The sequence below is a fragment of the Carya illinoinensis genome, chromosome 12, assembly GCF_018687715.1.
Source record: "Carya illinoinensis cultivar Pawnee chromosome 12, C.illinoinensisPawnee_v1, whole genome shotgun sequence".
Classification (NCBI taxonomy): domain Eukaryota; kingdom Viridiplantae; phylum Streptophyta; class Magnoliopsida; order Fagales; family Juglandaceae; genus Carya; species Carya illinoinensis.
The window spans coordinates 26,770,622-26,898,352 of NC_056763.1; the positions used below are offsets into that span (position 1 = coordinate 26,770,622).

Sequence of the window (127,731 nt, forward strand, 5' to 3'; positions counted from 1 at the left end):
TCAAGTGGAACAGTAAATTCAACCACCACCTTGTTAATTACTTTCTTTAATCTTAATAAATATGATTGTGTTATAAACTATCTTGAATTGTATGACCATATTTATCTAGTCGTCAAATGCATAGTGCTAGCATAGTGTCAACATAGTGCCAGCATAGTACTGGCATAGTGAATGGCCGACATAGCACAGTGCATAGTGCTAGCATAGTACTGCATAGTAACTGGCATAGTGAATGGCCGACATAGCACAGTGCATAGTGCCAACATAGTATTGCATAGTAACTGGTATAGTGAATGGCCGATATATGCATAGTGCCAGCATAGTACTACATAGTAAGCTAGCATAGTTCCCTTTGTACGCCTATATATATCGTTGAATTCTTTAAGAAATTCATAAGTTTCATAACTTCTCTGAGCTCTATCTCTCTATCTCTCTCTCCTTTAAGAAAGTTTTATAACATGTTATCAGCACGATAACTCTCCGTCTCTATCTTGCTCCCTCTCTCTTTCCCCTCTCTCTCTGTGCGAAAGCTATCTCTGATTTTGGCGAACTCTTTGAGAGGATCGACGATTGAATTTTTCTCTCTATAGTTTCTAACAAGAGAATTGAGAAGCAGCTCCACCAAAATCGATTCCTCCACTCTCTGTGATTTTAATTTCTTTATTTTTCCCTGAATTTCCTGCATAATCTTTTTTGATGCTTGGCAGGGACTCGACGAGGACCACCTCTTCGACCCATCCGACGTCGGAGGTGCCCGAAACAGCGTTGGAGTAAATGACGCCGAAGCAGAGATCGGTCTGGAGTCTCAGAACGATCGGAACCGTTCGCGAATGGATTCACCGATGCTGACCTCAACGACACCTTATCTGTAGCTTCTTCGTCAGTGCTTGTAATGGAGTTGCTGATGATAGAAACTCAACCACACGATAGGATTAGTCTTGAACGCCGGCGCCCAACTGAGGCCTCTGTACCTGTTAACCACATCCTCTGCCTTTCTAAAAGCAGATTCAGTACCACATGGAGTTTTATTTTGTGTTGCAGGTGGTGCAGTGAGCGTGGATATAGACACAATGGGGCCCAACCATGTTAAAAGCTGAACGTCTGCTTATTGCTAATTTTTTTTTTCAATAATCAATTAGAATGATTGAGTTAGCCACCACGAATTCGCCGTAATACCACGCGAGAATCGCGTCACCGGCGAAGTCTTCCTGACATGATTGCCAAATTAAGATGTTATGTTGCTAACAGCTGAGACGTTCGGATCTTTTGCAGGTGATTTCATTAATGGCAACCGGATCGTAGTCTCTAGCTATAATTCTCATAGACATAAGGACGTGTTTTGTTGGACAGTGATATTCGACGTAAGAAGGCAGAAACTTTGAGTCATGTCAAACAGTTGATCATCCGTGAAGGAGATAAAGAAAATAAATGGGCGAGAAGAAGACAGACTTGATGAGGATGAGTGGAGGATTTGGTAAGATGCTGTCAGGGAAAAGAATCCAAAATAAAGGAAAGATTTACGGAAAGGCACGGCGTAGATAAGGGATCAAATGAGAAAAGTCATAAACAAGGACCAGGTGGTGAAATAAAATAAAATAAAAAGGGTTTTTGGAGCCTTTTTCAAAGTCAAAAATGGTTGCTTACCATCCACATTCGTCTTAGTCAAAAATAGCTGTCCACTACTCCTAACTATTTGACATAATCGGGGTTTAACGTAGACAGTATATATTACCAAATCTGATTGCAAGAAAAGTCTTTCTTTTCCTTTTCTTTTTGGTACAGGTTTCCTTTAAGACGCGATGATGATGATGGTGAATTAATTCTTCTTCTCATCAGTAATTTTTCTACTTATATGATGCGATATTAAGTAAGTTTTTCCATATATTATTTGAAATCTCTAAGATACAAGTTTTATTTATTCTTTTATAGTTGTTATAAATTATTGATGATATGATTTATCTGAGAATGGAAATGGAGCATCCTTGAAGGATCGCCCTCAATCAATAATTTTATTGAGTATCTCATATGAATGATACTTGTACCAAAAGCTCATTATGATTTATGCACCTGAAGTTGCATAATTGAAATTGTGGAAAGAATATATATTTGAATGAACGTCTCGAATGTGCTCCTGAAGTAGCAATATCGAGTATGCTCCTGAAGTAGCAATATGAAATGCAAACGTTCACAATATATTCTAAATTTATATCTGGTCTTTTAGTGACTGAGCAAAATAATGAGTTTTTGATAAGAATCATTAATCACGTCTTACTAGATCTACATCATTCCCTGAAGTGAATGATAATGAATTTATATCATTCTATTCCCTGAAGTGAAAAGAATGATGCGTTTCATTCAAAGAAACTAAGAGATTGGACGTGATAATGAATATCTTTTCGGGCCAGAAGCTCGTATTGGAAAAGCTGTAAACTTTCTCTTTGAGATGATATTATACAAATTATTGAATCAAATATTATGATGCATCAAAAGGTGATGCTTGTTGAATGTCAGTGGGTATTTATGGAAATGAAATAAAAATGTGATATATAAATCACGAGTCAGTTTCTCAATTCCTGCAGAATTGATATCACTAAGTAAAATGTGATAAATATGGACTTGAAGTCCAAACACCTAAAGAGGTGATTTTTGTTAAATATCAGTGGATATTTATATACATGATATAAAAAGCCTGAAACTTTTAATATGAAAATGTGATATAGAAATCACAAGTTAGTTTCTCGAAAAAACAATATTGATATGATTTTAAAGTGGTTGAAATCATATTGAGATTTTTATTAGCTTAAAAGTTACCGAGAGTTTGGATATGCATGATTAACAACATATTTATATGGATTATTGGATCATGATATATATATGAAAATCCCTGAATGATAGAAAATGTCTGAAACTTCTAATCTGAATGCATCAAGAAATATGTATTCTATCAAGTTTCAAAGATCCTTATATGATCTAAAGCAATCCAAACGCAAATGGAAACAAGCTATTATTGCAGTTTATGTTTTAAATGTAATTGAGGCTCCAGAAGAGCTCATGGAAACTGCACATATTTGAAATATAAATATGAAACCCTTGCGACTTCAAGGGAAATAAGTTATTATTGCAGTATATATATATGATTTAAATGTCATTGAGGCTCCAGAAGAGCTCATGAAAACTGCACATATTTGATATATAAATTTGAAACCCTTGCGGCTTCAAGGGGAAGATGGATGATATTATTAGTTCTGAAATACCATCTTTTGAATATAATTAGTATTTCAGATTCATATTATGGGTTTGATAAGAAGTGTGCATAATTAAAGAAGAAATAAAATAAAGCACACAGAAATCTACCAGATGATAGATACACAAATATGAATATTTGTGAAATATTATTTTATTATCTTGAAGCAAGAATTACAGAAATTTAAGGCATTTTGCCTCATTCTTCAAACGCTCTTGTTCTTCAAGAATCTGCGTGGCATCCCTATCTAAAGGGGTAGGCAATCGAAAAGAAGATTTAAGCAAGGATTTTAAATTTCTATTCTCTTGCTTTATTGATTCTATCTTCATGTTGGACTCCAGAAGAAGTCGCTGAAGTATAGCAATATTCTCGTGGAGATTGTCAACTCCACAAGTTCTGGATTGCAGTCGCTGAGAAAATGCGACAATGGATGATGAGTATCGGGTACCGAGACTCACAAGCTCATAGATAGCTTCATTATCTGACCTATGAGTCAGATCATTACATTGCATGATAGCACCTGTGGTAGAAGCAGGAACAGCTGATGAACGAGATGCAAAGTACCTCATATATTGGCCATGAGAAGATCGCTGAGCCATTGTAGGATAAGAATGCAGAAAGAGATTGCAAAGTAAAAATGCAGTATGATTACAGAAAAGTGAAGAAGATGAGATGCGAATGAAGATGAGCTGAATATCTATTTTATAGAGAAAATTATGATACAACATCTCTCGTGAAGCAAGAGAAAAGAGACGAAATATAGCTTCATAGCTCTGCGGCGCCTGACAGCTGCAGCGCCTGACAGCACGCCTGACACCTACAGAGGAGTTGAAAATCCGCGGTGCTTGTCTGATCTTAAAAGGCTGGCCACCGTTTTTATTAAAAAATGAGGTTAGCGGTTTAATGTTGATGAATTCTCCACTAACTGTGTTATTTACAAGAACTCCAGAAGAGTACAACTCCAGAAGAGTAGTGATGAGCAGAAAGATCCAGTTGTGATTATTTTATCAACATGGATCAATTCCACAGTTAGTTGGATGTACAGATGCGAGTTATTTTTCAGATACACACAAGAAGATCATTGCAATTCATGAGAAGAAAGTTGAAATTGATATCAAGAATGTACGGTCAAGTAAAAATCTGGCAGATTTATTCACAAAAGCATTACCAACTGCAACATTTAAGAAGATTATGCAGAACATTGGAATGCGGAGGTTTGAAGACCTGTTATCATGCACTTTTCAGGGGAAGTAATGTCTTGAAGACTTGTGCTGATTGTACTCTTTTTCCTTCGCTAAGGTTTTATCCCACTGGGTTTTCCTTTGCAAGGTTTTAATGAGGCAATCCTAAAGCACTCGGCGATACACATGAATAATGTATTCTTTTTCCTTCGCCATTGGTTTTTTCCCACAGGGTTTTTCCTTGGCAAGGTTTTAACGAGGCATATTCTTTAAATATGGTCATCCAAAGGGGAAGTGTTATAAACTATCTTGAATTGTATGACCACATTTATCTAGTCGTCAAATGCATAGTGCTAGCATAGTGCTAACATAGTGCCAGCATAGTACTGGCATAGTGAATGGCCGACATAGCACAGTGCATAGTGCTAGCATAGTACTGCATAGTAACTAGCATAGTGAATGGCCGACATAGCACAGTGCATAGTGCCAACATAGTACTGCATAGTAACTGGCATAGTGAATGGCCGACATATGCACAGTGCCAGCATAGTACTGCATAGTAAGCTAGCATAGTTCCCTTTGTACGCCTATATATATCGTTGAATTTTTTAAGAAATTCATAAGTTTCATAACTTCTCTGAGCTCTATCTCTCTATCTCTCTCTCCTTTAAGAAAGTTTTATAACAGATTGATTACTTTCTTTAATTTTAATGGAAAAGTGATTGATACGGTGCAGGAGACTTGTGACATTAAGTTAGTAGGGAAAAAGCTTATGATATAAAAAAGAATTAATTCATTGTTAATCCATTGCCCCACAACAAGCTTGAATTTACTATTGTACTTCAGCATATTTAATCAAACAGATGTAAAAATAGGTTTTATGATTATTTTATTCTTAGAAAGATAATAACATGATATTTATCCATCCATATATTCTCAAATTTGTACGTGATTTTAAAAATATAAGCACTGATGAATTTAAATGATGTATTTTCCAATCAGCTCGCTAATTATGTTGAACTCAAGATTTCAAGTTTCATGTGATTATAAATCTACACATGGATTTTGATGATAACAAATGAATTCAAAGAATAAAGAAGTCTCAAGCTCAAGTTGTCTACACAATGGAGTCAAGCACATCAAGGAAACAAGCATGAGCAAGAAGGGAACAAGTTCACATTAAAATTATAGAGTAATGTTGTAAATCTCTTCAAAATTCGAAATTAGGATTAATGCTCAAAATTAATATTTTATCATAAAGCATTAAAATACATTTTCCACATGTGCATGAATATTTTTGAAAATTAAATTTGAAAATTTTGAAAGATGATTGATTGTCATCTTTTGCATGTGCATGCCTTGATTAAAGGGTTGAACTTTGAAAATATTAAAGATGATTGATTGTCATCTTTCACATGTGCATGTTTTATTTGAATATTTTCAAAAGTGATTGATGCTTTTTTAGACTTATACAAAAAGTAAAAGATTAGGTTTGAATTTTTTGAAAATGAAAGTGTGCTCATTTTGTCATATGCCAAAAGTAAAAGATTAGGTTTGATTTTTTTGAAAAAGTGAATGATGTTGTCTTTGACAATTGAGAAAGAAGAACCTTTTATTTGAATTCTTTGAAAAAGTGAATGATGTTGTCTTTGACAATTGAAAAAGAAGAACCTTTTATTTGAATTTTTTGAAAAAGTGAATGATGTTGTCTTTGACATGTGAATCTTTTTAAATTTGAATATGAAGTCTCATATGCCTATAAATAGATCATTTGAGAGCTTCACATTCACAACACCAAGAGCATACAACATTCATTCAAAGCTTTCATTCTCTCTTCTCTAAACATTGAGCCTTAATCCTTGTTCATTTTGAGAGATATAGCTTGAGCTGTATTGTTTTTATTTCACTCGTTGAGGAGTGTTTTCTGATAACCTACCCACTATCAGCTTTTGTATCAGAAAAAGGGTGTGTATAACCCTTGTGTGTGTAGAAAGTATTCTACACAGGGAATAGTTGAATCACCACGTGTAAGGTGATTGCAAGTGTAGAGGGTGTTCTACACGGATCCTTTGTAGCGGTGTTGTTCAAAGGTGTAATAGGTTTCTATATCCACCTGAAGGAGGTTGAATAGTGAATTTGGGAATCCTCAAGGGGTAGCTTGAGGCGAGGACGTAGGCAGTGGGGCCGAACCTCGTTAACATACTGAGTTTGCTTCTCTCTTACCCTTACTCCTTATATTTATTGTTATTTCATATTTTGTTTATATTTTATATTATATATTTGATTTATAATTGTTAATTTTTTTTAATACAACTCAATTCACCCCCCCTCTTGTGTTAGTCATCTGGGCAACAATTGGTATCAGAGCTAAGAGCTCTATTATAAGATTAACTATCTTTTGAGTTAAGATCTTATGGCTAACATTGCAGCTTCATTTGGTGAAGGTCAATCTAGTAGTCGGCCTCCACTCTTTTGTGGAGATAATTACTCATTCTGGAAAGTTAGAATGAGAATATTTCTTCAAGCTCAAGGTAGAGAAATATGGAAATGTATTGTAAATGGACCTTATATTCCAACAAAAGTGGTTGGTGGAGTAAAGGTCAAAAAGGAAGAAGAAGAGTTTGATCGTGAAGACGATAGACTTTATACTTTAAATTTAACTGCTATGAATTTATTATATAATGCTCTTAATGGAAATGAGTTTAATAGAATAATGAATTGCGCTACGGCAAAGGAAATTTGGGATAACTTGGAAGTAACTTATGAAGGAACTTCGCAAGTCAAGGAATCAAAAATTTATATTCTTACTCATGAATATGAAATGTTTAAGATGAATGATGATGAATCTATTTCTAGTATGCACACTCGTTTTACTAACATCATAAACAGCTTGACAGCTCTTGGCAAAGTTTATTCCAAGGTAGAGATAGTAAGAAAAATTCTCAACTCTTTACCAAAACGTTGGGAATCAAAAGTTACAGCGATTCTTGAAGCTAGAGACCTCAAGAAGCTCGAAGTCAATGAACTCATCGGGTCACTTATCACCCATGAGTACACATTGAAAAGAGGAGAAGAAGAAGGAAAGCCAAAGAAGAGTTTAGCACTTAAAGCTGTTCCTCATGAAAGTGAAAGTGATGAAGATGAGGAAAATGACGATAAAGATGAAGAAGTTGCGATGATAACAAGAAGAATTCAGAGGTTCTTGAAGAAAAATAGAACTCCTCCGAGGAAATCTTTCAAAAAGTTTTCCAAGAAAGATTCAGGTAAAAACGACACTTTAATTTGTTATAAATGCAATAAACCTGGTCATATCAAGCCAGATTGTCCTCTGCTAAAGAAAGATCGAAACAAGGGCAAGAAAGCAATGAAAGCTACATGGGATGATGATTCAAGTAGCTCAGATAGTGAAGCAAGCAATGAAGAATCAGCAAATCTTTGTCTTATGGCTAAAGATGACATTGAGGTAACAAATCTTGATAATATTGAAAATCCTTCATATGAAGAATTGCAAAATGTTTTAGAAGAGATTTATGAGGAATTTGAAAAATTGGGTATCAAGTATACTGCTTTGAAAAAGAAAAATTCTTCTTTAACAAACGAAATTGAAATTTTAAGAAAAGAAAGTATCATTTTGAAAGATGAAAATCTTGAATTGAATAAGAAGAAAACCGATTTAGAAAATATTGTTGAAAACTTTACGAATGGAAAAAGAAATTTTGAAAAACTTCTTGGTAGTCAAAGATGTGTTTTTGACAAGGCAGGTTTGGGATATATGCCAAAACAAAAATACAAACCTTATAAAAATTTCTTTGATAATCATTCTACCTCAAAGACTAATATTCAAAATTCTTTTCATAAAAATAATTTTGTCAAAAAAGGATATTATTATAATCATTCAAGTTTTTCATATATGTCACATGCTATTTGTAATTTTTGTAATAGAAATGGTCATAATTATCATACTTGTCCTATTAGAAGAAATCATACAATGACTATTAGGGCCATATGGGTACCTAAAAATCTTGTTTCTTCTAATACTAATAAATAAAGGACCCAAAGAACTTGGGTACCAAGAAAAATCATTTTAATTGTTTTTATAGGTATGCATGAAGTCATCCACAAGCAAAAATAAGTGATTTTTAGATAGTGGATGTTCAAGACACATGACGGGAGACAAGACTAAGTTCTTTGATCTTAGATCTAAAGAAGAAGGACACGTGACATTTGGAGACAACTCGAAAGGGAAGATCGTGGGAATAGGTAAAATTGGTAATGAATCTTCTCTCATAATTGAAGATGTTCTACTTGTTGAAGGTTTAAAACATAATCTTTTGAGCATAAGTCAATTATGTGATAAAGGATTTACAGTTACTTTTAAAATGGATAAATGCATTATTTTGAATGATCATGATTGTAATATTTGTTTTATTGCTTTTAGAAACAATAATGTTTATACAATTGATTTTGAAGAAATTACCTCACAAGATGCTATTTGCTTGTCAGCTCAAAATGAAACTAGTTGGTTATGGCATAGAAGATTAGGTCATGCCAACATGGAACTTATTTCCAAACTTTCAAAAAATGATCTTGTGAGAGGTTTACCAAAAACATATTTTCTTAAAGACAAAATTTGTGATGCATGTCAATTTGGTAAACAAACAAAAACTTCTTTTAAAACTAAGAAACATATTTCCACTACTAGACCATTGCAACTGATACACATGGATCTTTTTGGACCAAATAGAGTTGCAAGTCTAGGAGGAAAATATTATGTATTTGTTATTGTTGATGATTTCTCTAGATATACTTGGGTCATCTTTCTTGCTCATAAAGATGAGGCACATAATGCCTTTACCAAGTTATGCAAGAGAATTCAAAATGAAAAGGGCTATACTATTTCAAGTATCCGAAGTGATAGGGGAAAAGAATTTGTTAATAAAAATATTGAAACATTTTGTGATGAAAACGGTTTTATTCATAATTTTTCTGCTCCTCGAACTCCTCAACAAAATGGGGTAGTAGAGAGGAAAAATAGATCTCTTCAAGAGATGGCAAGAACAATGCTCAATGAGAACAACTTGCCTAGTTATTTTTGGGCCGAAGCGGTAAGTACTGCATGTTATGTTATAAATAGAGTTATGTTAAGGTCTAAATTAGATAAAACCCCCTATGAGCTTTGGAATGAGAAAAAGCCCAACATTGGTTACTTTCATGTATTTGGATGCAAATGTTTTATTTTGAATGACAGAGATAATTTAGGCAAGTTTGATGCAAAATCTGATGAAGGTATTTTTCTCGGGTATTCTACTAATAGTAAAGCTTATAGAGTATTCAACAAAAAGACTTTAACTGTACAAGAATCTATGCATGTAGTATTTGATGAATCTAATTCTCCACTCTCCAAGAAATCTATTGATGAAGAAATAGAAGGTATAAATAACACAGAAAGTCTCAATCTCAACAAAGAGAAAGCAATAGAGGAAGTTCAACATGGAGCCATCAGGAAAGATCATCAAAATTTAATACAAGATGCAACCAAACAGTGGAAATTTGTGAAAGATCATCTAGTGGAACAAATTTTGAGAGAACCTTCACAAGGTGTAAGTACTCGATCATCTCTTAGAAATATTTGTAATCATACTGCTTTTCTATCTCAAATTGAACCCAAAAATATTGATGACGCACTTCTTGATGAATCTTGGATTCTAGCTATGCAAGAAGAGTTGAATCAATTTGAAAGAAATGATGTTTGGACACTTGTTCCTAGACCCAAAAATTATACTATTATTGGAACAAAATGGGTTTTTAGAAACAAGAAAGATGAGTCTGGAGTCATTACTAGAAATAAGGCTCGACTTGTAGCCCAAGGTTTTAATCAAGAAGAAGGAATCGATTATGATGAGACATATGCACCTGTCGCAAGATTAGAAGCTATTCGAATGCTACTTGCATATGCTTGTTATAAAGATTTCAAACTTTTTCAAATGGATGTTAAAAGTGCTTTCTTAAATGGTTTTATAAATGAAGAGGTATATGTTGAGCAACCTCCAGGTTTTGAAAATCATATTTCCCCAAATCATGTTTTCAAACTCACAAAAGCACTATATGGACTTAAACAAGCTCCTAGAGCTTGGTACGAGAGACTCAGTGGTTTCTTGATTGAAAAAGGTTTTTCAAGAGGAAAAATCGACACAACTCTTTTCATTAAATATGAAAATGATGATATTCTTTTGATTCAGATTTATGTTGATGATATAATATTCGGTGCTACTAATGAAAATATGTGTCAAGTTTTTGCTAAGACTATGCAGGAAGAATTTGAGATGAGCATGATGGGTGAACTTACATTCTTTCTCGGATTGCAAATTAAGCAAGCAAAAAGTGGGACATTCATCAATCAATCAAAATATATTAAGGAATTACTGAAGAAGTTTGGGATGGAAAATGCTAAGGAAATTGGAACACCAATGAGCCCATCAACTAAACTTGATAAAGATGAATCCGGTAAGCCAGTTGACTCGAAGATATATCGAGGTATGATTGGTAGCTTATTATATTTAACAGCCAGTAGACCAGATATTATGTTTAGTGTGTGCTTATGTGCACGTTTTCAATCATCTCCAAAAGAATCACATTTAATTGCAGTTAAGCGCATTCTTAGATATCTTAGTGGTACAATTAACCTAGGGTTATGGTACCCTAAGCACACATCTTTCGATTTAATCAGCTACACAGATGCAGATTATGCTGGCTGTAAAATAGATCGAAAAAGCACTAGTGGAGCATGCCATTTCTTAGGTCATGCATTAGTTTCCTGGTTTAGTAAAAAACAAAATTCTGTTGCACTATCTACTGCTGAGGCAGAATATGTTGCTGCGGGTAGTTGTTGTGCTCAAGTTCTCTACATGAAGCAACAACTTGAAGATTTTAAACTCATGTATAATCACATTCCAATCAAATGTGATAATACAAGTGCTATAAATCTTTCAAAGAACCCAATACAACATTCTAGAACTAAGCATATTGAAATAAGGTATCATTTTCTTCGAGATCATGTGCAAAAAGGTGATATAATGTTAGAGTTCACAAACACACACGATCAGTTAGCAGATATTTTCACAAAACCTTTACCAGAAGATAGATTATGTATGATCAGAAGAGAAATAGGTATGATGCATGCTATGAATATCTCTTAAAAGATAGACCTGAGTCAATAAAAATAGAGATAGATTTTTTTTTAATACTTTTACATAAATTTGAGATTCTTAGCCTCATGTTTGAGACGCTCATTCTCTTCATACAATATCATGTCATTCTTATTCATGGGAACCGGCAAGCGGAATGAAGAATCTAATAAAGATTTCAACTGTTTATTCTTCTGCCGAATGATTCCTTCCCTTGTGTGAGACTCTTGAACAATTTGTTGAAGTACAACAATTTGTTCTTTGAGCTTTTCAACTTCGTGATTTTTGGCTTGTAGCCGCTGAGAAAAAGCCACAATAGAGGAAGAGTAGCGAGTCCCAAGACTCACCAAGTCATAAATAGCATCAGAATCTGACTTATTAGTCAGATTATTATTTTCTTGCTGCAACATGGCACCAATGGTAGCTGCAGAAAGAACAGGAGGTTGAGATGCAGAATGCCTCATGGATGGATCTAGAGAAATGTTAGAAGAATGAGCCATTGAGAAAAGAATAGAAGGCTTAAAACGAGAATGCTGAAGGAATGCAGATGAGTTATAGAGATGAGATGAAAACTTGATGCGGATTAGATGAACTTCAGGACTGATTTTATAGAGATAGCATAAAGAATAAGACAAACTATTTTCTCTTCAAATCTTATTTAGTCAAAAGAAATACAAGATATGCTGGACACACATTGTCAAAAGTTTTCTTACTAAGCCAGCGAGATTAACAGTAGATTGTCCCTATTTTTCTAGTAAACGATGAACCTCTGCTGTTATCTGCCGATGTTGACCTTGTATCTGAACCCTTTCTCGTTCCAGCTCTTCTATTCGTGGTTGCAGATCATGAGCATACCAATCTGCAAATTTTTTCAACTCTTGGTTTTCTTGCTTTAGCCTTTTATTCTCACTATCCTTATTAGCAAGCTTCTGTCGTAACTCAGATATTTGCATGTTAAGATGATCAATCTCACTCACCCTCGCCATTAACCTTCGAGACATGATCGTAACAGAGGCAGCATATTGATTACTGAGCATTCTTGATTCTGCAATAATCTCAGAATCAGCCTTACTAGAAAAACGGTTCACTGCTCCTATCATGGTATTGACGGCCTCAGGAGAGAAGATTGATGATTGATGCGTCAAGGGTTCCTGATTCAAGTCTGGAACATTAGTGGAAGAGAATTGCTCAGCCATTCTATCGTTGTGGAAAAACAGAACTCAGGTCAAGAAGTGATTATTTTTTTGGCATCCGATAGATGAAAATGATCATTTTTTTATAGAAACTCGGAGCCTTCAATCCCGTTTGTCAACAACATCAGGCGATTGTTTAAATCTTCAGCCGTATTAAATTCATAGAGTTAGGCCTCGAGGCTTTGCAGCACTTGTCGGGTCACGGACGGCTCCATTTTTCAACTATCTACAGTGACTATTAAACGCATCGTTTTCTTCAGTCCATTTTCTTGTTGCGGATCCTTTTTAATGATGCCAAAAGGGGGAGAAGTGTTAGACTAGAACATTAACATTGTTTAAATTGCTAAACTTGTTATATATGCTTGGAATTATATTTATACTTTTGCTTGAAAAACTAACGCATATTTTCAGGGGGAGCTTAAGTATTAATATAGGTTTCAAGTTCTATCAAATATTTGTCATCATCAAAAAGGGGGAGATTGTTGAACTCAAGATTTCAAGTTTCATGTGATTATAAATCTACACATGGATTTTGATGATAACAAATGAATTCAAAGAATAAAGAAGTCTCAAGCTCAAGTTGTCTACACAATGGAGTCAAGCACATCAAGGAAACAAGCATGAGCAAGAAGGGAACAAGTTCACATTAAAATTATAGAGTAATGTTGTAAATCTCTTCAAAATTCGAAATTAGGATTAATGTTCAAAATTAATATTTTATCATAAAGCATTAAAATACATTTTCCACATGTGCATGAATATTTTTGAAAATTAAATTTGAAAATTTTGAAAGATGATTGATTGTCATCTTTTGCATGTGCATGCCTTGATTAAAGGGTTGAACTTTGAAAATATTAAAGATGATTGATTGTCATCTTTCACATGTGCATGTTTTATTTGAATATTTTCAAAAGTGATTGATGCTTTTTTAGACTTATACAAAAAGTAAAAGATTAGGTTTGAATTTTTTGAAAATGAAAGTGTGCTCATTTTGTCATATGCCAAAAGTAAAAGATTAGGTTTGATTTTTTTGAAAAAGTGAATGATGTTGTCTTTGACAATTGAGAAAGAAGAACCTTTTATTTGAATTCTTTGAAAAAGTGAATGATGTTGTCTTTGACAATTGAAAAAGAAGAACCTTTTATTTGAATTTTTTGAAAAAGTGAATGATGTTGTCTTTGACATGTGAATCTTTTTAAATTTGAATATGAAGTCTCATATGCCTATAAATAGATCATTTGAGAGCTTCACATTCACAACACCAAGAGCATACAACATTCATTCAAAGCTTTCATTCTCTCTTCTCTAAACATTGAGCCTTAATCCTTGTTCATTTTGAGAGATATAGCTTGAGCTGTATTGTTTTTATTTCACTCGTTGAGGAGTGTTTTCTGATAACCTACCCACTATCAGCTTTTGTATCAGAAAAAGGGTGTGTATAACCCTTGTGTGTGTAGAAAGTATTCTACACAGGGAATAGTTGAATCACCACGTGTAAGGTGATTGCAAGTGTAGAGGGTGTTCTACACGGATCCTTTGTAGCGGTGTTGTTCAAAGGTGTAATAGGTTTCTATCTCCACCTGAAGGAGGTTGAATAGTGAATTTGGGAATCCTCAAGGGGTAGCTTGAGGCGAGGACGTAGGCAGTGGGGCCGAACCTCGTTAACATACTGAGTTTGCTTCTCTCTTACCCTTACTCCTTATATTTATTGTTATTTCATATTTTGTTTATATTTTATATTATATATTTGATTTATAATTGTTAATTTTTTTTAATACAACTCAATTCACCCCCCCTCTTGTGTTAGTCATCTGGGCAACAAATTACATACAATGAATTTCATAATTTTCTTATGAAAATGTACAGCTCATCACATGTTCATTAAGATGAGAAATTCAAGTCCACCGTCCCAAGATATTTTTCCCCTCTCTCTCTCTCTCTCTCTCTCTCTCTCTCTCTCTCTCTCTCTCTCTCTCTCTCTCTCTCTCTCTCTCTCTCTCTCTCTCTCTCTCTCTCTCTCTCTCTCTCCGTCTTCCTAGATTTGCCATCGCCAGCCAGCCCACCGTAATCCACCAGTCACAGCAAGCCCACCGTAATCTGCCAATCACAGCCTCGCCGTGGCCACGATCTCCTTGCTCTCCTCCACACCCCTCGCTACCGAGACACTCCACCGTGAGCCAAACTTACCCAACAAGCCATTGCTTTCAATGGAGGCCACTCGATGTTTCTTCCTTAGTGCTTTCTCACTATCGTTCAGTCGCGCCATCCCCAGGCCTAGCCTCCGTCGCATTTATTTCCCTCGGTGAGCAGTTCTCCTTCATGCCGATCTCTCCCTCTCCATTCGCTCATCTCTCCCACCAGCGAGCCCTTCCTCCTCCACCAGCCCGAGGCCCGTAGCCCATTTCTCTTCCCTCGCACAAACGACCTCTCTCTTTACATCTCTTTTCTCTCTTTCTTCCTTCAGATTCGCCATCAATGGCCGCTCATCGTCACCCACGTGCACACTGGACCTCTATCCCTCGGCCATACCCTCATTTCCCAACCAACGCCGACCTCTCCCTCACAGCCTGAACCACCCCACCACTGCCGTGCTTCTCAAAGATTATTTTTTTTTTTCCAAAATTTTCGGAAGATTTGTGCGTGGTGGGTATCATGATGAATTTTAGTGTTTTTGGTTGGTGTCATTGTAGATTTGGACAAATTCCTTAAATCTAGTTATTTGATGGTGATGAATTTTGGTGTTCCGAGCACGGCTGGGCTGATGTTCGTATTTGGTGGGATGTACACATGTATTACATTGTTTTTTAATTTGGTTTGGTTTGTATATATGTGTATATTTTTTTTTCCACTCAAGTTGTGAAAATTTCAACAAGTTACAGATTGTATTTGGGTATGATTTTCTCTCATGCATATGCATATAATCTGTTTGGTTTTTTTTTTGCTGCATCTATATGCGCATGATGTGGTTATACTGTAAGAAATTCACTCATGCAACATTGAGAGAATGGAGGAAGAAGAACCATACCAAGACTGCCAAGATTAAGGAGGAGATTCAGGAGGAGGAGCAATTCGAAAACATAGATTTTTTATTTTTTGCAAGAAAGTGAGAGTAGACAAAAACAGAATACAAACGGAAGGAAAATATTAAAAGATTGTCAGAGGAAGTGATAAGATCCAAATGTAAAATGACAATAATAGTAAGGCAGAGAAGAAAACAAGAAATAAAATTGACCGAATTTGGATGCAAAATCAGGGATAAAAGTGGAAAGAGGTCGACAGCTCTGAAATGTAAAATGACGGAATGACAATTTTGCGAAAAGATAAAATTAATAATTAGCAAAAGAAGAATAAAAACATTGAAAACGTAATTTAAGAATATAACTAAGGGTAAAATGGAAAATGAAAAAGTTAGACGAAAGTACTGTAGAAAAAGGATTCGCACTTTATATATAAGTATAGATAATCTGATATATTTATTATTATTTGATAATAAAGAAATATATAATAAATTATCATTTAATGGTAATAAACGTGATATATCTTATTTAGTGAAATGCAAGTGAGATGATAATATGGTGTATAGATTTTTTCTTTCACATTGTATCAGAGTAGATTCTGAGTTCAAACTCTAACTATACACTCTATTATATTTAATTAAATATTTTACATATTAAATTATATATTGAGAGATAGTCTGATCTACACGTGATGAAAAATATTAAAATATAGAATAAATAATAAAAATTTACCTCATTTTATTAACTTAAAACTTTTAAAATAAGTGATTCATCCAGCTTCAGAGTTGTTGCCTTCTCTAAACCATTTTAGTTGATTATCTGAAACAGTATCCCAAACTTCCCTTTTTGACCATTTTCTCTGTCGTGACAAAATGGTTGTTTGACATGTATACGCGCGGGCATTATGTTCTTCTTCTTCTTTTTTATGTTAATCTGTGGACGTCCAGGTGGTCTTTTGACTATAATTTTTATAATTTATTGAATTAGTGGACTATACATTTCCTATAAATTCCTCCTCCACGGTGTCGGCTAGGGGTGATAGTGGGTCGGTCCGGACCGGACCGGACCGGGACTAGTCCCGGTCGATCTCGGTCCAAATTGGAGTGGATCGAAGTCATTCGGTCCGGTCCACGGTCCAGGATTTTTAACCCCAGACTGGATCGAATGAGAATTTTTTTTTTATATATATATATTGATTATATAATAATTGTATATAATTAATTATATAATTTTCATCTAACCTAATTGTATCACTAACTTGCCATTAAGTGATTATTAACTAATACTATTATTTAGAATTTTATACTAATACTAATATTTATACTAAATTACTAATACTAATAGAGTAATAGTCTAGACTCTAGACTTTAATATGGTATAAAAATAAAAATAAATACTAATAGTCTAATATAGAGTATAGTTATATAACTTAAAATTATACTTGTACTAATATAGACTATAGTTATATATACAAAAAACTAAGTGGGTAGTCTATAAATAATATTACTAATAGTCTAATATATATAAGTTTATTACTATACCATATTACTAATAGTCTAACCTATAACTATACTATAACTATAATTATCATCTAACCTAATTATATCACTAAGACACTAACTCGCCATTAAGTAATTACTATAGTTATACTAGTATAACTATACTAATTATAATAACTAAATAAACTAATCACTTAACTTTACTATATTATATAATTATTATATAACTATACTATATTACTAATAGTATAATACTAATTAATTATATTACTAATACTATTATATAGTTATACTAATTATAATATGTAATCACTATAAGTTTATAACTATAAGTCTATATATATTTAGTATTAAAGTATTGTTATATTCTTTAATGTATTAATTACTAATACTATTAAGTTTTATGGTATAAATTACAATATATATATATATATATATATAATTTTATACTAATAGTCTAATGCTAATATTTATACTAAATTACTAATACTAATAATCTAGACTCTAATATGGCATAAAAATAAAATAAATATAGCCTATAGTTTAATATAGACTATAGACTATAGTTATACAACTTATACTAATAATTAATATAGTTATAACTTATACTAAATCTATTAAGAGTTAGGGTATAAATTATAATATATATATATATATATATATATAATTTTATAATATGTATTATATATTCCATAATGTATTTGTATCAATGTATAATATATAATAACACTATAATAGTATAATTATTAATACTTAGTAATTAGTATTAGTATATATTAATATATTATAAGAGTTAATATATTATAGCATAATATAATTAATATTATATATATGTATAATAGTATCCGTTTATTATCTTTTTATTTATTTATTTATTCTAAAGCCCTTAAAACGGCGCCATTTGGGTCCATTAAAGAACCAAACAGTGCCCTTTTTATTTCTCAGATTTAAGACCCCCCAATGGGCCACACGGCGCTGTTTAGTTTTTTTTTTTTTTTATTTTTTTTTATTTTTTATTTATTTTTTATTTTTTTATTTTTATTTTAATAACTCTAAAGCCCCTAAAACGGCGCCGTTTGGGTCCATTAAAGAACCAAACAGTACCGTTTTATCACTGATTTAAGAACCCCCCCTCCGCGCGGTCACTTTCCCTTTTCACTCTTCTCCCCTCCCCTCCTGATTTAGAAACCCTAGCTGTCGCGACCCCTCTTGCCGCCTTGCCCCTCCGTTGCCGTTTATTATTCGGTACTCTCTCTCTCTCTCTCTAGGATACTTTTGTTTGGTATTTCTTGCATTTATGCCCAATAAGTGTAACACACCTGATGGATAGTGTTTGGATAGGTAGAAAATATGAGAGAAAATATAAAGATAATAGTCAGATTCTTGCAATATGTATGATTGTATTTTTATTAACTGTTAGAAACCCATCAAGTGGATTGGATAAGGCCTCCAAGTTGCCTTGTGCCGCCCCTTTGTAGATAATAGGATCCATTCCAGTGATTGCCTCTGTATGCTGCCCGGTCTTCATTACTAACTGTGGAGCATGTACAGCAACAGAGTACTCCAAAAAATCCTATGTTAGCAAGAATCATTCATGTAGTTGATCTCACATTGACCATTTCTCTATTAATGTGCAAATCCTATATATAAGATTACAGAATATATAGAATGATTTTGAAACATGACTATCAATGATCAACGTTCTAAACAAAATAGAAGTTTTCTTATTAAAAGAGGTCGAAAAATGTTCTAAACAAAAGTTTCATTAGTTATTCCAAATATAATTATCAGTCTGCATACCCCATATATACATTTTTAATGAATATATTTGGAAACATACAATGACGAAATATCTACTTTCTATATTAACACATATTAATTAATAAACAATTAAAATTGGCAATAAAGTAGAAACTATTTATTTGAATCTTTACAATTGTTAATTCTTTGAAATACCAAACATGACCCTATATCTTCATGTATCATTTCTTCTGTGAGAGATATGAAATGATAGTCTATTTCCTTCTAAATTGAGTAATGTTTTTTTTCACCTAATTGCTAATTATGTTCAATAGAAAGAAATTAAAGAATACAATATGCATTTGAAGACATCTCTGTTTCTGTTTCTCTTTATGTTTCTGTTTCTGTTTCTGTTTCTCTGTTTCTGTTTCTCTGTTTCTGTTTCAGTTTCTCTGTTTCTGTTTATCTGTTTCTGTATTTTTTTTCTGTTTCTCTTTTCTGTTTCTGTTTCTCTGTTTCTATGTTTCTGTTTATCTGTTTCTGTTTCTGTTTCTCTGTTTCTATGTTTCTGTTTATCTGTTTCTGTTTCTGTTTCTCTGTTTCTATGTTTCTGTTTATCTGTTTCTGTTTCTGTATATTTTTTTCTGTTTATCTGTTTCTATTTCTGTTTCTCTGTTTCTATGTTTCTGTTTATCTGTTTCTGTTTCTGTTTCTGTATTTTTTTTTCTATTTCTCTGTTTCTGTTTCTGTATTTTTTTTCTGTTTCTCTGTTTCTGTTTCTGTTTCTGACTTTCTGTTTCTCTGTTTCTGTATTTTTTTTTCTGTTTCTCTGTATCTGTTTCTGTTTCTATATATATTTTTTAATCTCTACCTATTGGCTAATGGCTATTATCATTATGAGACAACAATTCTGTTTCTTATTTTTCCTGTGAATTTAATTTATGTCTCTTCATTTTTGTAGATGTAGTCGTCTACAAATGATGTGCAAGAGTCAACACAAGACATTCCTCCATTTTCACCTCCACCTCCACCTCCACAGCCATCCAATGTAAGTAATAGTTCGGTTGGTGGGTCACAACGTGGTAGACAGCGGTCAATGGTTTGGGATTACTTTACAAAAATACCAAAAGGTGATCCCACTAAACCTAGGGCTGCTTGCAATTATTGTAGTGCTTCGTATGCATATGATACGAAGACCAATGGTACGAAATCCATGAAGTACCACATTGAGCACCAATGTAAAAAATGTCCATTTAAGAAGACGGATAATTCTCAAACTACTCTAGGTTGAAAGGTGGAGGGAGGAAGTAGTAGTGGGAGACTTGTACCCATTTCATTTTCTGTTGAGGCTTGCCGACAAGTCTTAGTAGAGATGATTATTCTTAATGAGTTGTCCTTTAGGCATGTTGAAGGGGAGAGTTTCAGGAAATTTATGCTTGTAGTTTTCCCTAAGTGAGTAGGGATTCCATCTCGTATGACGGTTGCCAAGGATTGTTTTAGTTTATTTTTGAGAGAAAAATAAAAGTTGAAAAATGCTCTTCGAGGGCAGCGAATTTCCTTGACCACGGATACATAGACATCCGTTCAAAACCTAAACTATATGTGTTTGCCAGCATATTTTATTGATGATGACTGGAAATTACACAAGATGATTCTATCATTTTCTTTGGTTGGAAATCACAAGGGTGATACACTTGGTAAGGATATAGAGATGTGTTTGCATGATTGGGGGCGACCAGAGATACTTGTAATCACTCTTGATAATGCCAGTTCTAATAATGGGGCTTTTTTTTTTGAAAAATAAAAACCAAGTATATGAGAGACACGATTTGGAACATGATTTCTTACATGTGCGATGTTCAGCCCATATTTTGAATTTAATTGTTCGTGAAGGGTTGAAAGAATATGATGAGTCTATTGTGAAGGTGAAAGGTATTGTGAAATATGTTAAATCCTTCCGTCAAAGGTGGGCAATATTTAAGAAATGTGTAGGTTTGGAAGATATTCAATCCAAATCCCAAATTTGCTTAGATGTACCAACTAGGTGGAACTCCACCTATCTTATGTTGGAGAGGGCTGCAAAATTTAGAAAGGCTTTTGAGAGATTGGAGGAAGAAGATCCGTGTTTCCTTGGTAGTATTCAAGGTGATGATGATGATGATGTTGATGATGAAGATATGGTGAATAAAAAAAAGTCGAGGAAGTTAGGGACTCCCAATGCATCCAATTGGGAAAAGGTGAAGCTATTTGTGAGGTTTCTTCAATTATTTCACGATGCAACGTTACATTTCTCGGGGGGTGAATACGTAACTTGCAATATTTTTTTCCCGGAATTGGTTGGTATTAAAGATGCTATTAACATGGAGTGTGAAGAACGAAACCTTATGGTGGGATTAATGACCACAAATATGTTGAAAAAGTTTGAAAAATATGGGGACAATTTGAAAAATCAGAATATGTTGCTGTATTTTGGGGTTCTTCTTGATCCTAGGTTCAAGATGCGATATCTTGATTTTGATTTGGGACAAATGTATGCACATGATCCTACAAAAAAAATTGATTTCAGTTGGAGGGTGAGAAATGCATTTACTCACATTTATGAGACATACATGGAAAATGAAGAAGAGAGTTCTCCTCAGCGCACAAGTCCCCCACATGAAGATGTAGGTCCTTTAGTTGACAAGGATGAGAGTAGAAAGGCACAATTAATTGCACAATTTAAGCAACAGTTATAGTTAGAAGACAGTTTGAAAAATAAGTCAGAGGTTGATATATATCTAGTTGAAAGATATGAGGATCAAGATGATAATTATGACATTCTAAATTGGTGGAAGGTGAATTCAGTTAGATATCGTGTACTTTCAAAAGTTACACGAAATGTACTTGCAATACCGGTATCTACCGTGGCCTCTGAATCTACTTTTAGCACTGTTGGTCGTGTGCTTGACCCTTTCAAAAGTAGTTTAAATCCGATGAGTGTTGAGGGTCTCATATGTGCACAAAATTAGCTTCGTTCTTCTTCTACTCCAATAAGCCTTAGGACTTTAATGGATGAAGTAGAGGAATTTGAGAAGCAAATGGATATGGGTATATAATGCATTTATTTTGTTGTTTATTTTGTTTTATAATGTATGTTGTGTAAGGCTATTTAACTTATTTTGTTTTAAATTTTTATGAGAGTTTGCTGATTCTGTGGAGGCGTCAAATTCAATGCCTACCGGCCCAAATTTCAATGCTAATTAAAGACTAAACATGTGAGAAGATTGTTTCTGTTTCTATTATAATAGTTTCTGTTTCTGTTATAATAGGTGAGAAGATTGTAGTGAATTAATGGTGCTAATGTTTCTGTTTCTGTTATAATAATTTCTGTTTCTATTATAATAGATGAGAAGATTGTAGTGAATTAATGGTGCTAATGTTTCTGTTTTTGTTATAATAGTTTCTATTTCTGTATTTTTTTTTTGTTTCTTTATTTCTATTTTTTTTTCTGTTATAATAGGTGAGAAGATTGTAGTGAATTAATAGTGCTAATGTTTCTGTTTCTGTTATAATAGGATCTGCTTCTGTATTTATTTTTCTGTTTCTCTATTTTTGTTTTTTTCTGTTTCTGTTTCTATTTCTGTTTCTATGTTTCTGTTTATCTGTTTCACTACAACTATTTCAATACTTTGCCTTAGAGGTTCTTACCTTTTTGCTAAGGATTACTTTTCTCTATTTCCATCCATAAGAACTATATTAATTGTCTAAACATTTCAATATAATGAGTTCTAAACATTTAATTTGTTATGTATATTGTATTCAATAATTTTACAACTAGAAGCTAGGGCTATAAGCTTTCTTCCAATACGAAGAGTTTAAAATAAAATGCCATTTGGCAACTACATTGGGCAAAGATTTCTGGTTTATTGTTTTGAGTTTGAAGAAGAAATCAAATCGCATAATTTAAGTTAAAAAGAAAGAGTAACATAGGACTTCGGCTTATATATACTCCATTTTCATCTTCAAATATCAAATAGTACTGACATATGTTTCAATTTAGTTCTTGAAGGAAACAATTATGTATTCTCAATACATAATTGTTTTGCAATCAGAGTATACCAAGTGATATTTTTTTTCATCAAGTTATTGTACTAAATAACTTATCAATCAATATGATTCTAACTCAGGGTATTTGCTATGAGAAAATTTATTTATAAGTCTAGTTTTTTACACACCTACTGCAGCTTTCCACATCAACTACACTAAAAACTTATTGGTATTTTGATTTTTTAAAGCTATCTTGGACTATATTAATATAATCAACATTATCAAGTGCATGTGGAATATCTTAACATTACGGTGCAAAGCCTTATGGCTAAATGTGTATATAAAGAAACTTCTCATAATTACTTTTTTTTTTTTTGCTTTTTTTTTTTTAAGAAGAGGATGGTACCCCATATTAATAGCCCTCACTTTTGGCAGAGGAAAACTGTGGTTACAACTAGAAGCCTAGGGGTTTACATATATGCTAGAAAGACCAAACCCAAGCCTAAAAAACAAAACCAAACCATATAATCGAGATCAAAATTACAATTTTCCAAAACAACAAAAGGACAAGATAAACGATACAATTTTCCAAGACAACAAAAGGACAAGAAAAACAAGAACAACCACCTGCAATAAAAAGAAACAACCCAAATAGATATTAAATATAAATTAAGATAAAACCAGAGAGTACATACCTCACGAAGATATCCTCAGATAGGGAATACCAGCTCTATCCATTCTGAGCAGACCTCTTAATTGATTGGGAAGAGACCTATCTTCAAACCACTCCATACTAGACCCTCTAGAACCCTCTTTCGCAAAATAGTCGGCTACTGCATTTCCTTCCCGAAAAACATGGCTCATACTATACTCCAAGCGATCAAGACATACTTGAAGCTCATCCCAATAATCTTCCAGGTATCAAATATTATAATCACCCTTTTTAATCCATTTAATAAGAATCTGGGAATCTGTCTCGATGTTAACCCGTCTAAAACCCAATTGACAGCATCTCCTAACACCTTCCAGCAAGCTTTTCAATTCAGCATAATTATTAGAATCCTGACCTAAGGAAACAGAGAAAGCTGCACACATATGACCACTTGCATCACGAATGACACCCCCAGCCCCAGCTGGACCAGGATTTCCCAAACTGCTCCCGTCAATATTAAGTTTAACCCAATTTGAACAAGGCGGAAGCCACTTCACCAAAGAAACTCTCTTTGCTTTAGGGGTCGAAATCAAAATATCCAACCTTTTAAGGATGGCTAAATCCTGTTTCAGAATCTTCGTAGCTTTCATATTGAAATACATGATATTACGGACCCAAAATTTAATAGCATTCCAGACGGACTCAATCGATTGGGTTTATTGAATTTGTTCTTTACTGATTTCGAATCTGATTCAATAATTTTGTGCCTTTTCCAATGCAAAATCAATGCATGAGCATGTGCAAACTGCAGTGCATGAGCATCAGTAGCAAGAACTAAGAAGTAGCAGCTTTGTGGTAGTAGCAGGGAATTAGCAGCAACATGGGAAGCCTGGAGGCAGCAACTTTGTGGCTATGATTTTTGATGTGTTTTGTTATTTTGTAGTAATAGGCTGTAGTAGGGAAGGAACTTCATTTGGTTGCTAATTTAGATGTGTTCATATATATATATATATTTGTGTTTTGTATTGATGTAAATCAGTAAATATGATAGGAAAAGAGCCTAAGAAAGTGACAGCTGTGTATTATTATGTAATTGTTACTTGTATTTTTTTTTTTTTTTTATCTTTTCTATTCAGACTTTTTATCATAGGATCACTTGTTTGGAATGTATGGAATTAGGGAAACTGTGACTTCTCCTGTTCTCCAGTGCTGCAGCTGTACTAACATGGAATGTTAGTGTTTTTTTTTTCCTTTTGGGCATGTCCATTTTTTGCAATTATTCATAACATGACTTAGTGTAACAGTGTTGATAATTGAAATATTTAGTATTTTCTAGAATGCTGCACTAAAATAATTAGATTGATAATTTTGATTATTTTTATTTTCCCATCAAGATTTTTTTTTATAGTATTTTTGGACTTAAAATTCAAAAAAAATGTATAGTGGGCTGAAAAAATTGAACATAAAATGCAGATGTTGGGCCAAAGGCCCAGTTCGGACTGGGGCAGACCGATTGGACCGGGAGCCCTGAATTGGACCGACGGACCGACCGGACCGAATCGGTCCTTACCCATTTCGGTCAGCTCCAGGGTGAAAAAATCTTGGACCGAATAGATCTGGTCCGGTCCATAATACCCCCTTCAGACCGACCAGACCGGACCGAATGAACCCCTAGTGTCAGCTAACTGCTTCTTCATCCATTCTACAGCGTAAAGTTAAAAAATAGTCTCAAGTGTATATAATTTTGTGCAAACTTCAAAAGGGATATATAATTAAAAGATATATATATTTTTATGTGAATATCAATAAAACTGACCAGGTCATTTTATCAAGTTTATTTGATCATTATTTTCAAGTTAAATGGTGCATCTCAACCTGTCCAAATCACGTCGCTAATTTCCTTTTCTAGAAGAGACTCAATTCTTAATTTCTTTGGTTAAGCTAGATTATTGAATCAAATTCAACTTCTTTTAAATGAATTATTAACGTACGTGATTTATTAATTTTTTTTAACTTTTCATAGAAAAAAAATTTAAACTCATCTCAACCTACTTCACATATTTCAATTTAAAAAATTGAACTCATCTCGATATAAAAAGTTAAGCTTATCTCATTGAGACTTATAAAATACTATTATTCGCAACTCACTTATCTCATCTCAATATTTAAAAGTAGCCTTAGAGATCCGAGTTTCATCGCTCTCCATCTCAAACTTCCATTTCCTTTAAAATAGCATTACAACATTTGTTTACCCCTTTAAATATTTTTAATAAAATAAATTTCACAATATTATTAAAAAATTTTTCTTAATTATTAAATAAAAAATTAAAAGATTAATCGGGATCCATTGTCGGGACCATTATCGATGTTAGAATATACGAATTGATGATTTCATTTGACATATTGAAGAGTATTACACAGTGCTCTATTTATAGAGCAAGTATGTAGAGGCATCGTAACAAACACATGGTGTGCTGTCATTTTACAGTTAGCTGTATTGTAGTGCTTATAACATAAAGATGCCTTTAGTACAAAACAGAAAATATACCAAAACAGAGAATACACGAGAAGATTCCAAGAAGAATTAAAGAGAAGAGTTTCTAGAGGATTCTTCCAGCAATGGTGACTCGTCATCCTTGTGTTCATCTGAGGTGGAGCTGTGCAGATCAGTGTGCTGAGGCGAGGTTGAGCTGGAGTTCATTTTAATGTTGACACCCTCCTGCGAGTCCAGCAGTGGAACAATGGTGAGACTCGTCCTTAGTGTGAGAAACCGAGAAGAAAGCAGGGGTTTGGTGAATATATCGGCTATTTGATCACGGGATGAGATGAAGGCAACATGCAGTGTCTTTGAGGCAACTCTGTCACGTACAAAATGGAAGTCAATTTCCATGTGCTTGGTTCTTGAATGGAGAACTGGATTAGCTGAAAGATACGTGGCTCCCAAGTTGTCACACCATAGTGTGGGTGAGTGTGAGAGAAACAGACCAAGTTCTTTAAGAAGAGACTGCAGCCAGAGTAATTCAGCTGTAGTGTTGGCAAGAGCCTTGTATTCGGCTTCTGTGCTTGATCTAGCAACTGTTTGCTGCTTCTTGGAGCCCCAAGAGACAATATTTGAGCCAAGGAACACACAGTAGCCTCCAGTGGAGCGACGGTCATCTGGGCAACCCGCCCAATCCGCATCAGAAAATGCATGAAGATTGTAAGAGGAAGAGGGCCGAATGTGTAAGCCATAGGTTGCTGTGTGTTTAAGATATCTAAGTATTCTTTTTACAGTTTGCCAATGAGGAAGTTTTGGGTTATGCATGAATTGGCAAACTTTGCTTACAGCAAAGGCAACATCAGGTCGTGTAAGGGACAGATATTGGAGGCTTCCAACAGTGCTTCTATAGAGTGTAGGATTAGAAAAAGCTGGACCATCAGTGATGGAGAGATGAGTGGAAGCTGCCATGGGAGATTTTACTGGTTTAGCCAAGTCCATTTTGGTTCTTTCCAACAGGTCACACACGTATTTGGTCTGAGATAAAAGAATGCCAGTGATCATGGGGGTTATTTCTAGACCAAGAAAAAATCTAAGAGAACCCAAGTCTTTGACTGGGAAAGTTGTGCCGAGAGAGGTGAGGACAGAGGTGATGGCATCGGGACTGGAACCAGTGAGGATTATGTCATCAACGTATACTAAAATGAAAATGACAACAGAATTATGGCGGTAAATGAAGAGAGAGGGGTCAGAAACTGATGGTGTAAAGCCAATTTCAATGAGACGTGAGCTCAACTTGGAGAACCAAGCACAGGGTGCTTGTTTGAGGCCATAGATAGCCTTGTTCAAACGACACACATGATGAGGGTAATCGGGATTTATGAAGCCGATTGGTTGGGACATGTACACTTGTTCTTGCAAATCCCTATGAAGAAAGGCATTACTAATGTCTAATTGTCTAAGAGGCCAGTTTTCAGAAACAGCAATAGAAAGAAGTGTTCGGATGGTAGTAGCTTTAATAACTGGACTAAAAGTTTCAGAAAAATCAATACCTTCCAGTTGATGAAACCCCTTGGCTACCAAACGTGCCTTATAGCGTTCAACAGAGCCATCCGAAAGCTTCTTGGTACGGAATACCCATTTGCAACCAATTAAATTGGTGATGCTAGATGATGGAACCAGAGTCCAAGTTTTCGTCTGCAAAAGGGCTTGGAATTCATCAGACATGGCTTTTCGCCATAGTTGGTGTTTAATAGCTTCGGTATAGCAGGTGGGGTTTTCTGGAATAGAGCTGGTGACAGTAAGATAGCTACGGGGAGGAGGCCAAAGCACTGTGCCATCGGTGAATTTTCGAGGGCAAAGAGTGTTGGTGCGAGATCGAGTGATTATGGGTTCGGAAGGAGCAGCTGGGTCAGAGAGCAGAGGCTGTGTGGAAGACGACGTGCTGGATGATTCTGGAGAGTTGGAAGAACTTGGTGAGCTGAGTGAGGTATCGGGCTGAGAATGGGATGATTGTTGAGGTGAGAAGGTGGGCCTGAGAGATGTTGGGCTGGACGAGTGTTGAGTAAGTGGAGAGGGATGGACGGAATTGGGCCGAGGAACTGGGCCAAGGATTGATGGAAGAATGGCAGGAAGAGGCGTAGGAGGAATATGTGTCTTGAGGGATTTTTCAGCAAAGGGAAACAGGTCTTCGTTAAAAACAACGTCTCTGGAGATATAAATTCTGTCAGTAGGAACATGGAGACAACGATAACCTTTGTGAGAATCACTGTATCCCAAAAAAAGACATTGTGTGGATCGTAGATCCAATTTGTGGCGATTGTACGGCCTGAGATGAGGCCAACAAGCAGTGCCAAAAACCCTGAGAAAAGTGTAATCAGGTGGGTTGGAAAATAATTTTTGAAAAGGAGATTGATGATGAAGAATTGGTGTGGGAAGACGATTTATTAAATAGACAGCTGTGTGGAAAGCATCAGCCCAAAAATATTGAGGTAAAGATGCGTGGGCCATGAGTGCTAATCCGGTTTCAATAATATGCCTATGTTTTCTTTCCACAGCACCATTTTGTTGGTGACTGTAGGGACAAGATAGACGGTGTGAAATGCCTTTTGATTGGAGAAGGGTATGAAGCGATCTGTATCCACCTCCCCAGTCGCTTTGTAACGAAAGAATTTTCGAATTAAAAAACAATTCAACATGAGTTTGGAATTGAGTAAAGACGTTAACTACATCCGATTTTTGTATTAATGGAAACCACCAAGTGTAACGACTAAAATCATCCAAAAAGGCTACATAATAACGAAAACCTTCTCTTGAAGGAACTGGGGCAGGCCCCCATACATGAGAATAGATGAGTTGCAAAGGTTTTATTGAATGCTGATGAGTGTCACGGAAAGGTTGATGAGAGCTTTTGGCTTGAGAGCTTTTGGCTTGATAGCAGGATGAGCAAGGTGATGGAGGAGCACGGGTAGAAACTGGAAGAGAGTTGCGTGAGATGACCTGACGGATGAGCTGTAGAGAAGGGTGCCCAAGTCGGGAGTGCCACTGAGTGGAGGTAGTGCGCTCTCCAACAAGTGCCTGAGGTGATGAAGGTGGAGCTGGAAAAGAGTATAGGCCATCATGGGTGGGACCACGGAGGAGAATTTTCCCGGTCTTGGAATGCTTCACAAAAAAATGAGAACTGTGAAATTCAAAGTAAACCATATTATCAAGGCAAAATTGTCTAACGGAGACTAAGTTCTTAGTGATGTTAGGCACATGTAGCAATTTTTTGAGAATGAAGGAATTAGAAGAAGAGGAGAAAGCTGAGTCACCGATGTGGGAAATTGGTAGTGAATTGCCATTGCCAACCCGTATCTGATCACTTCCATCATAAGGAGAGGAGTTGATGTTGAGATTGGCGAGGTCAGGGGTGAGATGATTTGTTGCAGTGGTGTCGGGATACCATGACTGATCAGGGGATGAGGCAGAGGTTGTATAGTGGGCTGTTAGAGATTTTGGTGGGTCACTCTGATAAGCTTGGTCAAACCTGTGATAGCAGCGCATAACAACATGCCCAACTTTCCCACAAAGTTGACAGGTAGGTTTGGAGTGGGGAAGAGAAGAAAAATGTTGAGGAGAGTTCGAGCAGGATGGAAAAGGAGAGAAAGAATTGTTACGGCCTCTACCACGACCTCGAAAACCACTACGGGTATTTCCACGGGAAAAACCACGACCACGTGAAGAAGAATTGGAGGTGAAATTTACTGAAAAATTTGTTGAGCTGGGAAGATGATTGGAGTGGGACAAACGACTTTCATGAGTGAGTAAGAGACGATAAAGTTCTTCAGAGGAGAGAGGCTCAAGGCGAGCTGTAATAGAAGTGACTAAGGCATCATAGTCACTGTTAAGCCCTGCTAATAAGTAGGAAACAAATTCATCAGATGAAAGTGTAATTCCAGCTGCACTCATGGTATCGGAAAGATGTTTTACTTTTCGGAAATAATCAGAGACAGAGGTGGAGCCTTTTGAGACTGTGGCAAGTTGGTAACGAAGCTAAATGATTCGGGAATGAGATTGGGTAGCAAAGAGAGTTTCCAGAGCTACCCAGACAGCACGCGCAATGGGTTTTCCAACTACTTGTGCGATGAGATTATCTGAAAGAGTTGAAATTAGGGCGCTGAGGATGAGCTGGTCGGTTTGGGTCCAGGTAAGGTAGTCAGGATTGAGGGTGGTGGTATTGGGCAGGAAACGAGGAGGAGGAGGACTCGACCCATCGACGTAGTGAAAAAGTTGTTGTCCTTTGAGGTAGGGAACCATCTGAGTTTTCCATAATAGAAAATTTTCATTGGTTAGCTTGACAGAAACTAAATGAGAAAGATGGGGAAGAATAGAAGGGGTGGGTGGGTTTGTGGTTTTCGGGGGGGAGTGTTTTCCTCCATTGAAGACGTTTGTCTATATTGGCTCTGATGCCATGTTAGAATATATGAATTGATGATTTCATTTGACATACTGAAGAGTATTACACAGTGCTCTATTTATAGAGCAAGTATGTAGAGGCATCGTAACAAACACATGGTGTGCTGTCATTTTACAGCTAGCTGTATTGTAGTGCTTATAACAGAAAGATGCCTTTAGTACAAAACAGAAAATATACCAAAACAGAGAATACACGAGAAGATTCCAAGAAGAATTAAAGAGAAGAGTTTCTAGAGGATTCTTCCAACAATGGTGACTCGTCATCCTTGTGTTCATCTGAGGTGGAGCTGTGCAGATCAGTGTGCTGAGGCGAGGTTGAGCTGGAGTTCATTTTAATGTTGACAATCGAGACCCATAGCATTTTCCTTTCCGATCTTGCTCTCTGTCTCTCTATGCAATATACTAGGCGTAACATGCATGAACTAGCCTAGATACCTTTATTCATTCTCCACTCCAAGTAGAAAAAAAAAAATATATATATATATATATATATATTCATTCTCCACAAAAAGCCGAAGATTTGTTTCAGTTTTTGGCTACTAGGAAGGATGGTCAGGATATCCTTATTTGGACGAGGGATAATAATGGGAATTTTAATACTAGAAGTGCTTGGGACTGTATCCGTGTGAGATCCCCATCGTTACCTTGGGCAAATTGGATTTGGCATACTCATATCCCCAAGAAAATTTCTATTATGATGTGGAAGGCGTACCACAATTGTTTGAGTGTGGATGAGAAGATCATGAATATTGGCATCCCTTTTGTTTCTAAATGTAATTGTTGTGCCAGGGGTCACATGGAGGATTTAAACCACGTACTCTGCACTGGTGAATTTGCCAGATGTATTTGGAGGTTGGCGGCGACCCATTTAGGTGTCCATATGGGTGTTTTCCATACTTGGAAGGAGCAAATTAATTTTTGGTTTCGTCGTGCGGGTAAGTCTTCTCAGTTAAGGTCTATCTTTGGTATTCTACCATCCATTGTTTCTTGGCGACTTTGGGATAGACGTTGCAAAGCTCGGGTTGAAGAAAAAGTGGACTCAGTTCAGTCAGTTTGGCATGTTATCAAATTGTGGATTCGAAGGATTATGTCGTTATTTATGAAAGTCTCTAGGATTTCTGCCCATGATGAGGCTATTCTGAAAAGGTTGGAGATCCCAGTTGTATATCCTAAGCCTAGGCATACTCGTGTGATTAGATGGAAGAGGCCACCACAAGATTGGATGAAACTTAACTCGGATGGTAGTAGTTTAGGGAATCCAGGGCCGGCTGGTGCTGGGGGGGTTATTTGTGACAGCCTTGGTAGGTTGCATACTGCTTACTCGGTTTTCTTGGGTCAGGGGTCTAATAATTTTGCTGAGTTGCGTAGTTTGTTGGAAGGGGTTAGGAGGTGCCATCAGCTGGGCTTTCGTCGGGTTGAGATTGAGGTTGATTCCCAATTGCTGGTTCGCTGGTGTACTAAGGGTGAATGTAATATTTGGTACCTAGAAGATTTTTGGGAGGAATTGTGGGGTCTCTTGGGCGGTATGGAGTTTCGCATGCAACATGTTTTTCGTGAAGGTAATGTAGTCGCCGACTTTCTAGCCAAAAAGGGAGCTGGGGGTTTAAATATGGACTGGTCTGTTAATGATTCCTTACCCGATCAGCTCCGTGGTCTGCTTCGTATGGACAGAATTGGTCTCCCCTACTTGCGCATCTCGTAGTCCTGGTACGTTTTCTTTGTTTTTATTCTTGCATATTTTATGATGTCTTCTCGTTTTGCAGGTGCTTTGGTTTGGGTCCTGGTTTTTCTGTTGTTTACGTTGAGTTGGTTTGTTTTTTAGGCCTGTTAGAGTTGGTCTTTTGTTTGTTTTGTTGTTTGGTTTGGTTTGTTTGGACACTTGGTTTTGGGTCTTTTTTTCTTAGCGATTATTTTGTAAGCCCCCAAGTGTCATGATGTTACCACGGTATTCCTCCGCCATAAGTGAGGGCTCATTAATAAATTTGGGACGGGGCTGCTATGTGGGTGGCTGCCGGCTCTTCTTAAAAAAAAAAAAATATATATATATATATATATATATATAGACCAAACTGTATGAACCGAAGTAACTACAACTGCATTGTATTGCATCAGATACTAGTTAAAATGTTGACACTTCAGTCCTGTCAAAGAAGAGTTCGGAAGGAGTCAGTGAAGGACCACCTTCAGGCATCAAAGCCAGCATTACAGGACCTTTACCTCATTCTTCAACAGTAAATGAAAGCGTTGCATTAACTGTGTACAAATTTTTAAGTTTTCTGATGTTATATGGAAACAAATTGTTTTAATCTATGGTTACCTTCTGAGACCCACACACACACAAACACAAGATGTAGCTACTTGGCCCAGAGAAATATGGAAGGATGCTCTAGTTTTTAACACGAGAAATATGGAAGTTCATGGTTTCTCGATTCCTCAACATGGATTTCTATATTTCGTCAAAAAAAAAAAAAAAAGAAGAAGAAAAAAACCAGAACTCCTTCGACTTCCAAAACAAAGTGCAATATACTAAGTAGTTTATAATGTAGCCAGATAGCTTGTTTACAATATATGCTGATCAAATTTGAACATAGCCTGATAGCTTTATTCAATCTCCACTTTAGATTCCCAAAAAACAAAGGAAAAAAATATACCAACTGCATGAACCGATGAAACTGCAACGAAATGTAGCATAAAAGATAAGTAACTGCATTATATTGCATCTGCTATCAGTTAAAAGGCTGCCACTTCTGTCTGCTCAAAGAAGAGGCCGGAAGGCCCACCTTTTGGCATCAAAGCCAGCATTGTAGGACCTTTAGCAGCTTCTTCGATACTCAACACCCCAGTGTTGTCATTCAAGTTCGTCTTAGTGTGGCCAGGACTAACCGTGTTAATGGGAATGTTGGGATAGTTCTTAGCCAGAAACTCTTGTATAAGCATTGAGACCTGCCTTGGAGACCATATAAGTACAAAAAACTTTAGGCCACCCTTTGATTTCTACCAGGTTCTCCTTGACATCTTCTAAAAACCCTTCAACCCCCTTGTCCACTTTTTCTTCTGTGAGTTCATCTACATCTCCTAACTCCTTCTTTGCATTCTCATTTGAATAAACTCAAATACAAAACAGACAATTTAAAAACCTTTCCAACTTGATCCAAACCATTTTCAGCACCAAATGTTTACAGAATTTCCAATACAACTGTCCACAAATCACAAGATGCAATGTTTCTAATCTTGCAACTAATCTTCAGAAACAACCATAGAGTTCTCCAAGTGCTTTGAATTATCATGGTTGTGTCAAAACATAGCAGAATTAATAATATGTTACCTGTAGTTGTCCCAGGCCAGAGGAGACATTTACTATTCTTGCGGAGTTAGACAATTGAAGAAGTGGAATAAGTTCTTTGGAAACTAGCTTCATCCCATAATAATTTGTTTGTAGACAATTCTTCGAATGTTCGTAAGTTTGCTTCACAAATTTTTTAACGGACTCGGCTTTTTCTCCTATTATCTGCATCATGTTACGCAGTGTAAATAATATAGAATATAGACTCAAAAATACATGACTAAATGCTAGTTTTTTTTCTCACGTTTTAACAAACTTCCTTTCTAATGGAGAAAAGAAACATTCAATACTCAAAACGCTTACTTCGTCAAGCCCTAGCACGTGGTTCTTTCGAAACTCTGGGTCTACCATGCTTCCAGCAATCCCCTCATTATTTATCTGAGATTTTGTAACAATTTTCAATATCAGAACTACTAAAAAAGGGGAAAGAAGAAGATACGTTTATTCCCATTTAAGGGAAAAAAGAAAGATAATGATCAACTAGTTAAAAGTGACATACATATTTCATTTATATCAATTCCAACCTTCACCGACAAGTTGCAAACACTAAAGAAGCTATATGCATAAGAAAAATTCTGTTTATAATCCTGTGTGAAAGCCGTGTAACATAATTTGATTTAAAAGATAAATTTTAAAATTTAAATTTTACAAATTGAATCTTATCATTTAACGTATGAGGATATTTAACTTACGAGGATGGTTTATGCTCTAATTTGATAATAGAATAACTCTACGTATAGTAATCTTCACCCCAACAGATGTTGCCCATAATTTCATTAGGAAGATGCCTAGTTAGCTAGAGCCTAGAGTGACAATATACGTACGTACCAGTATGTCAAGCTTACCAAACTGGGAACTTATGAAATTGGCGAGAGAAGAAATGCTAGCTGGATCGGTAACATCAAGTTGATGAAAGAAGACATCGGAGTATCCAGCAGCCTGGAGTTTTTCAGCAGCTTCACTACCCCTCTGCACATCTCTAGCAGTCAATATCACCTTGATCCCATTTGAAGCTAGCTGTTTAGATATCCCAAATCTGATCCCTTTGTTGGCCCCCGTTACAACTGCAATCCTAGGAAGATGATGTTTGATACATATGCAGAAGAAGCAAAGAAATGGTGGGTATCATCATTAATCACACTATGATCTCAGGCTTAATTTATATTTGGCGAAGAACATCAAACGAATCAAAATTTTTAAGTACCTCTTCGTCCCTGCAGCTGGAATCATGTTTGGTTCTGTTTCTGCCATTTGTGTGGAATTTCTATGGACGTTCTTGCTCTTCGTTTTAGTTACTTAAGGTATTTATAATAGAGTAATACTCACTTATCATTCTCATTTTTTTATTTTTTCATCATTTTATAACTTAGTATTAGATTATTATAAATTATTTATTATATTTTTACACCTAAACCTATCTTCTAATATTAAATTACGAATGATTAGAAAATAATAATAGATTTTTTCTTTACAGTAATTGGTTTATCTCTTCGAGTTTCTACGTAGGCCATGACGTCTTCGGATTTATTACTTTCTGTCTCTGATCTAGTCGTTCGTTTTTCCTTCTTTTTATTTTTTATTTTTTTGAAAGTTTTTCTTCTTTTTATTTATCTATTTTATGGTTCATTGACTTATAATCTTTTGGCGGCATACGTATTCTGTGACGTACAGGTGCTCATTTGTTAAAATAAAAAATAAAAAATAAAAAATTATTTATTTTTTATAATTTAAAATTTCAAAACAAATAATAATTTTATATAATATCAAAATAGATTATGAGTTCGAACTCTAATTCTATATTCTATTTTATTTAATTAAATATTTTATATATTAAATCAATCATTAAGATAGAATCTAATATACAATGTAAAGAAATTTATTAAAATATAAAATAAATAATAAAAATTTATATCTTTTTATTAACTTAAAATTTTAAAATAAATGATAATTTCACACCATTGTTGTCTTCCCTAAATCATTGTAGTTGATTATATGAGTCTGAACAGTATCCCAAACTTCCCTTTCCGACCATCTTCTCCGTCGTGACAAAATGGTTATTTTACGCGTGGGCATTATCCCTTTTTTTTTTTTCTTTTTGTCATTTTAATCTATGGACGTCCATGTGGTCTTTTGACTATCATTTTTATAATTTATTGAATTAGTGGACCATGCATTTCCTATAAATTCCTCCGCCGCACGGTGTCAGCTAACCTGTGTTTTGCTTCACCCATTCTACAGCGTAAAGTTAAAAAAATAGTCTCAAGTGTATAATTTTGTGCAATCTCTTTTTCAAAAGGGATATATAATTAAAAAATATATATATTTTTTATGTGAATATCAATAAAACAGAAAAAATTCTTGTTGCAATCGGCTGGAGGACGCTCCGAGCAATGCGGCGCCCACGTAGAAAAATGAAACTATTCGTTTCATTCATTTTAAATAATATGGTGCGCTTGTTAGGCCTTGTTTGGTTAACCAAAATCAAAAATCTCATTTCATCTCATCTCAACTCATCATTACACATTTTTCAAATCCCAATACAAAATATAATAAACAATTTAACTTTTTCAAATCCCAATATAAAATTAAAAATTATATTCAAATCCCAATAAACAATCTAATATTCAAAAATTATATTATAACAATATTTTATTTATTACTATTTAAAACATCTCATCTCATCTGTATAACCAAACGGGGCATTAGTCTCCTCCTCCTCGGAGTTTCCTTCCTCCTCGCATGGCTCAAAAGTTGTTAAGACCAAGCTACTAGAACAAGACCAAGAACCATTCCTTCTCACCCAAGACCCAGTTACAAGTTGTTAAGAAACAAAAATCCATCTACAAAACACTGAGCTTTCCTTGAAGCTTTTGCAAAAACACTTGCTTTCTCTCCTTCCACAACTTCCTGGATCTCAGGAAACCTCCACTATTTGATTTCTCATCTCTAGCCAAGAGTCCTTGCAGAATTTCATTTTAAGGGCTTCATGCAGGTGGGGAAATGAATTTTGATTCTAGTGAGTATTTTTTGCAAATTTTATGATAGCGTTATACGGTTGACTGAGTGGGTCATACTCTATATTACAGCAACCATTTTGAATTTGGGAGCACTCACAGCCGGCCAACATCAACAAACAGAGGTTTCTTCTGGAAGGATCAACAACAAACAACGGAATACGTTGAACTGATAAAACTGACTCAGGTCAATTTCTCAAGTTTATTTGATCATTATTTTCAAGTTAAACAGCGCATCTCAACCCGTCCAAATCACGTCGCTAATCTCCTTTTCCCGAAGAGACTTAATTCTTAATTTCTTTGATTATGCTCGGTTGTTAAATCAAATTTAATTTATTATAAATTAATTATTAATGTAATTCACTAATTTTTTAACTTTTTATATTAAAAAAAATTAAATTCATCTTAACCTGAAAATAATTTAATTATCAGTTTTAAAAGTAAAAAAATCTTCAAGTCCTAGCTAGCTAGATGCTCTATAAATTCCTATACATTCTTATAAAAATTTGAAGATTTTGTTCCAATACTAAATTACAAAATTAGTAGTGGCCAGAAACTGGCAAGCCTACGATACCATATACAATCGAAGAGACTCAATGCTTAAAGGACTCGGGTCCCATCGATTCCGATCTCAAACTTTCATTTCAAATAGAGAAATGTTCTATCTATAAAAATATTTTATAAAATAAATTTATAAATTAACGTAATTTATTAAATTTAAATTATCAAATTAATTTTATTATGAAGTAGTTTTAATGTAACATATAAAGTTATGTCAATTTACAAACTTATTTTTATAAGATTTATAAAATTCTTTTTCCAACATCATTTAAGAGTCTCTCCCTCTCCTCCCCCCACCAAAAAGAAAACACGAAGGGGATCGAAATTTACTATTTTTCAGGAATCCTTATTAACTCCTCCTTAAACAAATATATATTATATAATATTACAACTTAAAAACAAATTGCAATATACTAGGCTTAACAAGAACATAGCTAGAAGCCTAGATAGCTTTTATTCATTCTCCATTCAAAGTTAAAATATATATATATATATATATATATATAGACCAAATTGCATGAATAGAAGAAACTACAAGTATTGCATTGTATTGCATCAGCTATATATCAGTTAAAAGGTTGACACTTCATTCCTATCATATAAAAGGCCGGAAGGTCCACCTTCAGGCATCAAAGCCAGTATTACAGGACCTTTAGCACCTTCTTCAACACTCAAATGCCCGGTGTTGCCATTCAAGTCTGTCTTGATGTGGCCAGGACTAACCGAGTTAATGACAATGTTGGGATAGTTCTTAGCGAGAACCCTTGCATAAGCATTGAGAGCTGCCTTGGAAACAATATAAGCAAAATAATTTGTAGGCCAGCCGTTGACTTCTATAAGGTTCTCCTTGACATCTTCTAAAAACCCTTCTACCACCTTGTCCACTTTCTCTTCTGTGAGTTCATCTACATCTCCTAGCTCTTTCTTTGCATTCTCATTTGAGATAAACTGAAATACAAAACAGACAATTTAAAAACCTTTCCAACTTGGTCCAAACCATTTTCTGTGCCAAATGTTTACAGAATTTCCAATGCAACTGTCCACAAATCACAAGATGCAATGTTTCTGATCTTAGAACTAATCATCAAAACAACCATAAACTTCCCCAAGCCCTTTGAATTATCACAAGGTGAGTTGGATGTATCAAAACATAACAAAATTAATAACATGTACTTACCCGTAGTTGTCCCAGGATGGAGGAGATATTCACTATTCTTGCCGAATTAGACAACTGAAGAAGTGGAATCAGTTCTTTGCAAACTAGCTTCACTCCATAATAATTTGTTTGTAGACATTCCGTCGAAAGTTCGTAAGTTTGCTCCATAAAATTTTTAACGAACGCGGCTTTTTTTCCTACTATCTGCATCATGGTATGCAGCGTAAATAATATAGAACATTGACTAAAAAATACCTGACTGAATGCTAGTTTCTTTTCTCTCGTTTTAACAAACTTTCTTTCCTAAAATGAAGAAAAGAAACATTCAATACTCAAAACGCTTACTCCATCAAGTCCTATTACGTTGTTCTTTTGAAACTCTGGATCTACTATGCTTCCAGCAACCCCTGCATTATTTATCTGAGATTTTGAAACAATTTTCAATATCAGAACTACTAAATCAGAGGAAAGAAGAAGATATGTTTATCCCTATTTAAGGGAAAAAAGAAAGATAATGATCAACTAGTTAAAAGTGACATATATATTTCATTTATATCAATACCATCTTCACCAACTGAAATTGCAAACATTAAAGAAGCTATATGCATAAGAAAAATTCCGTTTATAAACCTAATACCGCTTAACATAATTTGATTTAAAAGATAAATTTTAAAATTTAAATCTTACAAATCAAATCTTATGATTTAACTTATGAGGTTGGTGTCCACTACACACTGGTTTGATTTGATAATAGAATAATTCCATGACAATAATCTTCACACCAACAGACGCTGCCCATAATTTTCATTAGGAAGATGCCTAGCTAGTTAGAGCCTGGAGAGAGAATATACGTACGTACCAGTATGTCAAGCTTACCAAACTGGGAACTTATGAAATTGGCGAGAGAAGAAATGCTAGCTGGGTCGGTAACATCAAGTTGATGAAAGAAGACATCGGAGTATCCAGCAGCCTTGAGTTTTTCAGCAGCTTCACTACCCCTCTGCACATCTCTAGCAGTCAATACCACCTTGATCCCATTTGAAGCTAGCTGTTTAGATATCCCAAATCCGATCCCTTTGTTGGCCCCCGTTACAACTGCAATCCTAGGAAGATGGTGTTTGATACATATGCAGAAGAAGCAAAGAAATGGTGGGTATCATCATTAATCACACTATGATCTCAGGCTTAATTTATATTTGACTAAGAACATCAAACGAATCAAATTTTTTAAGTACCTCTTCGTCCCAGCAGCTGGATTCATGTTTGGTTCTGTTTCTGCCATTTGTGTGGAATTTCTATGGATGTTCTTGCTCTTGGTTTTAATTACTTAAAAGCTTACAGGTATTTATAGTAATTGGTTTATGTCTTGATTTTCTACGTAGGCCATGACATCTTCGGATCTATTGCTTTCTCTGGCTCTGTTCTAGTCGTAGGCACGTGATGATATTTTTTCTTCTTTTTATTTTTTATTTTTATTTTTTTGTTGAAAGTTTTTCTTTCTTTTAAGTCTATAAGGTGGGTTTGGGTGTTGAGAAGTGTTGAGGAGAGTTGTGAATAGTAATAAAAAGTAGGTAAAAAGTAATAATAAAATAATGAATAGTAATAAAAAATAGATAAAAAGTAATGAATAGTAGTAAAAGTAGGTGAAAAGTAATAATAAAGTAATGAATAGTAGTGAGAAGAGTTGAGAAGTGTTGAAGATACTTCAACACCCAAACACAACATATGTCTATCGTTCCTTGACTTATTATTATCTTTTGGCGGCATACGTACTCTCTGACGAATCCCTTTGCAGGTGGTTTATTTATTAAAATATAAAATAAATAATACAAATTTAATTTTTATTTTTTAATTTAAGTTCTGCTTAATAAGTGAGATGATAATTTTGAGTTTAAGATGAAATATTAAAATATTAAATTTTAATAGTATTATTATTTTAGAATTTAAAAAAGTTAAGAAAAAATTGAATTATTTATTATATTTTATATAAAAATTTAGAAAAATTGTAATGATGAGATGAAAATTTTGAATTTGAGATAAATTTTTTGTTACCGAACCGTACCTTAAACTCTTAAGATAAATGATGATTCAACATGATATCAGAATATATTATGAGTTTGAATTCTAAATCTACATTTTATTTTATTTATTTAAATATTTTACATATTAGATCTCTTATTATAAGAACATTTTATTCTTATATGAGATAGAGTTTTAAAATAAAAAATAAATAATAAAATGACAAAAATGATTATTTTACATGTATATGCGCGGGCATTATCTTTTTTTTTTTTTAATCTGTGGACGTCCAGGTGGTCTTTTGACTATAATTTTTATAATTTATTGAATTAGTGTACTATACATTTCCAATAAATTCCTCCGCCGCGGTGTCAGCTAATCAGCTAACGTCCTGTGCTTTGCTTCTTCATCCATTCTACAGCGCAAAGTTAAAAAAAAGAGTAATATTATATACTATTATTTTTATATATTTTTTGTATATTTTATTAATGTGAATGAATATATTAATTTTCTTTTTAATATTCAATCAATCACATTATTGAAATGCATAAAATATTACATAAAAATAACTATATATAAAATTTTTATAAAAAAATATAAGAAAATGGTATCAAGAATTCAAGTGTATAAAATTTTGTGCAATTTCTTTTTCAAAAGGGATATATAATTAAAAAATATATATATTTTTTATGTGAATATCAATAAAAGTGACCCAGGTCAATTTATCAATTAAGTTTATTTGATCATTATTTTCAAGTTAAACGGCGCATCTCAACCCATCCAAATCACGTCCCTAATCTCCTTTTTGAAGTGACTCAATTCTTAATTTCTTTGATTATGCTCTTGAATCAAATTTAACTTATTTTAAATTAATTATTAATGTGATTTACTTATTTTTTTAATTTTTTATATAAAAAAATTATATTTATTTCAACCTACTTCACATATTTCAATTTAAAAAATTAAATTCATCTCAATATAAAAATATTAAACATATCTCAATAAGACTTACAAAATACTACTATTCACAACTCACTCGTATCATCTCAACATTTAAAAGTAGCCTTTAAAGATCTGGGTATCATTGCTTTCCATCTCAAACTTCCATTTCCATTAGCGTAGCATTACAACTATCGTTCCTCTTGTGCATTTATTTATGCATTTCTAATCTCTTTAAATATTTTCAAAAAAATAAATTTCACAATATTATTAAAAAATAATTTCTTAATTATTAAATTGAAAAAAAAAAAAAGATCAACCAGATCCATTATTGGGACCCATGGCATTTTCCTTTCCAATCTCTCTCTATGCAATATACTAGGCGTAACATGCATGAACTAGCTTCCCCATGCAAGTCTAAAATGGAGTACAAATCTGCAGAAATCCATCTGCAACGACCTAGCTAAAACTCATTTGTTTGACATAATTGCTACAGTTATTGTATCCCTTCTCCAAAGTTGGCCAGCGACTATAGTCCAGCCAAATGGTTATTTTATTATTTCCGCTGCCCCCAATGTCTCTTTCTTCTCCCTCAATCTGCTCCACCTTTCCATTTCTTTCTTTCTTCTTCTTCTCTACGCCGAAGTTCTATATCTCATTTCTCTCCATAAGTGCCTTTGCCTTAACCATGCCACACTCCCTCACAAACTCTCTCCTGCTCCTCTTTTTTTTTGCTTCGTAAGTTTCCACACCCCATCAACACACACCCAGCCAATTCTCAACCACCGTAGCCCAACTCCCTCAACCACGATCGGGTAGACGTCTCTAGCCACAGAATCATGGCTGGTAGCCTTTCTTGTCATGGCCCAAGTCACCACAGCCGCAATGCGAACCACTGTTTCTGCACCACACAACAATCATAACCTCTGTTTTTAGGAAAGAAAAACAAAACATGCATGAGCTCTTAGCCTGTTGCACAACCGAAGCCTAGCTACGCCGCTGCACCTCCACATTGCCTCAGAAGATGCCGCCGAGTACTGCACGTCAGCACCCCTAACGACCGCGTCTCACAGTGAGGTTCTTCCCCTTGACGCCGTGCCCACTCTTTTCAATCTCTCTCTCATCACCCTATCTCTCTCTTATTTACTTGGCCAAGCAGATTGACGGCAATTTTGTCTAGTGCAGCTGACCTCCGTCTAGCCACTTGCAGCCTGCGGGCCGCCCAGCTCCGTTGCATGCCTCTCTCACGGGTCTCTATTTTCGTTTTCATTTTTGGATAAAGCTCTGCCGCTCAAAGCCAGTGTTCATTCGTGTGTATTTGTGTATTTAAAATTATTATTTAAATATGTAATATTATATTATTATTTTTACTTCAAAATGACTAGTTCAATGTGTATTAACTTAGCTAAAGGTTTTGGCTCTAGCTAAAACTTGAAATTCTAGCCAAAATTTAGACTTGGCAATAGTCTAGCCATTATCAATGCTCTTAGATACCTTTATTCATTCTCCACTCTAAGTAAAAAAAAAGTACAAAGACCAAACTGTAACCGAAGAAACTACAACTGCATTGTATTGCATAAGATACTAATTAAAATGTCGACACTTCAGTCTTGTGAAAGAAGAGTCCCGAAGGACTACCTTTAGGCATCAAAGCCAGTATTATAGGACCTTTACCTCCTCCTTCAACAGTGAACACCCCGCTATTGTGATTCATGTCCGTCTTGACATGACTTGGATCAATCGAGTCAACGGCAATGTTGGAACAGTTCTTAGCCAAAACCCTTGCATAAGTGTTGAGAGCTGCCTTGGAAACAATATAAGCATAAAAAACTTTAGGCCAGCCTTTGACTTCTATCAGATTCTCCTGGACATCTTCTGAAAACCCTTCCACGACTTTGTCCACTTTCTCTTCTGTGAGTTCATCTACATCTCCAAGCTACGGTTCTTGACTTGTCATCTTTTGGCGGCATACGCAATCTGTGACGTATCTATTTACGGGTGGCTCATTTGTTAAAATATAAAATAAATAATAAAAATTTATTATTATTAATTTTTTTTAGTTTAAATTTTAAAAATAAGTAATGATTTCACATAATATCAAAATAGGCTCTAGTTTCGAACTCTAATTCTGCACTCTATTCTATTTAATTAAATATTTTACAAATTAAATTACCTATATATTGAGAAATAATCTTATCCACACACGGACATATATTAATCTTGAAATATTACAATGTAAAAAAAAAATTGAAATATACTAGGCTTAACATGAACATGGTTAGATACCTTTTATTCATTCTCCACTCCAAGTAAAAAAAAAAAAAAAAACATATACCAAATTGCATGAACCAAACAAACTACAAGTACTGCATTCATGTATTGTATCAAATATCAGTTAAAAGGTTGACACTTCTGTCTGGTCAAATAAGAGGCCGGAAGGTCCACCTTCAGGCATCAAAGCCAGCATTACAGGATCTTTAGCTCCTTCCTCAGCAGTCATCCTCCCGGTGTTGTAATTAAGGTCCGTCTTAACGTAACCTGGATGAACCGAATTTATGGCAATGTTGGGATAGTTCTTAGCCAGAACTCTTGCATAAGCATTGAGAGCTGCCTTGGAGACAATGTAAGCATAACAATTTGTAGGCCAGCCTTTAACGTCTATCAGGTTCTCCTTGACATCTTCTACAAACCCTTCCACCACCTTGTCCACTTTCTCTTCTGTGAGTTCATCTACATTTCCTAGCTCCTTCCTTGCATTCTCATTTGAAACAAACTGAAGCACAAAACATACCCATTTAAAAATCTTTCAAACAATTTTCAGCACCCAATGTTTTATAGAATTTCCATAAAGTTCTGATCCTGCACCTAATCATGAGAGACAACCATTAAGGTTATCCAAGTCCTGCTTTGAATTATCACAAGAGATCACTTGGTTGCATCTAAACATAATAAAACCACTAGTATGTTACCTGTAGTTGTCCCAAGAGGGAGGAGACATTCACTATCCTTGGTGAATTAGACAATTGTAGAAGTGGAATCAGAGCTTTGCAAACTAGCTTGTTCCCATAATAATTTGTTTGTAGACAACTCATAGTAAGTTCGAATGTTTGCCTCAGAACTTTCCTAAAGGACATGGCATTTTCACCCATTATCTGCACAATTGTTTGCAGTACTGTAAATGATATAGAATATTGATTCGGAAATTTCCTTATCTACGCTTATTTTCCACTCCCCAAAGGATTTGTCGCTTACTACAATGGAGAAAAGAAACAATATTTAACATTCAAACACTTACTTTGTCTAACCCTATTATTAGGTTCTTTCGATGATCCGGGTCTACCATGCCTCCATTAACCGCTGCATTATTTACCTGCGATTTTGAGAGTTTTCGATATCAAAGGTACTAAAACAGGGAAAAGAAGAAGATATCTCTATCCCCATTTTAGGAAAAGAAGATATATCAAATTGTTAAAAGTGAGGGGTTTAGTAAAATTAAGCTACCGAGCTCTTCCAAAAAGAAAAAACTAGTTAAAAGTCATGACAAATTCCATTTCAATCAATGCCAATCTTCACTAATAAAAGTTGTGTGGTCAACAGATTAAAGAAGAAATGTCCAGAGAGAGTTGGGTTACGTACCAATATGTCAAGCTTACCAAACTGGGTACCAATGAAATTGGCGAGAGAAGAAATGCTAGCTGGGTCGGTAACATCAAGTTGATGAAAGAATACATCAGAGTATCCAGCAGCCTTGAGTCTTTCAACAGCTTCATTGCCCCTCTTCGCATCTCTTGCAGTCGATATCACCCTGATCCCATTTGAAGCTAGCTGTTTAGATATCTCGAATCCGATCCCTTTGTTGGCCCCCGTTACAACTGAAATCCTAGGAAGATGATGTTTGAAACATATGCAGAAGAAGCAAAGAAATGGTGGGTATCATCATTAATCATACTATGATCTCAGGCTTAATTTATATTTGACTAAGAACATCAAACGAATCAAAAATTTTAAGTACCTCTTCGTCCCTGCAGCTGGATTCATGTTTGGTTCTGTTTCTGCCATTTATGTGGAATTTCTATGGACGTTCTTGCTTCTTGGTTTTAATTACTTAAAAGCTTACAGGTATTTATAGTAATTGGTTTATGTCGATCTTGATTTTCTACGTAGGCCATGACATCTTCGGATCTATTCCTTTCTCTGGCTCTGTTCTAGTCGTAGGCACGTGATGACATTTTTTCTTCCTTTTATTTTTTATTTTTATTTTTTGTTGAAAGTTGTTCTTTCTTTTATTTAAGTCTATGTCTATGGTTCCTTGGCTGATTATCTTTTGGCGGCATACGTACTCTGTGATGTAACCATTTACAGGTGCTTTATTTATTAAATTATAAAATAAATAATAAAAATTTAATTTTTTTATTTTTAATTTAAATGTTAAAGATAAATGATGATACGACGTGATATTATAATAATTATGAGTTCGAACTCTAATTTTATATTTTTTTTTATTTAATTAAATATTTTATATATTAAGTCTCTCATTAAAAAAGAATTTGATTCATATATGAGATAAAATATTAAAATATAAAATAAATAATAAAAATTTCCCTCTTTTTATTGACTTAAACTTTTAAAATAAATAATAATTTCACACCATCCAGCGTCAGAGCTTTTGCCTTCCCTAATCAATTTTAGTTGATTATCTGAGTCTCAACAGTATCCCAAACTTTCCTTTCCGATCATTTTCTCTGTCGTGACAAAATGATTATTTTACATGTATATCTTTTTTTTTTTTAATATGTGGATGTCCAGATGGTCTTTTGACTATAATTTTTTATAATTTATTGAATTAGTGTTCTATACATTTCCTATAAATTCCTCCGCTACGGTGTCAGCTAATCAGCTAACGTCCTGTGTTTTGCTTCTTCATCCATTCTGAATAGTAAAATTAAAAAAAAGGGTAATATTATATACAGTTATTTTTATATATTTTTTATGTATTCTATTGATATGATTGGATGTGTCAATTTTCTTTTTAATACTCAACCAATCACATCACTAGAGTGCATAAAAGAATATAAAAAAATGATTGCACCTAAAATTTTTGTAAAAAAAAAAAAAATAGGAAAATGGTATCAAGGATTCAAGTTTATAAAATTTTGTGCAATTTTATTTTTAAAAAGGGATATATAATTAAAATATATATATATATATATATATATATATTTATGTGAATATCAATAAAACTGACCCAGATCAATTTATCAATTAAGTTTAGGGCATTGCTACACGCAGTCGGGAAACGCAGTCGGCGTGCAGTCGGCTATACGGAATAAATAAAAAAAAATTATAAAAAAATTATTTTATATTTAGGGGGACCTATATGAATTATAAAAAGTTATAAAAATAATTTTTTTTTTCATGTAGGTCCCGTATTAATTTTTTTTTAACAGCCGATTGCACGCCGACTGCATCTGCCGACTGCAAAAAGTATTTCTCTTAAGTTTATTTGATCATTATTTTCAAGTTAAATGGCGCATCTCAACCCATCCAAATCACATCCCTAATCTCCTTTTCGAATAGACACAATTCTTAATTTTTTTGATTATGCTCTTGAATCAAATTTAACTTATTTTAAATTAATTATTAATGTGATTTACTAATTTTTTAATTTTTTATAAAAAAAATTATATTTATTTCATCTTACTTCACATAGTTCAATTTAAAAAGTTAAATTCATCTTAATATAAAAATGTTAAACATATCTCAATAAGACATACAAAATATTATTATTTACAACCCACTCATCTCATTTCAACATTTAAAAGTAGTCTTAGAGATCTGGGTAATGGGTATCATTTCTCTCCATCTCAAACTTCCATTTCCATTAGCGTAGCATTACAGCTATCGATCCTCTCGTGCATTTTTTTATACATTTTTAATCTCTTTAGGCATAAAAAACTTTAGGCCAGCCTTTGACTTCTATCAGATTTTCCTTGAAATCTTCTAAAAACCCTTCCACGACTTTGTCCACTTTCCCTTCTATGAGTTCATCTACATCTCCAAGCTACGGTTCTTGACTTGTCATCTTTTGGCGGCATACGTAATCTGTGACGTATCCATTTACGGGTGGCTCATTTGTTAAAATATAAAATAGATAATAAAATATTATTATTATTAATTTTTTTAGTTTAAATTTTAAAAATAAGTTGTGATTTCACATGATATCAGAGTAGCTTCTGATTTCAAACTCTTAACTCTGCGCTTTATTCTATTTAATTAAAAAAAAAAAAAAAAAAAAAAAAAAAAAAAAAAAAAAAAAAAAAAAACATATACCAAACTGCATGAACCAAACAAACTACAAGTACTGCATTCATGTATTGTATCAAATATCAGTTAAAAGGTTGACACTTCTGTTTGGTTAAAGAAGAGGTTGGGAGGTCCACCTTCAGGCATCAAAGCCAGCATTACAGGACCTTTAGCTCCTTCCTCAGCAGTCATCCACCCGGTGTTGTGATTAAGGTCCGTCTTGACGTAACCTGGATGAACCGAATTAATGGCAATGTTGGGATAGTTCTTAGCCAAAACTCTTGCATAAGCATTAAGAGCTGCCTTGGAGACAATATAAGCATAATAATTTGTAGGCCAGCCTTTAACGTCTATTAGGTTCTCCTTGACATCTTCTACAAACCCTTCCACCACCTTGTCCACTTTCTCTTATGTGAGTTCATCTACATTTCGTAGCTCCTTCCTTGCATTCTCATTTGAAACAAACTAAATCACAAAACATACCCATTTAAAAATCTTTCAAACAATTTTCAGCACCCAATGTTTTATAGAATTTCCATAAAGTTCTGATCTTGCACCTAATCATGAGAGACAACCATTAAGGTTACCCAAGTCCTGCTTTGAATTATCACAAGAGATCACTTGGTTGCATTCAAACATAATAAAGCTACTAGTATGTTACCTGTAGTTGTCCGAAGAGGGAGGAGACAAGTACTATCCTTGGTGAATTAGACAATTGTAGAAGTGGAATAAGAGCTTTTCAAACTATCTTGTTCCCATAATAATTTGTTTGTAGACAACTCATAGTAAGTTCGTATGTTTGCCTCAGAATTTTCCTAAAGGACATGGCATTTTCACCCATTACCTGCACGAGGGTATTCAGCACTGTAAATGATATAGAATATTGAATTCGGAAATTTCCTTATCTACGCTTGTTTTCAACTCCCCAAAGGATTTTGCTCCTCCTTTTCTTCTGATATGAAATTTGCTTTTCTTTATCCCATTTCTTTCCACTTGTCTCTTAACGATGATCCTTTAATGGGTTGGACTAGCTTATGGCTATTATTTTTATCCCCTTCATTGATACTATCTCAAACTTCCTTTCGGGTCACCCTTCTCTGTTGAGTACTGTGGAGTCTGGTCCACACCGCTGGAGCGGAGGCATTGGCCGCTCAAGCGAAGTCAGACAGATTCGAACGCTCGATGTTAGCTTGACAATGAGCTTGAGCAGAGGCGGAAGGAAGTTTCACTCGAGCAGAGGCATTGGCCGCTCGAGCGAAGTCAGGTAGGTTTGAACGCTCGATGTCAGCTCGACAGTGAGCTCGAGCGGGTATGGGAAGGAAGTTTGATCGACGCGCACTCGACACGTTGCTCGAGCGAACATGCATTTTTAGGATTTTTCTGCCGTTTGACTATATATATGATTATTATATCATATGGTCGTACTGTAGAAACACTGTAGACGTATAGTGAGTGATCCATCATTGTAGTATGATATTCCTCAATAATAAAATCCTTTGCAGCTCCCGTGGACGTAGGCAATTTGCCGAACCACGTAAATCTTGTGTCGTGTGTGATTGTTTTCTCGTTCCATTTTTCTTTTTTTAATTCATTGTCATCGTTTTTTCACAACATTCTCTACCATGACAAAATAGTTATTTCACATGCATACAAGCGGGCATTATCTTTTTTTTTTCATTTAAACTGTGGCTGTCCAGGTGTTCTTTTGACTCTATAATTGATAATTTATTGAATTAGACCGCCACAAGGTGTGCTGACCTGTGTTTTCACTTTGTTCATGTTGCAGTATCCCTTTTTTCTTCACAAGAGTTAGTATGCATTCGCAACTGTTTTGATTCAACTCTGCACACTTTTTATTTTTTTATTTCATTTAATTGTCAGACGCCTCTCTCTCATCAGCTCTCTCTCATCTACATCTTTCTCATCAAGCTCTCTCACTCCTCAGGTCTCTCTCTCTAACCTCTCTCTCATCAAGCTTTCCCTCTCTCTTCGACCTCTCTCTCTTCAGGACCCCTCTCTCTCTCTCTCTCTCTCTCTCTCTCTCTCTCTCTCTCTCTCTCTCTCTCCCCAAGTGTTCTCTCTCATCAAGTTCTCAATCTCTGAATCTCCTCAACGTCTCTTACTTCTCTCTCTTCAAGTGCGTTCTCTCGCATCAAACTTTCGGTTTCAATGAGGAGGAAAAAATTCAAACGGTAAAATCGGTTGACACGTAAGATGTGGAGTGTGTGATTTACTACAATGGTTAATACCAATATTTTCTCTTATTGAATTAGCCCAGGAGAGAGTGTGCTGACTTGTCTTCGCTTCGTTCAGGTTGTTAGGTTAATTGATTTTATGGATGGTGGCAATTCATTTCATCTGATCTTCTCATTATATTTTAAAATTTAAGTATTATTTAAACGTAAATATTTTAAATTTTAAATTTTAAATTTTTTTATTTAATCATTACAACGTTTCCAAACTTTCAAATAAAACATAAAATATAATTTAACTTTTTCAAATACCAAAAAAAAAATTAATAATTATATTCTAATAATATTTTAACTTTATAATATTTTTATCCAACTTTTTCTCTCTAATTTTTCAAAATCCAACAAAAATATGTCTTAATTCAAACAATTTTATTATTATTTACAAACTATCTCATTACTATTTACAAAATTTTCATCTCATCTATATAATTAAATGAGACCTTATTATACCATATAAGGTTAAAAATAATGTCAAATATAATCTTAAAATGTATAATTTTCACACATTCATTTTTAAAAAAGGGATACATCATTAAAAAAATATATTTTTATGTGAATTTTAGATATGTCCAATTTCTTTTAAAAAAATGGTGAGGATTGCATATCCTACCTTAAATACTATATAAATCACTCCCCGTAAAATTATGGACAATGTTTCTACTTTCTAGTTTTAAACTTTCAATAAAACTGACCCAAGTCTATTTTTTAATAAAAATTTTATGTATAGTCACTTTTGCACACTCTATTGATATGATTGATTGTGTATTAAAAAAATTAATTTAGTCAATCATATTAATAGAGTGCACATAATATAAAGTATGTAAAAGTGACTATACGTAGCATTTCTCATTTTTCAATCATAATCATTATTTTCAAGTTAAACGGCGCATTTCAAGTTCTCTAACCCCTCAAATCCCCTCTTCCTGAAAAAACTACAACTGCATTGTATTGCGTCAGATACTAGTTAAAAAGTTGACACTAATTCAATCCTGTCAAAGAAGAGACCGGAAGGACCACCTTCAGGCATCATGAAAGCCAGCATTACCGCACCTTTACCTCTTTCTTCAACAGTGAACACCCCGATATGGTGATTCATGTCCATCTTGAAATGACCTGGATCAACCGAGTTAACGACAATGTTGGGATAGTTCTCAGCCAAAACCCTGGCATAAGCATTGAGAGCTACCTTGGAAACAATATAAGCATAAAAGACTTTAGGCCAGCCTTTGACTTCTATCAAGTTCTCCTTGACATCTTCTTAAAACCTTTCCACCACCTTGTCCACTTTCTCTTATGTGACTTCTTCTACATCTCCAAGCTCCTTCCTTGCATTCTCATTTGAAACAAACTGAAATACAAAATTAACAGACGATTGAAAAATCTTTCCAACATGGCCCAAACAATTTTCAGCACGTAATGTTTACAGAATTTCCTGATCTTGCACCTAATCATCAGAAACAACAATAAATTTCCCCCAAGTGCTTTGAAATATTATCACAAGGCTGTGACTTGGTTGCATCAAAACATAATAAAAGTACTACTAGTATGTTACCTATAGTTGTCCCAAGATGGAGGAAAGACTGATGATTCTTGGTAAATTAGACAATTGAAGGAGTGGAATCAGTTCTTTGCAAACTAGCTTCATCCCGTAATAATTTGTTTGAAGACAATTCATCGAAAGTTCGTATGTTTGCTTCAGAACTTTCTTGAAGGACATGGAATTTTCACCTATTATCTACATCACGGCATGCTTGTAGAATGTTGATTAAATCATGTTTGAATAGTATTTTTTAACAAACCTTCTTTCCTACAATGGAGAAAAGAAACGTTCAACATTCAAGCACTTACTTCATAAAGCCCTAGTTTAAGGTTCTTTCGATGATCCAGATCTATTATGGCTCCAAGAACCCCTACATTATTTACCTGCCATTTGAGCACAAGTCAAGTAGGAAACAACGATTCTTCTTTAATTTGGAGCAATTTTGAGCACCTATTGATATTTTGGCCATAACTTTGGTCATGTATATTAGATTCACGCATATGACTCCAATTCGAAAAGTTTTTTTCGACATGCACATTGTGCGCACCCAGCTATGCTCGGTTTGCATCATTCTTAAGCCCAAAATTAGCTATTTTCCCCTTCAAATCTTCAATTTTAGATATTTTTTTCCTTGGTAATATTTCATTTTTCAGTTAGGAAATGATTTTGATTCTAATTTTGGCCAAATTTTTGATATATTGCTTTTATTTACGTATTTATTTTTGGTGTGTTTATTAGGATTTTGTTATTTTTGGTAAAATCATGATATTTTTGAATTCACAGTTATTTCAACCCGGTTTGTAGGTTCGGTTGGACATTCTGAAGTTTTGATAATTTCAATTGAAAACAAAAAAAGACATACTAAACTGCATGAACCGAAGAAACTACAATTGCATTGTATTGCATCAGATATTAGTTAAAAAGTTGACACTTCAGTTCTATCAAAGAAGAGGCCAGAAGGTCCACCTTTAGGCATCAAAGCCAACATTACAGGACCTTTACCTCCTTCTTCAACAGTATATACCCCACTGTTGTGACTCATATCCGTCTTGATGTGACCTGGATGAACAGAGTTAATGGCAATGTTGGGATGGTTCTTAGCCAGAACCCTTGCATAAGCATTGAGAGCTGCCTTGGAGACACTATAAGCATGATAATTTGTAGGCCAACCTTTGGTTTCTATCAGGTTCTCCTTGACATCTTCTAAAAATCCTTCCACCACCTTGTCCACTTTCTCTTATGTGAGTTCTTCTACATCTCCTAACTCCTTCCTTGCATTGTCATTTGAAATAAACTGAAACACAAAACAGACCATTTAAAAATCTTTCCGACTTGTTCCAAACAATATTCACCACCAAATGTTTATAGAATTTCCATTAAGTTCGGATCTTGCACCTAATCATCAAAGACAACCATTAAGGTTTCCCCAAGGGATCACTAATATGTTACCTGTAGTTGTCCCAAGATGGAGGAGACATTTTCTATTCTTGGTGAATTAGACAATTGAAGAAGTGGAATGAGTGCTTTGCAAACTAGTTTGATTCCATAATAGTTTGTCTGTAGACAGTTCGTAGAAAGTTCGTATGTTTGCTTGAGAACTTTCCTAAGGACATGGCATTTTCACCTGCTATCTGCATCATTGTAGAATATTGATTAATAAATGTTTGAATACTACTTTTGAAAAACCTTCTTTCCTACAATGGAGAAAAGAAACGTTCAACATTCAAACACTTACTTCATTGAGACCTAGTTTTAGGTTCTTTCGATGATCCGGTGTTTATTATGGCTCCAAAAACCCCTGGCATTATTTATCTGCAATTTTGAAGCTTTTCAATGTCAGAGCTACTCAAACAGGGGAAAGAAGAAGATATGTCTATTTTCATTATAGGGAAAGAAGTATCAGAGTAGCTAACACTTATGAAAAATAATTCTTTCCTTGAATATAAATGAGCAATACAGTGTTCTATATATAGACCTTTACAGTGAATAAGACAAGTAACAATTTACAGCAGAGAGTAACCGCACCTACAGCAGAGAGTAACAACCAATTGTTCCTACAGTACATTCTAGAAATGGAAAGAATAAAATTAGTGATGTGTGGCACCGTGTGTCTGCTGTAAGGATGAGCTACAATTCGTGGCATGTTCAGTAAGGCTAATACGCCCCCTCGAATCCAAGGGGGTGTCAACCACATTGAGAGTCGTTTTGAAGTGAAGGAATTTATCAGCAACCAAGGGCTTAGTTAGGACATCTGCACTTTGGTCCTTTGAGCTGATGAATGATACACGAAGCAGTTTTGTAGCAACACGGTCTCGGACAAAATGGTAATCGATGTCCATGTGTTTGGTTTTGGAGTGATAGACAGGATTAGCTGTGAGGTATGTTGCTCCAAGATTGTCACACCAAAGAATTGGAGATTGAGGGAGAGATAGACCAAGCTCACGGATAAGCGTTTGTATCCACATAAGTTCAGCAGCTGAGGCAGCAACAGCCTTGTACTCAACCTCTGTTGATGATCTAGCCACGGTCTTTTGTTTTTTTGAGCTCCATGAGAGTAGATGCTTGCCGAGATATATGCAGTAGCCTCCTGTTGATCGACGATCGTCTAGGCCGCCTCCCCAATCGGCATCAGAATATACTTGAAGGTTGAATGTGGTCTGAGGTGCAAAAAGGAGGCCGTGATTGATAGTGGCTTTAAGGTATTGGAAGATTCGCTTGACAGCACTCCAATGAGTTGCTTTTGGAGCATGAAGGAATTGACAAACCTTATTGACCGAGTAGGCTATGTCGGGTCTAGTTAAAGAAAAATACTGTAAACCACCAACCAAGCTTCTGTACAAGGTGATATCATCAAAATCAGGAGCATCAAACTTTGATAATTTGAGAGAAGCAGCCATTGGAGATGTCATGGGCTTAGCATGGAGCATGTTGCTCCGATTGAGAAGATTTTTAATGTACTTGCGCTGGGTTAAGATAAGACCTTGCTTACTGTGAACAACCTCAACACCAAGAAAGAATGACAAGTTGCCAAGGTCTTTTACTGGAAAAGTTTTTTCGAGATCACGTATAAGATTGGTTATGGCTTATATATGAGAGGTAGTGATAACTAGATCATCAACGTAGACCAACAAAAAAATTGTAGTGTGATCATGAGAAAATATGAACAACGACGAGTCAGCTTTAGATGCAGTAAAACCATAATGAAGAAGCCACGAGCTAAGTTCAGCAAACCATGATCTTGGGACTTGTTTGAGGCCATACAGAGCTTTATGAGGCTTGCATACGTAGTTGGGATGAACTGGGTCTATGAAGCCTTGGGGTTGTTGCATATAGACCTCATCAGTGAGTGTGCCTTGCAAAAAAGCATTGTGAATGTCCAATTGGTGCAGGGGCCATCTTCAGGTAACAGCAATGGACAAGATTAGGCGTACGGTGGTTGGCTTGACGACGGGACTGAAGGTCTCGTTGTAGTCAACCCCAGATTGTTGGTGAAAGCCTTTCGCCACTAGCCGTGCCTTTCTCCTCTCAAATGAACCGTCAGCATTGGTTTTGGTTTTGTAAACCCACTTGCAGCCAAGCACGTTAGAAATATTGACAGGGGAAACAAGACTCCATGTACGGTTTTTCATGAGAGCAGTGTACTCTTGAGCCATGGCTTTACGCCAATCTGGGAACTTAGAGGCTGTAGAGTAGCTTGAAGGATCATCAGGTACAGTAGCAGTAGTGATAAAACAATTTCGAGAAGGATAGGGAATGGTACCATCAGTGGCAATCCGTGGTCGGAGAGAGTTGGTGGAGGAGCGAGTTATGATGGGAGAACGTGGAGGAGCCATAGTGATGGTGGAAGGGCCATGATTCTGGGAAATAATGGGAGGATTAGAACTAGGTGGAGGGGAGAGACCAGAGGTTGAAGAAGAGTGTAGTCTCGGACTGGGAAAGGTAGCAGTATTGATGGGCTGAGACGAGCCAGGGCCAAGTAAAGATGGGGAGATAGGTGTAGAGGAAATTGGGCCTCGATTTGAGGAAATGGTAAGTGGGCCTGGAATGGGTGATTGAAAGAGGGGTAAGTAAATTTGAGGGGAGGATTCAGGAGTGTTGGCAATGGGCTGTGATATTCGTTTGTGAGGGAAGGATGTTTCATGAAACCGGACATCACGTGAAATGTAGAGTCGGTTTGTTTGTAGATCAAGACACTTGTACCCTTTGTAATTATTGCTATATCCTAAGAATAAGCATGAGGTTGATCGAAAGTTGAGTTTATTTGGTAAGTATGGACATAAGTTGGGCCAGCATTCACAACCAAACACCTTTAGAAACTTATAGTCAGGGTCTTTTTTATGGACCATGAAGTAAGGTGATTGGTTGTTAAGAGTAGGAGAGGGTAGGAGATTAATAAGATATACCGCGGTTTCAAAGGCGTCGGCCCAAAATGTGAAGGGTAAAGATGCTTGGGCCAAAAGTGCAAGTCCAGTTTTCACGATATGACGATATTTTCTTTCGACAAGCCCATTTTGTTGGTAGGTGTGTGGGCAAGAAAAGCGATGTTTAATTCCAAGTTTTTGGCACATGGAGGTGATGGGTTTAAATTCACCACCTCCATCGGTTTGCAAGGTTATTAACTTGGTTTTAAACATGCGTTCAACAAGAGGTAAAAAATTGGAAAAGATATTAAGGGCCTCAGATTTAAGTTTGAGAGGAAAAATCCAAGTAAATCTTGTAAAATGATCAACAAATGAGATATAATATTTAAAGCCCATTCTAGAAACATAAGGGGCAGGACCCCATAAGTCTAAGTACACTAAGTCAAGAGGCCCACTAGAAGAGGCCCGATTGGAATTAAAGGGAAGTTGGCAAGATTTTGCAAGAGGACACTCAGGGCATTGAAAGACAGCATCGGTAGGAGAAGTTGGCAATCACCTTGCACGCAGAATGCTGGAAACTTGAGCTAGAGATGGATGACCCATCCTTCGATGCCACTGGGCAAGAGAAGTACGTTCACCAATATGAGCAGAGGGAGTAGATGGTGGAGATGGGAAGACATAGAGGCCGTTATGGGTTGGCCCTGTGAGGAGGGTTCTCCGGCTCCGAGAGTCCTTAACAGAGAAGTGAGAAGAGTGAAATTCAAAGAAGCAGCATTTATCAACACAAAATTTGAGGAAAGAGACAAGGTTCTTAGTGATTAGTGGAACATGTAGTAAATTTTGAAGAAGAAATGAGTTAGAATCCGTGGGTAGAGATGAGTCACCGTAAGCATTGATTGAAAGACCATTACCATCACCTACGCGAATGGTTTCATCACCATTGTACTGTGCTGAGGACAAGTTCAAGTTGCTCATGTCATTTGTAATGTGATGAGTAGCTCCTGAATTTGGGTACCACGAGGTGTCAGAAGAGCTAGTCTGAGTTGGGAAGGTTGCCGTGTAGTTGGCAGAGAAATTTGAGGGAGCTTCATACTGAAAGGCATTGTTGAACCGATTTCTGCATTGAAGAGCAACGTGTCCAACCCTGTTGCATACTTGACAGGTAGGACGTGGTGATTGGTATTGTGGAGCAGTGTTGGTGAAGGAAGCACGTCCACGACCATTGTTGTGATAGCGTCCCCTGCCATGACCATTTCGACTACCACAGGAAGGTCCACGACCCCTTTGATCACGTGGGGTACTGGAGCTGTAATTTGCAGAAATTTCTCCAGAGGAAATGAGAGTTTTAGCATTGTGAGATATGTGGGTCTCATGAATGAGGAGCATTTGATATAATTCATGAGAGTGAATAGGGTTAGTTCTTGTAGTAATAGACGTTACAAACAGCTCATATGAAGGACCTAGCCCATTTAACAGGTAGGTAACAAGTTCTTTGTCAGATAAATGGTTTCCAGTAGCAGCTAAGCAATCAGCAAGTGAACGCACCTTGCCAAAATATTCAGAGATTGTTTGCTCTCCACGTGAGAGGTTGGTGAGTTGAAAACGCACCTAAAACTCCTTAGCTTGAGAATGAGAGGAGAACATTGAAGCAAGTTTGTTCCAGAGATCATATGCTGAAGTGGTGGAAAGAACATGGTTGAGGATGGATTCAGACAGAGACGAAAAGAGAATGCTGAGGACCATCTGGTCGGTGCGTTGCCATGAGAGAAAGGCAGGGTTAGGTTTGGGCGGTGAGTCAGCTTCAATGAGAAACTTAATGGGTGAGGGAGAGGTGCCATCAACAAATGAGTATAAGTCCTGGCCCCGTAGATAGGCAGAGGTTTGAACTTTCCATAGAAGATAGTTTTCAGTGGTTAGCTTGGTAGAGAAGAGATTAGAGAAAGAGGGAGAGGAAGGGTTGGGTGAAGAGGAAGACGCGGCCATGGATCTATGTGGACAGTTTGTCAAATGGCTCTAGATACCATATCAGAGTAGCTAACACTGATGAAAAATAATTCTTTCCTTGAATATAAATGAGCAATACAGTGTTCTATATATAGACCTTTACAGTGAATAAGACAAGTAACAATTTACAGCAAAGAGTAACCGCACCTACAACAGAGAGTAACAACCAATTGTTCCTACAGTACATTCTAGAAATGGAAAGAATAAAATTAGTGCTGTGTGGCACCGTGTGTATGCTGTAAGGATGAGCTACAATCCGTGGCATGATCAGTAAGGCTAATAAGAAGAAGATATATCAACTAGTTAAAGTGAGGATTTTAATATAATTAAGGTACCGAGCTCTTCCAAAAAAAAATAAAAATAGTTAACAGTACTGGCATATTCCATTTCAATCGATGCCAATCTTCAGTTGTCACTAACAAAAGTTGTATGATCAACAGATTAAAGAAGAAATGCCAAGAGAGTTTTGGGTTACATACCAATATGTCAAGCTCCCCAAACTGGGTACTGATGAAACTGGCCAAAGAAGAAACGCTAGCTGGGTCGGTCACATCAAGTTGATGAAAAAACACATGCAACCTCGAGTTTTTTAACAGCTTCATTGCCCCTCTTCGCAGCTCTTGCAGTCAATATCACCCTGATTCCATTTGAGGCTAGCCGTTTAGATATCTCGAATCCGATCCCTTTGTTAGCCCCCGTTACAACTGCAATCCTAGGAAAATGTTTGAAACAAATGCAGAAGCAAAGAAACGGTGGGTACTAATTAAGGATGTCATGTCATCAATCAAACGACTAGGATCTCAGACTCATATTAGACTAAAGATTCCAAAACAAACAAATTTCAAGTACCTGTTCGTCCCAGCTAGATTCATGGTTGTTTCTGTTTCTTATAAACGTGAGTATGTACCATCAAATGCAGTTGACGCCTTTATGGAATTTCTATGGTTTTGCTCTTGATAGGTACACGGATTTGTAGTTGGTTTATGATCTCTCTCTTTTTTTTTTAGATTGCTATGATCTCTTGATTTTGTGCGTAGGACATGACATCAGCTTTCTTCGTGGTCCCTTGTACAATTTTTTTTTTTTTTTTTTTGGACAGGGATCCCTACAGTTGAATGTAAAATCAATTTTGTCAAATAAATATAACACAATCTTTTAGAGTGTAGGGATAAGGGTAGATGCAGGGACGGAGGATCAATTAAAATTGAAGGCTAAGACAAAAATTTTAGGAACTTTATTTTTTTATTTTATTTTTTATACAATAATGTAATAAACTATTATGTAATTTTTTATTTTTTCTTAATTATGAAATTATACCTTCCCTAAACCATTTTAGTTGATTATTTGAGTCTTAACAGTATCCCAAACTTTCCTTTTCGACCATTTTCTCTGTCGTGACAAAATGATTATTTTACATGCATACGCGCGGCCATTATCTTCTTCTTCTTCTTCTTCTTTTTACATTTAAATCTGTGGACATCCAGGTGGTCTTTTGACTATAATTTTTTTTTTTTATAATTTATTGAATTAGTGGACTATACATTTCCTAATTTCCTACAAAGGATCATGCTCGGGCCACTAGTGACTCCCGCTTGGCCATCGCTAAGCTTAAGGAATTTTTTTTTTTTTGTTTTTTTTTTCAAATTATTTTTTAATACTTTTAAATATTTAAAATATATATATAAAAAATTTATAATAATTTTTTCTTAATCATTAAAAAAAAAAAAAAAAAAAAAAAGCCCAGCGGTAGCCTAAGCATTTCCCTTCCTATAAATTCCTCAGCCACGGTGTCGGCTAAACTGTGTTTTGCTTCTTCATCCACTCTACAGCGTAAAGTTAAAAAATTGTCTCAAGTGTATATAATTTTGTGCAATCTCTTTTTCAAAAGGGTTATATAATTTATATATATATATATATATATTATGTGAATATCAATAAAACTGACCCAGGTCAATTTATCAATTTTATTTGATCATTATTTTCAAGTTAAACGGCGCATCTCAATATGTCTAAATCAGTCGCTAATTTCCTTTTGGAAAAATATAATTGTAAGCATAATTGTGTACTAATCTGTGCACCAATGTGATGTGATTGATCAAAAAATAGATTTTATTGAAAACAGTGTTAATTTAAATTTTAAGTATGAATGAATCAGTATTGGTACACAGATTAATACGCGACTGTGCTTGTATATAGCAAAACTCTTTCCTTTTCCCGAAGAGACTCAATTCTTAATTTCTTTCATTATGCTATATTATTGAATCAAATTCAACTGCCTTTAAATTAATTATTAACGTGATTCATTAATTTTTATAATTTTTTATAAATAAAAAAAATTAAACTTATCCCAATCTACTTCACATATTTCAATTTAAAAAATTAAACTCATCTAGTATAAAAAAATTAAACCTGCCTCCATGAAATCTACAAAATATTATTATTTACAACTCACTCAATTCATCTTAACATTTAAAATAAGCTTAGAGATCCGTGTATCATCGCTATCCATCTCAAACTTCCATTTCCATTAGCATAGCATTACAGCATTTTTTTATACATTTTTTAATCTCTTTAAATATTTAAAAATAAATAAATTTCACAATATTATTAAAAAAAATTCTTAATTATTAACTTTAAAAAAAAAGATCAATCGGAATCCATTGTCGGGACCATTATCGAGACCACCCATAGCATTTTCCTTTCCAATCTCTCTCTCTCTCTCTCTCTCTCTCTCTCTCTCTCTCTCTCTCTCTCTCTCTCTCTCTCTCTATGCAATATGCTAGGCGTAACATGCATGAACTAGCTTAGATGGCTTTATTCATTCTCCACACCAAGTAAAAAAAAAATACATAGACCAAACTGTATGAACCGAAGAAACTACAACTGCATTGTATTGCATCAGATACTAGTTAAAATGTTGACACTTAGTCCTGTCAAAGAAGATTTCGGAAGAAGTCAGAGAAGGACCACCTTCAGGCATCAAAGCCAGCATTACAGGACCTTTACCTCCTTCTTCAACAGTTAATGAAAGCGTTGCATTAACCGTGTACAGATTTTTAATTTTTCTGATGTTATATGGAAACAAATTGTTTTAATCTATGGTTACCTTCTGAGACCCACACACACACACGCACATACACACACAAACACAAGATGCAGCTACTTGGACCAGAGAAATATGGAAGGATGCTATAGTTTTTAACACGAGAAATATGGAAGTTCATGGTTTCTCGATTCCTCAACATGGATTTCTATATTTCGTCAAAAAAAAGAAGAAGAAGAATTCCTTCGACTTCCAAAACAAATTGCTATAAACCTAATGCATAGCCATTATATTATGTAGCCAGATAGTTTGTTTACAATATATGCTGATCAAATATGATTGAGTAATGCTACATACAGTCGTCATGAAATATATAAATATTCCGTAATTACTTTCAAAAATAATGAAGTCCACGATTAAAAAGTTAATTTTTTTTTCATGTAAGTCCCGTATTAATTCATTTTTTTCAAAGAGACTGCACGACACTTGTACAATCACGACTGCAAATATCATTTCTCAATATGAACATAGCCCGATAGCTTTATTCAATCTCCACTTTAAATTCCCCAAAAAAAAAAAAAGGAAAAAATATACCAACTGCATGAACCGAAGAAACTGCAACGAAATGTAACATAAAAGATAAGCAACTGCATTATATTGCATCAGCTATCAGTTAAAAGGTTGATACTTCCGTCTGATCAAAAAAGAGGCCGGAAGGCCCACCTTCTGGCATCAAAGCCAACATTACAGGACCTTTAGCACCTTCTTCGACACTCAACACCCCGGTGTTGTCCGTCAAGTCCGTCTTGGTGTGGCCAGGACTAACCGAGTTAATGGCAATATTGGGATAGTTCTTAGCTAGAACTCTTGTATAAGAATTGAGAGCTGCCTTGGAGACCATATAAGTACATAAAGTTTTAGGCCACCCTTTGATTTCTACGAGGTTCTCCTTGACATCTTCTAAAAACCCTTCGACCACCTTGTCCACTTTCTCTTCTGTGAGTTCATCTACATCTCCTAGCTCCTTCTTTGCATTCTCATTTGAAATAAACTGAAATACAAAACAGACAATTTAAAAACCTTTCCAACTTGGTCCAAACCATTTTCAGAACCAAATGTTCACAGAATTTCCAATACAACTGTCCACAAATCACAAGATGCAATGTTTCTAATATTGCAACTAATCATCAGAAACAACCATAAAGTTCTCCAATTGCTTTGAATTATCATGATTGTATCAAAACATAACAGAACTAATAATATGTTACCTGTAGTTGTCCCAGGGTAGAGGAGATATTTACTATTCTTGCCGAATTAGACAATTGAAGAAGTGGAATAAGTTCTTTGGAAACTAGCTTCATCCCATAATAATTTGTTTGTAGACAAGTCGTCGAAAGTTTGTAATTTTGCTTCACAAATTTTTTAAAGGACTCTGCTTTTTCTCCTACTATCTGCATCATGGTATGCAGCGAAAATATTATAGAAAATAGACTCAAAAATACAAGACTGAATGCTAGTTTTTTTTTTTCCTCACGTTTTAACAAACTTTCTTTCTTGAAATGGATAAAAGAAACATTGAATTCTCAAAACGCTTACTTAATCAAGCCCAATTACGTGGTTCTTTCGAAACTCTGGGTCTACTAAACTTCCAGTAATCCCTGCATTATTTATCTGAGATTTTGAAACAATTTTCAATATCAGAACTACTAAAGCAGGGAAAGAAGAAGATACGTTTGCTTCCATTTAAAGGAAAAAAGAAGCTATATGCCCAACAAAAATTCTGTTTATAAGCCACATAACTTAATTTAAAAGATAAATTTTAAAATTTCGATCTTATCAATTAAGTCTTATCATTTATGATGTTCTACACACCGATGATACTAGAATAACTCCATGGACAATAATCTTCACACCAACAGATGTTCCCCATAATTTTCATTAGGAAGATGGCTAGCTAGCTAGAGCCTAGAGAGAGAATATACGTACGTACCAGTATGTCAAGCTTACCAAACTGGGAACTTATGAAATTGGCGAGAGAAGAAATGCTAGCGGGGTCGGTAACATCAAGTTGATGAAATAAGACATCGGAGTATCCAGCAGCCTTGAGTCTTTCAGCAGCTTCACTACCCCTCTGCACATCTCTAGCTGTCAATATGACCTTGATCCCATTTGAAGCTAGCTGTTTAGATATCCCAAATCCGATCCCTTTGTTGGCCCCCGTTACAACTGCAATCCTAGGAAGATGATGTTTGAAACATATGCAGAAGAAGCAAAGAAATGGTGGGTATCATCATTAATCATACTATGATCTCAGGCTTAATTTATATTTGACGAAGAACATCAAACGAATCAAAATTTTTAAGTACCTCTTCGTCCCTGCAGCTGGATTCATGTTTGGCTCTGTTTCTGCCATTTATGTGGAATTTCTATGGACGTTCTTGCTCTTGGTTTTAATTACTTAAAAGCTTACAGGTACTTATAGACTCTGATCTAGTCGTAATTGGTTCATCTCTTGATTTTCTACGTAGGCCATGACATCTTCGGAGCTATTCCTTTCTCTTTCTCTGATATAGTCGTAGGCACGTGATGACATTTTTTCTTCTTTTCATTTAAATGTCTGCCTATGGTTCATTGACTTATCTTCTTTTGGCGGCATACGTACTCTGTGACATCCGTTGCGGATGCAGACAAAAGAAAAGAGGTGAGTCGTCCACCGTTTCTTTCTTTGGCATATTAGCCGCCACTTGCAGACACGCACAGTGTCTGCAGCAAGTGACGCCTCAGATCCTTGCATAAATCACTGCACCAAAAAATATTGTAGACTGCTCTCTCCTATAAATAGGAGAGAGCTCAAGTGTGCAGACAGAGTGTAGCAGAGAAGTGTAGAGAGAAAACAGAGTGTGCGTGCAGACAGAGTGTGGGAGAGAAAGAAGAGAGAAAGAGAATGGGTGTGTAGAGAGAGTTTTTTGTAAAAATCATTTCATAGTGAAATTACAGCAGCTGTGGACGTAGGCAATTGCCGAACCACGTTAAATTTCGTCTCTCCTTTATTTATAATCATCTCTGTGTCAGAATAGCTCCCAACAACTGGTATCAGAGCTCTGGTTCGAGCTGTTCGAAAATTTAAGTTGTTCAAAATCAATTTTTGACAACTCCACGGTGTTCCTCGCGTCGAGACGAATCCGTTGCCGCAAACGGAATCGAAAACGGAGGTCGGACGAGCCCACACGCGCCCCTAGAAAATCGGCGCGTGCATCTGCTGCAACCCACGCGCCCCACGCGCTCCAGAGGTTGAAGACGCGTGATGGACACGCACCCATGCACCCTACAGAAGATCAGCGCGTGAACTACACGCGCCTCACTCTCCCCCACGCGCACACAGTGCTGTAGCGCGTGTAATACACGCGCCAACTCGCCGCCACTCGCACTGTACAGCGCGTGCACTCCACGCACCAGACAGATCAGAACCGTCCATTTTTTCGATCTTTTTTGGGCTAGATCTAAGTCATTCGGAGTCCGATTTTAACAATCAAATAGTGCTTTCCAACTATTTGGATCATTCCGGACTCATCCGTACGGTCGAAATTTTGAGATTCACCATCAGTACATTGGATCTGAACCATCAGTGTGTTGCAGATCATTTTGGGCCAGATCACGCCTGTTGGAGTTCCATCGCGATGATCAAATAGTGCTGACAAACTATTTGGATCATTCCGAACTCGTTTCCAACTAATTCGAGTGTTTCGGACGCAACGGTGATCTTTGTTTGTTTAAATTTGAACTCATTTGTAAAGTTATGGCTGGAGAAGAAGCTAAAGGTGTTGGTATCGAGAAATTTGACGGTACAGACTTTGCCTACTGGAGAATGCAGATAGAGGATTATCTTTATGGGAAGAAACTACATCTTCCACTCTTAGGAAGAAAGCCAGATGACATGAGCAATGAAGATTGGAGTTTCCTTGATAGACAAGTGTTGGGAGTCATTCGACTAACACTGTCAAGATCAGTTGCACATAATGTGGGAAAGGAAAATACCACAGCGGATTTGATGAAAGCTCTATCAGACATGTACGAGCAGCCATCAGCCAATAACAAAGTGCATTTGATGTACAAGCTATTCTACTTGAGAATGGCAGAAGGAACTCCAGTTATTCAGCATCTGAATGAGTTCAATAACATCATCAATCAATTAGCTTCAGTGGGGATTGAATTTGATGATGAAGTACGTGCACTGATTGCTCTAGCTCAATTGCCAAAAAGCTGGGAGGCCATGAGAACAGTTGTTAGCAATTCTTATGGCAAAACAAAGATGAAGTATCAAGATATCTGGGACTATATTCTTAGCGAAGAAGTTCGCAAAAGAGATACAGGAGAAGCATCAACTTCCAGTTCTGCCTTAAACCTCGAGACGAGAGGTAGAGGAGCTAGTAGAAGTTCAAATCGGGGCAGGTCAAAGTCCCGAAGAGGCAGAAGTAAATCTAGGTCCGGAAAACAAGTACAGTGCTGAAATTGTGGCAAGATTGGCCACTTCAAAAATAATTGCAAGGAAGCTAAGAAGAAGAATGAGCATGACTCTGTTAATGCCACAACAGAAGATCTCCAAGATGCCTTACTCCTTTCAGTCGACAACCAAATTGAATCTTGGGTGTTAGATTCAGGAGCCTCATTCCACACTACAGCAGACCGAGAAATCATGCAGAATTATGTCACTGGTGATTTCGGGAAGGTGTACTTAGCAGATGGTGAAGCGTTGGAAATCGAAGGCATGGGAGATGTACCAATCAATCTGCCCAATGGAAGTGCATGATTGCTACAGAAGGTGCGACATGTTCCCAAGCTCATGAGGAACCTGATTTTTGTAGGACAACTTGATGCTGATGGGCATTCGGTACTATTTACCGGTGGCACGTGGAAGATAACAAAGGAGCTATGGTAGTAGCTCGAGGCACAAAAACAGGTACTCTATATATGACTTCAAGCATTAGAGATACTGTTGCAATTGCTGACGCAAATGCCAACCTATGGCATCAAAGACTTGGTCACATGAGTGAGAAAGGAATGAAAGTACTATTATCCAAGGGGAAGTTACCAAAGTTGGAATCAACTGATTTCGACATGTGTGAAGGTTGCATTTTTGGGAAGCAGAAAAAAGTTAGTTTCCTGAAAAATGGTAGAACTCCAAAATCTACAAAGTTGGAGTTGGTGCACACAGATTTGTGGGGGCCATCCCCAGTCGCTTCTCTTGGAGGATCGCGGTACTATGTTTCCTTTATTGATGACTCAAGCAGGAAAGTATGGGTTTATTTTTTGAAAAATAAATCTGACACATTTGATACTTTCAAGACGTGGAGAGCCATGGTTGAAAATGAAACAGGCTTAAAGTTAAAATGTTTGAGGTCAGACAATGGAGGAGAGTACATCGACGGAGGGTTCAAAGAATTCTGTGCTGCAAATGGGATTAGATTTCAGAAGACTATTCCCGGGACACTGCAGCAGAATGGCGTAGCTGAACGCATGAACAGAACTCTCAACAAACGTGCCAGAAGCATGAGGCTGAATTCAGGATTGCCTGAATGTTTTTAGGCTGATGTAGTTAACACTGCAGCCTATTTGATTAACCGGGGACCTTCAGTTCCCTTAAAGTTCGATATACCAGAGGAAGTCTGGAGCGGAAAGAAGGTAAATATTTCCCATTTGAAAGTTTTTTGCTGTTTATCATATGTTCACATAGATTCTACTGATCGTAACAAGTTAGAAGCCAAATCTAGAAAATGTTTCTTCATCGGTTATGGTGATGAAGAATTTGGCTATCGATTTTGGGATGATAAAAATCGCAAAATCATCAGAAGTAGAAATATGATATTTAATGAGCAGGTTCTGTACAAAGCTAAGTCACAAGCTGAACCTGAAGAGCAGCCAAAGAAACCTGAGGTTGTTGACTTTGATGTTACTCGAGTCAACACTGATCAGAATGAGGATCAAGAAAATGATGATACACAGATCAAACAACGTACACCACTCACTGTTATTCGAAGATCTTCAAGGACAATTAGGCCACCACAGCGGTTCTCACCATCTCTACACTACATCCTGCTAACAGATAGTGGTGAACTAGAAAGTTATGATGAAGCTCTACAAATTGAAGATTCGATCAAGTGGGAGAAAGCCATGCAAGATGAGATGGATTCACTGATGTCAAATCAGACATGGGAGCTAACTAAGCTTCCAAAAGGCAAGAAAGCTTTGCACAACAAATGGATGTACAGAATTAAGGAAGAGCACAATGGTAGTAAGCGCTACAAAGCCAGAATGGTTGTGAAGGGGTTTCAACAAAAGGAAGGTGTCGACTATACAGACATTTTCTCCCCAGTTGTAAAGTTGACCACGATCAGGCTAGTGTTGGCAATTGTGGCTGCAGAGAATCTACATCTTGAGCAATTAGATGTGAAGACTGCATTCCTTCATGGTGATTTGGAGGAAGACATCTATATGCACCAGCCACAAGGATTCTCAGTGAGGGGAAAAGAGAATCTAGTTTGCAAACTAAAGAAGAGCTTGTATGACCTAAAACAAGCTCCACGACAATGGTACTGAAAGTTTGACAACTTCATGTGCAGTAATGGATTTACAAGATTGCAGGCTGACCATTGTTGCTATATGAAGAATTTTGACAACTCTTATATTATCCTACTGTTGTATGTGGATGATATGCTCGTTGCAGGGTCAAGCATCGAGGAAATCAATTAACTGAAGAAGCAGTTGTCAAAGCGGTTTGAGATGAAGGATTTGGGTGCTACAAAACAAATTCTTGGTATGAGAATTATTAGAGACATGACTAATGATTCTCTTAAGCTCTCGCAGGAGGAGTATGTAAAGAAGGTGCTCAGAAGGTTTAACATGGACAAGGCGAAACCAGTGAGCACACCCTTAGCTAGTCACTTTCGACTAACTAAGGATCAGTTGCCAAAGACGGAGGAAGAGCAAGAATGCATGAACAGAATACCCTATGCATCTGCTATTGGTAGTCTTATGTACGCCATGATCTGTACAAGGCCAGATATTGCACAAGCAGTGGGAGCTGTGAGCAGGTACATGAGTAATCCAGGAAAGCAGCATTGGGAAGCAGTCAAGTGGATTTTAAGATATCTACAAGGCTCTTCAGATACGTCACTATGCTTTACAAAAGCAGGTTTAAAACTACAAGGATATGTAGATGCTGATTTAGCAGGTGACGTTGACAGCAGAAAAACTACTACTGGATTTGTGTATACGCTGGGTGGTACAGCTGTATCGTGGGCTTCTAAGTTACAGAAGATTGTTGCTCTCTCAACTACAGAAGCGGAATACGTTGCTATAACTGAAGCAGGGAAGGAAATGGTTTGGTTGCAGTCATTCTTGGAAGAATTGGGAAAGAAGAATGAAAAAGGTATTCTGCACAGTGATAGTCAGAGTGCTATTTTTCTTGCAAAGAATCCAGCCTTTCATTCCAGAACGAAACACATACAGTTGCGATACTATTTTATCCGATCTCTTCTCGGTAGTGGACAGCTGACACTTGAGAAGATTCGAGGAGCAGAGAACCCAGCAGACATGTTCACAAAAGTAGTTACTGTTGACAAACTGAAGCTGTGTGTAGCTTCAGTTGGCCTCCGTACTTAAAGGCATGACTTGAAGTTGCTGTGATGGTTGCTATGAAGATATGTAGACTCATTTGTCTCCAAGTGGGAGATTGTTGCGGATGGAGACAAAAGAAAAGAGGTGAGTCGTCCACCGTTTCTTTCTTTGGCATATTAGGCGCCACTTGCAGACACGCACAGTGTCTGCAGCAAGTGACGCCTCAGATCCTTGCGTAAATCACTGCACTGAAAAATATTGTAGGCTGCTCTCTCCTATAAATAGGAGAGAGCTCAAGTGTGCGGACAGAGTGCAGCAGAGAAGTGTAGAGAGAAAACAGAGTGTGCGTGCAGACAGAGTGTGGGAGAGAAAGAAGAGAGAAAGAGAGTGGGTGTGTAGAGAGAGTTTTTTGTAAAAATCATTTCATAGTGAAATTACATCAGCTGTGGATGTAGGCAATTGCCGAACCACGTTAAATTTCGTCTTTCCTTTATTTATAATCATCTCTGTGTCAGAACAGCTCCCAACAACATCATCCATTCACAGGTGGTCCATTCAGCTTCAGAGCTGTCGTCTTCCCTAAACCATTGTATCCGAGTCTCAACGGTATACCAAACTTCCCTTTTCGACTACCTTTTCTGTCGTGACAAAATGGTTATTTTACCTGCGTATGCGGGCATTATTTTATTTTATTTTTTTCTGTTTAGCCTGTGGCCGTCCAGTTGGTCTTTTCATCAAAGTTTTGAACGCCGTATGCACGGAAAGTTGTATCGGTCAAAGTAATTGAACGAACTATTTCAATATCGATATTGTTTTATATATTATGTAGAAATAGTCAATATAGAAATAAATTATATATAAATATAGATATAAATTATAAATAATATGTTCTGAATTAAGAGTTAAAAACTAAATTTATAATTTGAAGAAAAAAAATGTAACAATCAAAATACTCGCCAATACAGGTTAAAATATAAGACGATACAAATTAAAATATTGGCCAGTACGATCGATATTTGGCACGATATAAAATAGGTATAATATCTATATCAGACCAATGATCAGTACGAAATATATCGAATTAGTGGACTACGTATTTGCCATTTCCTATAAATTCCTCCGCCACGGTCTCAGCTAAGTTGTGTTTTGTTTCATCCATTATACAGCGTAAAGCCAAAAAATAGTCTTAAGGGTATATAATTTTGTTCACTCCATTTTTTCGAAAGGGACACATAATTAAAAAATATTTTTTTATGTGAATATTGTTGCGCACTCCGGCCTGTCCAAAAATCACACAAGACGATAGAGAGACAATTTTTAAGTAGTTCGGCAACTTGCCTACGTCCACTAAAGCAGAAACTCAGTATTTTCAATATGTTTGTACAAAATTACAAACACTAATAAACAACCTCTCTATCTCTCAAATGGCATATGTTCTGGGTTTCCCCAGAACCTAAATTTCGCCCAGCCCTCTGCCTTGATCTCTCACCGCAGTGAGGATTATTCTAATCTTCAACAAATGGCTTCCTTTTATAGGAGAAGTCATGGAGGACAAACTCCCACACTTCTTGACCAAGAGGGAGCCTCCTTTTGGTGCATGCAAATTTTAGTCAATATTTACTGCTAGAAACTTCTGGTGGATGGGTGGGTGGTTGCAACTTCAAGTGACATTTCACACTTGGGGGATTTTCAACAATCACCCCCTCCACCCAAGTGTGCCATAATAGGATGTTACAAACGGTTGCATCCTTCAAATGATTGCATCCCCTCATTGGAATGCTTGTTAGCCATGAGAGATTTCCACTATCAAATACATCTGCAGGTACGTCTTCAAATGGATGTCCAGATACTTCTCCAAATGCATCTTCAAATGCATCAGCATAGTCTACATCCACGGAGCTTGTAAGGGATTTTCTTCAAAGGAGATTTACAAGTGCTTTACTGCACAATCTCAACTCTCTAGGATTCTTCTTTCACTCGAGTCCATGAGTCTGCACTCATGTACACCTTGAGCAAACTGAGCTTTGCTCGAGCCACAGTCGAGGGAACAATCTGCCTGGTGCCTTTACAGCTTTCAAAACTAGGCTCCATAATCCTACAATCACACCAATCTCCAACTTGGAGACTGGTTCTCAACATGCTAGCCTCTATCTCCAGCATGATCCCTTATCATTTTTACAATTTTACAGCTTATGTCTTCAAATTAGAAGACTAACTAAAGTGATGCATAACTTTAGTTTATCACGTACAGTGCCCTTAATCAACACATCTATATAGGGCAATACATCTCCCACTGCACTTGAAATCAATGGTCTCGCACGGACCTTGACACATATCAGAGAACCTGTTGCTGAGGTCTCCATTTCTGATTTGACTGACTCATCATCTTGCTGCTATCTTCAGTCAATGTGTCCATCTTGTATGCAGTATTTGCTAACTTCGACTTGCATAATCTCCATTCTTACAAGATTTCTCCTGATTTTAGCAGTCTCTTGTGGCCTGTCTTGCCACAATTTCTAGCGAGTCATTTGTTGTCCAGATCTTGACTTGCCTCTGCCCTTACTATCAACATTCAAGACCAACAACTCGAGATCTTGCCAGAATCTCTTCTGCGCACCTCTTCATCTAGGACAAGATCTCTTACATTAAGAAACTTCAACTTCGTTTTCTTTGCAGAATTACTCATAGCCATTCTCATGACCTCACAACCTTTTGACCACAACGCCAAATACTATTGGGCAACAATAGTACCTTCTGTATTTTTTGAAGTTGAACTATTTCTTCATCTGCACTTTATTATTTGCAACTGGCTTTTCAAATAAAGCCACAATGAGATCCGTTGCGGTTCTCCTCTTAATAACATTATGCTCTATGAGTTGTATGACTGCCAAAACCTGCTGATATAACAAGTTAATCAGCATCGTCCAATGATCTGAAGTTTGCTCCTCAAACTTCACGATCCCAACTGGCTTAAATCAAGCCCAAAAGAACTGAGTCCGACAACATTGGACTCCAACTGGCTGACATCAAGCTCAAAACCAATGAGTCTGGCACGACTCCAATTGGTTGAGATGAAGCCCAAAACAAATGAGTCTGTCACGACTCCAACTGACTGAGATCAAGCCAAAAACAAATGAGTCCGTCATGACTCCAACTGGCTGAGATCAAGCCCAAAACAAATGAGTCCATCACGACTCCAACTGGCTACGATCAAACCAAACACAAATGAGTCCATCATGACTCCAACTGGCTAAGATCAAGCCCAAAACAAATGAGTCCATCACAACACCAATTAACTGCGATCAAGCCCTAAACAAATGAGTCCGTCACAACTCCAACTGGCTGCGATCAAGCCCACAACTGATCTGAAGTATGAACGGTCCAAATCATTAGTACCGATGGCGAATCTCAACATTCCCACTGTACAGATGAGTCCGGAATGATCCAAATAGTTTGTCAGAACTATTTGATCATTGCAATTGAACTCCAACTGGCATAGATCTAGCCCAAAATGATCTGCAACTTATGCACGGTTTAGATCGAAAGTACCGATGGCGAATCTCAACATTCTCACCGTACGGATGAGTCCGGAATGATCCAAATAGTTTGTCAGCACTATTTGATCATCGCAATTGAACTCCAACTAGCGTAGATCTAGCCCAAAATGATCTGCAACTATGGACGGTTCAGATCGAAAGTACCGATGGCGAATCTCAACATTCCCACCGTACAGATGAGTCCGGAATGATCCAAATAGTTTGTTAGCACTATTTGATCAGCAAATTGCTTACGTTCACTGGAGCCTCTTTTATAGAATTTATACGATATTTACAAAAACTCTACAAATTTCTATCTCTCTCTCACGTACCCTCTTTCTCTCTTGCTTCTCTTCTCCCATTGCCTTATTCTGCAACTAAGCAGCCTACCATCTCTGCATTAGGTGCAGCCTTTTATGACTATGCGTCATAGTGAGTAGGTGGGCGAAATGGTGGCTGCAGATAGTGGGTGGGTGGTGGCTGCAGACAGTAGGTGGGTGGTGGCTGCAGACAGTGGATGGGTGGTGGCTGCAGACTTGGGTTGATTCAACAAATATCAAAGTTATTTACTTTCTTTAAGGTTGCTTAGGTGATTAAAATTTTTTATCTCAAATTTAAAATTCTCATCTCATCATTACAATTTTTTTAAATTTTTATAAAAAAATATAATAAATAATTTAACTTTTTTTTTAACTTTTTCAAGTTTTAAAACAATAATAATATTAAAATATAATATTTTATTATTTTATCTTAAAACTTAAAATTCTAATATCAAAATTCTCACTTATCAAACTGAACCTAAAAATGTGTGATATATTTCTATTTATAATTTAAAACTTTCAATAAATCTGAACCAAGTCAATTTCTCAAGTTTATTAGATCATTATTTTCAAGTTAAACGGCGCATCTCAACCCGTTCAAATCACGTCGCTAATCTCCTCTCCCAAACGAGACTCAATTTATACGTTAATTCATTTCAAATTAATTATTTGTAAGATTTATTATTTTTTTTAATTTTTTATAAAAAAAATTTAACTCAACTCATCTTATTTTATATATATCAATTTAAAAAATTAAATTTATCTCAATATAATAAAATTAAACCCCTCTCAATAAGATTTATAAAATATTATTATTTATAATTTAATTAAACTCGTCTCAATATTTAAACACAATCTTATATTCGGATATCATCGCTCACAATCTCAAACTTCCATTTTAATTAGCGTAGCACTATAATTATCGAGAATTCTTCCGTGCATTTTTTAACCTTTTTTAATATTTTTAAAAAATAAAGTTATAATATTATTAAAACAAATTCTTAATTATTAAGTAAAAAAAAAATCAATCGGGATCTATTATCGGGACCATTATCAGGAACCATAGCATTTTCCTTTCCAATATCTCTCTTTGTACCAGGCGCCAGTTCAAAGAAAAATACTTTTTGCAGTCGGTAAATACAGTCGGCGTGCAGTCGTGGAAGAAAAAGTGAATTAATACGGAACCTACATAAAAAAAAATTATTTTTATAATTTTTTTTTATTCATGTAGGTCCTCCTGAATATAAAATAATTTTTTTATAATTTTTTTTTATTCATTCCGTACAACCGACTGCATTTACCGACTGTATGCAGCAAAGCCCCAGTTCAAAATGCAGAAGTTTCTAGTTTCGACTGAGAGCAAAAGCAACCATCAAATCGTCTGATTAGTACTGTAGCATTCGGCTTATGTCAGAGCATTATAGTATTAGTGGCTTCAAAATCACCACTGTAGCGTTTAGCAGGTGCTGTGAAAATAAAATAAAAAAAATTGTCCACGTAGAAAGTAGTAAACCGGTTATCTACAAAGCGCAAGGTTTCATTATCCTTCTTAATAAAGACCATTAATGATTTTGGACTTGGACGGTGTGGGGGTGCTTACGCAATTGACTAACTTGCCTAAGCATTGAGCCGCCCATGGGTAGTTATAGGGGGAAAAACTCTGGATGCAATCGTGTTGAGCAGTCGGCGTGCAAACGGCTTCGCTGACGTGGATAAAACGGAAACGCTCCATTTTGGTTTTTAAAGTCAGAAGCCCCTCGATTCAAATGCCTTCCTTCAAGTCCTCGATGCAATCGTCTTCATTTAATTTTTTGTTTCCCTCTCGTCTTCATTTAATTTCCCTCTCGTCTTCCCCGTGATAACAGCTCATCGTCTTCCCCAAATGCTCGAAACGTCCCTCGATTCCTTTCCCTCCTCAGAAGCCTAGAAGCCTCAACATTCCTTTCCCTCCTCTCTCGTCTTCCCCAAATGAACGAAACGCAGGATTCTGAATAAGTCCCACCCATGCCCAGAAGCCCTCGATTGAAATGCCCTCCTGTCTCGTCTTCCCCAAACTGTCGAAACCCTCGATAAAATTTCAGTCCCTCAGAAGCCCAGAAGCCCTCGAGTCATCTAACTCCTCTCATCGTCTTCCCCAGATTCCAAACCCTAGATTTGTTTCCCTCCACTCATCGTCTTCCCCAAATTCCAAACCCTAGATTTGTTTCCCTCCTCTCATCGTCTTCCCCAAATTCCAAACCCTAGATTTGTTTCCCTCCTCTCATCATCTTCCCCAAATGCGAAACCCTAAATGCCTCTCATCGGATTGACGAAACCCTCGATTGAGTCCCTCTAATCGTCTTCCTTCCATCTCCCCCGATTCAGTCCATCTCAATCGTCTTCCCAAAGCCTTGAGTCAGTCAGTCCCTCTAATCATCTTCCCTCTCCCTCGATTCTGTCCCTCTCATCGTATTTCCCTCTCCGTCTCTCTGTCTCTCTTCTTCTCTCATTCCATTGCTCGAGTACATCATGATCTCATTCCTTTCGTAGTCTCAAAGGTGACCGAACCAAAAAATTTGCAAAACCCTAACCCTAATCAGCCTAGACCTAACCCTAACCATTTTCAAAACCCTAAGTCATCATCCCAAACCGAAACCCTAGCCCTGTTTATACCTAGATATAACCTTAACTTTTCATCCCGAAACTGACAATCAGTCGGCCGTGTCCAGGTTATTTCATATCATATTTTTAAATTACTGTATTTGTATGATTGGATTTCTGTATTTTAGGATATTTTTAGTTTTGTATTTCTGTAGTTTCTGCGAAGCATAATATTCTGTAATGAATATTGGGAGTTGATAAAAGAAATCTGTTATGAAATCTGTTATGAAATCTGTTATGTTTATAAAAGAAATACTTGAATATCCACTGTTTTTAGTATTTGTATGATTGGATTTCTGTATTTTAGGATATTTTTAGTTTTGTATTTCTGTAGTTTCTGCGAAGCATAATATTCTGTAATGAATCCGGGGGATGATAAAAGAAATCTGTTATGTTTATAAAAGAAATACTTGTCAAAAAATATTTTTAAAATAAATATGTTTTTGGTCCGGGTGGTATGTTTTTGTTGATCAGTAATGTAAATGGTGGATGGAGAGGTACACACACACATGCTTATAACCTAGCCACCTAACATTAAATTTATTTGGCTCAGCTTCTTGATTTATGCGTCTGAGTACTGAGAAAAAGCTGGCTGTTGATAGGTTAGCAATAAATATCTGATGGACACAACCTTCTTCCTCATATTTGATTGTATCAGTTGGGATTGGGCACCATATATGGTACCCAAATCCTGTGCCTCATATCCTTGTTTCACTTAACCCATTTATAATTGGGATTGACATACTGCTTTTAATGCCTTGTTTCACCTAACTGTTTGCAATTGGGATTGACTTATATCACTGTTAACCCTGTTTCACTTAACTGTTTTCAATTGTGATTGACATACTGCTTGTGTATTATTCTGTTTCACTTAACTGTTTTGTGTTGGGATTGACTTACATCTGAAATAACCCTGTTTCACTTAACTGTTTTCAACTGTGATTGACATACTGCTTGTGTATTATGCTGTTTCACTTAACTGTTTTCAATTGAGATTGGAAAACTGCTTGTAATGCCCTGTTTCACCTAACTGTTTTCAATTGGGATTGACATGTATCTCCTAGAACCTGTTTCACTTAACTGTTTGTTTTTGTTTCACTTAACTGTTTTCAATTGGGATTGACATATATCAAATTGACATACTGTAGACACTTTACTGTTTTCAATTGGGGATCCGTGCTTGACATACTGCTTATAAGGCCCTGTTTCTCAAAATTGTTTTCAATTGGGATTGACATTATGCCCTTATTATACACGTCTTTTTACTTAACTGTTTTCAATTGGGATTGACATATACCTGTTTTTATACCCATTGTTTTACTTAACTGTTTTCAATTGGGATTGACATATATTCCTGTAACTTGTTTATGAAATGCCATAGCTGCTGTGTATATATCTGAGACCAAATTTATCCCAATACTGCCTTATATACTGATTTGAATGCTCGTTTTACTACAATATCCATGATAGCAAATGAGTTCTGCTTCTCATTCCGGATCAAGTTTGGAGAGACCACTTTGCTATTGTGGCTCCCAAGCGAAGCTACGGATTTCTGGAAAAGCAAACTCTTTTGGTAGAAGATTTTTCAATTGTCCAAACTATAAGATGAAAAAACAATGTGACTTTTTCGAGTGGATTGATATTCAAAGTGAGCAGAACAGTTGCTGTAAGATGACGTTGGAGCTAGCTGAACGGAGGCACGACAGGGTACTTCAATTGCGGCTACGCAGCGAGGAAGCGAAATATGTCGCATTGGAGAAGAAGTACAAGGGAGTCGTCAATTTGCTGGGATTGACATGGTTTTTCATAGTAACTTTTTGTGCTGTACTTTTAGTGTATCCAGTGTCTTGTAACCTATCTCAACCAATGCTACGACTGATGTAGCCCTTTTTTGGCCTGTTTGAATGTGACTGTATCAGTTGGAATGTATTGGTCGACTTGTGTCATATGTAAAACCGAACTGGACTTTTGGGTATGTTTTTGAAAAGGGTACTTCATGAGCCTTTCTCAAGTTGGTCATTTTGGCCTCATTTGTATGACTGTAATGAGGAATTCCTGTATATATGTCGCTCACTATCTTAGTAATTTGTGATTTGTATTGCAAAGAACAATTTGGAGGAACTTGAAATAAAGAAACTGTTTTTATTTGTATGTTCTAACTTCTGCCCAGCAACTTGTATGAATTAATGCTCTTAATAAATTGTTTCATTATTTCAGTTATAATAGCTTGGTCATTTCCAGATGTTGGTTTTACTTTCAGCTGGTATGCCATTAATCTGGCCAGTGCTGCAATTAGTAGTTAGAACATTGCAGAGACCAAATGACCACACTAGTCTGGCCAATTTAGCCTTTTTGAGCCATACACGCCTGAACTTAAATACACCCTGTTACTGCGTCAAATTCCAGCCCACGTGAACTACCATTACACCATCCCGATTGACACAAATTCCGGTAACCCATACATGACCTGCTTATAATCCGGCCACGTCAAACACAAATAGAATGGTGCATACTTTTCACCATCAACACCTGAATAAACCATGAATACTTTTCAACGTCAACACCTCAATAAAACATAGCTTTCAAACGAATCATGTGTCTAGCCTCATTCATGAGCCACATTGGCAACCATTGCCAAAATTTACAAGAAATGAATTACAACATAAATTTTCAAAATTTACAAAAATACAAAAATATGCCCTGGCCTGTTTTGAATAGCTTTTCCACCAACTTATCCTGTTTTCCACATACATAATTACAGTGCTTTTCTTTACAAAAAAAACTTCCAACAATTTTTAAGGGCTACGCATCAAAGATATCTAATATACCCTTTCTTCTCTCAACCATTAACCGCATTGTCGCTATTCTTGTGACCCATCTCCACCCAATGAGTGCTGATTGTGCGCCATCCAATCATAAAATATCTGATAGCAAAAATGTGAGAAAATATTCAGTCATCTCCAATAAATATTAGAATCTAATATATGCATGTATATTATCTTACACTTTCTGGACTATCAATAAAGGGATGATATTGCTCGGGTCCACTACTGTTAAAAGGTGAGCTGTCTCGAACTCCCTGTTTATTTTCAGACAAATCCTATCAGATTACAAATATTGAAACCCGTATCAAACCATAGCTTTTATAAGAACAATCGGTCTAATACCTGAACTTGGCCAGGATTGACACAAATATCTACTCCCGATGGCCCAAATAAATTCCTGCGTGTGTCCAGTGCTGCAATATCTTCGTCATGAAATAAATTCATACACGTTCCAATGGATGATGTCTCTCTCTCATGTCGCTACCAATTAAGGAAATAAAAAATTGCTCTATTACATTATTTACAAAAATAAGACAACTCTTGCAAAACCCATGAGCGTATAAACCCGAACCTGTTTGCGTTTTCCTCCAACTTGTTGTTTGGCTTGTTTGGCTTGTTTGGCTTTAACCTTCCGCATGTCTATCTCCATCCTAGATGCTCTTCTAAGAGATGGGGGTCTTCCCTTCCCTCTGACAATACGTGGACTTTTCACTTGTTGTGAACTACCAACTGCAGTATCCTGTGTCGTAAATACAGGTTCCGAACCTGTATAGGCCAAAGAACATGTTAGATAGGACATAAATACACAAGCAATAGTTAATGGATTTTATAACTTCCATTATTGTAGTAAATACACAACAAATAGGTTTGTCACTTTCGAACCTGTCTCGGCCATAGCCAAGGGGCGTTGGTATTGACGATATAATCCAGTCATCTCATTTATCCTCTTCTTTGCATCTTCAAATTGCTCATTAGAATCCACAGCATAATCTATCATCTCGTAGCACATATTCAGAAGAATTGTGTGTCTATTACCATTTGGCCTCTGATCCCCTGCATCGTAGCTACTTCGGATTGACGTGTATCTCCTCTTGATGTCCTTCCTCCATCGGTCCAAAATGTACTGGTTTGGCAATGATTTTATACCCATTGTTTTGAATACAGCCAGGATATGTCTACACAGTATCCCCCTCATTTGAAATAACCCACATGAGCACTTTGCATTGCAGTCATCCACATTAAAATCCACTGAATATGTAACCTGTTTTGTGAACTCCTGAATACGAACTTCATCCTCTAATACATAAGTGCTAGTTACGCCATCAGAACTGTGTAGCTTAATTTCCAAATCAAGCATGCCTATGACTTGCTGTTGAACTTCCTTAAATTTAGCATTGGTGTACAAGGATTGAAATTTCTTCTCAATTGGGGATCTAGATACGCAGGGAATGGTGCCGCTAAATGACTGGAATTCCGCCTGATTTTCATTTTCAATTTTCTTCTTCAATGCATTGTCAAACTGGTCGACAAACTCCTTCAAGTTGGTCTTCGCATGGACGTAACCATCAAAAAAAGCATTCATACTCTCGCTTCGCTGTGTTGTACTCATTCCCGCCCAAAAGTGCTCTTTTAGGAAAACCGGTACCCAATGCTCACGCTCATTGTATAAACTTGTCAACCATGCATTCTCATGTAAGTCGTATGTGTTAATAAAACCGGCCCAACAGTTTTCAAACTCCTGAACAGTTTGTGTGTCGTACACACATTTCATCAGCTCGGTTTTCAGCCCACTTCTATAGGTGGCATACGATCCAAGCTTCTCGGGGACTTTCTTAAGTATATGCCAAAGGCAAAATCTATGTCGACTTTCAGGAAAGACAATAGCAATTGCATTTTTCATTGCTCTGTCTTGATCAGTGATAATTGCCTTTGGTGCTATTCCATCCATACACTGCAACCATGTTTGGAACAGCCATGTAAATGTCTCCGTGTCCTCATTGGAAATCAATCCAGCTCCTAACAGAATCGACTGCCCGTGATGGTTTACACCGACAAAAGGTGCAAAGGGCATCCCATACCTATTAGTCAGGTATGTGGTGTCGAATGTCACGACATCACCAAAATACTGATAAGCAGCCCGACTTCGTGGATCTGCCCAAAAAACATTTTTTAACCGCCCTTCATCGTCTAAATCCATCAACGCAAAAAAACCGTTATTCTTGTACTGCATTCTCATAAAATAGTCACGAAGTGCTCCAGCACCACCTGCACCAAGTCGCAGATGACGGGCTTTGTCGATGTAATTGCGATAATCTTTTTCCAAAAAAGGGAGGTTCTCAAAGCCACCTGCGCCAACCACAAGAGATCCATAACTCTTGTTCATTTGGATGCCAGCTAAATCATTTGTGTCTAGGACTCTTTTAACAGTTTCACTAACTGCTCTATTGCATCGAAAGAAGCGGGATTTTTGAGGGCTGATTACATGATTATGTGTATTATTCACTGTTGTCAACCGCATCTTCCCCTCAATTCTTAGTGCATTAATCCGGGCCTTACAATCCGTCTTTCCCGTCGGACGTGGCATTGCAGGATTAGAACTCTTAATCCGGGCCTTCCCTCCCCGTGCACAACCAAGAGTAACATATCTCACACCGTGATCGTCAGACCTCTCACTCCTTTGTGTCATCACCCCAAACCCACATCTTTTTGCATACTGCTTATAATAGCTCAACAGATCTTCAAACGAATTGAACTCCATCCCTGATTTTGGCTCTTCAAAAATATCATCACCATCTGACGATGTCACTACATGTGGTGTACCAGGGGAAACAGGTTCAGTTACAGTCTCAACTGGTCTATCCAACAGTATTTCTTCATCAACTCTAGCAGCGGAAGTACATGGTGCTTCAGTTTCAAATGTGTCCGGTCTATCCTCTTCAGCAAATCTTGCGCTCGTCGCGGCGCTTGTACTCATAAATGGCCTTGGAGGTCCCATTCCATATTGAAATGCATATCCAACGTTTTGCTTCACAGGAAAGAAATAAAATATAAATAATATAAATTATAAATTCATGCAACTTGTAGGAAAAGCACCACAATGTTGCTTACGTGATAATTGCCATCTACATACGGCATGAAAGGTGGTGACCATGCAGGAACTGGTCCAAAATAACCATGCATGGGCGTTGGAAAGTTTTGTAGACTAGTTTGACTGATACCCTAACATAAAAGAAATAATAATAATTAGGATGCTAAATAATTGAGTTGCATTGCATTAGGTTTTTAAATTATAAAATAACATACTGTGGTTGGGTGATTTGAGCTAAATGGTGTTAAGGTAGATGCTTGTTCTTCCGCTTTTCCCATGGCCTGTACAAGTTGTTCACTAATATATGATCACATTTCATGAAGCAGTTGTGAACCAAGCATAATAAAACTTTACTGTTTTCATTTAAAAACAAATGACAATTACTAATCAATTATCACATCTTACATTTGGAGTTAAAACCTTCATGTTTCTCAGCCATGATTTTATTTTCTTATTACAAAACTTGTACATCACACCCTCAACATTTTCAATTTAAAGTAGAAAAATATGGCCAATTATAACAATAATAATAAATTCTCAATTATCATGAGTCTTGTAATTTATTTTTCCTTATGTCAAACAAAAATGCCGACAATTTTCACTTCAAACCCAAAAGGAAAAAAAAAAAAATTGAGCCACATTGAAAGGGGACTTGATAATGGCATGTCCATAGCTGCATGGTGATTATACACAATTTGTTTCCAAATGTTTAAGTAGACTTATCACCATCAATTTTAAAATCCTCAACCATTAGCATTATGCAATTAGTTCAATTTATTGGTACAGTTTTAACCAATAAAAAACACTCGAAGGTATTTTTTTAACAACAATTCTACACTTGTATTCAATCTTTTGCACCAGAAAATTATTAAATTTTTCAATCATCTAACTAAACAACAACTGTAAACAACATTTTCTGAAAACATCTTTTTGTTCCTCATATTAATGCTCCAACATCTCACTTTACATTGTTAATGCAAATGCCACGACACAGACCCACATAGCCACATATATATCTACCCCGTCCATGAGTTCTGGACCGAAACTGAGCACGTTTCATGCAATTTATGTACCAGGAAAATCAAACTTTTTTTCAAGCATATGATGTTGGTTTTCCGATCGATGGTGGATAGAGAACCTGGCTGTGGTGGTGCCGACGGCAGCCTTAGATCATGACCCACGAAACGCAGCCCGACCCACGAACTGCCAACCCACGTCGCTGACCCACTGTCGCTGACCCGAGGTGATGGCCCACAAAGCTGACCCGAGGTGATGGCCCACGGATCTGACCCAAACTCAGCCCACCAAGCTCACCCAAACAAGCCTCAGCCTTGACCCACCCAACGCAACCGGCCTGAACTAAACCCACCCAAGCAAAACAGAGGCCCAACGGTGCTTTCAACCGATCTGCACCCACGACGAACTGAAGAAGCCGGGATTAACAAAATGGGGGAAAGTTTCTCTTCGGTCTCAGTCGCACACTAGAAGCGGGAAAATATTTGCCGAAATGATGAATATCGATCAATTTCTTCCATTTTACTTCGGTCGTTTTTTTTTTTTTTTTTTTTTTTTTTTTTTTTTTTTTTTTTCTCTGGCTGACGTGGCGTCAGGCCACGTCACCGACTGCATGGCGATTACATCTCCCGACTGAGTGTAGAATTGTTGGTTATAGGGGACGCAGTCGGCAGTGCTAGCGTTCAGACATGGAGTTGTAATACGATCACCTATACTAGCATAATCTCTGCCATTTATGACTTTTACAAACAATCAAACGTCTGACATGATGAAAAGTATTAAATTAATTTTAAAATTTTAAAATCATACAAAACCACATAATCTGTTTGAAGTGTCAAACTTGAATTAAATTAGAGTCTCGAATTGAGATTTCAAACTATATTGAGTAATCAAAACTCCAACCTTTTAGATTAGGGTCTCAAATTAAGACCCCACAGTGCTTGGGATTTCGATTTCTAAAACTTAATAGAGTTTAGGAATTCAGTTTTGAAATTCCAAACAAGATTGCGGTCTTAAATTGATAACCCAATCTAATTTGAGGTCTTGGTTTGAAAATCCAAAATAGATTAAGTTAGATATGTCCTAGTATTATCCTCCGTTGCTATTTTTTTTTTTTTTCCTTGTCTAATCTGTGGCCGTTCAAGTGGCCTTTTGTCTTAAGAATTTTGATAATCTATTGAATTAGCGAGGTATGCATTTCCCATAAATTCCTAGACCACAAAGTCTGCCGGCCTATGTTATGGCTTAATTATACCAAAAAAAAGCATGGGCTTCCTTTAGATTCAGTTTCAAGCTGCTTCCAATTAAAACTGGCACAAATCAAGTATTTCTAAAGTTATTTTTAACAAAATTGATATATAACACAAATACTTTACAATTAATGAGATTTAAAAAAAAAAAAAATCTCCGAGTTAGTATCAGATATTTCAGTAAATTTCAGTAAATTCTGATAAAATTTTATAGAATTTGTACCAATTTTTAAATACACAAATGAGTAGAGGAAAGTCTGGGGATCTCAATAGCCCATGAAGAGACACGTGGGCTTGAGGTTTTCTATGTTGAACCCAATCCATCTCTTCTACATCCCACTCAAATCACACTGCTAATTAATCTCTCGGAAATTTTCGTCTAAAGTGCTAAACCTTTTGTAATAGCTATGTTCACTTGTAGGGGTTTAGTGGTTAAAATTGTGTTTTTATCAACTGGTTAGCGTATGTGATTCCAAACTTGCATTATTCATGAAAGTTTTGCCCTGTTAAATTCTTGGCATTCGATTTCAAAACTCTTCTTTCCCGTTTGTTCAACTTTATAGGAACCAGAGTTTAGATCAGTTTTTCTTCCTCTGTTTTTTTTTTTTTTTTAATTTTAAGAAAAATTATATTCTCAAGTTAGTGTATAAAACATATAATCCACGTAACTTAAATAGTAAAATTTGATTTATAAGATTTAAATTTTAAAATTTATCTTTTAAATCAAATTATATTATGTAAATATTTTATTAAATGTGCTCTTCACACCGCATGACTTAATAATAGAATATCTCTAATTTTAAATTTTTGTCAATGCTTCTCTGTGATCTTTTGTTTCCAATTTCCCATGACTTAGTGTACATACGTACGTTTCACTAAATGCATGTCTCTACAACATGTGTACATATATTAATCTTAAAATATTATAACGTATAAACAAATTGCAATATACTAGGCTTAACATGAACATGGTTAGATACCTTTTATTCATGCTCCACTCCAAGTAAAAAGTAAAATATATATGTATATATATACGGCCAAACTGCATGAACTGAACAAACTACAAGTATTGCATACATGATGTATTGTATCAAATATCAGTTAAAAGGTTGACACTTCTGTATGGTCAAAGAAGAGGCCGGAAGGTCCACCTTCAGGCATCAAAGCCAGCATTACAGGACCTTTAGCTCCTTCTTCAGCAGTCATCATCCCGGTGTTGTAAGTAATGTCCGCTTGACGTAAACTGGATGAACCGAATTAATGGCAATGTTGGGATAGTTCTTACCCAGAACTCTTGCATAAGCATTGAGAGCTGCCTTGGAGACAATATAAGCATAATAATTTGTAGGCCAGCCTTTAATGTCTATCAGGTTCTCCTTGACATCTTCTAAAAACCCTTCTACCACCTTGTCCACTTTCTCTTCTGTGAGTTCGTCTACATTTCTTAGCTCCTTCCTTGCATTTTCATTTGAAACAAACTGAAATACAAAACATACCCATTTAAAAATCTTTCAAACAATTTTCAGCATCCAATGTTTATAGAATTTCCATAAAGTTCTGATCTTACACCTAATCATCAGAGACAACCATTATGGTTCCCCAAGTGCTGCTTTGAATTATCACAGGAGATCACTTGGTTGCATTTAAACATAATAAAACCACTAGTATGTTACCTGTAGTTGTCCGAAGAGGGAGGAGACATTTACTATCCTTGGTGAATTAGACAATTGTAGAAGTGGAATCAGAGCTTTACAAACTAGCTTGTTCCCATAATAATTTGTTTGTAGACAACTCATAGTAAGTTCGTATGTTTGCCTCAGAATTGTCCTAAAGGACATGGCATTTTCACCCATTACCTGCTCGAGGGTATTTAGCATTGTAAATGATATAGAATATTGAATTCGGAAATTTTTAGATCCATGCTTATTTTCAACTCCCCAAAGAATTTTGTCGCTTACTACAATGGAAAAAAGAAACATTAAACATTCACACACTTACTTTATCAAACCCTAATATTAGGTTCTTTCGATGATCCGGGTCTAGTAACCCCTGCATTATTTACCTGCAATTTTGAAACTTTTCGATATCAAAGCTACTAAAGCAGGGAAAAGAAGAGATATCTCTATCCCCATTTTAGGGAAAGCAGATATATCAACTTGTTAAAAGTGAGGGGTTTAGTAAAATTAAGTTACCGAGCTTATTTCCCACCGGCCTTGCTGAACATTACACCATGACATCTTATTTCCTTCAAACTTTGTTTCAATCATTCCCACCGCATCAATAAAATCGTTGAATTCCCTCTTAGCAATGGCCGGTTTGAGTCTTCCTCCAATCCTCTCATCATCATTACGAATAATGTTAAAATCTCCCATGATGATCCAAGGTGTGGTTCCGGTGCTCAAAGTACTCAAATCCTTCCAAAGTCTTCTAAGATCCAGGTATGAAAATTTAGCATAAATAAACGTCGTGAGGATTTGTTTATTCTTCTCTTTAACCACCAGCGAAATACTTTGACCCTTTATGGATTGTACAGTAACCTTTACCTTGGAGTTCCACATCACCCATAATTTTCCTCCAGCACCCTCGTTAGAAATACATCCCCCAAACTGCAATGGCTACCACATTCACTTTATACTTCTTTATCTTTTTTATCAATTGCTCTTTAGAGGTACCGAGCCCCCTTAAATTCCAATATAGAAAAGGATTCATAAATTCAATTTCGATAGCCTGGTCTTGACCCTAAAAGAACTCCTCTTCCTAGCAACTATACCTCCTTCACTACTTTCTTTAGGTATTTCATCATCTGAATTAATTTCCTGAGTTTTTTGAAGGTGTACTAACTCGTGCCCACCTTTGGAGTCAGAGAGGGAGCTTGGTCCCATAACAGGCAACAATTCCCCCACCTGGTTAACAGCTTGGTTCTCCATAACAATCACAGTTTGCGACTCTCCCCTTACCAAGTTTTGCATAGCCTGACTTTCCTCCAATGTCAATGGCACGGCTGATACAAGGTCCTCCTGTAGCAAAACAGGGGAAATATCCTCTGCCCATGTGCAAGTCTTTTCAGCTTGTTCATCTCTACCTGGCGGCTTGCCCTGAACCTTCTCAAATGCCTTTTCTATTTCTTCTAGTTCCCCCTCTTCTATTTCTTCTATTAGAAACAGGTCATCCTTGTTCACAGCTTCCTTTTCCAATACCAAATTATTTCCTAACATCTCTGAATCTTGTTGGACAGCATCTTTCCCCTTCAACCCAGATGACTCTCCTGTCTCATGCCTCGTGATAGCCACATTTTGAGTCTCCGATTCAACGTTGCACTTTATACTTCGCACCCCCTTTTCTATGCTGGTTCCTCAATTTTTTCTGCTTCCCCTTCCTTTGTTATTTTCATCTCCAAGGTGCGACTCTTTCTAAACTTGCCCACTTCACCATTACTAGGATTTTTCTCTATCTTTTTACAAGTACTTAAGTTATGCCCCTGCATCTTGCACATACAACAATACACTGGAAGCATCTCGTAAATCACAGATTGATAGCGACTTGAAGGAGCCCGAGGAACACCGATCCAAAAGCCATTAATTGGTTTCGTCGCTGCATCCATTTCAATACAAATTCGAGCTCCATCTGTTTGGGTGGCACATCTGGTGCTATCATCGCTTCTTAAATATGTTCCAATCGGCTGAGCAAGATTCTGAAGGTAAGATTCATGGTAAAATTGGGCGGAAGATCAGGAAACACCACCCATACTGGGACCAAGGATGGTTCCTTTTCCTCTGAAAAATCCATTGACCATTTGAAAACACGGTATGGACTACCTTCAATATCACAAGCCTCACGAGCGTAGGCTTTGGGGTAATCATCCTCTTTAGCAAATCTTAGAAAAACATGTCTTGGAGATTTCATACTCGAAACAACTGGTTGGGCATTTAGCCCCCATCGAGTGCGAATAAAAGCACGGATAATATCTAGAGAAGGACGCTGCCGAATAAATTTCAAGATTAGAGAGTACCTGAATGGTTGTGTCGACCGCTCTAGCTCCTTTTGGGAAAACCATATGTACGTTTCACCATCCAGTGATTTAGGAGCACGCATCGGAACCACCACTTCGGGAAGAGGAAGCGACCACTGCGAGACCATATCCGAGAAGGACCTTGGCCTGGGATTTGCCGGCGGGCCCTTGAGGGCCCTGGCGACTGCCATATGCCTCAGGGGGGACCCAAAACCTAGCAGAGCAATTTCGCCCATACTGAAAAGAGCACCCGTGTCCTATGTCTTGCTGAATATGTGGACCACTCATGAGCTATTTCATGACTGTGTGCGCGGTGTTTGACATAAGAAACGGGTTGGACAGGGTATGGCTAAGTTGGCAAAAAAATTAAAGTTTGTAGAAGGGGTGCTGAGGAGATGGAATAAAGAGGTTTTTGGTTGGACTAACTCTCATATTCAAGGACTTGAGGAACGGATAGCTAGCTTGGAAGAACAACTTCAGATGGGATTCTCTGAAGATGTTGAACTTGATCTATTAGCATCAAAGGCTGAGTTGTATACATGGATGAGTAGGGAGGAGACTCGACTTGCCCAACAAGCTATGTGACGCCCCCAAATTCCGTTTGGGATTGGACGGATATTTGAAGCGTCGAGACATGCAACACAAGGTTACCTGCCCCCGTTCATGACATATAAGATGCAATAATCCTAACATGCATCTAACATTATGCAATATTCGCAGCGGATAATTTTTCTCTTTAGCAATACTATGCACCAAACTGAAAATATCCTAATACTGAAAACATACTTCATATATAAAGATACATTGAATAACTAAGATCACAGAACTATTCCAAAATAGTTATGATCTAAAAGTACTGGAGATGCAACTCCATCGTACAAGTAGTAATTTAACTACTATATTAACCTTAACGACGCACCGTCGTTCAGTCGACTGTATCTAGTTGGTCAGCTCCTGATCTTCCTTCAGGTCCTGTAACAAGATCTACCATTAGGGGGGAATGGTAGTTGGGACTACCACAGTGAGATTTGATTACAAATCTCAGCAAGTTAACAAAAAACTTCCACACAGACTAATGATGCATGGATGACAGTAAAAGCATAAATGCATAATCAAATTCATAATTAATTAAAGCATAACTTGGCATACAACATAGCATAATTGACATAACTTAAATTGAAACATGAACTGAACTTGACTTGCAACTTGACTTAGCATGAACTTGCTCTGAAACTTGAATTAACATGAAAATACATACTCCACAGTTGTTGTGGCCCCATGTATTCTACACAAACTTGACTTAACATGAAAAATACATACTCCACAGTTGTTGTGGCCCCATGTATTCTATACAAACTTGACTTAACATGAAAAATACATACTCCACAGTTGTTGTGGCCCCATGCATTCTACACATCACAATGCAGTTAAATACATACTCCACAGTTGTTGTGGCCCCATGTATTCTACATAAACTTGACTTAACATTAAAAATACATACTCCACAGTTGTTGTGGCCCCATGTATTCTATGTGTAAATACATACTCCACAGTTGTTGTGGCCCCATGTATTCTATACATCACTATGCAGTTAAATACATACTCCACAGTTGTTGTGGCCCCATGTATTCTACATAAACTGAATATACTCAAGATGAAACGTGACTGGAATATGAAAGGACTGAAGCCCTGACGTAACATAACGTGACTTGAACATAATTTGAAATACATAACCAACTTGAGATAGTAACATTTCGTAACATGGCATAACATATAACAAACAACATATTTAGCATGACATATTTGTAATGTATAGTAATACATGACAGAATATATTGTGTAACAGATAAAAATTGATGACAGAATAAATTCTGTATAATAGACAATTACATGATAACTTGGCATGGCATGACATATATGATAACATACATACATACACTGTAATTCTTTTACTTAGCACACATACACAGTAGACTGCTAGTAAGTTAAAAGCTAACTTACCTCGATCTCCGCGTTTCTTATAAAACTTCAAGTGCGATCACGAGGAACTGTAATTAGTGATTCTAAAAGTTAGAACTAAATCACTAATAATTTGAAATATGGAAAATAATAACTTAAAGAGTAAAATTTTCATTTTACTCTCTACATGTGGGAAAATGACCGTTTTACCCATAACTTAAGGATTTTGCATACTAACTCCAAAAGTTTCCAAAATTTACATTCCTCATATAAATTTTGTCCTAAACTTAAATATCAACTCAGAAAAATTTAAAACAAAACACAACTATGGAAAACACACTATGGCCGAAACATCCATAGGCCATTTCCCTTGATTTTTGTTGCAATTCCTTCCAACTTCAAAACTCATGCTTAAACCAAAATTTTGCAACAAATATCTTCCAATTCTAAGTTCAAAACCATACTTAAAACATCCATTTAGAAAAAGCTAATAATTAACACCAAACTTTTTTATAAAAAGATCTAAGCACTTGAATCATAAATTTTGACCTTAAATCAAAATATCTCCAAGAATTTCAAAAATCAAATCTTACTTCTAACATATTCATAATATCATCCTAACATCAACCATGCTTTAAATCATCAATCTAAAGTCACCAAAATCACAAAATAACATTTGGAGTTTTTGGTTTTACACTTAGTCCAAAAACAGAAACTTTTTCCTCAACTAGTTTTGATAAATCTCTTGATCTATGACTTATAATTATATGATCTTCAAACCAAACCATCACATGGTTTAAAAAGATGTCCTAAAACATATATAAGCTTCTAATTCAAGATCACATGGTTAGAAATTAACCAAAACATAAATTTAGCCAAGAATATCCACACTTTGGCTTATTTGAACCTCTCTTTGCATAAAATTTCATATCTTTGAAACTAACATCAAATATCTTCAAAATAATAATATAACATGTATATAAGATACTTAGGATCCTCCAATAAAATTATTAAAGTCATTAGAATAGGTTTAGACCACCAAAGAGTTAAACTTTCTCAAAACAGAAACTGTTTTTCCTCTTCCAGTTTCTAAGTTTCTAAATCTAAGAAAATCTTTCATCAAAACCTTTAATCATGCAAAATCCTCAACCAATAGTCATATATACATGTTAACAATACTCCATAAAAATTTCGGACCAATATCTATCCATTAGCTTGGTCAAAAACTCCAAACTATAACATACTCTCCAGATTCACGCCCAGAATGACCTTTCCATGGTTAAAAATACTTTTGACCGACCAAATGACCATGGAATGATACGAAAAATACATCTACGGAAACTAGACTCAAAGCGGAACAACTTATATGAAGGAGACTTTATGATAAAACACTTACAAAAGCTTCAAAATGGGTGTGCAAAAGAACTCCAAAAAGCTGTCCGAGAGAGAGTGTTTGGTATTCTTTCAATGGAAAGCATAAATGAAGATAATTTCGTGGGGAGGGGTGGCTGGAGATACTTGTGGATAAGATATGGAAGAGATGAGGCTGGAGTGAGAGTTAAGTGTAGGACTCTCTTACCCGAAGTGAGAGTTAAGTGTAGGACTCTCTTACCGGAGTGAGAGTGGAGTGTAGGACTCTCTTACCTAATAATATCTACAAAAATCAACTCAAGATATTTTTACCCAATAATATCCACGAAATTAGCTTAAAATATTTTCTAAATGTGGAGTAGAATTGGAAGAGTAAGGTGGTTAAAATATTTCCATGTGTATTTTAAATCTATGTTCTTAAGATATTTTCCAAATGTGTATTTTGCTTAGGTGTCATGATCTCACACCTTGATTTCCTTCACAATTCCATCTAATGGTTTCTCTTTGTGCTAAGTATCTAATACTATTCATTATGTGTGGTTAAGATCTTGCCAAGTATCCAAATAAAATTTCGCTAACCTAATTTGGACATTTCACACTGTGATTTTGAAAACACTGCGTTTAGTACGTTTACCGAGATTACTATTCACTCCAAAAATAAACGTAATAAACTTAGTACTGAAAAATCTTAAATATTCAATTAAGCCTAGTGGTGTAGACTATAATGTATTCTGACACTTCTAACTATCTCAAATAATTAAAATCGCATTTCTGGCACCATAGTGAGTGATAACACTAACTATGTTGACAGGCTAAAACCTATGCGATTAGTCGATTCGTGTAAACTTACGGAATTTTCACGAGATTCTTAAGGTCAAAAGAAATTCCACAATTGAATTTCTAGCGGGTTGTTACAAGCTAAGCAAAGATGGCTTGAGAAGGGGGAAGGAAACTCTTAATTCTTCCGTGCACTGTCTTCCAGATCCCATAGGGTGGTAAGGAGATGGAAATATGTGAGAATAGGTGGTTGAAGTCCCCAGAAGAGGTTCATGAAGGTGTTGTTGAATTTTTTAAGAATTTCTTGACAAATTCTCAATTACGGCTTGCCCCTGATTCTACTAGTTTAATTGATCCTGTGGTGAGTCCAGCGGAGAATCTGAATATACTGGAGCTTCCTTCAATCCAAGAGATTAAAGATGCTGTCTTCGCCATCCCCATTGATAGTAGTCCGGGGCCAGCTGGTTTTGGCTCAGGTTTCTTTAAATCCTGTTGGGAGATCCTTGCTGAAGATGTTGTCACTGCTGTTCACGACTTCTTTAGAGGTAATCCACTCCCAAAATTTTTCTCTTCTTCTTATTTGGTGTTGATTCCAAAGATTGAAAATCCGAAAGACTTTGATAAGTTTTGTCCCATAAGTCTCTATTCAGTTTTCTACAAATTTTGTTCAAAGCTCTTAGTGGGCCGGTTGGCACCGCTGCTACCTTGGATTGTCTCCCAAGAACAAGGAGCATTTATTCAGGCTAGAAGCATCTTGGAGAATATTAGCTTGACGCAAGAGATGGTTCAGTCCATTAATAAAAAAGTAAGAGGTGGAAATGTAGTTTTAAAAATCGATATGGCTAAGGCATATGACTTTGTAGACTGGAAATTCCTCATTCAAGTCTTGGCAGCTTTTGGCTTTTCTGAGTCGATCTGTAGCCTTGTTTGGCAATGCATATCCTCCCCTTGGTATTCAGTAGTTATGAATGGCACTCCTAAAGGCTTTTTCCAAGGGGGCCGTGGGCTGAGACAGGGTAATCCTATTTCTCCATATCTCTTTATTATTGTGGAGGAGATCCTGACGAGACTATTAAAGAAGAAGTTTCAAGAAGACAAAATCAAACCTTTTTCCCATGCTAGAGAGGTCCCTCGTATCTCTCATCTCTTGTACGCAGATGATATTGTGATTTTCTCAAATGGTTGTAAAAAATCCCTTTGGTCCATTTTCGAGGTGGAGTTATATGAAGCTTGGTCTGGCCAAAGGGTGAATAAAGAAAAGTCTGCAATAATCTTTGCTAATTATATTTCCTCTTCAAGGTGCAGGGCTCTTTTAAATTGCATGGGTTTCTCAAAGGGTGTCCTGCCTTTTAAATATTTGGGGGTACCTATCATAGCTGATAGACTAAAGGCTATTCACTTTGAGGAGTTGGTTGGGAAAATCAGAGAGAAAATTGGAGGATGGTTGGTTAGATTGTTGTTAAGTGGAGCAAGACTGTTGCTAATCCGACATGTACTCAGTAGCATCCCAGTTCATCTTTCATCAATATTGCAAGTCCCAAAATCTGTCCTCTCCAACATCACTAAGTGTTTTGCTGATTTTTTCTGGGGCTATAAGGATGGAAAGCCTAAAAAGTATTGGAAATCTTGGGACAAAATGTGTAAGCCGGAAGTGGAAGGTGGTATTGGGGTTCGGGATTTGCATGAAACTCAGAAAGCACTACATATGAAATTTGCGTGGAGATTATTAACTGGGAACTCTCTATGGGCCAGTTTTTTCAAACCAAAATATGTGAAAAATTATCACGTCTCCTTACTTAACCCGAACAAAGGGAGTCGGTTTTGGAAGATGGTGATTAGGAGTGTTCCACTCATCTTAGAAAACTCTAAGTGGAGATCGAGAGAGGGGTCAGTTTCCTTTTGGTTTGATAAATGGATGGGGAAAAGACACTTGGAGAGAGGATGTCAATCTCTAGGTATCCAAGCCTGAAGGTCAAAGAGTGCAAGTTGAATGGGGAATGGAACATGGATCTCTTAATAGGCCTAGTTGGAAAGCAAAAGGCAGGGGAAATTTTCAGTTTCTTGAGTCGCCAAAAAGAAGGTGACGACTTACTTGTGTGGATGGCCAAGGAAGATGGGATTTTTACAACAAAAAGTGCATGGGAGGTCCTGAGGATAAAATCCCCAAAGATTAATTAGGCACAATGGATGTGGCATCCAAGCGTTCCTAAAAATATTTCCGTAACTATATGGAGAAGTGTTAAAAAAGCCTTAAGTGTGGATGATCGTGTTCGCCGAACAGGTATTCCTTTGGCCTCAAAATGTAACTGATGTGAAAAAGGTGGATATGAGGACCTCAATTATGTGCTGGCTATGGGCAAGGTGGCTAGATTTATATGGGAGAGATGTGCAACTTAGGTTGGTATGCCTCGGAGACGGTTTCAAAGCTGGTATGAAGTGGTGCAAGCGTGGTTTAGTAAAGCCTCTAAATCATCCACGAAGGGACTGTTACTCGGAATAATTCCTTCTATTGTCACATGGCAGTTATGGATTAGAAGATGTAGTGTGCGTATGGAAGGAAGAAACATCAGCTCAGAGGAATTATGGAGAAAAATAAAATTCTGGATTGTGAAATTAAGTGAAAAACTCAAAGCGGTTAAGCCGTTGAGTGCAAGAGATGAGAAAATTTTAGTGGACCTAAATATTCCTTATAAAGCCCCAAAACTGAAATCTTTTAAGTTGATTAGTTGGCTTAGACCAAGAATGGGCTGATATAAGTTAAATGTTGATGGGAGTAGCCGAGGCAACCCGGGCATGGCAGGAGTCGGCGGGGTGATACGAGATAATAAGGGGAGAATGATTTCAGCTTTTGCAGCTGAAATTGGACAAGGAACTAACACTGTTGCTGAATTCCTTGCTCTACTACACGACCTCAAACTCATAAAACAAAAGCAGATTTCTAAAGTGGAAATAGAGATGGACTCTCAGGTGGTTATAAACTGGATCAATTCATCCTCATGTGGGGTATGGTACCTTGAAGAATTTTGGGAGGAGCTTACAGCAAGTCACATTTACCTTGAGACATGTTTATAGGGAAGGTAACTCAGCTGCTGATTTTCTGGCTCGGTTGGGATCTCAGGGAGTCAACAACATTTGGGAATCCTAGAACTCACTTCCTCACTTGTCGAGAGGCATGTTGCGTACCGATAAACTTGGTTTGCCAAATATTCGGTGTTGAATCCAATGATTCAGTTTTATTTGGTTTGTTTTGTGTTAGTTGTGATCAATGCCTTTAGTTCTGTTCGTTTGTATTTGTTGGTTAGTGAATAATGTTCCTGGTAAAGTTTTAACATTTGATATGCCTGGGAAGGAAATTGTAATCCCATGCACAAAGTTGTTTTCGTGTATCTATGGCTTTTCCCTCCGCCTGAAGTGAGGTCTTAATATATTGGGGAGAGGTCTCCGTTTAAGGGACCCCGACTCTTGATCAAAAAAAAAGTTACTGAGCTCTTCCAAAAAGAAAAAACTAGTTAAAAGTCATGACAAATTCCATTTCAATCAATGCCTATCTTCACTAATAAAAGTTGTATGGTCAACAGATTAAAGAAGAAATGTCTAGAGAGAGTTGGGTTACGTACCAATATGTCAAGCGTACCAAACTGGGTACCGATGTAACTGGCCAAAGAACAAACGCTAGCTGGTTCGGTCACATCAAGTTGATGAAATTCACGACAAGAAATTAGGTCTTTTGCAGCGTTCAAAATCGTCGCAAAAATTCATTAAAATCACTGTATTTAGTTATTTCCAACGATTTTAAACTCGCTGCACGTTCGCTACTATTAACCCATCACTTTTGATCTTTGCAGCGAAAGGAAAAAAATCGTTGATAAAAACCACTAATTCCAGCGATTTTTTCCCACTGCAAATGTTCAAAAAATCGTTGCAAATGGTCTTCTCCATTTAAAGATAAATAGTTGGGAATGATCAATTGCAGCAATTTAAACTGTCGCAAAAATTATAAAAATTGCTGCAATTAATTCTTCTTATTTGCAACGAATGTAGAAAAATCGTTGCAAAATATTTTTTCCAACATAATTGTAACGCTGCAAATGTTAAAAAAAAAAATCGCTGTAAATGATCAAAAATTGTTGCAAAATGGGTAATCCATTTAAGGAAAGAATCATTGAGAAAGGTAAATTGTAGCAATTTATATCGTCGCAAAAGTTGTAGAAATAACTGGAAATGATGCCTGATCTATTGCAACGATATATTCTTTTCATTGTAGTTAAATTGTTTGCATCACATAGAAATCGCTGCAAAAGATTAATTGCAACAAGTTTATAACTGTTTGCGGTGAGTTTTAGTCACAAAATTACAAAAAAAAAAAAAAATTTACTAATCAGTAGTAATTTTATGTGTTTTATAGAGCAAATGTCATAGAGATACAGTTCTTTCTTTCCATATTGAGAGACGCAATCCAAGTAACCCACAAGACCCATTATACTAGGAAAAAAAAATTAAAACTAATTAGAAATGAGCTATACACTAGGGTGGACCAAATGGAACCCAAAACCTACAACTTAACTACTAAAGTCAGACAGATCTGGAAATGTAGTTAACATTCATTCAAATATGTCAACTGTACTGCTCCTTTATCTTTATAAATAATATGTACCTGGGCATGGCATGAGGGGTGGACAAAATAGCTCCTCACAAGACTGCATCAGCCCTTATACTTGTTGGATATTTGATATTTTCATCTGGACATACCAATCTGGCAATTATACATCAAATGCATCAGTACACACCATCAGAGCAGTTATAAAGGAGCAGTGCATTCGTTGCGTTGACAATTGAGGGAAAATTAAATATATAGTCATATAAATTAATGGGTTGTAATATTATGTTTAAATCAACATAATGTCAACAACGTCTAAAGGCAAGCTCCAAAAATATCCAGTTATGACACCTCAAGTACACAGAACATGATACAACAAAACAGCAAATTAAGAATAAAAGAACGATTCTGCAATTCAATCCTTACTTCTTTAATATTCCTTCATTCTCTGTGTGTGTGTATAAATACATGTGCCTTATGTGCTTCTTCAGTCTGTGAAAAATCAGGAGAGAGTTTCAGATAGAAGGAGCCATATGGCACCAACACTTTTGGTGCTTCCCTTGTGAGCAGTTACAGAAAATTCAAACCACAACTTCTAACATGTCAATTGCCCAAATGGGTTATATTTTTTTGTACGTTATCACACTAGCGTCCTTCCATCATGGAATGACATCCCCAATTTTATATTACTTAAATACAGAGTGTTGTTGCTAATATTTCGGTTCTATTTTGCCTATTTTCTTGAGAGGTTCGCTCATTTCTTATAGTTAAAAGAATCTGTTGAACTAAAGCTGTTATGTATGAAGTTTTAACTGTAAGAAAGGTTCGTCCATTTTGCCTCTTCGCATCTCTTGCAGTCGATGTCACCCTGATCCCATTTGAGGTTAGCTGTTTAGATATCTCAAATCCGATCCCTTTGTTGGCCCCCGTTACAACTGCAATCCTAGGAAAATGTTTGAAACAAATGCAGAAGCAAAGAAACGGTGGGTATTAATTAAGGATGCATGTCATTAATCAAATTTGGATCTCAAGCTTATATTAGAGAGAAAACTTAAGAACAATCAAATTTCAAGTACCTCTTCGTCCCAGCTGGATTCACGGTTGTTTCTATTTCGTAATATAAAAGCGAGGATGTACCAGCAATGCAGACGACGCCTTGTATGAAAATTCTATGGTTTTGCTCTTGGTTTAAAGTTAAGCTTATGGGTAAATATTTATAGTTTGTTTTTTTTTTTTTAAATAATATTTATAGTTTGTTTATCTCTTGCTTTTGTGCACAGTCCATGACATGTTCCTTCGGAGTCTTGCATGTACGCGGTAGGCATCGACATCTTTTGTTTTTCGTAATCAATGACGTCTCTTAATTCAAGTTTTTGTCTGTTGTTCATGGTTTTCTAGGTCAATTCCCCTTCAAAATTGTAGTCTTCTTTTCTAAACCATTATTTTCTAAGTTGAAATTGATGAATATCTAGAGCTAAAGAGACCTACCACGTTGTAGTACTACAAAGTAGTTTTAAATAATTGTAGTAAAATATAACCACTTATGAACATATGTTTGGACTTTAATTAATTGATAAGTAGCAGAAATCATATTCTAGAGCATCTCAAGCTTTCTTTTCTAACAACGACCATCTTTTGCTATCGTGACGTAACAATTGTTTTGGATAAATACGAAACCAGAACTGCTACAGGTACCCGCCGCTGGGTACCTGTTGTGGAATCATTGACGTGGCTGCTGATATATTATTAAAAAAAAAAAACAGAAATCGATTACGCCTCTTCAGATTTTCCAGAACTCAAATTGTTTTGCAAAGAGAGGTGTTTGCGAACCCAAACTCAAATTCTCCATAACTCTCCAGCCCACACTTGTACTTTTTTTTTTCTTTGTTGTGTAAATTGTGAGTTTTTAGCTCGATGAAGAAGAAGCTTGCAATGCAGAACAGTAAGCGTGGCGTTGTTACCATCCATGAGGAGCACCAAGGAGCTCCTGATCCTCATGCATGCGAAAAACAGAAATGAGAGGAAAATCAATAAACTAACTAATCGATTTGTTAGATTAAAAAAATTCTCTATTTCCCCAAAAAAATTTCTCAACAACCAAACAATGGGCAACCCCCAAAATTTTAGATTAAAAAAATTAAAAAGAACAAACCCATGAAGCTGGCGAGTTCCTTGGTGAACTTGAGGGTCTGGAGTGGTTTCAGAACAATGGGCCATGGTATTTAAGCAAGCGGCAGAGGCAAGGGGCCATGGTATTTGTGCTTCCGTTCGTGCAAAAGACTCATCTCCTAAGTTTAGTAACATAATGATTAGCGTCTTCGAGGGAGAGGGAGAGGGAGAGGTTCGACAGAGATGAAGATGGAGATTCATCTGAAGGGGGAAAGAATGAAGAAACAATTCTGAAGGGGGGAAAGGCAACGAAGGTCTTGATCGATTTCGGAGTACTGCGCACCGTTTCGGAGAACTGGTGCTGCGCACCGTTTCATTAATGCCACCTGAACCGTGTACGCGGCGTGTCCCTTCGACGTGTGCAAGAAACATTTTTCAAAGTTTAAAATATTGCTTGAAAGTTTGGCTTTTTTTTCCTTAAACCATTACAGTTACTTGTCAAAAATACACTCTTTTAAGTCGGTGGCCAAACCCCATTGACCATTCACACCATCCGTTGTTGTACTTCAATCCCCTTTTTTTTTTTTTCCGGCACGAAACTCTTTGTTCACGCTTTCATGAATTAATCGAGCTCTTTGTCCCTTGAAGTGTGCGGCCAAGTGCTGCTCAGTAGGCCTATCGGATGAAGGGTGCCGATGTTCGTTGGACCAAATTCAAGAACTATCTTTCGGCAACAGGTCCAATACTTCTATCTCTGTTCAAAACCAGTTTTATTAGAAAATTTTCAAAATAAGAATTATATTAAAAAATTATATTAACTATAAAATATTTTTGGTTAGAATCGTATTTTTTTTTTTTAAATCTGATAAAATATCTTAACTCAAACTAGTTTACTATTATTCATAGACCATTTTACTACTAATCACAAATTCTAACTCCAAGTATACAAATGAGTCCTTAGCCACACAAAAATTTACCACTTCTCGTAACATCTTTTGTCTATAATTAGACCCATTGTCTTACAAGTTTATTTTATGCATATGATAACTTCAAAATTCTCTCTTTCTTCCAAAATACTTTCATTTCTGCACAACTTGTAATTAAGATCTATTTAACTGTAGAAACAAATTTAATATTTTTTAAGTAAATTTGCTGATAATCCATGTGCACACCATTACCGATGGAAGCAAATATTATCTTAAGAAAAACGACATTATATCGCACATTGAAGCAAATTTCTTCTCACTCTTGTTTCTTCGTCTACAATATTATAAATATGGTAATATTCTAATATAATATTCTAACACTCCTTTACACCAACAAATATTTTATTCCAAAATCATATCATCTATCTTGTTAACTAAGGCGTTCACCAGATTGGATTGCAGCTCTGTTGTGAGAAGCAAAACTCCAGCAAATTACATGATTGAATCTCAGGCGTTGAGCAATTATGTATGCATGCTTTTTTATGAATTGTACTTACTATAAAACCATCTAAGATTACATTTTCTTCAGACCCTACGAATTTACGATAATTCACATTTCTCCTTGGAGTCTTTCTGCTCTACATTTTTCCGAGGAAAACAAAAAGAATTACAATACAAACTGCAAAAATTCTTTCTTCACCAAACACAAACAAGATTTACAAGAAGGCCGATCAGTTATGAAGTGGGTTTGGTCCCCCTGGAACTGCCGGGAAAGAAACTCGATAAGTTGGGTCGATATCATCTTTGTCTGATCCCTCTGGGGCTCTACCGGAGAAATGCCATGAAAACCGGGAAGAGGAGTTGAATATATCTGTTTGCTTGGTTTTTTCAACCATATTTTTGCGGATATGGCGGCAAGTTGATCGCTGGCTGATTGCGAGTATTACCACAAAGACCAGAAGTGGAAGCCTGAGATGCTGAATCCCCATGAATCTGCAGATGAGAAAGAACTAATCTTGTTGAAACAAAAGGCAGAGGAAGCTGCTTATAATTGAGCATGTCCTCAAATGCAGGCAGGGCTCGACTCTTTTAATATTGGATCAGACAACATTGGGTGAAGATAGAGCCAAAATCCTCAATTAGTTATATTGAAATGACTGAAATGACCTCTTCTTGTCACCTAATTTGCGAACAATCCATTTTGCAATTTTAAACTGCATCTTTTGCCTTCAGCTCAATTTTTTCCAACCAGGCGAAAACATGCGCCTTTGAATGATTCACAGAGTGTCGAGTGACTCACGATATGGGGGTGATAATACGTGGGAGGTCATGATTTGATATATTATGGGAGGTTGAAGGTTAATACAGTCCTTTTGCATGTGGGGAGTGCAGATTTGAAAAATCGTTTGTGAATGGTGAGTGCGTTGACTTCTTCCCATTTGGGTTTCGATTATTTCAACTTGTGTCACAATTATTGTCGACGACTAGAGAGGTAGATTTATAGACACGTGCTGCACGATCACAGTGACAAGTTGGAACTTTTTGTTGCTCCAGTGTTAAAGATGCAGATATATATTTTTTAATTCTTTTTACAATTTTATTCTAGACGGAAGATATTTATATAAACTCCTGAAATACACATCATTAAAATTTTAATATTTTTCATAAAATAAAATTTCTATATTTATTTATTTTAATATGACAGCCCTTGTTTGGAGCCGCCCCCTGATACATCGTACACATGTTCCAGGCTAAGCTTGACAAGTTCATAACAGCTAGCAGATGCCTCGTAGGATTGCGTATTAAACAGGATAACCCGAAGAATATTTGATTATCGCAGGGTCCCAATTTAATACGCATGCTCTTCTACAGTTAGGCCAAGTTCTTTGAGATATAACAACCCTACGGTTGGTGAATTTGGTCTTTTGAAATATAATTATGTGTAATTATTTTTATAGGTCAAGCATCTTGCATCTCTTCGTACCCTAATGTAGGTGGACGTTGAGTTGAGTTAAATTGAATTGAGTTCTTTATAAATAATAATGAGTTAAAATAGTATAATGAGTTTAGATGTATTTAGATATTAAGATGAATGTAGATGTATTTATAAAAAATTGAAAAATATTATACGTCTCACATTTTAAGAAATATTGAATTGAAAAATATTATGAGTCACACGTGAAAAAAATTTTAAATTGAAATGAATATAATGATTTAAGAATTGAGTATTTTGATATTATACTCGACTTAAAATTAAACTAAACTGAGTACTTCAATCCAATTTAATTCGAAAGGGACTAAAGTTTCAAAATTTGAGGTCTTTGCTTAGTGGGTTGTTTGCCGCGTGAGCAGGGCTAAGTTGCTCAGACCATCTTCGGTGCCGATGTATTCATTCTTGACATTGTAGAATGAATAATCAATGATGGCCAGCAGCTGCACAACTTGCTAATTCTTATAAACAACATTATTATCACTTTGCATTATTGATTTCTGGGTCAATCGAAAAATCATATCTGGTCTTTTCTTTGATTATTAGAAAGGACACTAGATGTATGTGTTGTTTTGTCAGTTGACCATTTTATAAAGTATTGTGTAACTTCAAGGAGTTCGGATGATTTTCCTGGAATCTTCAGAGCCAATATCCCTTTTTTATCATTTCAAATTCTCACGAGAAATTTCTTTACTCTCGTTTTAAACAGATCCCCTGGATTACAAATAGGAAACCTGTGGGGACTGATAACCTACAACCTTGCAATGCACACTTCACTAACGTCGTAAAAGTGAAGGTTGTAGAAGTCATAAATGGTCCATTGAAATTAAGAATAGATCATATAAGTTTACTGTTCCTCTTCGAAACGGTTGGGCTGAAGTTGTGTGTTTAACAGCCCCCAATCAACAAAAGACACGTAGGAGATCTTACACAAAACAGAGAACACTTGATCTCATCTGACTAAAACTCTCTGAGAAAGAACTTCGACTTCAACCTTGTTATCTTTCGAACTGCCACCGCACTATATACTCAGACCACAGCCGCACCGCACCAAACCAGCTCCATGGCCGCCACAGCCAGACAACATCATCGCACGACCAAGCTCCGTCGCCCCCCACTGTGGTTTTCCTCCGTCGCCCCCTATCTGTCGAAGCTTTTTCTCTCTCAGCTTCTTCCATTGTCCATCACAGCCTTCACCCAACCTAGTAGCCATCGTCATTGACAGAGGTCACCGCTGTCTCCTCCGCCACTCCATGATTTGATTTTTGCACTGACTTCTCACTGGATTCTTTGTTTTATTAAATATATTAATGGAGACAATCATAGTTGCAGCAAGGAAAGTTCAGATTTTCAAGAGGCTAATGATCGATAGTACTGACACTGGAAAACATGCAGGAAGAAATTAAAAACGTATAAAGATCATTAATGATCAAAGAAGCAGACCTGTTTCCCAGAAGGTTATGGAGCCGAATTATGAGGTCCTCTTCTTCCTCTGAAAAACCACCCCGCTTCACACTAGGACTTTGACAATTTATCCACCTTCATCTGCAACTTTTGCCACCCCTCTTCAAACCTGCGTGTACCACAATTTTTTGAGTTTTTTTTTTTTTTTTTTTTTTGGGCAATAGCATCAAATCTGTGTAACAGATAGACGATTGGCATGATCGAGCTTCAAGTTTATGCTTTTCCTCGTAACAGTGGAAATAGAAGAAAGATTAGATAAACTACAAACCTGACATTTTCGTGATTCGATTCCACTTGCCTTTTCCATGCACCCTTATGCAATCCATTAAAATCCAATCCTCCTCTGTCCACAGCCCTTTTTGGTATTCATTCCTACCTTCCATTCTTGTTGCAGAGAAGAAGATTTTTTTTTTTTTTTTTTTGGGGGGGGGGGGGGGGGGGGGGGGGGGGGGGCGAGAGAGAGAGAGAGAGAGAGAGATTTCTATAGATACCTTGGACCAGGTGAGCAGATTGGGGGTTTTCGGACTGAGCTTCGATGGAAAAGGGATAGGAGGAGGCTTCCGCGTCGGAGAAGATGACCGTAGAGACGTTCGACCAGGTGAGCAGATCGGCAGTGACCGGTGTGAGCCTTGGTGGAAGAGGGAGAGGAGGAAGGTTTTTCATGGAATGAGAAATGGAAGATTCAGTGTAGACAGGTACATGGAATGAGAAATGGAAGAGGTACACGGCAAAATGTAATTGGAGGGCTGTTATTTGATCTTCAGCAGACGGACCAGCTATAAGATATTCTCATAAGTTCAAGGTACTGCTATTTACAGCCAGCATCTCTGCACATTCTAAAGAGCAGATTCTGTGCACCTGTCAAATTTAGAACTTCAATGATACAAATATACTTGGAAGGATACATCTTAATTCCAAATGAATAGACCATAAATGGAACTAAAAACATAACATTTCACCATGGAATTGACATTCAAATACAAAACTCAACAAAGTAAATTGAAAGTAACCATCTTAAAGGTGAATACTTCAGAAACAACCTTATCAAAGGTAAACAGCACATGGTTATGAAATGGCATGATATAATTAAATGAACCGTGATATAATTTATAAAGACATGGAGACGCAGTAAGTGACTATTTATCATAGCATCGTAAGCTTTCTTAGGTCCCCAAATGCTCCATATATAATGACAACATAATATAGCTACAAGCAACATCGACCACTACAACCTTGACCTAATCATGACACATTAACACTTCACCCTGACACTCAAAATTCATATAGCTACACATTAATCCTATAGATAATTCATTCACCAATTTGATGTAAGGCTCCAGTTTCATGCCTAAGAATTTATTCCCCAACATCTTAAGTTGACAGGACATCACCTCTCTCATCCCAATCCAGCAGTTGTGACATCCAACCTCGCTCACATCTTCACCTTTTTTTTTTTTGATAAATAAATAAATTTTATTGATCAAAGAATGGCAAAAGCCTGTATTACAACTCTGATGTCCCACCTAAGTGAGCACATTAGAGGCAAGGAAATCCCGAAGGGCCATGCCATTAAAATCTACAGCAATGGCCCAACCACAAAGTGTTCTAAAAAACAAGAACTTAAGCTCCTCTATAGATCTTTCCTTGTCTTCGAAAGTCCGCTCGTTACGCTCCCCCCACAAACTCCATAAGATGCAAATAGGGATCATCTTCCACATCGCTTTAATCGGTTGACTACCTCTTATGCTAGGCCAGCTGGCCAACGCTGCCTCCACAGTTTTCGGCATCACCCAAACCAGTGCCAATCGAGCAAACACGTCGTTCCATAGAGTCCTTGCTACATCACAATATAACAGAAGATGATTTACCGACTCTCCCCCTCCTTTACACATACAACACCAGTCTGCGATAATGATCCTTCTTTTCCTTAGATTATCCGTGGTAAGAATCTTACCCAGGGAGGCTGTCCAGACAAAGAAAGAGGCTTTTGGAGGTGCCTTGTGGTTCCAGATCTTTCTCCAAGGGAAGAGAGAATTGGACTCTGGGGTGAGAGCCTTATAGAAAGACTTCACCGAAAAGATACCTTTTCTTGCTGGAATCCACCACATGACATCTTCTTGCTAGCTGTTTACTCTTATGGAATAAATAAAACTGTAAAAATCTGCAATGTTGTTTATCTCCCAATCCTGAACTGCTCTACCAAAATTAATATTCCAAGTACTCCGCCCCCCCGACACCTCCATAGCATCCGCCACTGATAAATCCTTTACATTTGCCAATTGAAATAAAGAGGGATACAAATCTTTTAAAGCTCTGCTATCACACCACACGTCGCTCCAAAATTTAATCCTAGTTCCTGTACCCACCTGGATCCTAACAAAACGATTAAACACCTCCCAACCTCTTCGAATGTGCTTCCACAATCCAACTCCATGAGCCCCATTAACTTCCCTAGTGCACCAATCTCCCCATAAGCCTCCATATTTCTTTTCAATGACCAATTTCCAAAGAGAGTCTGGTTCGGTGGCAAATCTCCATAACCATTTGCCTAATAATGCCCGATTAAACACCCTTAGGGTCCTAACTCCCAATCCTCCCCCCGGGATAGAGCGGCACACCTGTTTCCATTTAACCAAATGGAACTTGAATTCATCCCCCAAACCCCCCCACAGAAAGTCACGTTGGAGCTTCTCAATACGGGTTGCCACAACTTGCTGGTACCGGAAAAAGAGATAAGAAATAAGTGGGTAAGTTAGATAAAGTACTTTTTATCTAAGTGATTCTACCGCCTTTGGACAAGTACATTCTTTTCCACCCCGCCAATCGCCTCTCTATTTTCTCGATTATTGTATCCCATATTGAAGAAGCCCTCGAAGCACTTCCTAGCGGAAGTCCCAAATAAGTCAAAGGGAAAGATGCTATCTTGCAACCCAACGTTCTTGCCAAGAGGCGAATATTAGGAACAATCCCAATTGGCACTAGTTCTGATTTGTCCATATTTACCTTCAACCCAGAGACTGCCTCAAAGCAGAACAGTAAGGCCTTCAACGCTTGAACCTGCCTTTGGTCTGCTTCACACATAATCAGTGTATCATCTGCAAATAATAAGTGGGAAATATTAATGATGCCCCTACTCGGGATTCCGATCGGGAAGCCTGTTATAACACCATCCACAACCAAAGCCGATAGCATCTTGCTTAGTGCCTCCATGATAATAACAAATAACAAAGGGGATAAAGGGTCCCCTTGTCTCAATCCACGGGAGCTCTAGAAGAAACCCACTGATACTCCATTCAACAATACAGAGAATTTTGCCGAGGAAATACACCAATGGATCCATGTCCTCCACCGCTCTCCAAAACCACATCTTCTAAGTAAATGAAGAAGGAAATCCCAATTGACATGATCATACGCCTTTTCCATATCAAGCTTGCACATTAATCCTGTTTTCCGGGCTTTCATTCTGCTATCAAGACATTCATTAGCAATTAACACCGCATCCAGTATCTGTCTTCCTTTTACAAATGCATTTTGGGGTTGACAGGCAGTCTTCCCCATCACCTCACTCAGTCTATTCGCAAGAACCTTGGAAATTATCTTATACACCCCACTCACTAAACTAATAGGCCTGAAATCCTTAATCTCCGCCGCTCCCACCTTCTTAGGTATCAAAGCAAGAAACGTTGTGTTAAGGCTTTTTTCAAACCTTCCTTCGCTGAAAAGCTCCTGGAAGACCTTCAATAGGTCTTCCTTAATAACTTCCCAACAACCCTGAAAGAAACCCATAGAAAAGCCATCCGGTCCTGGTGCCTTGTCCTTTGCCATTTTCCTCACAACTTCATAAATCTCACTTTCTTCGAAGTCCCTTTCTAGGCGAGATGCATCACTCACACCCTTTCCATAAGGTCAAGGTAACTAAACACATACTTGCACATTTCAACCGCAAAGTTGGCCGTTGAATGATACCACTCAGGAATGCATATAAATGCTATTACGGTATTTTAATGAATGAAAACACTGAATTCTTAGAAAATAAGTGAACAGCTTATTATCAACAATGTCTAGCTCAGTAAAGAACATAATCAAGGATTGCAACAGGCATGGCCAAAGATGCAGCTAACATACCCTCAAGGCAAGCAGATAGAGCAGCCGCCTCCTGTACCCGTGTCATTTGAACATAACCAGCAGCAGTGTGTGCCTCGACTGTCATTGAAGATATGCCACATTCATCAAACCTGTTAGCACAGAGAAATTTCCCATTCCAAAACCCTGATAATCCATACACCATACAACCATATATCGGAAAGACAAATCTATCAATACTTCCTGTGTACTTGGGCAATTGCCTATTTATTTAATTCAATAAAATTTTATTTTGCCTATAATATAAAAAAAACAAATCTACCAAAAGATTAAAAACTACACTTTCATACGCCAACGAATGAAATACAGATAAATCTACGAGATTTTAATACAATAATTTCCATAGTTTTTGTACCAGAAATACCTCGATACCATACCTCGATACTTCATTCTCTCATTTCTAATACTCTCTTAGAAACCAGAAGTAACATTCTCGACCAAAACTCTTCTTGCTAAGTTCACGCATTATCAACTCAACCTGACCCGGAAAAACACTTTCCTCTTCCAACAGCCGCAGCAGCACTCTTTTAGCGATCTTCATATCATACTTACCGAGAGACGCACTGCTCCCAACCTTCCTCACTCCCCTCCCACCTCTCATTCCAACCTTCTCATCCTCCAAGTCCTCTCCTTCCACAGTCAGCCTTCCCCACAATTACCCGCGGAATACGTAGCCGACTGTCCCTCGAAGTCCAAACCCAAATAATCGTCACTACAGAACCTTCTCCTTTGAACCAAACGTTTCACACTGCTCGAGTTCAAATCCTCACAATTTCCCCCCAAATTTTTTGCAAAGGGCTTTGCTGGCTCCTTTACTGGACCGTAATCCGAGTCTTCGTCCGAGCCTTCATTTCTCCGAAAACGCCTCCGGCTTTGCACAGAATAATTCCTTGTATTTACGGAATTCGAGTTTATCAAATTCACATTTTCCCGCCCTTCCCATACCGGCTTCCTCAAGTCGATCAGCGATACGACCGATCATCTCTGTCTGTTCGATCCAATAAACCCTGACCATCCATTCGGTCCCCGCGGAGGCGAGGATTTCAACGGACCGTCTTCTTCGTTCCACAAATCTTCGGCTCCTTCTTTCATGAAGCGATTGGCTAGGGCTTTAATGTGATCGGTGGTGCTCCTCGGCCCGCCACCGGTTGAAGGGTTCGGGCTTATAGGTGGGTCGGACTTACCGGAGAGTTTAGCCCTGATATAGGACAGAATTCGAGCCTGATAAAGCTCCTTTTCTTGCTCAATACGTCTCATCTCTTTCGCTCTGGCTTTTTTCTCATGCATACGCCTCCATTGCCACTTAGTTACGCCACCGGGGAAGGTCCGGGGCCCACCGCCCATGGGTCGGGTGAAGACGAGAGTGCATAGGAGCTTCGAGAAGGTTCTGGGACGTTCTAGAAGGGTCGCAGCACCTGGGGACATTTGGTTTTGAGCCAAATGAGCGATGGGAGGAATGGGGTGAAGATAGTACAAAGAGCGAGGGAAAGAAGATTGAGAGGAGAGAGCGAGCAGGAAATAGTAAATACAACTGTATGGTGTTTAATAAAGGAAGACGAATATGGGTTTTTATATAGGGTTTGAGGTGGAGTTATTGGGCCCAGATGGGCCTGAGAGTCTCGTCCTTACCCAGATTAGATTCCGGCTTAAATATTTGGATTTGTTGGGTTTATACTTTATAAGATTTGATATCGTTGGGCTTAAATGTGGACACTATCTTTCTCGATAATTTTTTCCCTTATTATCTAAGTATTATTTTTATATACTTATTAATATCTTTATTATTATTAGATACAATTTTATGGCTTTTTTGGTATTCATGGAAGCTGTGAGAAAGAGAGAGAGAGTTATTTATTTTTATGAATTAGGTTATTTGATCTCATTATACAATAACAGAATAATTTTATTTGAAAAATTTTTACATCACACATTATCTACGTAGCATAATTGATTTGGAATATAAATTTTAAAATTAAAATTTTACAAATAAAAATATGTCATGTGGATAATGTGTAGTTTAAAAATATTTAAATAGCACTACTCGAGAAGAATATTCATGCCTAGCTGGTTGACTTATATATATATATATATATATTTTTTGGTATAGCTCCAAACTTTTGGAGTGAATATGATTGCTCAAAGATGTTTTCATATTCAAGCTTAGACAATGGTATGATTATATACTGTATATTGTGTATGAATCGATCTCGATTATGATTACTTTGTTAATGCCCATTATTTTGATGCTAATAACTAAATGTTAGGTGTAGATTATTATTAAAGACTACCCCTTTGAAAAATGATGTTCATTATTTGAATGCAGCCAACTATATTATGGATCACAATATATTATAATTTATTGAGAAATAAGAATATATGTTTTAAGATATCTTGTGATTATTTCTAGCATGGAATGAGTTAAGGTCGGTTTGGCTATTGATCTAAAATTTCTCAGTGGCCAAATCGAAGCTTAATCATCCATCACTCATTTTTTATAATTTTTGTTCCTATATTATGACTTAGAACTAGAGAAACACTGTCCATTTTTCAGCATTTTATATTTGTAAAAGGTAATGATATCTTTAAAATTTATTTACTGCTGTTTTACTATTTAGCTTCCTTTTTTTTTTTTTTTTTGGTTCTTTGAATATGGAATCTGGATTAAAAATTATAGAGTATGAATTTTTTTGCATAATTTAAAAGAAAATAAATTGAATCAATCAATGTATTTATTTAAATTAATTTAAAATAAATTCAATTTTTTATTTTAATTAAATTGTAAAAAAATATTCTGAAAATTTTAATCTAAATTTTTAAAAAAATAATAATTAATAAAATATCATTATCCATTTATAAAATATCAGCATCACGTATACATATCCGGAGACAAGATTAGATTCACTCGCAGCTGTTTCGTAAACGGTCCCAACTCCAGTGAAACCCTCTTTAATACACGTGGCCTCGCACGGCTTGCTTCCAATTAGTATACACATTGTTTCATTTTATCCCATTCTTTAAAAGCGGAGACTTTATCGAGAGACGGAGATTCAACAGTGAGAGAACGTCGGTGAAAGCTTCCCGTTCCGGCAAATTCTTACCTTATAGAGCTTAGATTACGGTGCCATGGTGGCTCGGAACTCGCCGGAATGGCTCCCCTCCGGCTGGACAGTCCAATTTAAAGTCCAAAAAACTGGTCGCAAAATTAGGGTAATTTCTAACACTAGAGAACTTAACTGTTGTTCGGTACTGACACTGTACCTCTTGCAGTTGTATATTCACAGCTGAATATAATCACGACGATGTTAATCTCAGAATGATCGATCCCTTTTGATAAATATATGTGCTTAACTGCTTATCTCTGTTAGACCTAATCTTATTTTTTTCAACTATATGGATAACGATTAACGGTGCTTTTTTTTTTTTTTAGCTCATTAAAGTTCTATAGGTTAGTTTGAATGTCCTCAATAATGTGATTGCTGATGATGTTCTTTTCTTGGATGTTGGAAAATTTGTGTATGGTGAAAGGAAAGGGATTGCCTGTAGATTAGTGAGTTATGTATACCAAGAAATTTGTATGGTTTCGTACTAATTGCTTTCGCATCTGTAGTGTAGACGGGAGTGTATGTTTTCGTACTAATTACTTTCGCATCTGTAGGATTGAGGGGAGTTGCTGCCTCTGAATTTGTAGTCTGGCTTAATTAAATTCATAATGATCTTAGTCTTGGTTGCTTATAAATAAATAAATAAATGATCTTAATCTTGCTTGTTCATTGCACGAGATATTTATATTGCTATGCTGTCGAAATAGTGAAGAGGATTGATGATCAGAAGTCTTTTCGCTTTTCAAAATCAGGGAACGTTGGGAATCAATTACCAATTACACTTTCTCCTGTCAATAATTACCATGTCATGGAAAACCTATACATGCATATAATATAAGCAATAATTGTCAGTAGGTGGAAACAGTAATTTCATGGAACCTTGCCTTGTCTGTTGATTTTTTTAAACTTATAAACGAGATCTCATGTAACCATCATATACAAATTAACGTCTCTACACAATTATTTATATCAACGTTTATGTTAGTCCTTACACTGTTCTGCCACAAAGTAGTTGAAAATCTGTTAATCTCTTAGTTCTGATAATTACATGCAAGATCTTTTCATTTGCAGTATATGTGGGGCTAAAAAGGAAAATTAGGAAGCCTTTGATTACGTTGGAGCTATATGTCCACTTTTACTCTTTCCTCTTGGCAACACTAAGGAGCAACAAATTTAGAACTCATCATTGGCTTAGAAAGGGAATAGGCAGCTATAGAGTGAAGTTTTCAAACTGATAAAAAAAAAAAAAACACTAGGATTGGTTATCTGGTTATGGAATTGCTCTGATGCTTATGATATTTTTATTTGCACTCTTGTAGATTTACACAAATTTGGAAACTGGACAGAAGTTATTTTCCAAGGACGATGTTATCCACCGTATAAAATTTAATAGCAGTCAAGGCAGAAAGCCTCTTCCAAAAAACAGGCACATCAAAATGCACTCTAGAAACAATCTGAAGCCAGTAAGTATGAAATTGAAACATCAAACTATTCATTGGTTTTTTGGCTTACCATATTTTTGTGTACTTTTATTCTGTCATTGTTTGTTTTTAACAGCTTGCAGCAGAAACAAATGAGAATCCTGAATGGTTACCAAAAGGTTGGAACATGGAAGTGAAAGCCCGAAACAATGGTATGGGAGCAAAGTACAAGGTATGATATTCCCATATTAAGTAATATTTTTGCATATATCTTGCATGGGAATTTACCATTTTATATTACCAACCCCCTGGCGTGTTCATGCCAGTTATAGTACAGAATGACTGGTTCAATACTAAGATGTTACTCCATAGTGCATGAATGGTGCAGCAATGCTCTGGTATGTGTGCAGTTTAATGCCACCTGTCTTTTGTTTTTAGGACATCACTGGTGGTTGATTTTTTTCCCCTCGTATTATCTATATTGTTGGTTCTAATGGGAACTTCTACGTGCTGCTAATCATTAATTATCCATAATGGGTGTGTAAGTTGACATAATGTGCCCAGAGGAAAACAATAATGCATCAAGACTCCAGTGTTATTGCTAATTAATTTTTGCAGTCAAATTTTATTACCTCTTTTCTGAACACTTCAATTAGTTTTCAGAAAACTTAGTGCTATTTCGACTTGTATTGTGCCTACCAACGATAATGCTTTACAATGTTTTTATGCAACTACATTCTTGTTGCAGTGTTACATTGATCCATTGACCGGATGTAGATTCTATTCCAAGCCACAGGTGTTTCAATATCTCGAAAGTGTAAAGTGCAGTAGTCAGACATTCAGAAAGAGGAAAATAGATATTGGCAAGCCTCTGGTTAGCAAAGTTTATTCCCATAACTATTCTCATGATTTAAATTCTATCTTTATTTTGGAGTTCTTTTCTCTATGTATTTTCATTTTACTGACTTTATGGTTTTTCTCTTGTTTCCTGGCTACGTACTATAGAATATGCATCAGTAACAATGTTATGCCAAATTTGTAAGTTTTTGCGTGTCTTATTAAGTAGTTTCATCCCTTAATAATAGACATTATGGACATTTTTCCTTGCTGGCCTTGCTGTAGCTGTTTTGTTTGGTAGAAGACCAGAATTGGTGAATATGAAACAGTAGTATTAATAGAAAGACGAAAAGGATAAAAAGTACAACCACACAAAAAGTTAAGAAAGAACTCTGCTACAAACGTTTAAGATCTCAGGAGTCGGGGAAACAAGCTAGGTGGCATCAAGCAAAGGTAAACATAGTCTTTTTTTTTGATAGATAACAAAGGTAAACATAGTCCACACTAAGATCAAACTTAAAACCTCCAAATATCTTGTCAGGAAGAGAAAAGATGACTATCGTGTGAGTTTCCACTATACTTTTTCCCTTTTCATTACGAGAAATGTCTTCCATTAATTGTGGGGCACTGGCATATTAGTTCTGCTTATTTTGACTACTTTCCATTACAAATATGATCCTCAACTCCAGAAGGTATCTAAGGCATTGAGGTTATATTTATGTTTTTCCCGTTGAACCTATAAAAAATTATTTTTCCTTTGATGTCTTGCCACCCAGAAGCCAGGGGACACCGGTTCATATTTAGAGCTGATATGGAAACTCATCTATAATCCATTTACCTTCTGCATCCTAAATATCACTAATTTGATTTTCCCCTTGGGTTTTCTAGAATCCTTTAACGTTTGCATCCTGAAAGCTCCTGATTGGATAATTTTGGATTGAAAAAATACATGTTTGCACCTAGGAACAGAAGGAGGAAAATGTATGTGAAGCCCTTTTCTCAAGATTGAAAGTTTTACTTAATTACAGATTGAGGTTAGCATGTCCAAAAGAATCAAAAAGGGAAAAATAAATTGCGTGGACCAAGTGTTTTTTTTTCCCCAAATGAAGCCTGATTTCCATCTATTGCAACAATTAACCATTTTTTTTTTTGAGTTAAGACATTAAACTAAAGGATAATCCTGAGTTTATAATCTTGTTTTCTTCTTTGCCTTTTGTCCGTCTTATAGCCACCTACTGCAGTTAAAAGGCAGAAATTAAATCACCCAGAAACCAGACGGAGGCTTTTTGCAGGTGAGAGTTCATGGATGATGATAAATTCTCCCAGCATGATTGACCCATTATGTTAAAAGTTAGTCCAGGTCAGAGTGGTACAATAGGGAATCAATTTATCTGATGTCTATTACTTTCTGTCTTGAAACTTTTACTGCAGATAGAGGAAGGTTTATTAGGTGTGACTCAGAATTAGCAGAAGCCAAGAGCTCAAAGAGAGGACGGGCAAATAAAGCATCTGATGAACAGAGAGATGCTTTTGTCCCCACAGCTGAGATTGTCCAGAAGGATGCCATTAAGGATTCTGCAGAAACTAAGGAAAATTGTGGTCCAAGAAGGTCAGCATTGCCTAAAGCTGACAGCTCCAAGGGAAAAAGTCAACCAAAAAGTCTCCCTCCTAATAATGTGCCTGTTTCAACACCTGCAGTTGATATCCTGCAAGAGAATGATGTGCTTGAGACTGTGAAGGAAAATGGCAGCACTAGGAAAAATAAGATTACCTCAAGCAAGTCCAAAAAGAAAAAAAAATTTAACTTGCCTTGCCGTTCTTCAAAAAGACTTGCTGGTTTTGATCCTGAGCAGGTTGTGAACTCAGTTTCAAGTCAACAACCTTTTCAAGTTTTAACAAGGAGGTTAAGTGAAAGTGGAGCAGGTCAAGATTCAGTTTTGGCTTCATGTGGTTTGTCAGATGGAGCATCTCAGCAGCTTGAGAATGGGCAACAAATGCTGAATGCACAGCATGGTTCTACAGACCCGAACCATGCATTGCATGGAGAGCCATCAGACGAAAGCAAAAAGCATCTTCAAAACAAAGCTGCTTCCAAAGGGCCACTAGAGATGCTGGAAACTGACAAAATGGATGATGAGGTACTAGAAGAAGAGCATTGCTGTCCATTTGGGAATTCTTGGTCAGACCCATGCCTAGAGTTCGCTATCAAGACTCTTACAGGTGCATTACCACTTGAGGACACTACTAGTTATGGGGCTGTTTTGGCTCCTGCTGCCAATATCCAGCAAAAAGAGAACTCGCTTGAGGGTGGCATAAGAAAGAGCAGCACTAGAAAAACTCAGGATAGCTTGAAGAAATCCAAGAACAAAAAAGATCTTAATTTGACTCGAAGGTCTTCAAAGCGGCTTGCTGGGCTTGAACCTGAGATGGTGGCCAACTCCCGATTCGGTGAACAGGCTATTCAAAATGCAAGGAATAAGTCTAGTGAAAGTGAAGCTACTTTACCTGTGGTTTTGGCAGATGGAGCATCTCGACAACTTGAGGACGGGCTAGACATGGAGCTTGCGCATCATGTTTCTAACAATGTAAACACCCCAATCTTTCTTGGGGTGTCATCAAACAAGAGCGAAAAGCCGCTTGAAGTTCAAGTTGGTCCCAAAGAGCAACTGCCTCTTGGAGTCCAAAGTGTTCCCAAAGAGCAACCGCATTTTCCTGAAACTGAAATAATGCCAGAACCACAGCTTGCCTTTCCTTTCGGTGATTCTTGGCCAGACCCATGCCTAGAATTTGCATTCAAGACACTTACAGGTGTAATACCAGTGGAAGATAATTTGGCAGTTCAAGGAAGCTTCCACGAAGAACTTGACATCTCTCACACACAGAGGGATAGTAGTTTGGCATTGCCAGATTTTGGCTTACCCAGCTTTTTCCAAAATGATATTTCATCCCATTTTGATTTACCAGAAAAGTCTATGGCAGGACACCAACCGTCCCGGAGTTCTCCATTCCTGGCCCCAGGAAATCATGTGAGCTTGCCGAGTTGTGGAGGAATTAGTTCTCAACAACCTTACTCGGAGGGTGATGAGGATCTTCATGGAAAGGTTAACTCTTAGGATAAAGGCAGCTAGTTGTCTGGGATAGTCAGTAGTAATCTACTGTTTAAAGCCCTAGCATGACGCTTTTGCTATTTATCTCTTGTAATATTTGTAATCAGAGCTTGATGCTCTGTATCATCCGGTTAAAAGATCTAGTGGGGGGAGAGAGAGAGAGAGAGATTTCAGTCAGATAACTGTTGTAAGATTGATTATTTCTTTGCTTCTGTGTTTTCCTGCCAAAATGGATGGATAATCAATTCGGTGGAAAATTTAGGCTCGTCAATTATGTCTGAAATGAGAATTTTGGCACCTAATTAACCCTAAGCTACCCAAACAGGCCATGATTCATGGGATACAATCCGCAAGAGCACAAAATCAACTTTAAACAATTTTTTTCCGATCTTGCACACGTGCGAACGGCTCGTAAGAGCCAAAATGCTGTTTAAATCGCCCTACTTCTATCATAATACAAGGATCCTTGTTATCTGCCCACATGCCATTCTAATCTCAATCAAACATATTCTAGTATTTATCGCAAACTATATTGATCCTCATATTAAAATAAAGAGCATTAAGGCAATAATAACGATCAAAATTGTTTCTCGCTGACCAAAAATCTTTACTCCTTACAAAAAAAAAAAAAAGGAAGTTTCTACATTATGAATTTCAGAATGTATAGCATTACCGATATGATAATATCTTGAAAACCCGATCACAATCCAATAATCAAATGAAAAAGGCGAGGGAAAAATTGAGGCTAGACTTACCAAGAAAAATAGGTGCTTTCCAGTCCCTTAGAACCAAGGAAGACTTCGAGAGTTCCATGAGGATTGTTTGGAAAATGAAGAGGCTTGACCCCCCAGAGACACAGACCAAAAGGACGAGGACTCGAGTTTAAACTACTTTTGCCCAGGGATCTCTGTCTCTCACGTGCTCTTTTTCTGGAAATCTTTTCGAGGAACAAGAAAATTGTCAGCAAATGCAATAATTAACTTATGCCATTAGAGGTCTTTTATTTATTAGGAGGAATGAAAATTAAAACAAGCAACCAAAAAAGTAAGAGAAAAGCCCAGAGAGGAAGACAACAAAGACAAGGCATTTCATAATTTAGCTTAACTATCTCATTTTTTTCCTAATACATTTGAGTCTTCCGTAGAGACATTACTACAACCTCATCTGAATTCGGAAATTGGTGTTTGCACACTACAATGCATGCTCGCCAAGTGCCCCTCAAGCTCCCTTCATAGGCATACTGCGTGCTAATTCTGAGCCAGTTCTTTAAGGGCAGAACACAACCCTGTAGTTGGTCCCAGCAGGGCACGTATATGTGCTAGTTTGGTCGTCATTAGGGTAACTGTAAGCATTGGGGCAACGATCCTTGAAAAAATTGGAATAGTTTGTGGGCCCACAGCTCCCAGAATTGCAACAGTATTGATCGGTCTTGAATACAGTGCATGGATTGTTACATCCACCAGGAACCCTCAACTCATTGGGGCACTGCCCATTGATATCAGCAGTACATCTTATCCCACGGGTGCATCCATTAGAAGTGGGTCTAAATTCCATAGGAACATTAAACCCGTCAACAAGAGAGATGTCAAAGAAATCTTGGTTGTTAACTTGGTCTAGTGAGTATTCGGCAATGGTGTTTGGCGGTGTACCGTAGCCTTTGCATTCGAGAAGCCCACCATTACTGCACATTGTCGACGCTAGGATTCCAACATGGGGAGGACCCGATTCCAGGGAGATGGAATATGCTGCTGGGTTCAATTTTCTTCGAGTAGCAGTAGCTGGAAAATGTTCAAAATCCATTTTTTTTCAATAAAAAAACAAACTAAAGTGAATAAAGGAAAAGGATGAAACAAGAATTAAATAATTTACCTTTGTCCCCATCTTCACAGCCACCGGTCTGGCATACGACACGACCAGTTCCACTGAACACGCAGCCAGTTCGTGGCCAGATTCGACCGCCCTTGGTTCCAGATGGGACATTTAGTGTCCATGTTCCAACCCGTGGGTTGAGCTCCGTGCCACCACCGGGCACAGCCGCAGCCCAAACTGTGTAGTTACAATTGTTTGTTATGACAAATGTAGCCGCATGCGTCAGTGCAAAGCAAAGATTGATGATACAAAGGTAGTAGAAATTGATGGAAAGGTTTTTGGAAGGGCTCATTGCTCGTTTTGGGGAGGGATGGTAACATCATTACATACATATTCAGTATTTTGAGCTGTGCTTTCGAGGAAATTGCCGGTTTCGTGACATCCACGGCGTTTTTTGCAAACACAAGTTTGTTCTTTTGGACTCTGTCAGTTTTGTACTTTGTTGACTTGACTTGAGTTATACTCAGAGAGAAGTCAACAATTAGGAAAAAAACGAAGGAAAAAAATAAAAAAAATGCTTTTGAAGAAAAAAGATTCCCGGTCACGCGGACTCTTACCACCAGCCTAATTTATGTAGGATAATGACTCATAAGGCCGATAGATTTGGGCCGTATAGCCCAATGACAAACTTCTTTTTTAAGGCAATCTACAATGAGTGGCCCCTAGAGGACACACCTGCTCAGCCTCTTAACCAATATTATTTTCGCAAAAAATGCTGGATGCAAGCGCCGGATGTAATCGGCTTGCAAGCGGCTTATCCACATCATCTAATAAAACGGTGCGTTTTTCATCTATTTACATTTTTACTCTTCATTTCCTTCCACCTCCATCTCTCTCTCTCAATTTCGCTCCCCTCCTCCCTCCCTCCCTCCCTAGTCCCTGCATCTCCATCTCCATCTGACCTCTTCCTCTCTCACTCCATCTCGTTTCCTCCTTCCTCTTCTTCTGCAAGCCGGTAACCCTAAATCCATCCCTTTCTTCCTTTCTTCCCCAACCCCCGTCTCAAACCCTTTTCTCTTCCCCCGCTTGTCAGCGCCGACAGAAATGATCCACAAGCCACCGGCGCCGTCGCTCCACCAGAGCCCATTTCTTGAGCACTAGTTTCAGGGGCAGGTTTCAAATTTGCCTCGGTCTCTCTCTCGCTCTCTTTATTTCATCGTGCTAGCTTCTAATGGAGGACGCCAACACCTTCGATTTGCGTTCAGGACCTCGTTCATGCCATTTTTAAGCTCGTGTGGCTTTGGATATCCATGAACGTACTCTGGATAGAGATTGCTGACTAAAGATTGTGGCTTTAAACCCTTTAAATCTGAAACCCTTAAATAAACTTGAGATTCCTAAATTACAACCGAGAATAAACGGAAAAGTCATACAATACATCAAAGATTGCTCTCTCGCCAACTGCGCTACAAGGAATGGGAATTCTGTATAAGCGAGGTACCAAAGCCATGAACGATCTTGTTGTTGCTCATGTAGTGGAGGATGTGACAGAGGATGACTTCCGGTTGTTTTCGAGATCCTTGCATAGAGTCTACAGACCAACAGACACCGTGGAGGATGACTTGAGCTGTGACCTCCACAAACGAGAAGTGAAGAACCCATCTCTCTCTCGCGTACAGTCTACAAACCGACTTTCCATACTCCTTCTGGTCTTTCCTTACCCAGCTCAAGGCCAGCTCAAGGCCACATGCTCCCACTCCTTGATCTCACCCACAAACTCTCCCTCCGTGGACTTTCCATCACCATTTTGGCCTCTCCTAAGAACCTCCCTACCCTCGCCCCTCTCCTCTTTGCCCATCCCTCCATTTATACCTTAATTCTTCTCTTCCATTCCCACCCTAAACTATCCCCAGGCGTCGAGAATGTCAGGGACATCGGTAACGCCGGCAACTTACCCATCATCAGCGCCTTGGGCATGCTTTACGACCTGCTTCTCTACTGGTTCCAGTCCCACCCTTCTCCCCATGTTGCTATTGTCTCAGACTTTTTTGTTTACTTTTTAATTTTGTTTTTTTTTTTTCAATTCAGCTGACGTGGCTTGCCCGCTTACCCCACGACTGCACATCCCGACTGTACGTAGCGGGATTGTATTTTCGCAATGCTCTCTCATCCAAAATTATACAGCAAATTGGATAATTATTATGTCGAGTAGTAATCATTTTCTTTCTTTAAGCACGGCCCATATTACCTTAATATTTCGGAAAGTCAATCGGAATTCGATTTCAAGTATTAATCCTTAATATTAGCTCGATCGATAGCTAGCTAAACTTTTCCTTGTGGGTCGGGTCCTAATTATATGGATAAAAGTTATACGTTCATTAATCAACATGCATGCATAACTTGCTTCGTGATCATTAACTCAACCACAACAAATAATCAAATATATATTGAAACACGGGCACAGATGCATGGTAATTAATGGCTAGGTTAATCTACAAAATGGTAATTACGAGTTTAGAAATGTTATTTTATATATTTAAGTAGTCTTTCGTCAAGACATTACTACAACCTCATCATCTCTGAGTATGGAGTTTGGCGTTTGCATTTTGCACACTACGATGTCATGTGCTGATCACCAAGCAACGTCCAAATTAAGCTTTTATTACATCATCACATAAATACTACTAGTTCTATGGTGGCATTGCTTTCAAGGGCAGAACACAACCTTGTAGTTAGTCCCACCGTTGCATGTAAATGTGCTGGTTTGATCATCCTTAGGGTAACTGTAAGCATCAGGGCAACGATCCTTGAAAAATCTGGAATAGTTTGTGGGTCCGCAATTCCCAGAATTACAACAGTATTGATCATTCTTGAATACAGTGCATGGATTGTTACATCCACCGGAAGCCCTCAACTCATTGGGGCACTGCCCATTGATATCGGCAATACATCTTATCCCACGGGTGCACCCATTCGAGGTGGGACTAAATTCCATGGGAACATTAAACCCGTCCACAAGAGAGATATCAAAGAAATCCAAGTTGTTCCATTGGTTAAGTGCGTATTCTGCTAGGGTGTTTGGGGGTGCACCATAGCCTTGGCATTGGAGAAGCCCCCCGCAATCACCGGTTTGGCATCTGCCGCGCCCAGCTCTATTGAAACTGCACCCAGTTCGTGGCCAGATGCGACCCCCTGTGGTGCCTGCGCGAACATTAAGGGTCCAAGTACCTCGTGGGTTGAGCTGCATGCCACCACCGGGTGCAGCCCCAACCCAAACCGTGTAGGGACAATTGTTTGTTATAACAAATGTAGCTGCATGGGCAAGGGAAAAGGAAAGAGCGTAAAGGAAGCAAAAAGTGGACAAGTTTTTGGAGACAAACATTTTGAAGAGTGAAAAGATATATTTGTTTGCGTACTTGGTGCTTGCGAGGTGGTGGGTTTATATAGGGCAAGCTCGGTGCTAGTTGTTGAATGGTGTACAGACTTACCGATGTTATTTCCATGGAAAATACAATCCTGTATTTTGGTTATTTTTATTAAACTGTTTTTATCATTGGCTTGTTTCGAAAAGTAGTCAAGAAATAGCTAGCAAAAATAAAGGCCATAAGTATCTGTCAAGTGTGAACGTCGATCCATCTCATCTAGAATAAATTTTGGTAGCTTGCGTATAACAATGCAAACACATCATATATATTATCTTTCCATGAAAATATAAAATAAAATAACTTTAACAAATGTTCTGCTCTAGAAATCGAACGAAGAAGACCAGCATATATAATTTTTGCTTTTGTGCGGTGGAGAAGATTTTCTCATTCCAAAGTAAATGTTGGTTAGTTTCCAACCTTGACTAGACTAATATCACCAGACCATTAAGTACGAGAGGAAGTAATAATAATTAGGATCGGATGAATTAGAGGTCCCATGATCGCGATTGATGCTGTGCCATGGAATTAAATATTCTGTTCCATTGTCGTAGATTTCTTACGTTTTGAGACTTTTCCCTCTGCTGCCATCAATAATATCATCAGAGGCCGAAGCCCTCGGGCGCTCGCGTTTGATCTTAAGTAATGGCGGATGAGTCTTTCATGTGCGCTCGCCTGCCTCTAATAATTTACTTCGGGTCCCCGGCGGCCATTCCATGATTTAGACCTGATTTGTATAGTTAGTGGAGATGAAATGAATTAAGATGTTTTGTGAATAATAATAAGATATTTACATTGAAATGAGATGAGTTATAAAGGATTTGATTTAAAATATTTTATATTTTATGAAATTTTGGAAAGAGTGAAAATAAATTGAATAAAAATATTATAAAATTAAAATATTATTAAAATATAATTTTTTAATAATATTATTCTTATTTTGGTATTTGAAAAAATTGAATAATTTTTTGTATTTTATTTGAAAGTTTGAAAAAATTATAATAATAAACTTGTAAGAGCACTTTCAATGACTCATGTATAATACAAAAAATGTAAAATATTTAAAAGAATGTTCATAAAATGAGCTCCATCCGATTAGGTAAAAAATTTTGTAAAATACGAATTGCTACAGTAACTTGCTACATATAGCGGGTACTATTCATCCTTCAAATAATTTTTTTATTATTTATACTTCATTTACTCTCCCATTTTCTTATACTTTTTTAACATTTCAATATAAATTCTTTTTATTGGTCATCATTTAAAACACCTCTATTTTATTTTTTTCTAAAAAAATCTTGGAAAAATTATTTATCCAATTTTTTCATATTTGATTTTATTTTTTATTTTGATTTAATTTATATAATTTTATTTTGTGTTTATAGGACTGAATTATATTACATTAAATATAATAATATATTGTAAATATAAAACAATATATGGATATTACAAATTTATTGGTAGAAATGAAATGTTAAAAAAATTAAAAAAAAACATTATTTATATTATAAGAAGAAAAATTAAATAAACTGATGTATGACCTATTATAAAAATCAATATATAAAATAGAAAAAATGAGTTTTAGTGATATATTCTGAACAATAAGATAAAAGAACCATAGAAAGTGCTCTAAGATGTTTAAATAAAAAGTTTTTATAAATTTTTGGGGGGAAAAAAAAAAAGAAAAAGAGAAAGAAATAAGCTTTTGAGCCCAACAGCTTTTTGAGTCCCTCGGAACACTCTCATTGAAATATCTAAATGTAAAAATATTAAACTTTTTAGCTACTAGAACAATAAAATTATCCACATTAGATTAGGCAAAGGGTAGCTACATTACCTTTTAGCTACAGTAATTCTAAAACCAAAACCAAATTTGATAGTTACTGTACACACATCAAATACTTATTTTATTATTTTTTTATAACAATCTCTCTTCTCTCCATTTACATCCACAAACTTTTCTCAGTTTCTTTAAATTAAATAGTAAAACATGATAAACTCAAATAAATTAATAATTAATAATTAAAATATGATAAAATAAATTATATTAAAAATTAAAAAAATTATTTTTTTTAAATTTTAATTACTTATTACTATATAATAAATAAATAGATAATCCAATGTAAAGATATGATGTGAATATATAAAGTCAAATTCATCTTATATTATTTTATTGTTATATAATAAAAAAATAGTTATTCCAATATTAAAACTTATATAAATAAAATAATCAAAATTTAAATTTATCTTATATTTATCAAAAATATCCTTTACATATACATCATCCAATGCTATCAGAGAGCGTAAAGAAAGCAAAAAGTGGAAAGGACGTTTTTGGAGATTAGAATCATTTTGAGAGTGAAAAGATAAAGTGGTTTGAGTAATTAGTGCTTGCGAGGTGGTGGGTTTATACAGGGCAAGCTCGGTGCTAATTGTTGAATGGTGTATAATAGACCTACGCACTGACGTTATTTCCATGGAAAATGCAATACACTATTTTGCTTTTTTTGACAAGTCAACAAATAGCACTAGCCAGGAAACCAAAGGCCATCCGTATCTCAGTGCATGTGAACGATATTGAGCATGATGTGTTTGATCGAGAATAAATTTTTCATATACGCTTCTAGTCGGTCTGGCTGCTTTTAGTATAGAAACAGTCTTCCATTAATTATATGCCACATCAGACATTACACATAACAAACACAAGATACGTCCACAGACAATTATAAGCTCACACAGTCCCCTTTCTAAATTGTTTTTCCCTCTTCGAAAATACTCTCAATCCGTCTCCTGCCGACGTTATCAACCAATCTTATCTCATATCGTCAGTGTTGTCAATTTGAAAGTTGATAAAATTCTGTTTTTGAAAAAGTTTTTAGTTCTTCTTCCATTGTGCTAGCTAGTGGAAGAGCCCGCCCTGCCTAGAAAGCGAAGAAGACCAGGCATTTTTTCTTCTTTAAGCGGAGGAAATGTTCTTATTCCAAAGTTGGTACTGTTGCTTAGTTTCCAACCAGCTTTTGACAAGACTAATACCATCAAACCATTAACTACCATAAGAAGTATTTAAGTAATCGGATGATTACAACTTTTTTTTTTTTCAAGAGTTTGGAAGTTTTTTTAAATATAAAATTTTCATCTTATTTTATTATGACAATTTTTTTTTTAATTTTCATATAAAATATAATAAATAATTTAATTTTTTCAAATTCTAATTCAACGTTTTGTTTTTAAATTTAAAAAAATTAAATTATTTATTATATTTTAAAAAAAAATTTAAGAAAATTATAATAATTATATGAAACAAGATAATTTAATTTTATAAAACAAAATTCGTCCTTAGTAGTCTAATCTTAAAGGGGATATACGACAATGGAACCGAATAATTCTCAGCATTACTTCAGAATCTGCACAAAGCCATCAGCTCGTGTCATGATCTACTCATGATAGGGTTATTGCCATATTACCACCGATTTACGTTTATAAGATATTAGGCATTTTTTATTTTTTTATTATTTTCTTTTAGGTAATTTTTTTAATATCCTTAACTATTAAGAAAAAAATTAAAAATATATATAATTTTATTAATAGTTACTTCCTTAATTATTAAATAAAATAAATTTTTTAAAAACAAATTAAATATAAAAAGAATAATAAATAGATAGTCGCCTATCATTTTCCCTCAAAGGAATGGCGGACATATCTTGCATGTGCGCTAGCCAGCCTCTAAGAGCATTGGCATTGGTTTAGCTATTTTATTTTTCAAAATTTGACTAATATGCAACTTTTTTTATTTTAGCTAATCACTCAAAAGTTGAAATCTACATTGGATTAGCTATTATATTATCTATAATAATAAAATATTATTATTTTTTATTATTTATATTTTTTAAATTATTTTTTATTTTTTTAATACTTTTTATTTTTATTTCACAATATCCAATATTATTTAAGAATCATATATTTCAGTTTGCACAACAGAATGTGAAGGAAACTTGACCGCTGGTGGAAAAATTAAAGGGATCAACTGTACGAGTGAGCTTGAAAAATGATTAAATATTCAATATGAAAAGCTACAGTTCATTTCAAATATGACTTCTCTTTTAAAAAGACTGTAGCTCATCTTGTAAATGAAAATAGTTTAACTAATTCAATGTAAATCATTTTTTCACCAGATTAGCTAAATTATAAAAAGCACTGGCATTTGGCTAAACCAATGCCAGTACTCTAATTGATTTCCTCGAGCAATGATAGGTACAGGTTTGAAAATGTATAAATTTTGTACAATTATCTTCTATATATAAAAAGTGGCTATCAAACGGATTTTTATTGTTTTAACAGATTTTGTTGTTTTCCGTTTACTTTATTATTATACTTAACGCCGTTTGTATCATAAATTTCGATCTCAGTTATTCTCTTTAATTTTTTTCACCTTTACGTCTTCGATGTTTTTCTGCATATTCTCATTCGTTTTTCTCTCCAAAACCAAACTCATTTCCTTCTGTCTCTTCATTTTCTCTCTTCTTTAATTCATCTGATCTCTTCTCTTCATACCGAAAATAAAACCCAAGAGCCATTTTTTTCCTTTCTTATATACCCTCCAGCGTGTATTCTTTTTCGCCCTCGCGTTCGTACATTTGGGTGTCGCTGGAAATCTTTGGTTTGAGCTATTCAACATTTTTTCAGTTCACTTCTCGATTTTGGGGTTTTGGTTTCTAGGCAGAGAGAGGGAAAGAAAGAAGATTAGCTCAAGACACGCTTATCTTCATCCCGAAAATAAAACCCAAGAGGAAAAATGAAGAACACCCCTACACCATTTTTTTCCTTTCTTGTAAGCCCTCCAGCGTGCGCTTCTTTTCTTGCCTTCCGTCCTCGCATCCGTGCATTTGGGTGTCGCTGATTATTTTGAAGAAAAGCCAAATGACGAGACTCACGAAACCTAACCCTGTAATTTTGAAGAAAGAGAGTCAAATACGACTGAATTGCAGAGAGAGAGATAAGGGAAATTTTTTTTTACAGTTCTTCTATTAGTATCCCTTTCTCCTCTGTTTTTAACAAGTTATTAAATGTTGAATAAAACCGAAGATATGCTTCTTCTTTTTTCAACTCCTTCTGACAATGGTTTTATTTTTATTTTTTAAATACCCAAATGGATAGACATGAGTTTGTCTAATCGTCCTTTTGAGTACAAGTGAACATGTTGTAATTGTTACGACCGTTTAAGAAATTAAAAGGAATGAAAATACTTACGAATATAATAGAGTGATCTAATAAAAAGTTTTTATTTAATAAATACAAAAAATCTTATATAAAAAGTTCATCTCAGTTTTTATTTAATAATTATTTTTTTTTATCAAATACATGTGATTTGATTTGCATAACTTACAGTTTTTAAAATTATTAATGTTACATATAGTTGTAAAATGTGCAAATATCACATAATCATTTTGAAAAATAGTAAAATCCACGATTCAAAAATTAATTTTTTTCATGTAAATTTCGTATTAATTCACTTTTTTTAAAGAGATTATACGATACTTGCACAATTACGACTACAAATATCATTTCTCTTTTAAAATAGAAGTTGGAGTTTGAAACTCCACTCCTTCAAATATATATATAAAAATAAAAAAAACATTTACTTTTTTTAAGGTATTATTTAACAAATGCTTTATAAAAGAAAAAACCCATCTTAAATGTTTTATGTGATGTGATGGTAATAAACTAGATTATTAAACTATCTTTAAAAAAAATTTAAATTACTACAAACTTTATGTCTGGTTTGATTATGTAGTTTAGATGAAATAGGATAAAATGGAATGTTTTGTTGAAAATTGAATAAAATATTATTTTTATTTTAAAAATTGAAAAAATTGAATAATTTATTATATTTGATGTACAAAATATTATCTTACCTAATTAAGCAAACGTGCTTTGCACGTTGCTCTAATCTAATTTTTTATAAAAGTGTGAATCTCTTAAATAATAAAATGAGATTTTTATTTCTTCTATAATAAAATCTAGTTTTTTTTTTTTTTTTTAAGAAATTTGCATTGGGGGGAAACCAAGAACAGTACTGAACGGAATAAATCCCAGCATCGATCATCCCAAAATCCTGGGCCGATTTCCGAAATAATAAAAAAGGCTTTATGTAGTAGCTGCAATCACGATATAATAAATACATGAGGTTAAAAAGATTTTTATTTATTTATTTATATTGTTTTACGATCTATTATTTATTATGAAAATAATTATTATTTATTAAAATGAATTAATTCTAGATGAAATTAGTCATCTTCTTGACAAATAACTCGTAATAAATAATTATTTTATCTTTTTGGGCGCGTTAGGATTAGAGGGAAAAAGTAGGAATAAATTCAATATAAGAAAAATTCTATTTATTATCTGTCAAACATGATTTTGAAGAAAAAATTGTTTCGGGCTTTTGAAGAAAAAAGATTCCCGGTCACGTGGACTATTACCACCGGCCTAAATTGTGTAGGATATTGAGGCCGATATATTTGGGCCGTATAGCCCAATGACAAACTTCTCTTTCAAAGGCAATATATAATGGGTAGCCCTAGAGGAGACACCTGCTCAGCCTCTAAACCCATATTATTTTCGCGATGCTCTCATCCAAAATCTTACAGGAAGTTGGACAATTATTTTGTCCAGTAGTAATCCTTCTCTGTCATTAAGCCCGGCCCAATTACCTTAATAATTCTGAAAGTAGAACGGAATTCGATTAAGTATCAAATCTTGGCAAGACAATTGTTAGGTACATACAAATATTATGTTGGAAGTAAATTTATAAATTGACGTATTTTTTTAAGATCTGTTAGATTTATTTTATAATACAAATAACTTTACAATCAAACTTATTATATCGACCCAAATCATTTTATGATTTTCTTTTATATAATTCTTTTGTTGCTAAAATATTTTCCTTTTGATAATGATTAGTACCTATTTATTGGATTTAGAAATAATATTTACAATCATGACTCTGCAAGCATTGCTCATTTTAAAAAAAAAAATAATTAAATATGAGATCTACATAAAAAAATTAATTTTTTAATGATAAATTCACTCATTTTTAAAAATAGTGCACAACTCTTGCACAACTCATTACTGTATCTGATGTAATCGGGATAAGTAGACATGCCGTTTTGGCAACTAGGCATACGATCGAACGTTGTG

General features: G+C 36.3%; 7 protein-coding genes, 1 long non-coding RNA gene and 4 pseudogenes across 15 annotated transcripts; 1 reads left to right on the plus strand and 11 right to left on the minus strand.

Moving 5' to 3' along the window:
* Window positions 1–23,780: 23,780 nt before the first annotated feature.
* On the minus strand, window positions 23,781–24,398 carry LOC122289378. Its single transcript, XM_043096352.1, has 2 exons — window positions 24,107–24,398; window positions 23,781–23,995 (listed from the first exon to the last, which is right to left on the minus strand). Exons 1-2 carry the CDS (start codon window positions 24,396–24,398, stop codon window positions 23,781–23,783), a joined length of 507 nt encoding a protein of 168 aa, XP_042952286.1.
* An 8,776-nt stretch (window positions 24,399–33,174) lies between these two features.
* Window positions 33,175–35,412, minus strand: LOC122289990 (annotated as a pseudogene).
* A 2,548-nt stretch (window positions 35,413–37,960) lies between these two features.
* LOC122289988 (salutaridine reductase-like) lies at window positions 37,961–45,845 on the minus strand. Of its 3 annotated transcripts, none has more exons than XM_043097487.1 (5): window positions 45,715–45,791; window positions 39,604–39,847; window positions 39,090–39,164; window positions 38,766–38,948; window positions 37,961–38,536 (listed from the first exon to the last, which is right to left on the minus strand). In XM_043097487.1, the coding sequence occupies exons 1-5, from the start codon at window positions 45,759–45,761 to the stop codon at window positions 38,159–38,161; spliced, it is 927 nt and encodes a 308-aa protein (XP_042953421.1). In that variant the 5' UTR covers window positions 45,762–45,791; the 3' UTR covers window positions 37,961–38,158. The 3 variants fall into 3 exon arrangements, with proteins under 3 accessions (XP_042953421.1, XP_042953420.1, XP_042953419.1); XM_043097486.1 differs by lacking the exon at window positions 45,715–45,791 and adding an exon at window positions 39,980–40,150; XM_043097485.1 differs by lacking the exons at window positions 37,961–38,536; window positions 38,766–38,948; window positions 39,090–39,164; window positions 39,604–39,847 and adding exons at window positions 43,881–44,475; window positions 44,672–44,854; window positions 44,998–45,072; window positions 45,339–45,582 and having other exon boundaries at window positions 45,715–45,845.
* Window positions 45,846–48,092: 2,247 nt separating this feature from the next.
* On the minus strand, window positions 48,093–52,187 carry LOC122289380 (annotated as a pseudogene).
* A 3,008-nt stretch (window positions 52,188–55,195) lies between these two features.
* Window positions 55,196–55,630, minus strand: LOC122289381 (uncharacterized mitochondrial protein AtMg00820-like). The gene has a single exon (XM_043096353.1). It carries the CDS (start codon window positions 55,628–55,630, stop codon window positions 55,196–55,198), a length of 435 nt encoding a protein of 144 aa, XP_042952287.1.
* Window positions 55,631–61,621: 5,991 nt separating this feature from the next.
* Window positions 61,622–63,734, minus strand: LOC122290467 (annotated as a pseudogene).
* Window positions 63,735–78,176: 14,442 nt separating this feature from the next.
* Window positions 78,177–81,135, minus strand: LOC122289382 (protein FAR1-RELATED SEQUENCE 5-like). Its single transcript, XM_043096354.1, has 6 exons — window positions 80,315–81,135; window positions 79,023–80,218; window positions 78,712–78,905; window positions 78,483–78,620; window positions 78,320–78,394; window positions 78,177–78,239 (listed from the first exon to the last, which is right to left on the minus strand). The coding sequence occupies exons 1-6, from the start codon at window positions 81,133–81,135 to the stop codon at window positions 78,177–78,179; spliced, it is 2,487 nt and encodes an 828-aa protein (XP_042952288.1).
* Window positions 81,136–84,378: 3,243 nt separating this feature from the next.
* LOC122289383 lies at window positions 84,379–95,435 on the minus strand (annotated as a pseudogene).
* Window positions 95,436–102,030: 6,595 nt separating this feature from the next.
* LOC122289959 lies at window positions 102,031–108,390 on the minus strand. Of its 4 annotated transcripts, none has more exons than XR_006236268.1 (4): window positions 107,215–108,390; window positions 106,820–106,897; window positions 102,963–103,552; window positions 102,031–102,803 (listed from the first exon to the last, which is right to left on the minus strand). It is a non-coding gene; the product is annotated as an uncharacterized LOC122289959 (long non-coding RNA). The 4 variants fall into 4 exon arrangements; XR_006236267.1 differs by having other exon boundaries at window positions 102,031–102,511; window positions 102,674–102,803; window positions 106,820–108,390; XR_006236266.1 differs by having other exon boundaries at window positions 102,031–102,518; window positions 102,674–102,803; window positions 106,820–108,390.
* A 1,433-nt stretch (window positions 108,391–109,823) lies between these two features.
* LOC122289588 lies at window positions 109,824–115,574 on the plus strand. Of its 2 annotated transcripts, XM_043096731.1 has the most exons (6): window positions 109,824–110,044; window positions 111,258–111,401; window positions 111,496–111,591; window positions 112,108–112,233; window positions 113,425–113,488; window positions 113,628–115,574. In XM_043096731.1, exons 1-6 carry the CDS (start codon window positions 109,961–109,963, stop codon window positions 115,307–115,309), a joined length of 2,196 nt encoding a protein of 731 aa, XP_042952665.1. In that variant the 5' UTR covers window positions 109,824–109,960; the 3' UTR covers window positions 115,310–115,574. The 2 variants fall into 2 exon arrangements, with proteins under 2 accessions (XP_042952665.1, XP_042952666.1); XM_043096732.1 differs by lacking the exon at window positions 109,824–110,044 and having other exon boundaries at window positions 111,261–111,401; window positions 111,503–111,591.
* On the minus strand, window positions 113,660–117,537 carry LOC122289590 (protein P21-like). 2 transcript variants are annotated; one of them, XR_006236192.1, is made up of 4 exons: window positions 117,173–117,537; window positions 116,463–117,081; window positions 116,059–116,240; window positions 113,660–115,524 (listed from the first exon to the last, which is right to left on the minus strand). XR_006236192.1 is itself a non-coding variant. In XM_043096733.1 (2 exons), the coding sequence occupies exons 1-2, from the start codon at window positions 117,462–117,464 to the stop codon at window positions 116,570–116,572; spliced, it is 804 nt and encodes a 267-aa protein (XP_042952667.1). In that variant the 5' UTR covers window positions 117,465–117,537; the 3' UTR covers window positions 116,280–116,569. The 2 variants fall into 2 exon arrangements, 1 of the variants encoding a protein (XP_042952667.1); XM_043096733.1 differs by lacking the exons at window positions 113,660–115,524; window positions 116,059–116,240 and having other exon boundaries at window positions 116,280–117,081.
* A 2,081-nt stretch (window positions 117,538–119,618) lies between these two features.
* LOC122289156 (protein P21-like) lies at window positions 119,619–120,520 on the minus strand. Its single transcript, XM_043096110.1, has one exon. It carries the CDS (start codon window positions 120,492–120,494, stop codon window positions 119,820–119,822), a length of 675 nt encoding a protein of 224 aa, XP_042952044.1. The 5' UTR covers window positions 120,495–120,520; the 3' UTR covers window positions 119,619–119,819.
* Window positions 120,521–127,731: the final 7,211 nt, after the last annotated feature.

Bases quoted from the DNA above. Each gene is read 5' to 3' on its own strand.
- LOC122289382 (XM_043096354.1), bottom strand. From the start codon at position 81,135: ATGGGACCTCCAAGGCCATTTATGAGTACAAGCGCCGCGACGAGCGCA. The intron at 80,219-80,314 runs GTTAAAAAATGT...CCTGACTAATAG, and splicing joins GATTTAGACGATGAAGGGCG to GTATGGGATGCCCTTTGCAC. The intron at 78,240-78,319 runs GTAAGATAATAT...TTTTGCTATCAG, and splicing joins TTATTGATAGTCCAGAAAGT to ATATTTTATGATTGGATGGC.
- LOC122289590 (XM_043096733.1), bottom strand. From the start codon at position 117,464: ATGAGCCCTTCCAAAAACCTTTCCATCAATTTCTACTACCTTTGTATC. The intron at 117,082-117,172 runs GTAAATTATTTA...AACATTTTCCAG, and splicing joins CTGTGAAGATGGGGACAAAG to CTACTGCTACTCGAAGAAAA.
- LOC122289156 (XM_043096110.1), bottom strand. From the start codon at position 120,494: ATGTTTGTCTCCAAAAACTTGTCCACTTTTTGCTTCCTTTACGCTCTT.
- LOC122289381 (XM_043096353.1), bottom strand. From the start codon at position 55,630: ATGGCTCCTCCACGTTCTCCCATCATAACTCGCTCCTCCACCAACTCT.
- LOC122289378 (XM_043096352.1), bottom strand. From the start codon at position 24,398: ATGTATTTCAATATGAAAGCTACGAAGATTCTGAAACAGGATTTAGCC. The intron at 23,996-24,106 runs GTGTTAGGAGAT...GATACCTGGAAG, and splicing joins ATTGAAAAGCTTGCTGGAAG to ATTATTGGGATGAGCTTCAA.
- LOC122289588 (XM_043096731.1), top strand. From the start codon at position 109,961: ATGGTGGCTCGGAACTCGCCGGAATGGCTCCCCTCCGGCTGGACAGTC. The intron at 110,045-111,257 runs GTAATTTCTAAC...GCACTCTTGTAG, and splicing joins AAACTGGTCGCAAAATTAGG to ATTTACACAAATTTGGAAAC. The intron at 111,592-112,107 runs GTATGATATTCC...TTCTTGTTGCAG, and splicing joins GTATGGGAGCAAAGTACAAG to TGTTACATTGATCCATTGAC.
- LOC122289988 (XM_043097487.1), bottom strand. From the start codon at position 45,761: ATGGCAGAAACAGAACCAAACATGAATCCAGCTGCAGGGACGAAGAG. The intron at 39,165-39,603 runs GTACGTACGTAT...TCAAAATCTCAG, and splicing joins TTGGTAAGCTTGACATACTG to ATAAATAATGCAGGGGTTGC. The intron at 38,949-39,089 runs GTAAGCGTTTTG...ACCATGATGCAG, and splicing joins ACGTAATAGGACTTGATGGA to ATAGTAGGAAAAAAAGCCGC.